This window comes from Zalophus californianus, chromosome 4 (assembly GCF_009762305.2).
Source record: "Zalophus californianus isolate mZalCal1 chromosome 4, mZalCal1.pri.v2, whole genome shotgun sequence".
NCBI lineage: Eukaryota > Metazoa > Chordata > Mammalia > Carnivora > Otariidae > Zalophus > Zalophus californianus.
In genome coordinates, this window is record NC_045598.1 from 150,977,744 (window position 1) to 151,121,922 (window position 144,179).

Below are 144,179 nucleotides of genomic sequence, written 5' to 3' on the forward strand. Positions count from 1 at the left end.
AGGAGACAGATGGTGAAAGAACTTTGAACTTGAACTTTGAATTTTATCCTAAAGGAAACCGTGATATGGCTATCCCTAATGTATAGCTTGATTTCATTCCAATCCCTTGACACGTACACACACACACTCTCACGTACAGTTCTTTGAGTACTCTTCTTACCTCCAGGCTGGGTGTACAACTTGACAAGAGAGTACATATTCCTTTAGTCCTATTGGATTTAAGAATCAAGCTGACTTCAAAAATGCTGAATAATTTAATGTTGCCCATCCAAAATGGATTTGCCGGGGACATCCGGGGGAGATCAAATGGACGGAAAACCAAAAGCCTTAGAGAAATAGAGTTCATTATTCCCCTTTCCCCTTCACCTTTACCCTCCTCCTCCCATCTTTTTAATGGGAAAAAAAGGAATGGAATGCATGATTATGCTAAATAACCTGTGGCTCATGCTCATTCGTTCTGGGCATGATTTATGTCTGTGTTTATTTTATTTAACACCTTAAGAAGTAGGGTGTCAGTTTTAACTAGCTATTGTCTTTTTTTCTTCATGCTATTTATAAAGATATCTGCCCTTTGCCACAGCTGAAAGGCTGAATTGGGCCTTTTGACTTCCTACCTTCCCGGATGTGTAGCTTCAGATTAGACCGAGGTCCAGGATAAATGTTGTTCTAGGCTCTCTCTTCAAGTCTCATCCTTTTTTTCCAGAAGCTAATAAATTCTGAAAGTGTTGCCTCGCTGCTACTGAAGTCAGCCTCTGAAAAAAGACCTGGTGTGCATGACTTCTTGTTTGACCACTGTACTCACAGAGAAGAGAAATAAAAAGAGGACAAAAAGGGCACTTTCTGACTCATCCTGTCTCTTCTTTCTTCCCAACTAATTGGTCCTTCCTTCTTTCCTCCTTTCTCTCTCTCTTCCTGTTTTCTTATCACTTGCTCCACTCTCTTCTGTTCCCGCTTTTAAATGTCTTCCTTCTATTTCAAAAGATGATTCATTCATTTAAAAATAATTGAGGGGCACCTGGTGGCTTAGTGCGTTGGGAATCAGCCTTTGGCTCAGGTCGTGATCCCAGGGTCCTGGGATCCAGCCCCACATGGGGCTCCCTGCTCGGTGGGGAGTCTGCTTCTCCTTCTCCTTCTGCCTCTCTCATGCTCATGCTCTGTCCCTGCCTTCTCTCCCTCTCTCTCAAATAAATAAATAAAATCTTTAAAAAAAATAAAAATAAATAAATTGAATGCCAACAATGTGCCAGGCTCTGTAATTAGCACTGAAGTTTAAAAAATGGAGCAAAAGGAGCAAAATAAACAGAATTCCTGCCTTCAGGGAGTGCCCAATTTAGCCTAAGGGTAGTAACAAGCCAATTAGTCAGAATATCAATTTGAAAGGAGGGTGATGCTCAGTGTATCTCTGGTAGAATTGACATGATCTTAGTTAACTTTGTAAGATTTCTCCAGTCTTCTAACTGTAAATTCTGTGATTCCATCCTTTCTGCATTTCAATTGGAACTCTGTCTAGATAACATTAGAATTGTAATGAGAGGTAGATTACCTTGAAATGCTAAGAATTTTTCTAAAAATTTATTTTCTGCATTTTCCAAAATTTATATAAGGAACTCTGTAACTTTAGTAAGAAAGTTCTCTTCAGAATATAAAACCAATAATGTATATTCTTATGGTAAAATTTATAGAAAATGCATTTTACCCTTCTTTGAGAGTTTATTTCTTAGAACACTTAAATATAATCTATTTAAAATACTTTAAAACAACAGCATTAGAGAGGAAAGAGAAAATGCAATACAACTTACCTAAAAATTATCCATTTCTGTGTGCACATTCTTCTCTAGTATCTGCCCATAAGCATATGCATTTTTCATAGGATCGTTTAGGTTTTCATAATCTTGACGTGGGAACATCTTTTGTCATTCCCTGATTAAATAATTTTAAATAATAAAGAAATATAAATGTAGATGAAAATCTACTTTCCTCCCCTAATTCTCCTCCTCAAAGAAAAGCACTGTCAACAGTTTATTGTATTTGCTTCTGACTTTTAAATATACATATAAACACTTCAAGTTTTATTTATTTGTTTTTTACTCATCTATTCATTTGTTCATTCAACAAAGTTTAATGGAGTGGCTACTGTGTGCTAGGCATCTGTCCAGGCCCTGGGGATATCGTGAACAGGGCAGGAGCAGTCCATACCCTCATGGAATTTGCAGTCTGGTGGGTCTGGGTGTGAGGAAGAGCATTCAGCAAGAAAGATAACATTAGTAACATTATGGTGATGGGCATCTCTCTATGCCAGTACAAGTTGAGTTACTTCATCATTTTAATACCTGCATAGTGGTCCATAATGTCGTTATAATAATCACAATAGAAAGAATCCTAACACTTACTGAGTGCTCACTACATGCCTGGTGCTGTGCTAAGTGATTTCTGTGCTTTATCCTACTAAAGTCTCACTCACAGTCACCGATAGATAGGTTATGTTATTTTCCCCCTTTTACAGGTGGAAAAACAAATTTATGAAAGTGAAGGATCTTGGTTGAGTTCTTACAGCTAAGTAGAGTGAAAATCCAGTCAGAGTTTTCTGACTTCAGAGCCTATGCTTTTAACTTCTCTGCTGTGGATATTCCATAATTTAGTTATAAAAATGCTTATGATAAATAGGTTATTAACAGTATTCCCACTTGTAAGTGGTACAACAATAAATATCAAAGTACAAATTATGGTGTAAATTTGTATGATTATTTCTATACTAATATAGCTAAGATTGGAGTTTGGGGTTCAAAAGAATACATTATAATTTTTATATTTTTTATTTTATTTATTTATTTATTTTTAAGATTTTATTTATTTATTCATGAGAGACAGAGAAAGAGAGAGAGGCAGAGGGAGAAGCAGGCTCCCAAGGAGCAGGGAGCCTGATGTGGGACTCGATTCCAGGACCCTGGGATCATGACCTGAGCCGAAGGCAGACGCTTAACCATCTGAGCCACCCAGGCGCCCTAATTTTTATATTTTTTTAATTTTATTTATTTATTTGACAGAGAGAGACACAGCAAGAGAGGGAACACAAGCAGGGGGAGTGGGAGAGGGAGAAGCTCCGCTCCCGCGGAGCAAGGAGCCTGATGAGGGGCTTGATCCCAGGACCCTGGGATGATGACCTGAGCCAAAGGCAGACGCTTAATGACTGAGCCACCCAGGCACCCTACGTTATGATTTTTAAACTTATTATCAAATCATTCTTCTCAAAACAATAGTCCACAAGAGTTCAGATAGTTTACCCCTTTCAAAGCAATAATCCTTGAGAATTCCTAATTAAATTTTAAGCAATATATATTTATTTAGAATGTAACAATTAGGATTAGACAATATATGTAAAATGCACAAAAGCATTTGATAAATGTTATCTATTATTATTATCGTTATTGCAGCAAATGAAAAGCTGTTGTTTTCATTATACTCGTCCTATTTCAGGGACTGGACATGTTGTAGCTGAAGCCCAATAAATTTGGGTTATAACTGATAGGATCAGTTCCATTGCCCATTGTTGATCTTATTTGAAACATTGCAGAAATTCAGATTTTAATCAGAGCATTCATGAGCCATGTTCCTAAGGAGGGTTGCTTGCTCCAGTACATTCAGCAGAGTGATTGGACCATGTACACAATACCGAGGAATGGCTTATGTTGTCCTTCTCAATGCTGTGATGCTTTCTGCCTCCGTGTTCGCTCTGACCGCAGCCTCTGGTCTTGTCCTTTTCTCTTTGCAGTCTGAAGGGAATGTTGTAGCTCCAGCTTGAAATGTGTCCTTGGACCACAGTAATGGAAGCAGTGAAGTTCCCGTGTAAAGCTAATAAACTGCAAAGCTAAGGAGCCACCCCGTTTACTCATTCCGTGATCACTATCGTATAAGCTACTTAAGCTACAAGATGGAGAAATGGGGTCTGGAAGTTCTTTCACCACGTGAATAGGACCTAGTTCATGATTAGCACCTGGAAGGCCTCTCAGTTGGTTCATGTCTTCGTAACTTTGAAGTTGAGAAATGTAAGTTCAGTTCCCCGCTTGGCCTTTAAGTTTTTTAGTCTTTTTTTTTTAATTACACTTATTTATTTAAATGTTTAAAATTAATCTTTTGTTGAGGCTCTGGACTTGGTGTTAACTTTTTGAGCTTCTGATTTCTGTTTCATGAGGGAGAACATCTTCTGAGAGATGAGCAATCCCCGGCTAACATGGATAGGACAGAGATGATAGTGTAGGGACTGATGGGCAAAAGAAACAGAATGGCTTTGGGGCAGTGTGCGTCTACCCTAGTGAAGAAAGGTCTGCTCTCTAGAATGCAAGGAAAAGGCTTGGTGCTCACGGCCAAAAGAAGAGAGTGCTGTGAAAAGGAACCCGTCTGGACGCTTTGGGTATTTTTTGCTGTCATTCCTGACCCCTCTGACCTTTCCCCTATCCCTCCTCTCATGGCCCCAAGCCCCGTGATTTGACTAGCCATTTCACTTCTCAACAAGTTATGTTGGTTTTATGTAGAGACAACCTTAATTAAAGCTTGCATGTGGTGAGTGAGAAAGAGAAGGGCATTTAAACTCACTGAGTCAGGCCCTGTTCGGGGGCGGGGTGGGGGGGGGCAGAGTGTCAAAATGACACAAGGAAAAGCAGGGAGGTGCAAACAGCCATTTGGTTTGAGCTCCGTTGATTCAGGCCAGGGAAAAAGTAATGCCGAGGCCCAAGGGGGTGAGTTAAGGACAGGCTTTCTGCCTTCACTCTCAACGTGCTCAGTTTTATTAGTTTAGGCCAGGCGGCTGCTAACATTATTTTAGTATCTATTTTGTGAGTGATTATGTTGTATGCATGGGCAGGAGGTCAGGCGGGTCAGGTCTTTCTGCTCCAGACCATCTCTGCATGAGCCTTTTGCCTTTAGATCTCACTGAAACTTGCCACCTGTAAAAGCAGACAACCTAATGGGAAAAAGAGCAGCACTTAAAATCCTGTTTTTTCTCCACCGCTCTCGAGTGTAAAGAACGTTGTAAAAATATTTCAAACTGGATTTTTTGTTTGGGTTGTGTTAACTCTTTGTTTGACCATCGTCACCATTTTCCCACAAAATTTACTTTCAGTAACCAGAGATGTTTTGGGGAAACTGAATATTATGTCTGCAAACAGAAAGAAGCAGTCAGAGAAACCCAAAGGGAGGTTTGCTAATGTTCTGATCGCTTAAACTCATCTATAGTATCATACACAATGACTACAACTTTGGAAAGTTAACAAACCAGTCTATTTTTTAGGGGCCCTCTTTCATTTCTGTTTGAACGAAACATCCATGAATCTTGGACAAGCTCCAAGCACAATGTTTTTGATAGCCAACACCCAAAAGAAGGGAAGTCTAGATTTTAATCCTAAATTCTTGTCCAACTGCTGGTATGACCTTGGGCTCATCATTATGTCTTAGTGCCTCAGTTTAACTTTATTTTAGGGGAGAGGGGCAGAGGGAGAGAGAATCTTAAGCAGGCACCAGGCCCAGCACAGAGCCTGACGCAGGGCTTGATCTCATGATCCTGAGATCATGACCTGAGCCAAAATTGAGTCAGACGCTTAACCATCTGAACCACCCAGGTGCCCCTTAGTTTAACTTCTAAAAGAGTCTACGTGTGGGGCACCTGAGTGGCTCAGTCGTTAAGCGTCTGCCTTCGGCCCAGGTCATGGTCCCAGGGTCCCGGGATCGAGCCCCGCATCGGGATCCCTGCTCAGCGGGAAGCCTGCTTCTCCCTCTCCCACTCCCCCTGCTTGTGTTCCCTCTATTGTTGTCTCTCTCTCTGTCAAATAAATAAATAAAAATCTTAAAAAAAAAAAGAGACTACTTGCGTCACTGTTTGGGGGATTGAGCTCATTACTACTATTACTACTACTGAGAGTTGTTAGATTGTGAGGCAGGAATCACCTGCTCATGCCTGTGGGACAAAGGGCAAGGGTAGAGATAGACCCCTGTGTATCTCCTCTCTGAACCTTGGTTTTGCCCAGCAAAGGCTTCATTGTAACCAGCAGGGGCTCAGGCCTGGTGCAGTACAGCGGTATGGGGATGCACATTTAGTAAGAAGAGGCACTGGCCTCACTTCTTCTGATGCTCTGAAACCACTCCAGCCTTCCACTAACTCCTCTGGAAAACTCTCTGGATATTTATTCTTTTGCTAACTGAACAAATACTTGTTGAACACCAGCTGTGCTCTAGGCATTGTGCTAAGGTGCTCTAGTACCCACCACCAAATTCCTGTTCTCCTGCACCTTCTACTCAATGAAGAGATAATGCATGTTCAAAAAATGGTGATAAGTGCTTTGAAAGAAGGCTTAGCAGGATCAGGGAATGGGAAAGTATGTAACCTTGTAGGAGGTGACAATGAGCAGACAATGAACAAGATTAAGTAAAAGACTGACCCTGCAGATTTCTGGGGAAGAGCAGTTCAGGTAAAGGGAAGAACAAGCACAAAGGCCCTGAGGTGGAAAGTGTGTGGCATGTCTACAGAGAGCAAGGGGTCCTGTGTGGAAGAGCAGAGTAAGTAGGAGGACATTGGTAGGAGGCTAAGGAGGTAAATATGGGCTAGCTTGTATGGGGTCTCTGGGACAAATTAAGTACTTTGGATTTCACTTTGAGTGAGATGAGGGAAACCAGTGGGCTGTTTTGACCAGAGAAGTGTTATGATTTGACTTTGCCTTAAAAAGGACCACCTGCTGCCCTATAGAGAGTAGTTTGAAGAGGTCAAGAGTAGAAGCTGTGGGATTAGTTAGGAGTCTAACTCAGTGGAGTAGTTCAATGACAATAGTGATGTGGATTAGAACAATAATACTAAATGGGATGAAAGGTGATCTGACATGCATTTTAAGTGTTGTGGTGAAAGGATTGATGATGGTCTGGATATGGGATATAAGTGAGAGAAGTCAGGAATGATACCAGAGCAAGTAGGTGAATGGTGGTGTCATTAAAAAGAACAAACATCATGGAGGGACAGCTAGCTTGGGGGCTTCAGAGTCTAGGGAAAATCTAAAACTGTATTGCAGGTGTGACTTATGAGCGTCTGTCTGGAAGGCAGAGCACCTGCTTCTTAAAGCAAAGCTAATTCATGGTGGATAAAAGGTTAAGGATGGTCTCATGTGGGTCAGAGGTGAAAGGACCTATTTTACAGGGAGGAAACCACATCTAGGCTGTGACACGTGGATAGGACAATGTCACAGTGAGGCAGATATCTCCATTTGGCCACATGTAGACAATACTGACCATTGGACCCCTAAGACTATTGGGTCTGGATAGAGGTGGGCCCCTGGTAAGGGTCCTTGTGTCTGGGGTTCCAGATGCTGTTCTAACAGCAGCTTGATCAGGGGTGAGACAGGCCAACCTGGAAAACACCAGAACCCCTCCCCCCCACCACCTCCTACCAACTGCATCTCCCCCAGCATCCCTTATTACTCCCTTCCCAGCAAAGTGGCCACGAACACTTGGTGGTCTTAACTGCAAAATCAGTGGAACAGAAGGGGCAGAAAAGCCCAGAGTAGGCAACTCTTAGGAGTTCGCCAGTCCATGATAGACAGAGGTCCATGTAGGTAAATTCACAGATAGAAGGGTTCCACTATGGAACTAGGGCAGGATGTTAGAGGACATTAATTTATTTCTTTATTCTTCCTTCTCCTTTCCTTTCTTGCTTTTCTTTCCCCACTCTTCTTTTTTTCCCCTCTCCCTTGCACCCCTTGTGTTAAGCATTCCTGCTTTCAGTGAACATTTTTTTCAATGCCTGCCCTGTACCAGTCACTGTGCTAGGTCTTGAGGACTCCTAGAAAAAACATAGTTCAACCTTCCCAAAGCTAACCATTTAATGGGGGGGATCCTCTCCTGGGTCAGTGCAGTAGATAAGAGAGTAGGGAATAGGGGCCATGCAGGTTATCTGTACACACACATAATTATAGTCTGTTTCAATGTAAAATATGAAACCACCCTGCTCTAGGCTCTCTTTGTTCTCTTGTATGTTTCTGTTGGGTGAATGATAGGCCTTCCTTGCCTGAGGGTTTATTCAAAGTCTTATCATGCACACCACTCCGAGGCTCCATTTCCATAGCAGAAGTTGACCTATTATATGAAAGGACATTATTATTGGCTTGATGCCTTATAAGAAAAGACTATTTCTGTTAAGGAAAGTATTTTTATTGACATCCGAGGCAGGAAAGCATAGCGGTTAAGAGAATGGGTTCTGGAATCAGACAAATCTGGGTTGAATGTAGGCCCTGGCATTTAACAGCTTTGTGATCATGGACAGTTAACATAGACTTTCTTAGCCTCAATATTCTCATCTGTAGAATGGAAATAATAATTATACCTAACTCATGGGGTTGTCAGAGATATTAAACAAGGTGGTATAGATGAAGGACTGGTACACAATTAACACTCAACAAGTGGCTCTTACGAGTTATCAAGTGGCAAATCCACAAACACAGGTTTTTCCTGTGCCTCTGTATCTCTTACCTCTCCATGTTTGTTTGTTTTTATTTAAAATCAGTTGTTCAATAACCTTATTATGTGTGCCCAAATTGTCTTGGATCCCACCTCACAGGACAATTGTTAAAGAAAAACAGATGGAAGATGGAACTAGAAAACCACTGTAAGCAGGGATTAGCACCCACGTACAACTCGGATCTCAATTGCAGAGACATGATCAGGAACAGCAATTTGGGGAACACCATGATCACTACCTACCCTCAGAGGGGACACTGAAGAAAACTGTTCAACAGACTTTAAATGTAAGAGTTAGCTTCTGGCAAATAAAGTCACTTAAGGACAGGGGTCCTCAAAAACTCCATTGGAAGCTTAAGAAACAAATTTCGCATCACACATTTTGACACTGTTGAACTAAAAATGTTTTAATAGATTTGCAATGGCAAATGGATTTCTTAACATGTGCCAGTTCCAACTGGTCATAGCTGCTGGGAGAGCTGTGATGGTTTCATACTGGATCAGTGATAAAGAATGCTGGGACCCCTTGGCAACCTCTTGCATGGGCATAGGCATGGGGAATGTTGGTATGAGTGTTCTGGGGTTGTCCTTCCCAGTGTACACTCAGCTAACCTGGGGACATTTCCAGTTTTAGTGATCCTTGAGATGAAACAAAAGTATCTCCTTACCCTAAACAGTGTTCTGTTGTCTTGTTTTTGTTTTGTCTTTGCATAGATCTATCCCTTTAGCAGAAAATACTTTGAAATCTGTGTTGTACTATAATCTAGAACTAATTCAATTCAGAAGGGCATATGAGTACACTTATGAGTGCATTTGAGATATGTACAGATGGGGCAAAGCAGGAATGATAGATGATTACTCCAAAGGAAAATGTGAACTGGTAATCGAAAGGAGAGAAGCCTGAAGTGGAAAAGAATATAGACTGAAATGATTTAAAAGAACATACTAAATATGGAAGACAGAAAATAGAGCTCAGCTCAGAGTTATAGGTGCTTTCAGAGAAGGAACTGGAATAATGGAGGGAAGTCATAGTTTAAAAGCTCACAAAAAAGAAACAAGTTGAAAAGGAAAAGAAAAGATTTTAATTTCTAGGTCAAATTCTGTTGCTTTGGGAAAAAAGTTAACTCTGATGTTGGTTAAGTGCAAACTCGTGGTCCTTTTTATGTTTATATGTGGATGAGCAATGCACTGAGAGCAAACATCCCATTAAATAAATCAGTCAAGGCAGAGTTATTAAATCATTTGAGCACTATATGAATCTCCAAAACTCAACCAACCAACCAATTAATATTTAGAAAAAGAAAGAAGAATTTATTACAAATGTCAAATAAAACTATAAAAAGTGATTTAGAAAACTTACATAAACATTTTTTGTTTGCTTGTTTCATTTGTAACTTTCCCATTGACAGTTTACCATAAGCTGGATAACCACTTGGCTGGGATGTCATCAAATGAACTATTAAGATCAAAATCCCTAATGTTCCAGAGAATTTAAAATTACACTGGTCTGCCTTACTTATACTAATTTCTATACTAACCGCTCCCCACGTTTACCTCATTTGTTCTTTAAAGTAAGCCAGGCAAATTAGTGTTATAATTTCCATTTTACAATAAAGGCATGAAGTCTTTGAGAGGCAGGACTCAAACTTCAGTTGTTTCTGAAGCCTGTGCAGTTTTAACCCCAATAACAATTTTTATCTCTCCAACTGTAGAGCCCCTAAAGCTAAGAAGGATGACCCCTGGTGGCATAAACCATAGGGAAACCAGGGTGATTATGCTGTAGTACTGTATTACATCCCCAAGGGCTCTCTTCATTGAAACCAACCACTTCTACCAGCACTGAACTAACAAATTAGAATGGCTAATTGGGCCTGCTGGGGAAAAACACATTACCTTATTGTTTAGCTCTTGGAAAAATAAGCAATCTTTGTCTGCAACTCTGTTGAAGGTATTGCTCTACAAGACAGCCCTGTTCCTTTATTTTCCCTGTCTCTGGGTTCTCTCATTGAGAGTACAAGAGAATGTCTTCAAACCTCCCATAAGCACAGACATCTCCAGGCTATGGAAGCATGCTATGTTGAAGCCATCCACTTAGCCCCTCATTTGGGAATTTATTTCCTGTTATATCTACTTTGTCTGTGCCATGGAAGAATGCGGTCAACTATCAGCCTCATTGCTATTTTATCTCCTCAAGTTGTACTGAATCTGCAGATTTACGAAATGGCAGCACAACGTCTCAGTTTAACCTGGTGCTTTACACATTTATATATACTTTTATCTTCAGTACTAGACACAACAATCCTTTAATTTGTTAAAAGATGTAGCTCAATGAAATACAATCATCTTATATGGAGAATTTTAAAGGATTGTGTTAACTAGGGGAGGAAAAGGGACTGATAAATACTTTTATATATAGTTTTAATAACGTTCAACTTTCTGTAAGTCACCCCTCCCCCACCTTGATTTCACAGTGGCTTTGGAAAGAATTTAAATCTGATACCAAATCACAGTATTAAATTTCCAAAGTCCCCAAATTCACCTTTAAATTCCTTTCATCCTTCCCCGCTGGATTATGACTTTCATCCAAGAGTTCCCCCACAGCTTTGTGGTCCCAGAATCAAGAAAATTCCTCTTTACATTGGACTGCTCTTTTGGCCAGTAAAATAAAATTTGCCTGGTTATTCTTCTCCAATCATACTGTTATGATTAGTTTGAAATGGAAAGGACCACCCTTCATTTGGACTACAAGAGAAACATTCTCTTTCAAAAAGAAAATAATAATGGAAACAAACAAAGTATAAGGGAATAATGGGGACTCCGGCCCCAGGTCTGTGTTTTATAGGACGCAAAGACAAACCCTGAAAATCGGGGCTGAGGGCTTGTTAGGGAACAAATAGTCCATTGGTTTTACTTAAGTATTGACAAAGAATTTGTTTGAATAATTTTTAAATGTGGTTTTGGCTTTGTATAGACACAGTTCTGGTGATATTTTCTGAGTACATGAAGCATTTACTCAGAGCCAGTTGTGTTGTCCTGTCAATAGTCTGCACAGATCGTTCATTCAGCAAACATTTATTAAGCACCTGCTATCCACTGGAAGGGTATTATGCTAAGCCCTGGGGAATATCTTAATGAAGATAGACCCACTCTATGTAATGTGCACATCTATCATATTTCTAAATACTATGTTATGCTTTGTAGAGAAAAAAAGCTAGGTCTATTTCATAAATGGCCATGGTAGTTTAATAAATAAGTAATAGTTTCAAATACACCTGGTTTTTCACAAGGAGGTGACTAGTATCTTGGTGGGCTCTGAAGCTGACCTACCAAACTGCTGAATAAAAATGAGTTTTCAAGACACAGCTCACCTCCAACATACTCTTCAGAACATAGACAACTCCCACTGATGTGCACAAAAGGAGAGAAACTGGGATGTGGCCAATAAAATGTCAAATAACCAAAAAAAGAATGTATTTTCTGCTTTTGTGCTTGCACTTATATATGGGCATTTTTTAGTGTTGGGGGAACTCATTTTGAACAGAATCCTGTAGTCATGCTGTGAAGACGACCCAGGAGACGCTGGCAGGTTTCCAGTTTCCTACCCCTGCCTCCGCTGGGCAGGCTGCCCCTCCAACCACATCCACCCAGACAAGTCCATCCCCTTCTCTGATTAAGACCAAGTGCCCATGTACAAATCTTTCCTGGAGTAGGAAATCACTTAAAAGTCTCATTTTTCAAAGGCTTGCTGAGCAAGCAAAGTAAACAAGGAAGCTTATTGAATTAGTAAGGTTGAAATTAAGCAAATTAGTTCCCAACTCTTAATAGTAGCTACCCAAGATGTCAACAAAGCAAGGATCAGTGTCAATATTAAAGCAAAGCTAACAGTGCTCACTAAAACACGAATAATCCACTGGCATAGAGTAAATTGTTTTTCAGCTCCTGGATTATAAATGTCTCCATGAAAGGCAATGATTTTTTTTTAACTTCCTCTCTCAGAGTATTCCAGATCAGGAACTGGGGAAAATATCACTATTAAATAATATTAATAAAAATATTGATAATGATGATGATAATGATTTCTCTGTCTAGTTCAGTGTTGAGTCCACTCTGTATGAGTTGCTTACTTTACCACTCCATGTGTTTCCTTCCACCCCCATTTTTGCTGTAAGCTAACAGGTATTCTATACAAGAAATAATTCTTACTCCCAACATGTGTAATTCCATCCATAAAGAAGCCCTGCTCCCTGCAGAAGCCTGAGTTTACCGATGGTTGAGATGTACTGATGACGCCCCAGATTGTACCCTCTCTCTTGATTGAAAGCAGAAGGACCTCCCCTCCTGCCTGGCCTCCTTACTTATGAACAGTGTTGATCCATTTCCTGTTCCCCTCTGTTAATTCATACCAGGACGGACACAAGATTGGAATGAGGGACCCTGCATTTCGGCACCTCCTTGGAGCAGTGTTGATGGGAATAAGTGTTTGCAGACTGCAGGTTCCTGTTCAGGCTACCAGAGGATGAGTTTTCAATTCTTGGTTAACCAGTTCCAGCCCAAAAAATAGCCACTGTACACCAGCACTGTTCAATATTGTTGTTTTATTTCTCCCCTTGAAGTTATGGCCACCCAACCATCATCACTCCCAATTTAGAATGAAATATGGAGCACCTCATCTGGGTTTCAAATGAGATGCAATTGTCCCTTTGTTCTGCTGAAATCAATCAGAATCTTGCCCAAATGGGGGGTTTCAGGTTACCACAAGGAATGTATTTCCAGGGGTGTTTGCTCTGAAATAAAAAATGTGATAATCATTACATGGAGAGCAAATAATTATAAGCATTTCCTCTTGGAATCACAAAGAAAAAAAAATACAAGGAATATACCAACCTCAGGAAAATAAGTATCATTGGATTTTTGTCTGGTATATTAAGGCACCTGGCTGGGGCCTGTAGCCATACTCCTTTGAATGCTGCTGCATTTTAACATCATCGTGACCCTGATTGAATCTGCCACGCTGTTTTGCTAAAAGTAGTGCTGAATTTGTCAAGATTTTTTTTCTTAAAGTGAAACACTCTTTAGCAGAAACTTCACTGAAATTATTTGTCAAAAATGCAATATTCTGTCCAGTACATTCTAATCTGTACATTACCATTGATTCTAGCTCTATGGAAAAGTCAAAATTCAATAGGAAATGGGATCCCTGTGGGCAATTACTGGCCCCATCGTATGTATGATCATGTATTTCATATCATCTGTACTTAAAGGGGCATGCTTGAAGAGCCTAGATGTCCATCAACAGATGAATGGATAAAGAAGATGTGGTGTATACACACACACACACACACACACACACACACACACACACACACACAGGAATATTATACAGCCATCAAAAATGAAATCTTGCCATTTGCAACGACGTGGATGGAACTAGAGGGTATTATGCTAAGTGAAATAAGTCAATCAGTGAAAGAGAAGTATCGTATGATCTCACTGATATGAGGAATTTGAGAAACAAGGCAGAGGATCCTAGGGGCAGGGAGGGAAAAATGAAACAAGACAAAACCAGAGAGGGAGACAAACCATGAGAGACTCTTAATCTCAGGAAACAAACTGAGGGTTGCTGGAGGGGGGGGTTGGGAGGGATGGGGTGACTGGGTGATAGACATTGGGCAGGGTATGTGCTATGGTGAGTGCTGTGAATTGTGTAAGACTGATGAATCCCAGACCTGTACCCCTGAAACAAATAATACATTATATGTTAATAAATTTTTTTTTTAAAAAAGGGGCATGCTTGGTGCTTTAGAGACAAATATTTCAAACCTTAGTAGGCTATGTTTCATTGCACATTCTTGTCATTTTCACCAGGTCAAACAGATGGCCCCAAGTGCCAGGCATTTCCACCTGCTCAACTCAAAGAAGACTTAACCCACTTAGTTTTTTCTTCTGCTGCTTTATGCCCACAAATTAAGCATATTATTTGAAAGATCAAGTGAAATTGGTGTTTAAGGCTATTTGCCTATCAAGTAGGGATGCTCTACAACTGCTAGAATCTACCTTCAATGAATCTCTGTCCAAAGGGATTAATCAAGCAAAATGGATAAGGTTGGTAGCCCTGAGTTGCCCTGGCTGGGAGGGTAGCAGAAGACCATGGGGTGCTTGAAGAGCAATTAACTCCCACACCTGCCTCCTGGTTGTTTCACTGAAGGTCCAAACTTCTGAATTAAACCTTTAAACATGGTTTTGTTTTATAGAAACCCAGGACATATTTTTGGACGCTCAGATTAAAAGTCTCACCTACTTTCCTCTACTAACTTTTATCCTCACCCTTGACCACACAGTAATGAATCCTGCATAGGATAACTGGTAACTCCCGCTCGAACATCCAGATGGGGGAAACCAAGCTTATATTGTAAGAGAGGAGTAAGAGAAGAGAACTAATGCCTACTGAATGTTTTCTCTGTGTGCTTGGCCCTTCATGGACTATCTCATTATATCATCAGAAAAAAATTCAGAAGGGAAGTGGTTTTATCCCCACTTTGAACATGCAAAAAGCAAGATTAGAGAAGGAAAGCAACTTTCCCCAGGCCATTTGTTAGTGACAAAGCACGGATTCTACCCCACTTGAAAGGCACACCCTTCACCTAAACCATGCAGCCACTCAATTCATGGCATTCATAGAAGTCCACAAAGGAAGTGGCCTAGATGATGCAGTAGAGCCCCCATGGTTTTAGGCGTAAGCAATCTGAAGCATAAGTGACTCAACCAAGGCTAGTTGACTGAATAGCAGATGTAGTTGACCGTGCCGTGGTCACTAAGAGGACAGTACCATTTAAGGACAAATGTGGTTTTAAGAAATGTGTCCTGCTAACCCCAAATGCATTCACTTACTGCACTTTTTTGAATCTGAACAAGACAAACTTTGGAATTTCATACAATTTTTGTGGATTTTAAATTTCTCTTTTAATTTGATAAAATAATGTGAAACCTGGTAAAAGTAAGAGAATGGGTGAAAATATGCTTAGGGCAGAGGTAGGAGAGGAGAGATGGACATCAGATCTATGTGGATGTTTGCTTGAGAATTTGCATATAGGAGAACTGGACCCCAAATTAGTTCCCGATAAATATCAGAATTTAGTAAATTCTTGGAAGGTGAACCAAGGGCCAAATGGAGATTAAATATGGCTCAGTAAGCAAAAGGCAGGCAAGTGAGACAGATAGAACCTTTATAGTAACATTTCGTAAAAACTTAGGCTCCAGAAAAACTATATGTCATGGTAGCTCACACCAGGGTCTCTGGGGACCCTTTGGATGCACACATGCCAAGAGTGCCCTCTATTGTCTATCAGGAATACTAGGGAGCTTCAGGAAAGCCCATGCCTGTTAGTTTTTAGTTCTTTGCCCACAAAGGTTTTTCAACACCTGGCAAAGGGTCTGAAATATGAATTATGCCCTCAAATGAGGGTTTATTTTCTCTGCCTTGGAATATTAGATTTTGAAGAATCCTTAACAATTCTGATATCAATTTTCTTTTTTATAGCTGGGGAGAGAGAGGCTCAAAAAAGAAGTATCTCACTTCTTGTCAAGCATGTCAAGTTAGTGACTGGCCTTGGTCTTGAACTCAGGACTCTATGTCTAGTGCCACCTCCTACACAGCCTCCTGACCTGTAATTTTGCTTCCTTCCTCTTTAAGGATGGACATAAACCTGTGAAATAGAATAAGAGGCTCACAGAATGCTTGACTAGAAAGAACCTGAGAGATGGTATCTCATATGACCATATTTTACTAATAGGAAACTGAAGTCTGTGACTTACCAAGGCCACTTAAGGAGGAGGGTAGACCAGGACTCCAGTTCAATCACTTTCCAGCAAAACTATTAAGAGAAAAGAAGGAGAAAGGGGTAAAATGTACTCATATTTCATGTAAAGATGAAGTTCTTTCCTCTACTTCAGTGTGTATAATCCCCTTTATTCTTCATTTTTAGTCTCATGATGCCAGGCTATACCACTGAAAAGCCAAATAGGAATTCAGGCTGAAACCAAGGGATGACAGCCTGGAAAACTGGGATGAGGACTGGTGGGGTGGGGAGTGGGGACAGTGGTTGTCGTCCAGGATGGGAGAGCAATAGGGATGGAGGTATGGCTGCTGTGTTTAAAGTTGGGGCCCGGGCAAGTACCATGTCAGACTCCTACCTGGATAAACATCAGAGTGCTTCTCTTTGCTGTCGCACGATGTGGTGGCAAGGAAGCAAAATGATCAGTCCTGGTTGCCCCAGTATCTTCCCAAGCAGGGATGGTCATGATCTGTAAGTGGCAGCTGCTTCTGATTTGGGCTGCACTGTGCCCCGTGTCTGAACTTGTCAGCCCCACCAGTCATTACGTATTTTCTTATACTAGGCTATAGGGTCAATGTCACTGTCCAGTTGTCTCTTCCTGAAGAGGATAGAAAGAGAAATGGAGAGACCTAAGGATTTCTGAAGGCTTGCTGTATTCCAGGCACTGGGTTAGGGGTTTCCTATGCATTATTCTTTTTTAATCTTCACTTTTCTTCCATCAGGTGGTGCCGTTATCCTGAATATGCAGATGATGAAACCTGGCACTCAGTGGGGGTAAGTTACCGTGCCCCAAGTCCTACAGCAGTCCTACAGCAGTCCTACAGCATTCTTATTCGAATCCAGTCCTTCTAAAATCTAAGTCATGTCTTTCTCAACCAGCATGGTTGGTCTCTTTGACCCTAGGACAGAGTCTCTGCCTCCTGCAGTTCTCCTCACCCCTGGCTTCTGACCACATATCCAATTTGTAGACCCTCTGACTATCCAGGCAGGGGATGTTGTGCTCATGTGCGTCTAAACTGTGGGCTTTGGTCAATGTTTTTTCCAGCTGTGCAGCTCAGATTGCCCTGTCCTTCCTTACGTGGCTGACACCTTGAGCCACGGGCTTTTACTAAATGGAGAACAAAACAGAACCAAACAAAACCAGAAGTTCCTCTGCTGCCTAGAACTCAGCCCAGCCACTGAGAAGGGAATCAGTGGGAATGGTTGGGTGTGTGGCCTTGGACTATGAAGTTAAGGGAAAAGCCAGAGGCTGACAGTCACCCTGGTGGACAGACTTGATACATAGGACACAGTGGTTCTAAATGGCACTGTGGACACTAGTTAAGTGCCTTGGGTAAAAACACTGGCTCCCTATGCCTCCTAGGAGCTCTGTAACATGGGTATAATGATATCTGCCTTTCAGTGTGGTGCTGGGATTAAATGAGATAATGTTGCAACCTGCACAGCATACACCGTAGGGACTCGGTAAGTGTGAGCTTCTTCCCCTGTGTGCTTCCTGGGCAGCAGAGCCAGGACCTCAATTAACTGACAAGGATAGTTGTTTCTCCTAGGTTACAAAGACAGTCCAAATCTATTTTCTCCATGTTTTACCTTCCTCATGGGTCTATCTAGAGGCCTCTGTAACTGACAGATTTGATGCACAAGCCCTTTTTGTTCCAGAGGGGCTTTGCAAACAGTTTACTGTTGAAGCAGATCCCAGACCCTGGGTTTCTCATGTGATCTTCAGAGTACCTGTATTACAATAGAAAATCTACTTGAGAAATCGGAGCTGCCCAGGTCTCAAGCCGGTTACCCCACTAATTTACATCCCTGTGCCATTTACTAAAAGTGATACAGGCGGGTGGAAATCAGGTGAGGCCTGTCTTTCAGAAGTAACCAAAGATGCCTGCACACCTCCGTGGATCACTAGCCTATTCTTCCTGGGGATGCCAAATGCAGTCAGGTGTGAGGCCTGGGCTTGTAGGGATACCCAAATATTTTCTTGGAAAGTAATCTCAGTTTATTAGAGTTCCTTGTCTCAATTCAGAGTATAGATTTTTGAATGCGTTTGCTGACAGATTGACCTGGACTATGTTTTCCCCTTATTCAGGGAGCGATCGATCTTTATCAAAAGGATTTGTTGACTGACGGGCTTTCACGGTTCTAATGTGCTGTTTGATACTTTTAAGAGACATATGCCCCTTTGTATAATGAAATTATCTGATAAAAGAGGGAATGAAGCTCAGGTTTTCTGAAGCATCTCAGCTCTTGGCTGCCTCGGTGACTGCTAGGGAATTTTGTTTTTATTTGCCTGTGATGGAAACCTTACAACCCTTGGTGAAACTGTTTTCGAATATTCAAGTTTCTAGACCATATACTGTGTTTCTAGGCCTAAGGGCCTGAACTGCACCAAGATTGTGTTTCTTTCAGGTAAGTACTTCCAGACACTCTATCCTCTGTCTTTACAGCCCTGTTCTCCTCGTTACTGTACTATGTAATACTAGACGTGCATTATATTCCACATAAAAAGCCACCTCTGTAGCATCTTGTCATCGTTTCATCGACGCTGCTTTGAAGCCGTGTTGAGTTCTGAACTCAGAGCCTAACAGCAATGGCTCAAGTGCACTGTGCCGTATTATTTACCCAGATGGGGTTAATTGTTGAATAAAAGAATAGTCCCTTTCAGTTTACTTTTTCGCAATCTCTCTCATACTGGTTATGGAAGACAGGGAAGTCTATGATAAATATCAAACTTTCTAATCAGAAACGAGTCCAGTTGTATTTGAAATCTTGAACTTAATCCAGAATCAGGAAATGTAGCCACTTGTGTTACTGTTGCTGAAAGAAGAAAATGACCTTTTTATTGTAGCTTACATTCACTATTGTGCTTGGGAGCCACAGGGAATGGAGCAAGTAAATGTAAAGCCTTAAGTAGATTTTTCCTTTTAACAGCAAGGATACAACATGATGTGCTGGAACCGTCATCTCCCTATATTTTCCAGAGATTTTTTTTCCTAGAGAGAAGCTTGCACTGAATCCTAAAAAATATTTTTTTCCTAATCCTTTATACCAAATCCCTTCAGGCTTCTGATCTCATTGTGGTTAACTGGCTTCTACCAGTAACTTGATTGATTGATTGATCATTTGATTGGGGAATAACATGAAAAGAGTAAATTTCAAAAATCCTAAGTGGATAGGTTGACACACTTTTATATGTACATGCCTGTATCACCACTGTCCAGATCAAGAACACCTCCACTACTCAGAAGGATTCCTCAGACCTCTCCCAGCCAATGCCCTCTATTAGGTAACTGCTATTCTAATTTCTATTGCCATGCATCAGTTTTGTCCATTTGTGAATTTTATGTCAAGGGAATCATATAATGCATACTTTTTGCTGACTGGCTTCTTTTTTTCTCTCTGAATGATGTTTTTAGTTCATCCATATTGTTACATATGTCATACCACTAGTTTTTCAGATGTCTTATTATTTTGGAGAATAACTGTTGAAATGCAATAGATTGTCTGAAGAGGAATTTTTAAGGCAGCACTGAAAAGAATGAAAAAGCTTTTACTTCTTATTCTCCAATCTATTGGAGTTGGTGGTCTTACTGTGTTCATATCATAAAGAGGTTTAGGGAAGATTTTACATATGTGTATGTACACGTCTAAGATTCTCTATATATCTATAATATAAAGCTATATACATATAGACCTTTTTCTTTTGGAGATTACATTCTAGGTGGGGAAAATAGACAACAAAAAAGTAGAAGTAGGGGAGCCTGGGTGGCTCAGTTGGTTAAGTGTCTGCCTTCAGCTTGGGTCATGATCCGGGGGTCCTGGGATGGAGCCCCACATTGGGCTCCCTGCTCAGCAGGGACCCTGCTTCTTCCTCTCCCTCTGCTCCTCCCCCTGCTTGTGCTCTCTCTCTCTCTCAAATAGATAAATAAAATCTTTTTTAAAAAAGTAGAAGTAAATGAGTAAGTAAATTAGTAAGTAAAATTAATTTCAGATAGGGATGATCAGTACTAAGACACAGATGATGAAAAGATAATGGAAAAAGGAGCAGTGGTGCAGGTGGGACTATTTCAGGTGGGGTGCTCATAGGAGGCTGCTCTGAGGACAGGATATCTGAGCAGAGAACAGCAAGAAGGAGCTAAGATCTGGGGGCAAGTATGTTCTAGGCCAAGACATAGCAAGTGCATGGGTCTGCAGCAAAAACAAGCTGATACAGTTTGAGGCACAAAATGAAAGGCAGCACGGCTAGAGCCTGATCGAAGAAAGAGACAGTGGCGGACATCAGATCAGGGAAGTAGGCAGCAGGGTCCTAAAGATCCTGGTAGGGGACATAGAATATTTAGTTTCAGATGTGACAGGATGCCCTTGGGGCATTTCAAACAAGGGCAATGACATGATATGATTCTGTTATAAAAGTTCACTCTGGCTACTGTGTGGAGAACAGATGGTAAAGAGACAAGAATGGAAACAAGGAGACCAGTTAGGAGTCTGTTATTGAAAGATGACTTTGACTCACATGTGGGTGGTAGCAGTGATAGAGGAGAGAAATGGTAGGATATGGGGTTTATTATTATTTTGGGAGACAGTAAAGCCAACAAGGTCTGCTAATGAATTGGATGTAGGGTATGAGAAATATACTGGTTACCTTGCAGTTGTTAGTCAAAGCAAGTAAGTAAAAGATGGGACTAGTAAATGCAATGGAGAAGACTGGAAAAGTAGCAGTTTAGGAAGGAAATTCTTCAGAGTGCTCTTCTGGTTATATGTTAAGGTTCAGATACCTATTAGATTTATAAATGAAGGCATTAAGGAAACAACTGGATATATCCATCTAGAGCCTAAGGGAGAAGTCAGGCCTGGAGACAAAAAGTTTGGAGTCATCAATATAAAAGTAGATATGAAAAGCTATGGGATTGGATAGAATGAATTAGGAAGAGCTTAAGGAAAGACAAGTGTACGTCCTAGGGAAACTTATCTCTATTGGCTATATCACCATCAGCTTTGTCTTCATCATCATCATCATGAAAATCATGTGGATCACCGTCATCATTTATTGAACATGAAATGTTCTAGACACAAGAGAAACATAGGAGAAAGGAAAAAGAGTCTCTGTCTTAAGAAGGAAAGGGGAAACAGTGAAAAGTTGGAATAATAAATGCGATGATAGTGGTTTTCTCAGGGGGCAGTGGAAGTAACAGACTTAGAAGGCCAGACAGACTTTGAAGAGGAGGCGACATTTGAATATTTCAGTTGAGTATTTGGATCCAAAGGAGTGTGATCTATGGGGAAAGACCTTTCCAGGTAAAGAACAGCACTTGCAAAATCAAGAGGCACAAAAAGGGAGGGGAATGATCCTGAAGCTGAATGAATGAATGTGGTGTAGAGAGCGGATGTGGCAGTAGATGAAGTTGGGGAGTAGCACTAGCTGAATTGTCAAGGTCGATATACACCATACTGAGAAGGTTTAAATTCCATCTTGAAGGCAATGGCAGAGGAACAAATGGAGGACAAGAAGGATTTTTTAACAACAGGATCTGAAGCTCAAAAGATCAGAGTTGAAATCTACCACTTACTAACTTGGTGATATTGTAGATATTGTCTAGCCTCTGTAAGCCTGAGTTTTCACACCTGTAAAGTGGGTAAAACAATAAGCACATGGCAGGGTTGTTATGAGAATTGAAGAGAATAAGTAAAAAGCACTTGCACCCACCAGGGAAAAATAAGCAATACTGATTATTTTTGCTAGTACTGGCCCTGTTATTAATAGACCTTACATTTAAAAGAAGTTTTTATAGCAGGATTAGAGAATTCCAGAAATTATTATCTTGTGGATAAAAGTGGTGAGCACTTTTTGGTGGGAGAAGGTGACAGAAGTGAGGGGGTCTGCTAACCGACAGGTCAAGGAAGGAAGAAGGGTAGTGAGGCTAAAATGGCTCTCAGGCTTTCAAGTAGGCAGGTAGGTAGGTTGGTGGTGTAGCTCTTTAAAACTAAGGGTATTGAAACTGAGTACATTTTGTGGGAAAGGGAATGAATTCATTTGTAGACAGATTATTTTGAGATGCCTGTGAAAGTTACTTTGTGGGTCTGGAGCTCAACAGAAAGAACTGGGTTGGAGATACAGATTTGGGTAGATAAGATGGACAAGGAGAGTATAGTGAGTAAGATTATAAAACCCTGGCAATCATTGAAATGTAGGGAATGGAATAGTAAGTGTCAGGGATAAAGATTAAGAGGAAGCTGGCAGAGGTAGAGGGAGAGCCCAGAGGGCAGCTCTGAGGTGTTCCTTATCCACTCACCCAACAGGCTACTCCTGCATGCTGGCCCTCCAAGCACTTTCCACTTCAGAGAAGAAGAGACATCTGCCCCCTCCTTCCTCCCTCAAGCATGACTGATTCAAGGTCAAAGTGGAAAAAGCTGAACTCTGGCAAAAATTATAAAGAGATTTGGCCTCTTCCAGTGTCTCCTTCATTGCCACTCTGTTTCCGGCCTGGATATCCCAATTGTTGGCTCTGTCAATACAAGGCCAAGGGATTGTAGATCTCAGAACTAATAGGGACTTTATAGATTATTTAATTGAATTCCCAAATGCCTTGTATGAAAGGTGAGGAAACTGAGCCCCAGAGAAAACAAGATGTTCAATCAGCTGATATTTTAACTAAACATAATTAAACACTTTTCCAAGGATTTTTACTCAGCAATGCTGCTGCTCTGACTTATTTGGTGATAAATGGCTTAACATAAAGGTCCTCCCTGGAAGGTTAACATCTAACCTGAACTCAAATTTTGTCAAGCCCAAATCTAATAGTGGTCAAGTAGAACAAGAAGCAAAGAATAGGAAAGAAATTGGAGAGATGAGGCCTGCTTTCTAACAAATACACTGTCAAAATAAAAATTGGGGATAACTTACAGAATAGGAAGTACAAGGAAGATAACTGTGATTTCCCAACATCATCATTAGAGGAAAATGGTCCTACAAAGACCTTGGATAAGATGTTGAACAAGGAAAAGGGAAAACAATGTGTGATTTGTATTGTTTCTGAGATCCGCAGAATTGGAAATTTTGCCATGGAGCATTGAAGGCCTTCCTACTGGTTTATCCAGAAAACTCATACTGGGAGGTGAGCCAGACAATGCAGGCAGTGCCTAAATTACCTAGTAGATAGCAGACTTGTAGATTATTCTGGACATTAGTACTTTTGGCAGACATGTCTAGTTGCCTACCCTAAATCTATTTCCTATTCTTTCTCAGAAACAAGACCCTGGGGGTGCCTGGGTGACTCAGTTGGTTAAACATCTGCCTTCAGCTCAGGTCATGATCCTAAGGTCCTGGGATCGAGCCCTGAGTAGGTCTCTGTGCTCAGTGGGGAGTCTGCTTCTCCCTCTGTACCACCCCCCCCCCTGTTTTGTGCTCTCTCTTGCACGTGTGCTCTCTCTCTCTCAAATGAATGAAAAATAAAATCTAAAAAAAAAAAAAAAAAGAAACAAGACCCTGGTTTTTATCTAGATGTATCCTTGCATAACCAAAAGACTCTATTTTCTAGACTCCCATTAGTATAATAATGAGTATAAATAGAAACAAAATCTTCTTGATGGAAAAGATATCCATGCTTCTTTTTGTTTGTTTGCTTTTGTTTGTTTGTTTTTATTTAAATTCAATTAGCCAACATATAGTACATCATTAGTTTCAGATGTAGCATTCAACAATTCATCAGTTGCATATACCACCCAGTGCTCATCACGTCATGTGATATCCATGTTTCTTTTCTGCTTTCTTCATCCAACTGTCTTCAACATGGACACAATGGCCCTAATTCTAGCAGCCATCATAGCCCATGAAAATGAGACAGAGGAAGCCCCCATACCAGCCCTAGACTTCTCACTTCTAGACTTCTCTTACACAAGAGAGAAATGAATTTCTACTGAGTTCAAGCCACATTGTTCTATTAATGCAGTCTAACTTAATCCTCACTAATGAACTTGATTTCTTTTATTGGGTTTTGAGCACCGATGAGAGTATAAGTCATTAGTGGTCCTAATGTAAAGAATATGATCGAAAAGTAATATTTAACACAATTAATTATGAGTTTGCTACATAAAAGAAAGTACCTTAAATTTGCAGAGTGACTGACATTTCACAAAGTACTCTTCTTTATCTTAAAACAGCTATTTATATTTGAGCTGAATTGTCTAAAATTGGACTTTTAAAAATAGGTAACATATACACTAATGTTGTTATGGTGATTTCCAGTTTAGCCCCTTATTTCCTGCTTCCTGGACAAAGATCCTTACCAAGACTCATTTTTCTCATCAGCCATTCATGGACAATAATTTCTTATTTCCAGAATTAGAGTAAAAGAAGAAGTAATACAGTATAGTGATTGAGTGTTCATCTCAACTAATTTCCAAATAGCTCAAGCAAATTGCTTCTCTGTGCCTTGATTTTCTGGTCTGTAAAGTGAAAGTAAAAAAGCATATGCCACTTGAGGATTTCTGTGAAGAGTAAATGAAATAATGCACATCAGAGTCCTGGACACATAATAAAGGGTATTAAGTAACTAAAGGAGTGTTAGCTGTTTTCCCCAAACTGCCAAAGACAGAACCTTGATGTGTCAGGGTCACTCAACAAGCCATATAACTCCTGCTGTGCATCATCTGCAATGCTAAGACATCTCAGACAAATTCAGGTATTATGGTGAGTACTGAGCCCTTAGAGTAAGTGGAGGTTCTGGCTCAGTGACATAGTTCCCAAAAGAAGAGCAGAGGCCCTGGGCTAGAGTTAGTGGAAGAAACCTGGCTACTGGCCACATCTCTCCTCTGGACACAGAGGAAGTTTTGGGTCCTAAGTCAGCAAAAGAGCTTTGTATAATAGCATCTGAAACCCATTTTGTTCTATATCCTTCATGCTCCCTGGAGCAAGCCAGAGTCACAGACTCAGACTCCTATTTGGGATTGAGTCTACCTCCAGGGTCATTCAGAGAATGATAAAGACTTTGTGGGAGTCTCCAGGGATAAATGCTCCAGACCAAATGGATGACAGCAGCAGATGGAGAAGCCAAGCACAACTGCATGAGAACATAGATGACACTGTGAGAGCAGAAGATGGGTCCCCTCAGAGGCAAGAGTCCCTTAAAGGTGCACATGCACATAACCGGTGGAGGCAAACAGCCCAGGGCATCTGGTAACTCCAGGAGGGAAACCAGATCAAGAAAATGCCAGAAATGTGGATTGCATGCCTAACAATGAAGATAAGCCTGTTGCAGAGTCTGCTGTGAGGCTATAACAGCTATCCCTGAATTCTCAAGGAAGCCTCTGCCCAGGAGCCCTACATTATCACATACCAGTGGCAGGACCTTAGATAAGTCACTGAGTATACAGAACAGAGCTGTAGTTAAGAGCAAGGCTCTTAGCACTGGATTCAGGCCTGTATCTAATGCCCAAGCCCTACTGTTCAGCAAGTCACATAACCAGTCGAAGTCTCTATTTCTCATCTGTACCCATACAGTGTTGGACAGTTATTTTGGTAATGCCAAAGTATCATAGTACCTGTACCCATGTATAGTTTTGCTCTAGGGCAGCACTGGTCAATATCACCTTGGTGGTGATGGTAATGTCCTATATCTGCACAGTCCAAGACAGTAGCCACTAGCCACATGTAGCTATTGAGCACTTGAAATATGGCTACTATGACTAAGGAATTGAATTTTAAATGTTATTTTATTTGAATTCATTTGAATTTAAATAGCCACATGTGACAAATGTTACCTTATTGGACAGTGCAGCAAGTCTAGGGACTAAATGAGATAATGTCTTTTATCACTGTGCCTAGCATCAGAGCATGATAACCTCTAGCTGGTATTGTTATTAAACTTCTTCGAGCTTCAGTTCCCTTATCTATGAAATGACATTAAAGATAATACCCACCTCTTGAGTTTGGTGAGAGGATCAAATAAAATCTCCTGGGTGAGGCAGTGAGTACAGTGTTTGACACAGTGCAGGTGCTTAGCAAACGTTGAGTTCCTTTTCCCTTCCATTTAAAGTACTTTGGCATTTCCAGGATGACTGTCCAATGATGTGCAAGGACATGGAGGACCTACAGTGAGTGTCTTGGCAAGCAGTTGGATTGTTCAATAGTCACTTGCACATCACTAACACTGGCTTTGGCTGCAAAAAGAAAAAGTCTGCTTGAGCAAGCAAGAAGAAAAAATATTGGCAGTGATCTGTGAGCTACGAGAGTTCCACAAATATGCATTTGGCAGAAGCCTGACTGTCCAGACAGATCACAAACCACTAGTCAACGCACCTGCTAGACAACAGGGAATGTTATTGCTGTTATAAAGATATGATTTATGAGTTATCTATACCCTAGGCAAAGACTCGCTTATAGCAGACCTATTGTCCAGACTAGTCAATGACCCTCCAACTGGGGGAGTGACAGCACTGATTGAAGAGACAGCAGGGTAGGCCATGGAATTAAGCAAAACACTTGACCTTGTGGTCAGTGGGAGGCTGAGACTAGAGACAGGAAAAGATGCTGCATTGTAGCTACTTATCCAGATGTTGCGAAATGGCTGGTGTGACAGAAGAAAACAGAACAACTGCAGGTGTGTTGGTCTCTAAAGCTTCAGCTTCCTAACAGCAAGGGGGATTTTAAGCAATGTCTTGTCTGTAAGAGGTCAGAAAAAGAGAAAAAATACGATCAGAGATAGTCTCAGGAGGAGCTGCTTAGCTCATGCCCCAAAACTATTCCCAGTATGTGCTCACTGGTTCTTGGAATTTCAGGTGGAGACTGGTTTCTTTCATTTAAGGATGCCCTCTCATGGGTAAACTGATACTAGATTTGATTGCAGTTACAATTTTAAACCTTTGGGCTGTGGTACCTTCAAATCTTAAAAGTTATTTACTAAATATTGAGATTCTTCCTGAAAAATAGGGGGAAGTGGGCAATAGCCTAAGTACATGGGAGGCATAGAAGAGATTTGTGTCATGGAGGGATGATACTTGTTATGGAGATGCTAGAAATGTGTTGAAAGGGGAGTTTTCCTACCATGGCTGTACACATTTATTTCTTGGGAGTGACCAAAATGCTGTAATAGTCATACCAGAAGCTTTTCAAGAAAAGAATTTGAATTCCCTCCCCCTTCTCCCCCTCCTCTACCACCACCACCACCATCATCATCATCATCCACTATGCAGCAGACAATCTGCAAGGTGACTCACAAACTTGTAATTTATAATCCGTATAGCAGTTGTCCAACATAGGTATTGTTAGTCCCATTTTACAGATGAGAATAATGAAGCTCAGAGAGTATAACTTGAGTAAGTCCAGATCACATAACTAGTAAGTGACAAAGCCAGGGGTAACATCCTATCTCCCACATATGCCCATGGTCTCTAGCACTCAGCTTGCTACTTGATTAAGTACCTAATGTGGCTAATGTGAGTGAGAAACCAATTTTTTAATGTTATTTAATGTTAATTAACAGAAATTTAAACATAAATAGCCACATATGGACAGTGACTACCTTATCCAGCACAACTCTAGGGACCAAATGAGATAATGTCCTTTATCACTGTACTTGGTACTTAGTGCTTGACTGGACTGAAGCTATTGGACCTTCATTATGTGCTGATTTCTAGAATTTGTTGAATATAGTTGTGGACAGCTTTACCCCAGTCATCCCATTATTTCACTAACTCAGTCAAAACCAGTTAATAATAGATAATAAGGTACTCCTGCTCTGTGTTTTTTTCATCCTCTCATACTGGCTTACCTGTCCTCTTCTCCTGTTTGAATTAGTAACCTATAACAGATAACTGCTTGTAGCAGTTGTAAACTCTGTGGTGTTAAAGCCAATAATATTCTTTAAAATAAAAAAAATAGTATTAAGCAAGGTCTGAAAAGATGATATGATGACACTCTAACCAAAATGCAACATTGTAGATATTTATAAATAGCAGTATTGGCATAGTGATTTATGACCTTGATAATGTCAGATATTTGAAACCATTTAGTACCATTCATTGAATTCTCTACCCATCCCCATGTCCACCAACATTTTAAAATTTTTATTTCACTGGTCTCTTTCTGCTATAGAGTGAATGTTTGTGTCCCTCCAAATTCATATATTAAATCCTAACACCCAATGTGATGATATTAGGAGGTGGGGCCTTTGGGAGGTGATTAGGTCACCAGAATAGAGCCCTCATGAATGGCATTAGTGCCTAATGAGAGACCCCCAAAACCCCTAATGTGAGGACAATGTGAGATGGCCATCTATGAACTAGGAAGTGGGCTCTCACTAGACACTGAAACTGCCACGGCCTTCATCTTGAATTACCTAGCCTCCATAACTGTGAGAAATGAACTTCTGTTATTTATAGGCCACCCAGTCTATGGTGTTTTTGTTATAGCAGCCTGAGCTGACTGAGACACTTCCTTTATATGCCTTTTACTATAGGCCACTTCACCTAATAAGGAAAAAGTCAAACTCTAACCACACTACACCAACCCAAATAAGTAAATAAACTCAAGTAAAATGATTAATGATTGGTAGGCAACACTAAAATAATATTTATGGTAGAGAACAAAATATGGAGACAAAGTCTGTATCGTCCCAGTAGGCTAACTGACACAAAGAGACAGTTCTGAGTCAGCCACGCACAGGAAGGATTGCTGCTACTGATTTAGTTGCCCGAGCACCTGGACGGGGAACAGTGCCAGAGCTCTGGTTTCTCTGGAAGCTTGTCTGCAGGAGGATGAAACTGTGACCCCAAACCTGATCACCCCATTCTTTGTTGTTCACTGCTGGGCTCCCCTATGTATTGACTGGGTCATAATCTGTCCGTGTTGTTTCTTAATCTACAGAGAGGGAGAAGATGCTCCTTTTAACTACTTCTCAGATTTTGGTGTTGTCCCTTTTCTTACACTTCAGGTCACCCATTCCAAACCATTTATTGTATTTAATATTATCAGTCTTATGAGTGCTAGGTGCTCTTGCATGTGTTACCTCATTCGGTCTCTCAAAAACCTGTCAAAGATGTACAACTATTATACATTGTTCAGATGAGGAAACTGTAGTAAGAGGTGGTATAATGCATTTATTTAATTGTGCCTATTGGGTGCCAGTCACTGAGCCCACTGCTTGCCCCATGATATCTCCTTTGATCTTCAGAACCATCTTAGGATGTGTGTTTTATACTCTTTATTTTAGAAACTATAGCACTTCCAAGTATCAACCATAGTAAGCTACAGTTCTAGAATTTATGGAATCCATGTCTGTCTAACACTATGTGTATGTTGCCAGATATGAGATAGAAGAAATATGGTTGTATTTTTTTAATCCATTCCTTTACTTAAATATTATACCTAAAATCTCCTATGGTAGAGGAATAAAGCTTCTCTTCCACTATCTAGCAACATTCTGATCTTATTCTATGGTGATTATGTGTTACGAATTATTTCTTTGTAATTACGTTAATTCAGTTCAGTATTTCAATAAACATTAGACATCTTTTTTCAGTGTGGCAACTCTATGAATCAAACCAAGGCTAAGAATGGCCTTACAGTCCATTATTTGAGACTGCATAGTTCAAATCATGCTAAATAAAGAATAAGGCCAAAATGAGCCAGCCAGATGCTAAGAAGGTCATCCAACTGAGTGATAAAGACCAGAAGTCCCTACAAACCTCTGAGAGCAACTGGATGCAGATAGCAAATTTCACCACCAGCCTGCCCTTCAAAGAAGCTGGCAGCTTTGTCCTTTCTCTACTCTTCCCTCTGCTAAATCAAGCCCACATCCCCTCACCTCCAGGCCATTGCAGGAGCCCTGGGGATTACTGGGTCCTCTGGAGCTCTGACCTTGCCAGTCTCTGGTGAAAATTTTTCTCTTAACCTCTATTCTTCAGATCAAGAACTCACAAAGCAAAACCTCTGAGTAACACAACTCTAGAAGGCACCACCACCTTGTAGGAAAGGAGAAGGGGGGTTCCATGGCCTTGACCCTTGCTTATACCAGAACAACTATTCTTTTACCTGCTTTGTGGTTCCCTGGGACATTTAGTTTGCAAAAAGACATGTTTGAAGACCACCAGCCTCCTGTGTCATGATCTTCATTTGGCCCACAAGGCCCTCCCTTAATAGGACCTTTTCCGGGCGCCTGGGTGGTTCAGTTGGTTAAGCGACTGCCTTCGGCTCAGGTCATGATCCTGGAGTCCCAGGATCGAGTCCCGCATCGGGCTCTCTGCTCAGCGGGGAGTCTGCTTCTCCCTCTGACCTTCTTCCCTCTCATGCTCTCTCTCTACCATTCTCTCTCTCTCTCAATAAATAAATAAAAATCTTAAAAAAAAAATAGGACCTTTTCCCACAGTCATCCATTAGATACAGTGATAGGACTGATATTCCTTTGTGGTTCTTTGAAGTTATGTTTCATATTTTGAGCTATATTTAACTACCTCATCTCCCACTACCCTTAGCATGAAGGCCATCTCTCTGACAGCCAAGCAGGTCCTTAATGGTCTATAAGCTACCATGGTCAGTCTCATGTCAGAGTCTTTGCTTATATAATTCCCAAACTTGTATGTTTGCTAAGGTGCTAACTCTAGTCTTTTTCTTGATGACCTACCTCTACTGTTTCTCTTAGTGCAATTTCCCTATAAGAATTAATTGGTGGCCAGCAGATAGTCATGTGCTATAAATGTGGCATCTAGGCTTATCCCTTTACAGGAGCAATGGGAAAGGGAAGTCTCTGGGATGGGACATTATTGGTAAGGTAAATATGTACTATGAAACCATATAAAGCCTTGTTGTCTTTATACTTGTTTGGCCACCCCACTATTCTCAAGCTGTATTTTAAAGTTTATATCTTGCTCAGGGTTGCATCCTCTGTACCTAGAATGAGCCTGGTACATAGATATTTAACATATGTATGTAGAACAAGTGAATAGATGGAGTTATTGATGGAAGAATGGATAGCAAAGTGGACAGAGTTTTCAAAATGGATAGACGGAGACAATATAGCATAGTGGTTAAGAGTGTGAGCTCTAGAGCCAGACTGCTTTAGGCTCCAATCCTGACTCCACTGCTCACTAGCTGTGTGGCCTTGGCAAATTACTTAACTTCTCTTGTCTCAGTTACCACATCTTAGAACAGGAATAATAATTATGCCAATCTCATGGGGCTTCCGTGATGATTAAAATGAGTTAATCCATGGAAAGCATGTAGAATAGCACCTGCATCTGGTATATGGTAATGCTCGTTTTTTAATCATTATTATTACTATTGTTACTGATGATGAGGCCTTAAGACAGCAGGCATATTTAAAGACCAAAAAAAAAAAAAAAAACAAGATTTGAGAAAATGGCTTATGGAAATCAGAAACAAACTAATGGCAAAGAAAAGACAGAAAATTGTCCCCAGTATCAGGAAAAATATGAATTTGAACATGCAGCCCATTTCTCAGGTGGAAAGAAAATGTTAGAGAGAAAGTCATGGGGGAAAGAGTATTTGGCAAGAATTTGTATCTACAATTTGTGTCTGAAGAGCCAGTCATTACAGAACAGGGCAGTGTAACTGAAACCAGTGTTTTTACCTGTTTGTTGGTTCAATTCCGACGCCTATCAGTATCTCTGAGGGGACTCCAAGCATATATCCTATAATTCATAGGATTATGAATGCAGGCATCAGTAAGGGGACTTGGCTAGAGGAAAATGCATTCCAGCTACAAGACTAATTAGTGCCAATTTTGTGAGCCACAGAAGAGGTGTTGGAACCATGGCCAGTGGGCACACTGAGGTTCAGCTGGGGAAGCATGTGGAGGTCTGAACTGCAGCCTGTGCTACAATTGCTGAACCCTGAGTCCTGGCACAGGCCCGAATCAGCCTGGAAGAAAGTGTACTGCCACTCATTGACTGCCTGAAGGGGGCAGCTCTCTGCAATTCTCATACCCAGAGAGGACGTCTTTTTCTAATTAGCACAGAGACCCTTCATTGCTAGCAGCAGTCCTATTTGCAGCCCTGGGAGGTTTTTAAACCAATTGCGAAATAAGTTGGTTTTCAGGAAGAGGAGAGATTAATGGGGCCACAGAAAGATGGATGTGAGCTTGGAGCTGCCTCTGCCTCTCTTCACACACGCTGTGGCTAGCAGTGAGGCCAATGGGAATGACCCTGAGTAGAGTTACGTATTTTTCACACCTCCTACTAAAACTCAGCAAATGCTTGACTTGCTGTTCCCAGCACAATTTTTCTTCCTGCAGAACGTGTTGGGATTATCACTTTTAGCCACATATGGGCTGGAAGTACTTTGTAGGAGCCCCACAGGCCACAACTGTTCAATCCCATCCCTGGGAGAGAGCTTGGGGAAGCAGGGACCCAAAGTGCCTGTCCAAGAGCTCCCACATAGAAGGCTCATACCTGCTAATTAAGTCCAGTTTCCAAGACTGCATTAAAGCTGCCATCCAAATGATTTTGATAGTCGGGAGGTAAAATACAAGTTTCAACCCCAACACCTTCCCCTTATCCATCTTCTTGAGCCATTTCAGGACATTGGGTAACATATGACTTTTCTTTCAGTCAATCCGAGATATTATCTGCTGAAATAGCTCTACCGGTATGGGAGGGGGTTTCAAAATATGGAACAGATGCACAGCTGCCACCTGAGATGATGCATTATGAATTCAGAACTGTCATCACCTCCCCCACCACTCCTACCCTTACCCCTAAGCACATATTTGTTCATGTGGTTTACACCTGTGGGATCGTGGGATGCAAGACAGGAATCTAATTACTGTTTGGGAGACAACCCAGTCTCTAAAACGGATTCATGTATCTTTGTTTCCCTGGAGAAGCTTGAAATCTCTTGCCAACTCTTCATGTGGTCCAGCTGGGTTAAAGCTCCAGTCCAATTTTTTCTGGAATGTGGTACCAGTGACTAACTCTGAGGCCTTCATATAACAAGTCTTACAATGTCTGTCTATCTCGGCCCTCCATTTTTATCCTGCCATGCAGGCAGAGTAATTTTTCAGTGCCTTTGTACATAGGGGATGTTGCAATCTGTAGTTAAAAGGGAAATGGAGATCTCTTGGTCCATGGTCATCTGAGGAAAAAGACCTTGTTTTACTGTATTTAGGGGGGAGAGGAGGCCCCCGACATTGTCTGATGAGAAACCTTCTCTAAGTAAGCACCATAGGGGGGAAAAAAAACAATTCGAGAGAAGAGAAAGAAAAGCAGAAGGCTGTTCCAAGAGGTTGGTGTGGGCAAAAAAGAAAGAATTGTTGGATGTCTGAGTAGGCCCTCTGCAAGAATGCAAATTGAAAGGATTTCTGCTCACTGAGAACTTCACAGTTTTTAATTCTATGTTGATGTATCGACTTGGTCAGTATTAGCCTATTCCACTAGATTATAAATTCCATGAGGGCAAAGAATCTGTTTTGCCTATCATTGTATTGCTCCCACCTAGACTAGTACCTAACACATAGTAGGTACTCAATAAATAATTTGTTGAATGATGGCATGTTCCCTGTATATAAGATGCACATCTGAATAATTAGTCTCTAGGATAAAGCTTCCATTCTGGCTGTAGATGTGAATGTAGAACCAACTTGGTAAGGTTCATTCAAGTGTTGGTCCCTTTATACACAGGCCAGTGAGTGGTACTGACCACAATGAAGCCTGCTCTGTCAGTCTCAGTCTAGGCTCTGCAGCAGCCACCTTTACCTCTATCTCTTCCTCCTGGAGGACGGTCTGATCCTGACCCACCCTGGGGTGGAAGCTCTCCTCAAATCATTCTATCCTTTACTCCTAGAGGAGAGGCAGGAATTCTCCTATCCCTTGCCCTTAGCTATATAAATGGCTATTTCCATCATTGCCTAGTTTTGGTGTTGGCCTGGCTGGGTCAGCTGAGGATCAAGGTTCATCACTTGAGCTCACTGAGAGTCCCAAGGCATAAAGTCATATTCCCGGCCTCCCTGAAACATCTTGATTATGCATGTAGTCCTAGCCCTTGTCAACAGCTCATACCCTTAATCAGTTCATAAACCTAGAATTTGGTCCTTATCTGTTTGATACTTGTCCCAATTCCTTATCTCCCTTTCTGTTTCCCTACCTCAGGAGAAGGGTGATTGGTGACAGGGCTATCTCTGAGGAACTCAGAAGATAAGCACTAGAAGAACCTTGTGGGTTAGACTTTCCTTCTCAGATGAGGGAAATCAAATTAGGGATTTGGCTTGAAATGTCAATCAAGCAAAGGGGTTAGTAGTCAGACAAGGGGTTTGGCTTGTATGCTCAATTATTAAAGCAATGAAAATGTTTGTCTCATCATCACAAATATATTGAACACCCATATACCTACCACAAGGATTCCACCCAGCCATAAGCCATTTTAAGGACAGGGATTCCAAAGAAGAGAGCGAAAAATGGATGTTTTTGTCACAAGCCTTGGACAGAGGGGTGACTTTTTACTTGACCATCTTCTCTTCAGTTTGTGTTAACCTTTAATTCTCTCTTCTGATTGCCTGGTGATGAAGGATCTTTAATTTGGCTTGTTGAAGAGAGCATCTCCCTCTGACAGTAATTATCAGGACCCCGGGTATGTAGCATACTCAGCAGCTCCTTGGACCACATTGCTCAAACTCGAGGGCTTCTAGTTGAAGTTCTCTGCTTCTTGGCTTCCAACTTTGCAAAACTGCTGGTAGCCAAAGTGAAAAAGCAGAACCTCCCATTTTTGCTTAGTAAGCACATTGGGCAAGGTGAACGCCTGTTGCTCATCCCTCCAGCACAGCACACATCTCCATTCTTCACCCCATGCACACAACCTCAGCATTCCACATTGCCAATGACTGAGCAAACTCTCAACCCATACTTCTACAAATAAGACATGGCCTGAAGGAGGATCCAAATTCTCAAGTCTTCTCCCAGTTCTAATCTCATACAAGGGAGGGAATAGGAAGTTAGGTGCAACTAGAAGAACTAAGTCCCTCACTGTCTAGGTTTGTAGGAAATTGTTTATTCCTATCTAGTCCCAAGAGCTGATATTAGTATATATTGCCCCAGTGTTCTATTGTTGCCCATATACTCTGAAAAGGTAGGCTCTCTCCAGATTTAATAAAGTGAGAAGAAAATAATAGCAAATCTTTTTGCTTCTGGTATCACAAGACTCTAAGAATTCTTTTTCAGTTTAAAACACAACTGTTTATTAAAAGCACAAAACATAATTACTAATGTTTGTTGTATTATTTTTTTAGTTAAAGATGAAACACAAGTTAGGCAAGACCTAAAGAAATGCAAATACCAAGGTTTAAGCAAATTCCTTACTCATTAATCCCTTGTCTGGTATTAATTGCCCTGGTTTTTCCTAAGCTCAAGTGTAATATTGTTCATCTCAATTAGACCCTCTAAAATTAGAGTAAATGGTTACTGGGCCATGTAAATAGATATGGGAGACTGGAGAGCCACTTGATATTAAAAGCCTTTGCTGGGAATTGCTCTCAAATTTTCATTGCTTTCCTTCCCTCACTGGTATATGAATAAGCCACTTGCATGATTGTATAGGCAAGTAAAGACTTCACAGTTGTCCCTGGATCCTCTACTTGTAACTGTGTTTTACTTCCCCTTTCACCCCAGGTACACGATGCCTTCCCACCAGCAGCATGAATGGCCTAGTTGCCTTCTCCCCACATGTCACTGGCCTCTCCTTACTTACTGTGGCGTAGTCCCTCTTGCTTGCCGACCTCTGGTATTAGCAACTGGTGTCCATGGCAGTAAATTCTAGTGCACACTCAAGATATAAAGCTATCTTCTTTTTTTGAAGGAATCAAATTCCCACCCTTCATGAAATTTCAGATTTATCAGATCATGATTTTAACCCATTAACTCTGAATATGACAGGGTTTCACCAAACAGGACTCTGTTTCCAAGGGTCTAGCCAAACTGAGCTAACTGGTGTTTAGTCTTATACACACACTCTATATACCAGTGTATGTGTATGCTAGGACAAGAAGTATGCGGTATGTTTTTGGAAAAAAAAAAAAAACCTAAAATTTTAATAAAAATAATTAGTCTCCAGCCACATTTCTTGGCAGATATCATTGTTAATGTATGACATTAGCTAGGCAAGTACTGGATCTCAGTTCCCTTGTTCACAAAATAAGGAGGTTGGACTAGATCAGTGGTTTTCAAACAATGTTCCTAGAGTTGTAGGATTTCAGAAGTATATCCTCTGTGACCACAGAGTGGGGTAGGTGGATTTGGGAACGCAAGTGGGCAGAAGTCACAGTTCCACATTCTACATCATCCAGAGGAAATCTATTTTTATGTTTTATATGTGGAGCTTCTTATAAGACTTAATAAAGTAAGTCTTAATAAAGACTTAATAAAACTTAATAAAACCAAGTGCTTCATAGCTTAACCATTTCTTTGAAAACCACTGACCTACATTATCTCTAAACTTTGCCCTCTTACTCTAAATTTTCAAGAGACTGATTAAAATTATAGTCTTCATTGTATCCCATTTGGTACAGGCACTATCAGGTCAGGGTGAATTGGGGTGATGGAGTGAAGAATAGAGCAGCATTAGAGAATTGGGTTTTAAGCAGCAAGGCTTTAGGATATAAAATAAAAGTTTAGTCCATTAAAATAGTTAGTGATGCTTACCTACTAAATATTTTTAGTTGTCAGAAAAAAAATTTTTTGCAGCTATTCAAGTAGTCCCACAGAAGCTCCTGAGCGAATGTTTTTTTTATTATTGTTATTATTGTTAAATCTGGAAACCAAGCATTTCAGGACTTCCAAGTAGGAATGCTTAAGTTTGTTCTGGAGTTTGATGCATTCTTCTGCCTAAAGGAAATAAAGTGAAATGTCAGTTATGTGTTAGACAAAATGCCCCTGCCAATTAAAATAAATAAGTAAATAAGTGAAAATAACACTTGTGAGGTTTAAGGCCAGTTTTCCACATGGTAATGCAACTTGTTTGCCGGGGTAGCTCAGCCTTTTCATGCCTAGTCTCAACCTCAGCACACAACCCACTGTATCCCCAGACAGCCACCCTAGGGTCCTTCTGAGGACTAGCTAATTGGTCCTTCACACTTGTTCAGCCCCCTATAGTACTAACTGAACCATGACCTCCAGTGGTAGGACGGAATTAGCAAGAAGAACAATGGGGGTAGTATAGGTGAAATCCTAAACAAGTGAGGTTGCCTGTGATCTATAAGTTCTATGAAGCAAGTTGCAAAGGCAGCTAAATTGAGAAACTAGTAACATACAGGTGGATAACCTATGAGATCTCAATCTAAAAGAGATCTCAGATGTTACAATCCCTAGCTCCACTGAGGAGATGAAGGTATAACTCAAGCATGGGATTTTTTTTTTCTTCTCATCAAGTAGCACTAGTCCATATGGGACTAGGGGATAGGAATTTGGGATGAGTGGGAAGAAAAAAAATCCATCATGAACCAACCCATGTACAAGGTAACTAAATTTGGTTGGTTTAATTTTAGAAAGAAAAATGTTATTCCTTCTTATGGCCATAAAACTTATTTGAAAAAAATGGTACCTACTACATGCAACAGCATAGATGAACCCCATAAACATAATGTTGAACAAAAAGAGTTAGATACAAAGGAATAGGTGCTTGATTCTAATCATAGGAGGTTCTAAACTAATCTCTGGTGATAGAGATCAGAAGAATGATTAACTTTGGGGAGGGTGCTGATGGGGGGGTGGACATGAGAGAGCCTGCAGGGAGACTGGAAATGTCCTGTGTCTTGACCTGATGGTAGTTTTGTGGACTTTGATGTATGTAAATTATACTTTAAAACCAACGAAAAACACAATAAAAATGTACCTAGCACATAGTAAGATCTTCCTAAATATTCATGTCAATATTTAATTAATTAATATTTCAGTTCCATTTTATCACCAGAAGTAAAGAGACTGGGGACTGGGGTAGAGGAGGAATAAGAAGAAGAGAAAGAGAAGGAAAAGGAAAGCAAAGAGAATAGTTCTTAAAACAGGGTCTGGGAGACACTCACTGGGTGAGGATGAATTAAGGACAACAAAACCTGGAAAGAGAAAGGCAAAGCTGGAGCACATCAGAGAGGAAGAGCAATACGAGGGTAGGATAGCTTGTCTCATGCTCTTCCTTTTCTCTGTGGCTGCCCCTGAAAATTATCCTTCATTTATTTAGAAATAGCCCTTTAGGCCATAGGAAATACTTCATCTTCTTTTATGTTTAACTTCAACTTTCCTTTTTTTTTTTTTAAAGATTTTTTTTATTTATTTATTTGAGAGAGAGAGAGAATGAGAGATAAAGAGCATGAGAGGGAAGAGGGTCAGAGGGAGAAGCAGACTCCCTGCTGAGCAGGGAGCCCGATGTGGGACTCGATTCCGGGACTCCAGGATCATGACCTGAGCCGAAGGCAGTCGCTTAACCAACTGAGCCACCCAGGCGCCCTCAACTTTCCTTTTTAAAATATTTAATATTTTAAGAATATTTAAATATTTATTTCATGAAATTCTCAAGCTTTACAGTTTTATGGAATAACTGAAGTTGTAGATTTACACTTTGAACCTGAAATTGTCTCCATTGTCTGTAAAATGAGTGAACCATTCCCTGAAAGATTGTCCCTTTAACACATATGCATTGAACCCCCACCCCATGCCCCTCTTTTCCTGTCTTTACTCCTTAGGAACTTAGGAATGTCTAATTTCACAATATCTAATGGTTGCCTTAGGAGCCACCATACCTCTCTTAGCTGTTTTGTTGGTGGTGGTTATTTGGGGTAATTAAAGCTACGTGTTTTTATTTGTTTGTTCAATGACTGTGTATGTAGGAAAAAAACAAAGCAAGAGCCCTTCTGGAATAAATAAGTTGATTTTTTTTTTTTTTTTTTTTGTCACTGGTGAGCTGCCCTTATGGGCACTCTGGCTCTTTCCTCTGGCTGAGGTATCCAGGGTGGCCCACCAGGGCTGAAGTTATGACTCAAGCTCTGTGTACTGAGCAATACACTCTTATACTGAATAGAATGACATGAAGCAATAAGCCAGGTTCTGGGTGTGGGCTGGAAATACTCCACCCCTGCTCTGAATTGTCCACAATGAATAACCATCTAAAGTCTTCTTGAAGGTCTTTAGCGAGAATTTTCCTATGTCATGCAAGTAATAACTGTAACAGTGGAGAACACTTGTTTACTGTTTGCTAAGCATTTATTTAATATATACGATATATATATTGACTCATTTAATTTACACAACCACCCTGTGAGGATGATATAGGTGAGGAAACTGAGACACAGTAGGTTGAGTGACAAAGCCAAGATTGGAACTAAGGGGTCTGGATCGAGACTTGGCTTTCTTTGTGTCCTTGTTTATTAAGAAGGTTTTTAAAATTATATAAAATTGGTGAGATCAGGACAGAGGACACGGATTGCCTGGGTTTTAGACTTTTTTCCACTGCTGCTTACCAACTTCGTAACTTCAATTACTAGACCTCTTTGGATCTTGGTGAACACATTCTAAAATTGAAGGTATTGGTTACTTCCAAACTTTATTCTCATTGAGCCTTTGGGTCATAGATTTAGAAGATGGCTTAAATGTCTCTAATCCAACAGTGATTTTTACCTCGATGGTGGTCAGAACCATCTGGAGAGTTTTCAAAATGTATAAAATCCTGAGCCTTGTCCCAGATCAAATGAACCAAATTTTCAGGAGTGAGGCCTTGAATTCTTTTATTTATTTATGTATTAAATTCTTAGTGTTTAAATCTACTTGAGGAATCTGATATGTTTGAGACCCACTGATTTAGTTCATTTTACTTCAGTGCTACAATTCTTTCCATATCATCTTTCTTCTCTTTCTTAGGGAAGATGTTAAATGTATAAAAAAATAGAGAATAAAATAATAAACCCATCATTAGCTTCAAAAATGATCAACTCATGACCAATCCTATTTCAGTTTTACCCCCACCCACTTCATAGCATTCTTGGCAGGTGATGGCAGCCTTACTTCTCTTTAAACACCTCCACAGATGGAGATCTCACTACCCCCTCAGACTGCTAGTATTAGAGTCCTTTGAACTAAAAGTGACAGAAACCCAACTCTTACTTAAATAAGAGAGACCACCTTTTGGAATGCTACTAGGATATTTCACAAATCTAAGAAAGAGTTGAATGACCAAGTTGTGATGATAAGAGTATCATAAGCCTCAAGAACATCTGGAACTCTGGGGGGCGCCTGCGTGGCTCAGTCAGTTGAGTGTCTGACTTTTGGTTTCTGCTCAGGTCATGACCCCAGGATTGTGGGATCAAGCCCCATGTCAGGCTCCACACTCAACTTGAAGTCTGCTTGGGATTCTCTTTCTCCCTCTCCCTCTGCCCCTCCCCGCCCTTGCACCCACACATCTCTCTCTCTCTCTCTCTCTTTCTCTCCCTCTCAAATAAATAAATAAATCTTTAAAAGAAAGGATATCTGGAACTTAAAACACAAACACCTCTGTTTTCCCTCTCTCACTTCTCCCTCTTCTCTTTTCCACCTGTCTTCTCTTTCACTCCTCTGAGTGCTAGCTTTATTTGTTATTTATTTGTTTTGCATCAGTCTACTCCTCTTGGTGGGAAACTCTTCTCTGGTATCACCTCTTAAAGTTTCTGCCATAGGCAGCCTGACTCTTCCTCACTTCTGAGTTACAAAATCCCTGGGAAAGGACTCATCAGCCTGAATTGGATCAGGTGCAACTTTCAATATATTTCAGTGATAATCATGAGGGACTGGGAAGCAATTCCCTAGGAGAGAGGGTGGGGGAGCTAAGGTGCTTAAACTCTTTTTCTGCCACCTATAATGTGTCCAAGATTTTTTAGACTTTACTGACTACTGGAAATGTCTCCCTTGTAGAAGGCTGACCTCTCCTTTCTTCTGGGTCTTTTTCTCCCCTCTGGAAATACATAGACCGAGTCTATTTCTTTTTTCACATGATGTGATTTGAAAACAACTCTCAAATCCCTCACTTAATCTTCTCTCTGCAAGGCTAAATAGCCCTGGGTCCTTCAACATTCCCTGGCCTGACATGATTTTGAGTCTTTTTTTTGTCTTGGTCATTCTTCTCTGGTTTGGCTCCAGTTTGTCACTTAAAAGTTGGCACTCAGAATTGAAGGCAATAAATGTTCCGGATGTGCATAGGCCTGCAGAATCAAGAGCAGAACGAAGCAACCCGCACACACCACACATGTGTATACATGTACACTGTGGACAGGACACTGTCTTCATGGCCCCAGCTTGCCCTCTTCTTCTGGAACCTCAAAATGCTCCGTTAATGTCAGGTTTGCGGTCAACTGAACCCCAGATCTCTTTATGGGAATGGCTGTTAATCCAGCAACCCTCCCCCTCCCACTTTCCCCAACCCTTTTATTGAATCCAAAGTATTAATCCTGGATTTTAAATACATCTTATTAGTTTGGCCTTATTATCCCAGGCTGTCAGAATCTTTTGGAATCTTTACTTTGCTCTCTCAAATATTATGTCTCCCTCTTAGCTCTCTCAGCTGCAAGTATGATAGCAGTTCCTCTTCATCTTCACGCCATTCATAAAATGTTGAAAGGAACTGGTCAGAATCCTGGGACACAGACCCGCTGTTGGGGATCTCCTTCATGTCCATGTGGCTCCATTGATCAGCTTCCTTTGCATTGACTATTTAGCCACCTTACTGAGCTAAGGTTCACAATTCCTTATTCATAGTTCTGAAATAAAAAATTAAATGAAATTAAATTTAAAATTCTCTCAACAAAATACTAGCAAATCAAATCTAATAGCACATGAAAAGGATTATATACCACGACTAACTGAGATTTATTCCAGGAAAGCAGTGGTGGTTCAACACTAAAAATAAAAAAAAATCCATGTGATAACATTACATTAGTAGAACAAAGGAAAAATAACTCACATGGTCATCTCAACTGATGCAGAAAACAATTTGAAAAATTCAGCACATTTCCATGATAAAAACTGTCAGAAAACTCAGAATAGAAGGAAACATCCTAAAAAAGAAAACCAAACCAAACCAAAACAAAACAAAACCAAATGAAGGAAACATCCTAAACATTATACAGGGAATTTATGAAAAATCCACAGCTAACATCATATGGAATGGTGACAGACTAAAGGCTTTCCCTTTAAGATCAGGATGCCTGCTTTCACCACTATTATTCAACATTGTACTGGAAGTTCTAGCCAGAGCCATTAGGTAAGAAAAAGAAATAAAAGGCATCTAAGTTGGATAAAAAGAAGTAAAATTATGTCTATTTACAGATGACATGATCCTGTATATATATATAAAAAAAAAACTTTGAAAAATCCATAAGAAAGCTATTAGAGCTAATAAATGGATTCACAAAGTTTTAGGGTACAAAATCAACACATAAAAAATTGTGTTTCTGTACATCAAAAATGAACAATCTAAAAAGAACATTAAAATAATTCCATTATGATAGCATTGAAAATAATAAAATATCTGGGAATAAATTTAACCAAGGAGATAAAAGACATACTAAAAATTATAAAATATCAATGAAAGAAAGTAAAGAAGACCCAGATAGATGCAAAGACATCGATCTTCATGGACAGAAAGACTTAATATCACTAAGAAGACAATACTATCCAAAATGCTCTTCAGATTCAATGCAATCTTTATCAAAATTCCAACAGGTTTTTGTTGTTATCACAGAAATTGAAAAGCTGATATTCAACTTCATATGGAATTGCAAGAAGTTTCAAATAGCCAAAACAATCTTTGGAAAGAAGAACAAAGATGGAAGATTCACACTTCTCAATTTCAAAACATAGGACAAGGTTATAGTAAAAAACAGTGTGGTGGGCGCCTGGGTGGCTCAGTTGGTTAAGCGACTGCCTTCGGCTCAGGTCATGATCCTGGAGTCCTGGGATCGAGTCCCGCATCGGGCTCCCTGCTCAGCGGGGAGTCTGCTTCTTCCTCTGACCCTCTTCCCTCTCATGCTCTCTATCTCTCATTCTCTCTCTCAAATAAATAAATAAAATCTTTAAAAAAAAAACAGTGTGGTACTGGCATAAGGATGTTATTTAGACCAATGGAATAGAATTCAGAATCCAGAAATAAACCCATCTATAGACAATTGGGTTTTGACAAGAGTACCAAATACTCATTGCCACTCAGTAGTGAAAGAATAGTCTCTTTAACAGATGGTGCTGGGACAATTAAATTTCTACATGCAATGAATGAAGTGGGACCCTACTTCACATCATATACAAAAATTAACTCAAACTGGGATCAATAATAGAAAAATAGTGGCTGAAACCATAGAATTCTTAGAAGAAGAAAAAAGAAGGGTAAATATTCATGACCATGACCTTACATTTGGCAGTAGCTTCTTAGATATGACGTCAAAAGCATGAGCAACAACAACAACAAAAATAGATAAATTGGACTTCATCAAAATTTAAAACTTTTGTGTACCAGAGGGTATAATGAAGACTGTGAATAGACAGCCTACAGAATGAGAGAAAATATTTTCAAATTACATATATGACAATCACATAGTCTGGTATCCAGAATATATACAGAACTCTTACAACTCAACAACAAAAGGCCACTCAATTTAAGAATGGCAAAGGATGTGAATAGACATTTCCTGAAAGAAGGTATATAAATGGCCAATAAGCGTTAGTCATTAGGGAAATGCAAATAAGGACCACAATGAGATTCCACTTTACACCTGCTAAGATGCCAATAGCAACAACAGCAAAGTAACTAGTATTGGTGATGATGTACAGAAATTAGAACCCTCACACATTGCTGCTAGGAAATATATAATGGTTCAGTCACTGTGGAAAACAGACTGGCAGTTCTGCAAAAACATAGAATTCCATAAAAACATGGAACTAATTTAAAAAGCTAGACGTGAAATTACCATATGGTTCTGCAATTCTAGTCCTAGATATTTACCCCTAAGAGTTGAAAAGAGGTGTTTGAACAAATACTGGTACATGAATGTTCATAATAGCATTATTTATGATAGCCAAAAGGTGGAAAACCCAAATGTCCTTCAATGAGTTTGTCCATAAACAAAATGTGGTATATACATAATGAAGTTCTGACACATGCTACAGCATGGAAGAACATTGAAAACATTATGCTAAGTGAAGTTAGACAAACAGACACAAAAGGACAAGTATTGTATGGTCCCACTTACGCGAACTCTCTAAAATAAGCAAATTTATAGAGGCAGAAACTAGAATGGAATTTACCAGGGGCTGGGGAACAGAGGAATGGAGAGTTATTGCTTAATGGTTACAGTGTTTCTGTTGAATGGGATGGTGCAAATGTTTTGGAAATAATAGCGTTGGTTGTACATTATGAATGTATGTAATGCCACTGAATTGTAGGCTTAAAAATGGTTAAAGTACTTAAAATTTTGTTATGCTATAATTTTAAAAAATTGATAATTTGATATGCAAAAAATCCATTGAATTGTACACTTTAAGTGGTGAATTGTATGGAATGCGAATTATATCTCAATAAAGCTGTTTAAAAGAACGCTGGCGGGGGGGTACCTGACTGGTTCAGTCGGGGGAGCATGTGACTCTTGATCTCAGCGTCATGAGTTTGAGCCCCATGTTTGGTATAGAGATTACTTAAATAAATAAAAAAAAACTTATGAAAAACATTTTTTTTTAACTTGCAGCAAATTCATTTGGGGACAAAACATGATGTGAACTGATATGAGGTTATTAATAGTTCTTTTTTTTAAATCATACTCAGCGTAAAGAATAGTATTTTTTTTTCACAGAAATATTAACACGTTTGATTCAGGATGCCAATCCAGATCCTGCTGGGGAGTGTTATATAATATATATGTCTATGTATTTTTTTTTCAAAAATTTGAAGAATTCTGATTTCTTAAAACATCTAACCCCATGGCTTTCAAATAAAGGATTAGGGACTTATTCCAGCTAGTTTCCACGTCTCAATGTCTGCAGGGATGAAAAGAAAATCCTTTGGTAAATGCTCATCTGAGACCTGAGGAAGCTGTAGAGCTTCAGGAACAATTAGAGCTGTAATTCCATTCCAAGTATTTGCTCAGGGGAAATGAAAACATATGTCCACAAAAATATTTATACAAGAAAGTTCAGATCAGCTTTACTCCTAATAGCCCCAAACTGGAACCAACCCAAATGTTCATCAACAAGAACTTGGTAACAGATTGTGGTATATCCATATAATGACATACTGTTCAGTAATAAAAAGGAACGAACTCCTGATACATGTAACAACATGGATGGATCTCAAAGGCAAGTGAAAGAAGCCAGACAAGAAATAGTACGTACTATATTCCATTTTTTTTTTTGAAGATCAAGAGTAGGCAAAACTAAGCAACAGCATAAGAAATCAAAAAAATTATTGTCTTTGGGTGGGGAATGGGAATAGGCTGGTGGGAACAGGAAGGAGCTTCCTAAAGTGTTGGCAATGCTCTTTTTTTTTTTTTTTAATTTCATGGGTGTATTCACTTATCCAGATTAAGTGAACTGTACACTCAAGATCTGTGCATTTTAATGTATGCAGTAATGTCTCAGAACACACAAGAAATACATGGATAAGATAGAAAAGAAAAAAGAAAAGGATCCACCTCAGAGGTTTGTTGAAAGTAATGGAAAATATAGATACAAAGGTCTTAGCAAATGTCCATCTGGCACACATAAAGTGCTCAAAATCTGTTGGTTTTAATATTAGGCTGAGGACCTTCCCCTAGTTTGTAGTCCAGTTATCCAGGCACAAAGTTTTTTTAGATATTCACTTGTAAATGTGCACATTTTGCTTTGACTCTGTCTTTTGCCCCATTTTAATCTCTCATGCATTAATGTGTCAATTTTAATATTACAAAGCAGAGGCCTAGGAAGGGCACCAGTGACTGACAGACATTATGGTCACACATAATTGGTAGAAAAAAAGATTTTCTCTAGGCTCATTTAAGAGATCTCAATGATAGGAGAAAGAGAACAACATTTTGGGGGGCTCAGTAAAATTCACATCTCCTACAATTACAAAAAAAATTGCCAAGATTTATAGATCCCTCTAAGTTTTACAAAACTAAAAGGAAGCTAACTCTCAGAGAAGTTAAGTGATTTGCCTAATACCACACAGCTAGAAAAGGGGTAGAAATTAGACCTTAAGTCCATGTTGTTTTCATTATCTTGTGAGTGCTTAACCAGGACTCCGTTAACCTCAAGTGAACTCCCTGAAATTTGGATTCTGGGGGGAGGGGAGGAGGTCTATAGCTTTCAACAGATTTTCAGATGTCTCCATAACTTAAAAAAAAAAAACAACACGCCTTTGTAAAATAGAATAATTGAAATCTAAATATGCAGAAACTTCAATTACCAAGAATTTTTGGTCTTCAATTTTAGAAGAAAGGGCAAATACCAGGCAAATAAACTCATACCAGGGTTTTATTCCAAAAAGTGACACACTCAACTCTGCCCCCTGCACCTTGCATGCCAACATCAACAGCAGGGACTGTAACAAAACATACTCCATCATCAACTGGAGCATCCTGGATTCCCTCAAGTGTTTCAGGTAACTGAGGTTTTACTATCTCAGTAATATTTAAGATAATTACGCTTCTTTTTTAGAAGAGTAAGTGAAGACAATATGAATACTGGTTGCTAAGTCTCCTCTGCAAGAAGTAATTGGAGACTTATCAATTTCATACTTCTGGGAGTCATGGGGGATAGGAGCTGAAGAAAGCTACACTCAAAGGAATGTAGACCTTCATTTTCAAGGGAAAATAGGATTTACACAGCTTTTGGCTCTACACATCTCCATTTCAATGAATTTGAATATGGAATATTCCCAAGTTTCTCGTGCTGATGAAATAAATGTACTAGAAGCCTGTTGTATCTTCATTGCTTGTCATAAGCTGTTGAGTCTCTGGATCTACTAGATACCTGTGTAGTGAAAGAAATACTCAGGGGGTCCTCACTGATTAGTCCCAAGCTCTGTAATACTATGCATTTCAAAAAGTCCTCTTGAGCATAGCTGAGTACATGAAATAGCTTTTTCTATCCTATTGACTATAATCTGGCGGCTGTGGGAATTTGCTTTTTCAACATGGAGAGAACAGTTAGTTACAGCTTATACAAGGCCAAAATAGGAACAAAACCTCAAGTTCACTTTTAATGTCATACATGATAGTAATGAAAATATCTCCTGACCGCCTTGCTCCCAAGAAAAAATAAACCAAGTGTGGCATCCTTACTGGAGTGTCACTGGCATTGAAAGAATTAGGACTATTTGTTACAGATCTGGTTCTCCATAGTCTTATCTAAACTTTATTAAGAGATAACTATGGTTATGAGATTGTCCAATGAATTCTAAGGAATTTTTTTTACTCTTATAAAGTGCTTTTAAGTTTGTTCATTCATGACCTTTCATATGACCTAATTACAAGTGGTCAGAAAACAAAAAAGGTCATTTTTCTTCATAATCCAAACATGCAGGCTCTAGTTTTCAGGCTGAGATGTTAGTAAATTAAAAGTCTTCCTTAGAATCACAGGCTTGGTTTCTATCAGTGGCCATCAACAGTGCTTTCTTGCCTCTTGTAGGTGCCTCAAGACCTCATGAACAGGCAGAACTGCTGGGCTTTGATTAGCCAATAATAATTTAGTAGCTAAAGTAGGCAGACTTATTAGGTATTGTCAGAAACTAGAATAATGGCCACACACAAATCCAAACCATCTGGTCTATAATAGAGTATGTCCTTCTATAGGTTATATCTTGCTTTTGCAGTAATAAATTATTCTATCACATTCCCAATAAGGAGCTGGAGAGAGGAGGTCAGGTGACCCTGAAATGTCTGATTTAATTCAAGATTCAGTCTCTGCAGCTCCATATTCTATCACTATCTCCAAAGTAGAGGGGTATTCTTTTCTTTTTCCTGCTGGCCTGACAACTAGGAATGTTACCAGCTGAGTTATAGGGACGGTGGATGCATTAGTCAAGCCCTGTTCATATGAGCAGGTGGCAGGAAAGAGAGAAGGGGTGTAGATAATCTAGGAGAGTGGTTCCAAAACCTGACTGATTATTAGAATCACATGAAGAACTTTTTTAAATCACAGACTCCTGAGACCTGAGCGTGGACTTCAGTGGGCTTGGAGTGGATCCTGGTGTACTGGTCAAGTTTTCATGAAGGTAGCAAACCACCTCAACATCTAGTAGCTCACATAAACATTTGTGCTCATGTTTCATGAGAGCTGTGGGTCTGCTGTGGCTCTGTTGGGCATGCCTGGGCTTGACCTAGAAGCATGTGTATTCTCATTCCAGAACCCAGACTGAAGTAGGATCCACTAACTAGGGCGTGCCATTCTCATAACTGAGGCCAGAAGCTCAAGGGGGTGCCAAGCCAAACCATGCCAACACATCTAAGGTTTCTACATTGGTGTGGCATGCATCACACCCACTTATAACTCATTGACTAAGGCAAATCTATGGCCATGCCCAATATTCACGGGGTGAGGATTAAACATCACCTACAGGAAAGTATGGCATATGGGGCAGGCTGAGTGAGGGTGACAAGGGAGACATAATTGTGAACAAACAGGACAGCTTACCACACCTATGAATATACAATTTTTAAAAGTTCCTCAAGCAATATTAATGAGCCCCTAATCACTGGTATTTCAGGGGAAAGGCATCACCCTTTTAAGTGCCTGCTATGACAACTGAGCATCCATTAGTAGCTTCTTCAGGAGATTGCTTGAACTATGTAACAGGTTACCAACCACCCATTTCATCAGCAGACAGGTGTACCCAACATATAATGAAATCTGATGCTTATGTAAGCCTTAGCAGCTTTTGCAAAGTACATTTCTATCATTCTTTTCATAACTCTTTCATTAAGTGGCTATTGTTATTATCATTTTACCAGCATCAAAACCTCACTTGGGGAGATTAAATGCCTGATGGCACATATCTAGAAAAGAATGAACCTGGACTTACCCCATGCCTAAGTCCAGCTCTCTTTCTTGTACAATGGATGTCCTGGGTGCCAAGCCCTGTTATTGCTGTCACTTTCTCTCCAAGATATGCCCGCACGGTATTGGGATCCAGGATGTACATTTTAATTAAGTCGTTCATCTGACATATTTATTAAGCAGTTAGCACAGTCCAAGCACCATTCTAGGCACTGGGGAAGCAACATGAGGAAAACAGACAAAAAATTCCTGCTTATAGCTTAGCTAGGAGGGACCGGTGTTAAACAATTAAGCACATAAACTTATGTCACATGATGACAATTGGAACATAGGTCAGGTGAGGACAAATGCCAGGAGGAAAAGTAACAGGTGTTTGGCATGGGCAAAGTCAGCCATAGTAAGATATAACAGGAAGTTCAGTCCTTTTTAAGAAGTTAAGAAAGATTATTAAACAGTTTTGATCCTCAGATTTCATCAGAGGGCAAAATATTTCCAGAACTTCCTCAGATCACTTTTTTTTGGTTGATTTTTATGGCATAACCTTGTTTCTTTTGAGAGGTCCTTTACTGAAATTTGGTTCTTATTAAAATGATCCATTTGACCATTCCAAAACTTTAGTGAGGAGGAATAGTAGAAGTAAATACAAATGAGCACATTTTTCTTCTAAGCATCTTACAAACTGAAAGGACACCAAAATTACTGCATTGCATCTACACTCAGAATAAAGAACATCTATTATAATGATAAGACAGGTATCTTGAAACATCTTTTAATAAAGTGAATGCCCATAGATGGCATACTCACTACCTGCTTATTTCTATTAGGACCTCTGTTTCCTTGAGAAAAATGAAGGAATGACATCACCTTTGGATTCTGCTTTCATTCATCCATTCAACAGATATAAATTGAGCACCTGCTATGTGCCAGATATATATCTACATGCTGGACATAGACAAAACAGACCAAATGCCTTGCCCTTTGGAGCTAATATTCCAGCTAAATAGAGACAGACAATTAACAAAATTATTTGCTTATTTGATGGAGGCACGTGGGGTCTTAGGAAGAAAAGTCCAGACATGCAATTGCTATAAAGCCCTGAGGTCATTCGCAGGCAGGAAGAAGCTGAGTGTTTCAGCACTTAGGCCTTGTTACCACTGACACATTTGTTAGGTGTGGGCCCCATGCATGTCCCACACTGGCAAGTGGGTTGGGAGATGTTGAGCTTTAAGCCTTCTGGCCCCAATGGGGATCATCTGTCAGGCCGTATTTCTGTCTAACTCTCAAATATGGTTATGGGCCTTCTAAAGGGAGTGGGACATGATCAATTTGTTTGAAGAGACATCATGGGGCCACAGCTGGAAATGAGCACATTAAGAGTGACAGAATCTTGGCAGTCACAGAGGCTGAGACTTTGTGTCTTGCTTTTCAACCAAACCAAGTGGGATGGCTGGGCATTCATTAGGAAGAAACAGCCTTCCTCACACTGTGGCTCTCACATTGCATCACCTCCTCTCCCCACAAGGACTGAAGCGGGCAACTCCAAGTTTCCAGTTTATCAATGTATCAAAAGTGGGGTTGGTCAGCTTTAACTACAGAAGTGGAATTTGAGAGTCTGAAAAATATATCATAAAACCATTAATAATTTTAGTGTGTTTATTTTTTTGTAAGATTTTTATTTTTAAGTAATCTCTACACCCAACTTGGGGTTTGACCTTACAACCCAGAGATCAAGAGTCCCATACTCCACCGACCGAACTAGCCAGGTGCCCCTAGTGTGTTTACTTCATTATGAGTAGCTTTAATCATTCAATAAAGAACACATGAACAGGAGAAAATTCTGTAGATGCCTTATGTTAAAAATTAACAAACTTTAACCAAGAGCTCATTCTGTAAACTATATGCCTAAAGTCTAGCCATTAACTCAGTGAGAAAAAGAAATAATGTTGGGGAATTGTCTCTGTAGTTGGTAATTTTACATTGCAGGCAGAAGGATCCTAATATCTGGAATATCTGGAATATTCAATTGGATGCAGTTATTAAATGCCTGCTTTGTGCCATGCACCGTGCTAAAAGATTTACATACAACACATGTAAGCTTCTCTAAGCTTTATGAATCAGTGCTGTCATCACCTATTTGACATCTAGGAAGATGAGATTCAGAGAATTCAAATCATTTGCCCAAGATCAGAGCTGAGATTCAAGCCCAGATCTGTCTGTCTCCCAAACTGATGTGTTCTTTTCACTATTTCAAACTGAATAAAGTCCTATTTTTATTTTGCAGTGGCAGAGACCAAGGACCTGGCCACACTTCCTCTCTAGCCAACTCTTTATTAAAGACCGAGGGCTAATGACAATCTTTTGAGGATGGGATTTCAGGGCAGTTTCACTTTGTTTCTTTCCTATATTACCTTTGTAATAATAAGAACATAAGTTGATAAGTTGTACTTTCAAAGTTATACAACAAGACTCAATGTCCTGAAATCTTTCCTGTCTTTTGTCCCCTTTCCGATGCTATTTGATCTGGGCCCAGGAAAACCCATGTACTATTGATTAGAGGACTCATGGTTTAACCACTAAGGAGCCGGGGACCAAAAGAAGGCTTGGATCACAAATCTTCAGAAGACTATTGCTGAAATGGACAATGCTGAGAGGTTGTGGGGTTTCTTTGCCCAATAGCTTTAGAGGAAAGGAGAAAGCAACTATCCTGGTAACTCAGGAATTCACACAAGGGCAGGACTGAATGTTCCCTTATCTGTAAAATGGAGATAACATCTTGCCCTAAAATTGTAGTGTGGACTAAATGGAATAAGATATACAGAATAATTACAATAGTTCCTGACATATAGTAGGAGCTTAGCTAATGCCACTTCTGTTCTGTCACTGACCAATGGATTAGTCCTTTCTAAGGAGAGAGATCTGTTTCCTGCAAAGCTCTCCATCCTCATACCCTGTGATGGCTCAAAATTGCACCAAACTGAATTTGATTTTAATGTTAACCTTTGTGAGATAAAAGTTCACACGAATGAAAAAAAGCCAAAGAGGTAACAGATCAGGGGCATTATATTATCTCCTTGTCTCTTGTCCTGCAGATGGACCCTGAAACTGTTTGGCTTCAATCCGCTTTTTATTTTCTAAGACTTTGTCACTTTGCTAAATACTCAGATGTTTCACTGGAGCAGGGTTATTTTGTGAGTGAAAACCCTCAAAGCAAAGACAGTTCATATTACTGTATAGAGACCCCACTATTAGTCAAAACAACACTTTGGATCATTCTAATTAGTTATTTACTTAAAGTTCCTCATCTTCTTTCTATGACTATAGATAGTCTCTGGGGAGCATGACTTGTTTTTTCCTTATGGCCGTTATTATATTAGGTTACTCAAGTTAACGTATTGCATCAGGAATGTTCCACTTGCTAAACTTTTTGAGGGTTTCTTCAATTCAATAACATATTCATCAGCTAAATGCAAAGTACTCTAAAGAGCTTTTGTTGTTCCTTTTCGTATTTCTCCCTGGACTCCGGAGTGAAAATATATGCTCGATTAATAATACCATTGTAAGGTTCTTTGGAGGGATCTATAACTGTCAGAAAGGTGCTTCCTGAAGGCTTGGGGAGTTCAGCTTGATTTCTTCTAAATGTCCAAAAAGCTCACAAAGGCGCCATTCTGATTCAGCTTGCCCATCTGTGTGCTTTTCAGAGAGGAAAAGTAAAGGTCAAGAGATGAAAGAAAAAAGGGATGGGGGAGGGAATTAAGAGAGGATAGAGAAGGCTTGGAGGCAATGAGGGAAGAGATGGAAACAGGACAGACCCAGCAATGGGTGCATCCCAAGCCCCTGGAAACCCTCCTGGCATGATGTTGAATGGAATCCCTTTTTGTGTACCTGGCAAACCATGTCCTTCCTGAGCTCCATGACTGAGCTGCTAAGGATCAAAATTGCCTGTGAATAACAGAGTCCCAAAACTAAGCCACACAGCACTTCAGCTATGGGAAGAAAATTAGCTGCTTTATTTCTTCATACCTGATTTGACTTTTTTCATGAGTCCTCCACCGGCTTGAGTAGCAAGAAAACTCTATTTAGTCTAATTTAGTTTTAAAGTTAGTTCCGTTTAGTCATTTGTAAAGAAGCTTTAGATCCACTGGTTTTTCTGCTCAGTTCTTTGGAGCTCTTGTTTCCCTTTCTTGTCCCCCTCTCTGGGTCCCATGGCCCATGGCAGTGGGGGAAGGGAGTTCTTGGATTTGCACTTGTGCTTGGGTGTGAGGTGCCTGTGTCTGCTGAGGAATGCTTGGCACCACCCTATGCCTGGCGTTCACAGCTGGCGCCTGCAGCTGACATCTGTGGCTGATGTACTTGTGGTCTATTTCTGCTTGACTTGCTCAGAGTCCAGGGCCCCTCCTCGAAGACTTACCCCCACTCCCCACCCTGCTACTGTTGATGAAGACCCCTTTGAGTCTCTGCCATACCTGCAACCTCTGGCCCCAGCTGTCAACCTTGGTACTGATGTTGCAGGCTCATCTCAGCCTCCACCCCAGCAACCTATGGCAGGTCTGTGGCTTCACAAATGAGCATCCATGCCATATGAAAACAGGGGAAGTTCAGGCCCACAAACCAGTCCCTTTTCCAACCTGAACATCCCACTCCACACTCTAAATTATGTAGGGCCCCTCATATAGTTTCAGGCTTGGTTGTCGCCATCCAAAACAAAGGGTGGGTCAAAAGTTTTTGTGCTCTCACTGTGCTCCCAACCTATTCACTGCTGCTGCTCACCCGATGGGGCTCTGAAGACCTAGAGAAGAGACATTAAAATAGTTATATTCTTCTTTACCTCCCTTCCCTCATTGCCCTATCATCCTCTCTGTACAATCCCTTAGGCCTAGAGGGGGCAAACTTTTCTTTGAGGTCTCCTTCTCTGCATAACATAAAATTGTTTAATGTGTTTCACCAGGACTAGCCTCGATATGTTAAGCGGGCACCAGAATAATTTAGAAAATTCTGGTTCCATAATGACTGCTTTTTTTTTAATCTTTCATAATGTGCTTAGAATTCTTTTTTTTATTTTTAAAAATTTTTTAAATTAGCATAATGTATTATTTGTTTCAGGGATATAGGTCTGGGATTCATCAGTCTTATCCAATTCACAGCGCTCACCATAGCACACACCCTCCCCAATGTCCATCACCCAGCCACCCCATCCCTCCCACCCCCTCCCCTCTAGCAACCCTCAGTTTGTTTCCTGAGATTAAGAGTGTCTTATGGTTTGTCTCTCCCTCTGGTTTCATCTTGTTTCATTTTTCCCTCCCTGCCCCTATGATCCTCTATCTTGTTTCTCAAATTCCTCATATCAGCGAGATCATATGAAAGTTGTCTTTCTCTCATTGACTTATTTCACTTAGCATAATACCCTCTAGTTCCATCCACGTCATTGCAAATGCAAGATTTCATTTTTTGATGACTGATTAATAGTCCATTGTATATATGTATACCACATCTTCTTTATCCATTCATCTGTTGATGGACATCTAGGCTCTTTCCATAGTTGGACTATTGTGGGCATTGCTGCTATAAACATTGGGGTGCACGTGCCCCTTCAGATCACTACATTTGTATCTTTGGGGTAAATACCCAGTAGTCATAATGCCTGCTTTCAAGACTAAATTGTCTTGCTGCAAAATCCTATTTTGAACATCAAAAACCCAGTAATAAATTTCCCTTTATTTTTACTTTGTGATAACCTCACTTGTTCTTGACTAGGAAGGCGGTCATGAGTACATAAAAATGAGAGAGAAAGAATATTAATATCATTTATGATATCATGATCACATATGTGTTCTGAGGAAGAGACTGAACCCCTGCGAGTGGGACAGCTTGAAGAGAAAAGAAAGGTCCTATGAAAAGAGAGGTCCTTCCAGGGCTCCTTCCTCCATGGACTGTGCCTCAGAAGCTAAGGCCTCTGGTGCTGTTGGGGTTATCAGGGTAGCAGTTCCCATTCCACCCCTGAGAAATTGTCTGTCACTGATGGTCCCTGTCTATCTAGGCTCTAGACGATGGGGCCACCTTCCCAGAGGACACCACCATAATCCTGCAGCTAAAAATGAAATCTCTTAGATCTTCCATTCATTCATCAAACATTTCTTAAGCATTTACTATTTTGATATATACTGGACCAAATGCTATAAGACACAGAAATAAGAAAACGGAATAAAATAAATCTGTCAGAAAAATTTCGTAGCTAAGAATTTAAGCCTCCCTCCAGGACCATTTATCCAAAGCAACTCAAAAGTGGTGAAATTAGTTGACTTCAGTTTCTTCTACTTGGCTTTCTGAAGACCAGGAGGTTTTTAAACCTCATTCATTTATCTCATTTATTCATCCTTTTAACAAACATTTAACTGATTTTCTTTTATAAGCCAGGCACTTTGTTAGGTTTGGGGGAAACTAAGATGATTAAGATATATTGTCTCCCTTGAAGTGTTCTAGTTCTAGGAATTCTATATTGTAGGAATATAGACATTTCAGTGGCAAGAGTAATGCAGTGTTACAGGTATTCCCAGTACTTCCTGTTGTGAACTCTACACAGGGTTCGCTAAAAGGTCAAGTTGATCTTTGGTTGAGGGAGAAGTCAACCAGGAAGGAGACATGAAGAAGGTGATGGCCTAACTAAAACTTCAGGTCTTCAGTTTGTTTGTTTCCTTATAAGTAAGGAGAGGTTTCTGGGCAGAGGGAGTTTCAAGAGCAGAGGCCTGAAGGTGATCAGTAGCATGAAGTGTCCAGGGAGCTCTAAGTGGATAGAATGAATATGGAAGGGGCCTATGGAACAGAAAGAGGTCCAGACTGCCTCCTTATGCACCTGCCAACCAGTGGGAAGTGGAGCTCTTTCTGGGTGGAAGCCTTCCTGGTTCTTTTTACGTCAAACCTCTTGGACAACCATCAGCTCATAAAGTCAGCCACAATAAGTGCTGCAGAGGAAGGCCATTTCCTCTAGCAAGGGCTAGAGGAAAGGGAGAGCTGGTATTCCCATAGTGGATGATCAGGACTCAGAGAGTCTCAACAAATTTGACTGTAGCATCAGCTTCCTTTGTCATGTCACTTATTCTATATCCCCAGTCCCTGGAAACCTCAACAAAACCATCTCCCTAGAGTGAAGTACTGGGGAGAGTACTTTCTTGCAGTACTATGAAAAACCCCTCAATCACTTAATATTAACTGAATCATAGTGTCTTTTATGCTAGTTACACAGTTTTGGCTTTTCACTTTAAATCTGTTTTATATTTGGTCCTCATAAGCTGCTAGTGCCTACACATAGTAGGGCCTCCCTAACTGCCTCCTTCTTTCACAACAACTAGACAAGATAGATGCAGAAAATATCAAGTTTTCTGTTTTTACAGATATAGCAGGAGCAAGCAGAGGCAATAACTAGTTATTGTATATGTGGATAGTATTCTCAGAAGTTATGTGAATTAACTCTTCAAATCCTCACAACAGCTCTGTCAGGTGGGTACTACTTTGCCTATTTAAAAGGTGAGGAAACTGAGTTATATAGTGAGTTTAAGTGACTCTTCCAAGGTAACCCAGCCATTCAGTGACAGAGTAGGCAATTGAATGTTGGCAGCCTGCTACAGAGTCTAAACTCTTTTTTTTAAAGGTCTTTAAAAGTTTACTTATTTGAGAGAGAGACAGAGATGGTGACAGAAGTAACACAAGTGGGAGGAGAGGGAGAAGCAGCCTCCCTGCTCAGCAGGGAGCCCAATGTGGGGCTTAATCCCAGGGCCCTGAGATCATGACCTGAGCCGAAGGCAGATACTTTAACCGACTGAGCCACCTGGGTGCCCCCAGAGTCTAAACTCTTATTGATCACTCCTTCTTAGACAAGTGAGATGCCCATAAGTAAGAACTGGTAGTGACAGAGCAGAAAAACCCTAGATTAACATATATATTAGGTCTGGGACAAAATAATTCATCAAAAATGTTGTGAACAAAGGGGGAATTTGAATTAACATTTGTTAGGTGCCTTCCTGGAACTGAGGCCTGTTCTAGGTGCTTTAGAGAAGCTTCTACACCGAATGCTCTCAGCAGCCTGAGTTGTCATGAGGAGGTGAGGTCATGTATATCCACCTCAGGTAGCCTGCCCCACTCCCACCATTGCCTTCTACCTCACACGGCATGTGGAATTCAGGGAAATGCAATGATTCTGCAGAGTTCCTATCAGATTTTAGGTAAACAGGGAAGAAAAGAGTGACAAAAGGAAGATTCCCTCTGAAATAATTTTGGTTTATAATGGATGGGATCCAACCAGATGCTAAGTCCCACCTCTGTATTTCTTTATTTTTGTGGGGTTGAATAACCCCCAGGCAGGCTGCCAGGTCCCTGTCCTCTTCAAGCTCAACTTGCTTCAGAGGAAATACCACACATGGAAGAAAGGTCTGAGGAGTGCTACAGAATGACAGTTTGGTTACATATGCCTGGGGGACAATATAAAGGAACCACTGAAAGACGTGGAGCCCTGTGATGTGGGTAAGCCAATCCTCTCGACCTGCCTCACTTTCACTGCGACTGTCCTGAAGAACTGAGAAAGGCAGAAGCTGTTTTTGCAGCTAATTTTTACAGAGCCCAGACATATGTAAATGTCTGTTTATTTCTGTCACTTGAACGTGACCTACCTCTGTATAAAGCAAGCGGGAACAATTTGATCCCCAGCCTCTTTGACCTCATTATTCAAAACAGGCATGAGTAGTGGCGTATCACCAACAAACAGAATCAAGGCCTAACAGTTCCTGACCTTAGGCGTATCACCTACATGTGCCCAGGAGTCTCCACCCTTGTATGTGGGAGGTAAATGAGATCAATCCCAGAGTGCTTTGAGAAATGACTCTGGGTCAATAAGAGGGGGCAAAAGAGCATGAGGAAATTGGATCTATTTGAATCTCAGCATTACACTTACAAATCACTTATAACCCCTGAGTCTCAGATTCCTCATCTACAGTGCGGACCTGATGAGAGTGTCTACCTCATAGGGCTATTGTCAAGTTCAAATGAGCTGACATATAGAAAAGCCTGAGCCCAATTCCATGCTAGAATTAAGAGATCCAGTAATATTCCCTTTTTTGGTTAGATAAGCCATCTTTATTCTTCGTATCAGCAAATGATTTTTGTTTAAGTAGGAAGCACTAAGGAAAATGTGCAGGTCAGATTATTAAATACATTAAACAGGATACTTGGAATTAATAACACACACACACACACACACACACACACACACACACACACCTGAAAACAGAGCAAAATGCTTTTATAGGCATTTGAAATGGTCATCATTTTAAGGAAAAAAAAATCCCCAAACTGGGTGATCCCCCCCAAAGGATATCTATAATGGAGCATAAGGGACAATGCAATAAACGACATGGTTTTGGTGTCTAGTTAAGGCATGCTGCCCAGGGGCAGGGAGTGAAGGGAAGTGTACTGAGAGTGGAAAGGACTGGGACCCACAGGATGTTGAAGAAGGTACATAAGCTGCTTGAAAGCCTTTGATTTGGGTTTGGTTTTCCAGCCAGCCCTGAACTTTTACCCAGTGCCTTCTGCTTTCAAGTCAAAAAATATTTACTGGAAATCTCTTATGTGCCCCTCCCCCTTCAAAAAATATCCTCAAGAATTCATGTGAAATTTGCACACAACTAACTCAACCGAGGGATGCTATGAAAAATCCTTTGGTAAAGACGTAGCCAGATATCCTTGGAGCACAACAGAGAGAGTGGGGTTGGACACTGCCAAGGACAGAGAAGGACAAGAGGTAAGTTTCTGGCCTCCAGGTGCTTACAGTCTGGCTGGAGAGACAAGACAAAAGGGTTAGAAAAAGTTTGACAACTTAAAGACAAGTTGTAACTAAGAAGGTCCGAACTGTCCCAAAGTACAAATTTAACTCCTTCTTGACTTACTCTCTAATTTGTTTGCCAGCATATTTGTGCATACAATTTTGCATTGATTAAAAAAAGCGATTTCATATATGAGTTACTGGATAAGAAGAAAATATTTTGCTTATCCAATGCACTAAAGAACTCATATTTCCTGGACTTGGAGAAATTATTTTTTCAGTTAGTGAATATTTGAGAACCCACTTTGAATGTTATACCTTACTATTTTAGACCTATTTTTAAAAAGTCGAGTCAGGACGAAGTTAACCTATGTATAGAGGTGGTAGGTCTCTGCACAACTGCTTTATGCTGGTTATAGCATGGGCTCTGGAGTGAGGCTTTCTGGGAGTAAATGTGATGCTCCTACTGACTGAGTCTGTGACTTTAAGCAAGTCACTTAAATGTCCTTGGACCTCAGTTTCACCTTTGGTTAAAAAAGACAAAAAACAAAACAAAACAAAAAAACAGCAATGGAACCTGCTTTATAAAATAAGCCATCTTTATTCTTCGTATCAGCAAATAATTTTTGTTTAAAATTTTGTTATGAGGATCAAATAAGGCAGTGCACTTAAAACTTTTATTGATGCCTAGCACAGAGCAAGTGTTTGGTAAATGCACAAATAATATGATTAGAGCATAATACTACACCGCTTATATTCTCTCTCTCTTTTATATACCCACATAAAACATAGACAGTTTTTATACTATCGTAGAACCAATGGAACCGTGGCTGCTTGGAATATTCCCTCTGCTTGCCCTCCACCTAATGTGACAATCTCTGATTGGTCCTTTAGGAGTCTTCCAAGACCCCTTCAAAACCAATTTGAGGGGCTTCTCTATGTGTCCCTATGGTACTATATACTTAATCTTGCGATAGCAATGTGGGTTTTGGAATGTGTTATGGAATGTCATTTTTTAAATCCACGTGTCTGTCTTTGTCTTACTCACCACCACCACTCCTTCACCAAGAGGGGCAATTCCTTGAAGGAAAGGACTGCATCTTGTTTTTCATTATATCTCTAGGACCTAACATGATACCTGACATAATACTGAATGCCTATCCACTCAATGGAAGGAAAGAGGGAACAAAGGAAGGGAGGGAAGGAGGGAGTAAGGGAGGGAGGGAGAGAGGAAAAGAGAAAGAAGGCAGAAAGGGTGGGTAGAGGTGCTCTGGTCCTGGCAGTGTGACATTTGTCTGAGTCTGCCCACCCTCTTCCCTCTCCCTCCCCCTGTCCCTGGTGCCCTATAAAGTGGAGGGAAGTTTGAGCAACAGAGAATGTTTTACTTACCCCAAATCACCACTGGAGAAATCCATTGCATTACTGAGCACTGGTAATGGGTTGGCCCCGTTTCAGAATATAGGGTTTTGCTGCCCCTGCCAAGCAGGCTTATCCATGTGGAGCTTAGATGGTGCCTTTGCCCACACCTGTCTGGCTCAGACAGCTTGCTGTGCTGTCAGAGGGAGTGCTGGGCATTGAGGAAGTCTGATGGGCTTTGAGAACCGGGCACACAGGTCTCATTTATAATCCATTCCAGCTGCTTCTCTGCTGGGGGAAACTGGCATTCTGTTTTGTTGGCCCCTTTTCCATCAGGACAGCTGTGAAACCCTACTCAGTGAAGTAATCGCAATAACAACCACCACTTTGCATGTTGATGCCTTTCTTCCAAGGAACTCAAAGTTCTTTAGAGACATAACCTCATTAATCCATCCTGCATGAAGTGGTGGCTGATGGGGAGGGGTAGGAATTCTCACTCATATTTCCAGGGCTGGGGGTTTAGGAGAGGAGAGAAAAAAGGGAAGAGAAAGAGGTTTCAGAGCTAGGAAAGATAAGGGACGATATCTTTTTCTTCTGAATCCCACTCTGGCACAGAGATAACATTTTTAGGACAATACTCAGTTAAATGTGTAAGTAAAAGACATATGCTGCAGGCTCACCATCCCCCGAAAAGGAAGAGAATTCTAGATAGGAAGTTAGGAAATCTGAGTTTTAGCCCTGATATTGACACTAAAAAGCTGTGTGACCATGAGTCATCCCCACCCTTGGAGTAGTACTTCCATACTGGAGCATGTGACCTCATGCTATGTTGATAGAGCACAAATCCAAGAGTCAGGAGACAGATGCCCACCTGTACAACAGCATGGTTTTAGGTGTATTACTTTTGCTTCCGAGTCTCAATGTTCTTATCTGTAAAATAAGGAAGCCAGACTGCATTATCTCTAAAGTTTTTTTAAATTCCAGTGAAAGCAATTATTCTAGAACGGGTGGGCTAGGATATGTCAGATCTGATTTGGGCTTAGACTTTAGGAAAACCAGTAACCATCCATGTCAGTTTTCTATTACTGCCACCCCAAAACTCGGATCCTATAAAACACTAACTTATGATTTCTCACTATTTTGTGACTTGCTTGGGCAGTCCTGTGACTTCATCTGGCTTCACTTATGTGACTGAATTCAGCTTGAGGGTTGGCTGGGCTCAGCTGGGACAACATGATACCTGGGCTTCCCTTGCCCTGTGACCCTTTCCTCCTCCAGGGGGCTGAACCAGGCTTCCTCCCAGAGTCGGACTAGTGCTCCAAGAAGGCCAGCCTCAGCGTTCAAGGGTTCTTCACACCTCTTCTGTGTCAAGTTTATGCCTATCATGTGGCCAAAGCAAGTTTATGTGGTCCAGAATCATCGAGGGAGGGGACAACACAAGGACATCTATATGAGCCGAATTGCATCCCACAAAAAGATAAGTTGAAATCCTAACACCCAGTACTATAGAATGTGGCCTTATTTGGAAATAGAGTCTTCACAGATATAATCAAGTTAAAATGAGGTTGTATTGGAGTAGGGTGGGCTCCTAAACCAATATGACTGATGTCCATTTAAGAAGAGGACGAGTCACACAGACATGGAGGGAAGACAGCCATGTGAAGACTGAGCTTGAGAGTGGAGTTGTGCTGTCATAAGCTAAGGAACACCTTGAGCTACCAGAAGCTGGAAGAGGCAAGGACGAATTCTCCCTAGAGCCTTTGGGGGAGCATGGCTCTGCCAACACCTTGATTTCAGACTTCTGGCCTTCAGAACAGTGAGAGAATAAATTTTTGTCTTAAGCCATCTAGTTGGTGGTAGTACTTTATCATAGCAGTCCTAGAAAGTTAATACAGTCATGAGCACTCGGAGACATGGTTCTCTGGGGACCATTAGTGTAACAGTCTACTACACCATGTATTTTTATAGGCATAACTGCACAAATGTTACGATTATTGTCCAAAATATGAGAAAATACAGGTGTGGTAGATTGCAGTAATCTAAATTCTTTAACATTTGCTAAATCTGTGCCCTTTGACATTTGAGTTACCTGACACCCCTCCCACTAAAGAAATTGGATGTGTCTCCCCACTTCTTCCCTTTTTTTTTTTCACCATGTGACTTGCTTTACTTAAGAGAAAAAGAAATGCCATTATGCCAGTTTCTTAAGAGGCCTTTATATTCCTACAACCTCCATTGCCTATTGTCAGTGTTCCTTGCAGCCAAACTGCCCTGCCTGGGATGCTGTCTCCTGGTGCTCCCAGACCTGTCCCTCCTTAGGTGTGAACATAGCAACTCCACTCCCATCATGTTCGGATTTGCAGCGCCAGGTTTTATTTTGGATCGAAACTAGAGAAAATGGCCCCATCTCTATAGGGATCAAACCTATACATAGGCTGGCCTAGGCCTTCTCTCCTGCTTTTTTCTTCTTCCCTGGGCAGAAGTGTCCCAGTACCACTGTTTGGTTCCTTCTTCTCCCATGTTAATCATGCAGTGGAATTGGGATCCAGCTTTTCTACTCTAGTTACATAAATGCAAATGTCTTTATTACTAAAATGGGATCACACTACATCAATTACTGTGCAGCCTGCCATTTTTACTTAAAATTATATCATCAGTGTTCTTTCAGTACTATAAATACAGATTTGTCTTCATTTTTAATAGCTGTATATATTTCCATATGCATATGGAATCTGATTTAAACAATTCCCTATTATCAAACATTCTATTTCCATTTTTATTTATAGATAATGTTGTGATAAACACGCTTTTATGTTAATTTTCATATACTTGTTCAGTTATTTGCAACAGATAAATTCATAGCGATAGAATGGCACACACAAAATATTTTTCAAGACTTTGATACATATTTCCAAATTACCTTCTGGAAACACTCTATTGATTTATACCCATCAATGTATAAAAATGCGAATTTTTAAAAATTCCTATGTAACCTCCATGATTCTGTACAACCTTTGCCAAGTGACAGAGGAAAAAGTTTGTGTTTCATAGTGTATTTTTCAGTCCCCTTTTAAGGCAATTTTGTTACTGAAAAATGTGTTTCTAAAATTGAGTAGAACAGAGACAGCAAGAATAAAGGATACTGATGAAATCAGAAATGAGCTCACAGAAAGAACCTGAGAGCAGGGAAGAAATGAAGTGCAGTATTGGGGTGCTGTTGGTAATGGTAGTGCTTCATGGATCTTTATTTGGTGCATTAATTTAAAATGGTTCAGATGTGAGTGAATCTAAACACTGTTACGTGAACATAATCAGAGAGGTTGGAAATGCCAAATAAGAGCAGATCTAAGGAAAAGTAAAATTGTATATTAGGGAAGAAAATTATCCCAGCAACGTGCTATTAAATAGGAGGGAAATGCAGTACTCAAAAAACTATACTAAGTCTGCCTGAGTTAGATATAGGCTTGCAGAGTAAAGAGGAGCAAGAGTGGCCAAGGTTGATAATTTACACATGGGGCTGTTTCTGCCCTACTGATCGAAGATGAGACTTGGTGCTATAAACTGGGTCCATCTAGTTTAACACCTCCATGTTTTCTACAGTGGGTGGTGGTTCTAAGAAAGGAAAGGGATTACTCTATCCAGGATGTCAGCATGGATTAAAAGAATAACATTTTATCTGTCACATCCATTCAGTGCTGGTAGGAGTAAGCTGTTTCAGTCTCTCTAGAGGGTATATCATATATATATATATATATATATATAGTTTATATCATAGGTCTTAAACATGTATATGCCATGTGACCCACAATCTCACTTCTAGGAATTAATCCTAATGAAATAATTTAGGTAATCAATAATTTAAATAATTTGCCCAAAGATTTAACTACAAAGATGTTCTTGAACCACTGTTTATAAGTAAATTACAGTAAAATCCAAATATTGAAATCATTTAAAGTTATGATATTACAGACTATATATATATGATTCTATGCTATATATATTATATATGATTCTATACTAATCATAATATATATATATAGTGTATATATGATTTAGACTCTGTGTGTGTGTGTGTGTGTGTGTGTGTGTGTGTCAACCTCTATGGATGTTCCATTATGGACAACGAACCTAATGCCTGAGTTTTACTAGCTCTCTAATTCTCTTTTTATGCTCAGTTAAAGGATTTCTACTACAAAGTTATTTAGAATCCTGGATTTTAAGATTTACTTTTGTTTTCTCATTGTCTTCTTCTCTAGCATGCACTAAACTGAGGCACTGAGGAGTGGGTTGGATGGGGATTAAAATTATAGCTACCCTGAATCCAGAATTGTGACTTTCTCTTCCGATTCCTCTTTCTGAGTTTGGTCCAACTAGCTTGACACTTAAGATGAATTCTTTCTCAGGGATCTCTAGATCTTCTTTGATATTTGGTTTCTGTTGGGGGAACAGAATCCCAAACACACATACATAATTTGCCAGACATAACTATATGTCTGGACCCCAAGTTGGACATGTCTTAAATTCCATTCTCATAAAGCTCCCCATCTCCATGTGAATCATGTAGAAGCAAAAAGAGGCTTGGGAAGAGCAGGAGGTGGGTAGGGTGACACCTCATAGCATATACCAAATGTATCTGAATCTTAGCTTTGGCTTACTCAGGATATCTTATCACATGTGTTTGTGTATATAACTGTGAAATACATCAGTATGAAATTCTAAAGGATATACAACAAAAATGTCAACAGTCCAGTGATGGGATTACAGATGATTCTTATTGGCTTCTTTTATCTTAATATGTGTGTTCTAATTTTTTTTACAATGATCATGTGTTTCTTGTGATCCATTAAACAATAGATGTAATTTTTTAAAGGTACTCTTAAAAAAAAATACCATTTTGAATAACCACTCAGCAGTGTCTATTAGTTCAACTCCAGTCATTTTATAGTGATAGGTATCACATTGATGCTTGATTCCAGGGCATCAACTCAAGTACTTTTGCATTGTATTGTAATTTTTAGTCATTCTTTTCTGATCCAATCCCTTATTTCACAGTAAATCTACAGATGGCCTGTTTTTTGGGGGGATCAATAATTTTGATGAGTAATGTGAAGAGAATAGGTAAGGAATCTAGGTTTAAATATACAAGAGAAAGCTTTCTGGAGAAGTTTCATGTAGCATTTGGGAAAGGAATTGGGCATTATTGTGGGATTATAAAGGGGTTGCTTTATGAGCTGGAAGGTCTGTAGCGTGATGGAAGTGGCCAGTTTCATGGTCAAGACACTGTCTTAAAGTCTGGAAGATGGAATGTAATATGATTGTATGCAGAGACCAAATACAAGCTCCAGTAAAGATTGGGAGGTGGGGTAAAAGAGATAAGGGCAGATTTCAAATTTCCTGTAGAAAAAGAGGAGAAACTTGGCACCAACCTTGGGTTGACTCCTTCAGTTTCTGTTCAATTTTTCCCCAACATTACTGCCCCTCCCACTTTCTGTGGTGCCCCATGGGCTGCCCCACCCTTCAGATCCACCCAGCCTTGATCTGGGAGCTACCTCCATGTTCATGAAGGCATTCTGCCACCATTTGGTCCAGTCTCAACCCCACCAGCCTCCTCAGAGACGGGGCATGCCAAAGTTCTTTTGCAAGTATGTACTGAGATTTTGAGTCACACTCTTGCTTAAGAGGATATTCTATGCATTTTCAGACATATGACTAACTGGGCAAAAAGTTTAAAAAATATAATTCAGAGTAACACAGTGTTCAGCAGGAGAGTTGTTCTTTGCTTTTCATGTTGTTTGAGGGGTGGGGGAGGGGGTATAGGATTGGCCTGAAATATGGAACACCATAAAGAGACAGATAGACAGAGAATCAAAGTCCCCGAATAGCATTTAATTCCATGTTGCTGTTTTTCCTGGTCTGGTTTCAGAAATCCTCTGACAGTTGGACTATTTGCTATTTAGTCATTCTACTGTAATCATTTTACTGACAATCAACAGGCATTGCCTAATTTCACACTCAAATTAATAAAAAAGACCAAAGTAGACTACAATGTCAAGTCTACATTTAATTTGATGGGATTTTTGAACATTTCCAAAATAACACATAAGCAGTAAGAGCGGCAAATACACAAGGTTGGAAGACATTTAAATGCGTTCCAGTTTTAGTCAAAACAACTTGCAATAACTAGATTTAAAAAAAAAAAAAAAAGCCTAATTGGAGGCTTTCACATTAGGTCCTGAAACACATTTTTTGGTCCCCTTGTGCCTTGTTTCCAAGATGGTAGCACCTGGAAAAACATGCAGCTTGATTTTCGTAATAGATATGAGCTCAGATAGTAAGGACTGCATTACACCAGTTCCTTTGAAACGGGTGTCAGTTATTGCTGGAGTCCAAGTGGCTAAATCGCATGCTTGGAAATAGGAGTATATTCATCTGTTTGTGAAAATCACCAGGCATAGACCGTTTCCACCCAACACACCGTAGAAACTCGCAAGCCTCCTGTTACCAGCAAGAATTGAAGCCAAAACTCAGTGAGAGCAATGCCAGATGATTGCTTCTGTTTTCCTTATGCCTTTATTTTGAATGCTGGACCTTGCGTTACTATACATTCTTTCCTAAGTGAGAACCTTCTGCCAGATGGACAACAGTGTCCTCCATGAGGCAGTGGCAATTTCCACAAAATCTCTGACCAAAAGAAGTGTCCAGTGTGTGTTCGCTTTTCATCATGCTGTGATTAATTACCCCCAGGAAACTTCATTTCATTCTGCTTGCTAAAATGAGAGTAATTAGAGCAGCCTTTGACCCTTTCTTCTCTACCCCTCTTAGTCCGCAGTGAGTTGTGAAATGTGTTAAGTTTATCCTTAAATATATACTCTTATGCCAAGAGCAAGTATCTCCTATTTGACTTGCTTTTACCCTCACAGGAACTTGGTATTGTTTATTTAAGAATTTGACATCCAGCATTTTTGTCAGATGAAATTGAGAAGTGTTGTCCAGATGACACAACTGCCCTGATAAAGAGTTTAGAACTTGTCCCTTATCTTAACATCTGTCGTAATAACTGGACCCTTAGCTCCATGTGGAAGGTACATTTTTCATTCCTACTTTGAACTAAAAGTGAAAGAGGGCTAGAAACATGGTCAGGGGCCATTACAGTAAAATACACAAGCACCCAAAGGATTCCATTTGGAAGTCAAGTACCAAATTTTTCAGGTGTTTTGAATCATAACCTTTGATACATTTGGGGGAGGTTTGTGGGCTAAGTGAAAGCCATCCTGAATTAACCCAAAAGTATGAGTTTTCTAACTTTTATTAATATGCTTTTTATTATAGATTATAGGAGCAGTTTTTAGGTATTGTAGAAAATCTGGGAAACAAAGAAATGTATAAAGAAGAAAATTAAAATTATTTTAATCCTATCTACAGAGATAACCACTTCTAAAATTCCAGTATATTTCTTTCCAGTCTATTTTTTATACAATTATATAAATATAGTTCACAAAAAAAACTAAGTTTTGTGCTATAAACAGTTTTTAATTTTTTTCCACTTGACTTATCATGAGCATTTTTCCCTGTCATTAAATGTGTGTCAAAAATATAAATTTTCAGGGCGCCTGGGTGGCTCAGTCATTGAGCGTCTGCCTTCGGCTCAGGTCATGATCCCGGGGTCCTGGGATCGAGCCCCCACATCGGGCTCCCTGCTCAGCGGGAAGCCTGCTTCTCCCTCTCCCACTCCCCCTGCTTGTGTTCCCTCTCTCGCTGTGTCTCTCTCTGTCAAATAAAGAAATAAAATCTTTAAAAAAAATATATAAATTTTCATGGTTGCAAAAATTTCATAACACAGGAACTCCTTCCTAAGGCATCTGGGGTTCCCTGGATTCTTGCTGAAATGCAGTGATCAAACAGCAGGATGTGGTCACCAGGAACCTTCCTTGCAAGAGATAACAGTATAAATAAGTGTGAATTCATTGACTCCCATAACAAAGAGCTCTCTTTAGGTACTCAGGTCTCTCCTGGGTTTCACCTGTAGCCTTGAGGTCTCAATCCCTCTCTTGCCCTCTCTTTCTCCCTCCCTCTCACCCTCCCATGCCAGCTTTTCTCTCTCAATCTCTCCTTCCCTCCTTTGCCTTTTCTTCCCTCCCTCTCTCCCTTCCTCCCCCCTTTCTCTCTCCCTCCCTTCTTTTCCTCTCTCTCACTCTCTCTCACTTCCTTTTCTCCCTCCTCCCTCTTCTTCTTTTCAACTACTTACCTCTGCTTGGCTTCTACCTCAGCAAGCAAGAAAGCAAGCAAGATCTCTTTACGTGGAAGCAAGATACTAATACCTTCAAGTTTATACCTGCTCACAGATAGAGATCAGAAAGACAAAATACCTTTTTATGGTCCCAAAAGGCCCATGGAGATCTCTAATTGACCTCACAACAGGTCACATACACATCTTTGAACCAAACTGCAGTCTGAAGGATGGAGTGTTCTGATGGGCCAAGTCTAGACTACATCAGGCTCACTTGCAAGGGGTCAGCTCCACAGGATAGGGCCCTGGGCAGGAGTACTGAGAGAAGAGCCTATATCCTCTCTCTACTGCTTTTCTTTCCTGTTTTTAAAATTACTAAGTGTCCTTACTAAGCATCAGCACCAGTTCAGCACTGTGATTCAAGTCTTGCCTTTCATGTCCTATCATCAGATGGATTTACTCGATACGTTTGTGAACAAGTGCACTAAAACCAGCAAAACTGTTTTTCCTGAACTCAGAAAAAAAAATTAATTCCCAAGTCTTTTCATGGGAAAAAAAATCTATTTTTGCATTTTCTAATCTTGGGGACTGTCATTAAGATTATCAGCCAATCTGGTAGATATCAAGTGAATCTTGATTCTAGGTTGTTGAATGGAAGGTAATGCTACAATGACTTTGAGGGGAAGTCAACACCTAGGATTACAGGTGCCTTTCGTTTAGTGCTGATTCACTACAGTGCTATTTTTCTTGGAGAAGTTAATACAAACTTTCCCCATGGCTTTCAGACAGAACAAGAGAGTGCACATCTCAGGCTCCCAGTTATTCAAAGTGTGCATGATACAGTGCTTCCCTCGGTCTTAATGGTGCTGAGTAATTATTTTCTTACTCCTCTGGGGACAGTTATTTCTGCTGTGTTTTGACCAAGAGTGGCTGACAAAAGGCATACATGGTATAGTTTTGGAGATGCTAGATGATATCTGATTGCAAATTAAAATGCAGATCTACAGCAGGGTAAAGTACCTTCAAGGAGATGGTCATGGACACAGGGACTTGGGCTCGGCAGTGTTTGAGGGCAGCCCTTTGACCTTATAAAGTTCGTCCTCATAATGCAGCCTGAGAAGATTGGCCAACAGTGGTGAGAATGCCAGCTGGAGGACAGCACTGCTGGTAGCATGTCATGGCTTCAGGGGCTTCAAAGAAAACAGAAGAGGAATTACCAGTGTCTCATGCTGGGAACGCTTCCTTACAGAGACTGACCCTGCTACACTACCCCCCAGATAACTCCAACCCACTTAGCACTTCCATTTTCAGGAGTGAATGAAATATTCTGGGCAACTAATCGTCTTTTGGGGCCACCCAAGTAGAATACATTTATGGTCATCTGGACAGGAGGAAGTAACCTGGATTGTGTTAGCTTTTAATGAGGTCTGGAATGTGCAGTGATCATAGCACTTACTACCCTCTGCTGGAATTGTCTGTCTCCTTCTCTGTCTTCCTCACTGGACTGTGAGTCATTCCAAGGGCTGGGGTGAAGTCTTATCAATCTTTGGATTCCTGTGATCTAGAGGAATGCCCTGTAGGTAGTAAATGTTTAGTAAATATTTCTTGGGTGAGTGAATAAATGCTCAGGATGGAAATCTGGGAGTCATTCTTGATTCCCCTTTCTTCTTCATCCTCATCAACCCACCAGCACATTCTCTGGAAGGAAAAATAGCTCTTTAGTCTGCCCACTTTTCTCCTTCCCCAGACTACTGCGACTACCTCAGAAATCCTTCCCTGCTTCCCCTGTTGCAGAGCACAAATTAATTTTTCATAAAAACCATAGAGAATTTTCAAAAATATAAAATACCTCTACTGGCCTTTCATCTTACCCAAAGTAAAATCCAGAAGCCAAATGCCCACCTCTCCGGGTATATCTCTTTCTTCTTTCCACTTCTTCCCTCTGCTGAGATATGTTGGTCTTCTTTCCATTTCTGTAGCTCACTAGGATCTACTCTGCTTCCATTTTGTGTAAAGGCTGTTTCTCTGATGCCCTTCCCCGCACCTCTCTCCTGCTATCTCTTGCCCATTCTGCAGGTGTCAGCCTAAATGTCACTCCCCCAGAGAAGCCTCCTTCACCATCCTTGTTTAAGGTAGACTGGCCTGCTAGTCTCTGTTCTGGCACTATCCTTTTCCTTTATAGAGCTTATCAAAATTTGTAGTTATGTAGCTACATATTAATTATTTTATTATGCATCTTTCTTACTAAACTGTTGGCTTTTTCTTGAGTGCAAAGATCATATCCATTTAGCACATTACATCAGATATCTTGCTCATCACCTCACCACTTCTCAGTCTCAGCTCATGGCTCTGCCAGAGTTCCACAAGATTTCAGACTGCTCTCATTGACAGCGCACACCTCAAGCCTGCACCAAACGCCTCTGCTTCCTGCCTGAGGGCTTCCCTTACTCCCCTGGGTGAGGCCCTGCAGGAGCCCACTTGACATTCGTGTATGTGCAGCCCAGAAGTGTGCAAGTGTTCATGCTTTGTGGGGTGACTCCCAACCAAAGCAGGCTAGGAGCCAAGGATAAATGCTTCTCCCTCTGATTCCTCTATACACTCCTCAGAAGGTGCCAATAAGAGTGCGCACCAGCCGCCTGCACTGATGGTCAGCTCTGTAATGTAGCCTTATATTGGCTTTCCTCTTCCCTGTTTCATTCTTCCTGGTCCCTCACTTCTGCTCTCTAAATAAACCATCCACATGCAAGCCTTAGTCTCAGTCTCAGTTGTAGAAGCCAAGCTAAGACAGCTACCACATACTAACTGTGTGGCACAGTACCTGGTGAGATCAGTTATTCAATAAAAATTTTTAAGCCAACAAATAAGCCAAGTATAAATAAATGAAAATTATTGAAAAACTAAAAGGTAAGAGAAGCCAGAAATAAAGAAGCCATTAACACAATTTAGTACAAGAAAATTTAGCATTGCTTAAACTTACCAACTTACCAACCAGCAGAGACCCTCATCACACATGTGCTTTTTTAAAAAACTTTTTAAAAATATTTATTTATTTATTTGAGAGAAGGGAAAGAGAGCGGAGGGGGGAGAGAGAGAGAGAGAGAGAGAGCATGGGGGGAGGGGCAGGGGGAAAGGGAGAGACTCTCAAGCAGACTCCCCCCTGAGCACGGAGCCCTATGTAGGGCTCTACCCCATGACGACAACACTGAAATCATGACCTGAGCCAAAAATCAAGAGTCAGACTCTTAACTGACTGAGCCACCCAGGTGCCCCTCATGTGTTTCTTTTTAAGCAGGTGAATTTTTGCCAGACCTATCTGTTTAATCCTTCCTCCTCCAGCCTGACATAGGTTGGTTTGTGGTTTGTGGAATGAGAGTGAGGTTTGGAATTAGACCTAACTGGGCTTGAATCTCCACATCTTTCTACTGGCATGACCTTACCAAGTTCTTCAGGGTCCTGTTTGCCTATCCGTAAAGTGGGAACACAAACATTGCTCATAGTAAAGTTATAAAGATTTGAAAATAGGTCCTCAGAAATATTGATCTTTCTTTCCCCAAAATATCTACCCTCTTTTTCCTTCCATCGCCAATGAAACATACACATTGCATTTGGGAATTTGTTTCTAAACTTGTGCTCCATTGCTCAGAGCTGAAAACTTGGTGCAAGAATCTTCTGGCTAAATTTATCTTCACAGTCCCTGAACTTAAAATATATTGGCTGTCCCATCATTTGAAAGAAAATCTTCCTCAGGTAAAGGCCCTTAAAATTACACAAAAAACCTTTCAAAGGCATCATGGCCCTAGGGGCTTTCCCCCCAGGGACAGCACAGTGTGTCATAGGTCCTGATGAGTGGTGGGTGTGTGGACAACACGGGTGTTCTGTGAGCCTGCAGCTCTCCACTCAACTCTGGCCATTTGTGCCTTTTGTCTGCTTGTGCTCTCAAAGGTCAGACCCTTATGAAAAATACTTGCTCTATTAATCATCTTGGAAGACTGCTCCAGACACATTTTCAGAAGGGATGCAGTAAGTTTTGTCTGCATAGTGCACCCTGGGAAAAGAGTTTCCCTTCCGAAAAGCAATCTTGTCTTCAGCCAAGTCTTTTCAGTTTTTTTTTTCTTACTTATTTTTTTAAGTGTACAATTCAATGCTTTTTTTTTTCCCCTAGTTCTTTTTTTTTTTTTAAGCAGTGAAATTATTGTATGTTCTGAAGGTGTTAGGAGGCACGGCCACCCCTTTGGCATAGGCATGTTTGTATTCTCAGGAGATATGTGCCCAATTAGTGAGTTTCACATGACTGCTGGTGTTGGCAAGTGATCTATACCCAGCTGGTGCTCAGTATTTGGGGAAACAGCGGAAGGTTTAACCATTATTTGACAAGGACTCATTCAGTCAGAGACAGAATGGTATAATGGAGAGCTAAATGACCAGAACTAATGAAAGATGACCCAGTGATTCAACTGGCTCACAATTGGGGTAATAATTTTAATACTCACAATTAGACCACAGAACTAAACAGTTCTGATTCCCCCACTACATTTGCCTATGGGGGGAGGATATCTGATACTCTTCTCCCACTTCCTCATCTGGACTTCATAGCTCTTAGATCTTCTAGCATGATAGGGGCACTTTCACTCACCAGTTATGTAAGCCAGTCTCACCTGCCTGTCTTGACACTCAGTAGGGAATCACTTCATCTGTGCAATGATGAAGCAAGCAAAGAAGATAGAAATTCCAGAGCTGGCTTCTGTCTCATGTAGAATTTTTATCTTTTGCCTTTTCCACTGGAGTCTTCCTAGTCCCCACATGATCTAATATCCCATTCCTCCTAGCCAGCTCCTGACAACAATGAGAAAAAAGCCTTAAACAATGTGTCACTCATTCATTAAGATTCCCATCTTGTCAGAGTAAGGCCTTTTTTTTTTTTTTTTTGCAAAATCACGATAATATCTGTTATATTTCAGTTATAATTTTAACAAATCTGTGTACTGAATGAAAGCAGGATTTATTTCTATAGCAATTCTCACTTGGGATGAGAAATAAATGATAAACAACATCCCACTGGGACAGAACCCAGCAAAACACCATGCCTAAAGAGTTAGACTGGTATGTTCGGTGAAAATATTTAACACCCTGGACTGTTTCCCAGGGGGATCAGACCAGACAAGAACAATGTAGTCTGCTTAGGAGACTGTCTGGGGAGCTTTGTGAATGGCATCTGCAGGAGATAGATATTTCTCCCCCCTCCCCAGATTCCTACTCCTGTGTATGTGCAGGACTTACAACTGAGTCATATTTTTCAAGAATGAATGTGGGTGTCATAGTCAGTGTTCTGTGGTCTATAACTTCATAATTAGCTTGTTCTAAAAGTACTCTAGGCACAGCTGAGCTCAGACAATTTCTTGAATGGCTTAATTCCAAGACTACTTCAATATGCCTTTTTTTATTGTCCACACTCCCTTCTACCACCACTGTCTTGCATAATCCCCACAATCAGCTAAAAGAGCTTCCAATGAAGAATCATCTTTGAACAAAAAAGAATAAGGACTGGGGAGTGGTAACCAACTTGTAACTGAGGTATTCTGAAAATAGTCTTAACACAACATTTCCCAGCCCTAACTGCAGATGTAATTTGGTAAATCATCAACTAACTCTCAGGCAATAGACAGTGCGCATCTGCTAAGGACCAGGTAATATATTAGGTTCCAGGCAACAGAAATGCAAAAGAGAACAAATCTTCACCCTGTCCCAGAGGAGATCTCAGAGACAGAAATGTCAAAAATCTTTTTCAATACAATGACATTTGAGTAACTATGTCAAATGAGAACTAAAGAGGGTGCAACAGGAAAGCTGGTTTTCCAGAAGGAAGACGAGTTGGTCTGTTAGAAAAGAGAGGACAGAGCCATTCTTAGCCAATCACATTCTTAGAATGGCTCTAATGGGCAAAAGCATGAAAATGTGAAAAATCATGGCATATACAGAGGACTGGTATGCCTGGAGAGTGAGTCATGAGTGGGCCAAGGCACAAAGTGAATTTCTTTGTCAGGCAGCTGCAAAAACCTGATACTTTCTGAACTAGATAAATCAGGGGAGATTTACTCTAAGGAGGTAGGGATATTTCACTAAATTCTAGGGGAAGAGGTTTAAGTAGGCTTATTAACAGGAGCACTAATGGGAACTACAGCTGGAACACCCTCTCTGCCTCTTTTTTTCTCTTTCTGGGCATGAGGTCACTTATTCCTACAGCCCAGGTCATTGATAGACAGCTCTGAATTGATCATTTATTTGCCTGTTCAGCAGGAATGGATGTGCTCATCCTCTGTGCTCAGTGTGCTCCAGTATAGTAAGATGTTGACCAAGGCTGGCTTCATGGGCACAGACCCACGCAATCAAATGGCCCCACATTTGGTTTTTTGTACTGCTGTGATAATTCTGAATATTTCCATTGAACTTATGTTTTGTAAGTGAAGTCCATTTGGATAATGGAACATTCACATGAGTAAAGGAGATACCCATAGCTCTTTGTCTTCCCATTCACATATAGTGTTTGGGCTGCCCCCTGAGCACAGAATTTCCATGGCCCCCACAATGCAACAGCATCCAGGGAGACTCAAAGCAAGTACAAGCAAAGCATGTTACTGCTGCTACTGAGTAAGGTGGGAAAGAGGGAGGTGTTCACATCCTAGAGGCCATGCTCTTTATTCTAAGCAGAACAAGGACCAGGGAACTCTTTGGGTTTTATATTAGTTTCAGGTATGCAATATAATGATTCAATATTTCTCAGTGCTTATTACTCAGCTCTTAATCCCCTTTATCTATTTCACCCTTTACCCCTACCCCCTTCCCTCTGGCAACCACCAGTTTGTTCTCTGTATTTAAGACTCTGGCTTTTTGTCTCTTTTTTCTTTCTTTGTTTGTTTTGTTTCTTAAATTCCACATATGAGTGAAATCATATGGTATTTGTCTTTCTCTGACTTATTTTGCTTAGCTTTGTACCCTCTACATCTACCCAGGTTGTTGCAAATGGCAAGATCTCATTCTTTTTATGGCTGAGTAATATTGTAAATATTGTAATATTGTAATATTGTATATATGTACCACATTTTCCTAACCATTCATCTGTTGATGGTCACATGCTTCCTTATGCATGTTACTTCTCTGCATTAGCCAATCACTTAATGCTGAAATGATGACATAGAAGGAAAGGGAAATACAGGCAATGCATAGTCCCTTCCCTTCTCAGTCCTTCCTTACTTATTAGTAAGCTGAAGGTACAGAGTGTTAGTAGAATGTATCAAGAAATGAAATAAAAACTGTTGAGTTGGTTTTGTGTAGCATTTCTACTGTTCTGGTAAGAATGAAATACATATGCATGTATAAGCCAAGAAATATGAATTGTGTCATTTTTGTTATACCACATATGAGTTAAATGCTCTTATAGTTGCATTTAAAACCAGCACTGCACAATATAAAGATGAATGGTAAAACCCATGCTAATAATTTACAATTTCAATTTTTCTTAACTTAGAATGTCATTAAATAGCAAATAAAAAGCAAAATGCTAAGTTGAAAGAGAGACCACCCAAGAAAGAAGTTTGATACCTTAGTACATTTAATAGCACTTATTTCCTGCTTTTTGAACAAAGCACTCTACATATTTATTTTGCTCTGGGCCCCAAATATTATGTAGCCAGCCCTATTCTGGAGACATTTGGGGGAACAAAATGGAAAGGGTACCTGGTGTCACGGGGCTCACTTTCCGCTGGGGAGAACAATAAAAGAGACAGAGACAGGGAGACGGGGGAGAGGGAGAGAAAGAGAGAGGAAGGCAGGAAGGAAGGGAAAGCAAGGAAGGAAGAGAAAGAAAGAAAATAAAACCTCGCTATTTCATAACTATTTTGAGGAAATAAGCAGGGTGACATGATTATCAAGGGAAGGTGATTACTATAGTTTGGGTAGCAGAGAAAGCCTCTCTGAGGAAGTGTTTTTCAGCTGAGACCTAAAGTAGGAGCAGTTAATGAATTTGTGGAAGTGAAAATCGTACTCTTCATACGTGGACTCTGTTCCACACTTTGAAATCAGCCAGAACAAGCCCAGTTCCTTCGCACAGTTTTAGAGATGACAGCCAGGTCTTCAGTCCCCAGGCTTTTCCACTTCTCTCTGCTGTGCCTCTGCTCCTGGGTGACCCTTCTCTGGACTTCCTTTCAAAGGACCTTCCAGAGACTTTTCTCCTCGTAGCTACCCATAGACCAGGACAGGTTGAGGAGAATAATATGAGGTGCCTGTATTTCTGCCCAAGGGCCTCAAGGAGGCCGGAAACCCAGTCCCTGGAGGAAGAATTCCCTTTTTCCAGTAACTCTTGGGAAAAGACACCTGACCAAACCTCCTGCCTTTGTTAGTCATGCGAAGAAATTCACATCAGAAGAAAGTGTGATTTGAATGAGCCCAGATGTTTCACTTAAAACCACAACCAGGCATAGCATTTAAGCAAATTTTTTTGCAGTCGTTTCTTTTTATGTCATGGAAATGCTCAAAAATGGTCTAGGGAGACAGCATGTCTTAAAAGATGACAATTGCAAATGGCAGCAAATAGCAAACACGATAATAACTTGTCATGTTTAACACAAAATTACAGCAAAGGCAAACTGCTTAGCTGTAAGCAGATGTGGACTAAAAGGCAGATTGCGGACAGCTAAATGCAGGCAGGTCACAAAGCATTTTGGTAAAGCATTATAAAAATACTACCTATGGTAGAACATATACAGTAAATATAATATTTCAAGAAGGATTTAGAAACATGCAAGATTTACTATGTGAGAGTTTTAAAAAAGAGCAATTGATGTCTCAATCAAAGGAGCTAAGAGTTTTGCCAAGTGAAGCAGAATATGATTATGGAGAGGATTTTAAACTAGGATTTATTTTTTTTCCAAAAAGAATGCTATACTTGGCAGCCATCTCCATTCCAGTGCACAGAAGTTAGTAAACTGATGAAATAGCAGGGGATTCTTCTAGAGAGGTTAATTGCTACACCAATTTCTGCTAAGACCATTTGAAAATAAACCCCTCTGTCCTATTGTACTGTCACCTCAAAGAGATTGGGGTTGACAATTAAAAGCTCAACAAGTAAAAGGTGAATCTAGGCATTTTTTTTAAATGTTTTATTATTTGACAGAAAGAGAGACAGTGAGAGAGGGAACAAGCAGGGGGAGTGGGAGAGGGAGAAGCAGGCTTCCTGCTGAGCAGGGAGCCTGATATGGGGCTCAATCCCAGCACCCTGGGATCCTGACCTGTTCCGAAGGCAGATGCTTAACGACTGAGCCACCCAGGCGCCCCTGAATTTAAGCATTTAAGCACAATATTTTCTCACTAAATATGGGTTGAATGAATAAAAGGATAGAGTCTAGAAGTTGCAGTTGCAGGACAGTCTCCTGGACTAGGCTCTGGGAACTCTAAATGTTTTACAATGGCATAAGTATAGATTCTTACACTAGCACGTACACAGATGTGTGTAATTATCTGACATACCTGAGCTGTTGAGTCCTAACTATATGGCCATCATGAATCTGAGAAGTTTGGTCCACACATGGAAGAGACGAGTTTACTTGCCAATGGGGGCACCTGTGGTGAACGGGGGAAGAGCAGCCTGACACTTGACTGCGGTCAGTAGCACGGCTACCATGCCAGACCACCATTGCCTCATCTTGCGAAGGCTGGGACCATGACCTCTTGTGGGCAAGTCCATTATGTGATGTGATGTGATGCAGCAAGTGATTCCAATTGTGACCCTTCTCTAAGCCAGTCCTTACAGACATCACCTGTTTATGAGATATTTGGAAGCAGCGAAAGCAGCATGGGCAGATGCCATTTATTTTTATGCTGTCAGATGGGGAAACTTGATGATGAGACTTATGGAGTTGCTTCCTCAGATCAGGGACTTTTGGGAATTGCAAGACCAAGAAGCCCAACTTGTCAGAGTGCTAGCTATTCACATGGCGATGCTTTCTTACAGTTGTGACAAAACATAGAAATACATTGAACTTGAAATTCAAGAAAAAGAAGCAAGGAGCATGACTATACCTTCAGAAGTGCAATTACTTATTTTAAAACTGGACGGATAACTTTTGAAGAAGGCAATCATCATGCAATTAAATAAAAAATAAATACAAAATTGGATGGATTATGGAACTATTGATGAAAACAGAATTGGAACTTCAGAAGCAGATTGTCAGCTTTGTTGGATTACAGTCACAGTTTTAAAGAAGGAACAAGGACCTAAAAGCCAATCAGGTCCCAACAACAACTTTGTTAATATATTAACCCAAGAACTGGTATTCCTACTGTATGTTAAACTGGCAAACATCCCAATTGCAATGGATCTGCTAAAATGCATTGTTCCTTCACGCTTCCGAAAACCCAAGCAGAGGGTCACTATCAATGCCACAAACCTAGGGTCTGAATTAGGATGTATGTCCCAGCTGAGAACTGGAAATGATTCATTATGTCAAATATCAGCATTCTCATCAATATGTTCAAAGTGGACCAAAGATATAATTGGGCATATACTGTGTGTATGCAGGAAAGAAATGGATTAAACTCTTGTCATTTGGAGGGACTTTAAAAACTTAGTATTACTGTTTTAAATCTCCTATACTTTTGAATAACTAATGAGTTTATCATTATTGTTCTTACCTTTACCCCTTGGGATTTCTAATCCTGTAGCTTACCACCAAAGAAAAAAGTGGGTTTTCTAGCTCTAGGTTATAACATTTGCTGAAAGTGAGCCTTGCCTTAGAATTTACTCCAGCCCCTCTGAGCCCACTTTGTGCTCCCTCAGGCAGAGAGTAAGATCCATCTGTTTGTCTTTAGCCTTGCTCTCACTGGCAGACTGGCTCACATACTGGCAAAGAGATGTGTGTCACTTTGAATTTCCTGGAGAACTTTACCCCAGTCTCATGAGTCCCATGATCTTTGTGACTCAGAGATATATGGCCTATTCTCTTCTATGCTTTCTGGATCCAGGATACTGGGGAATGACATAAATGGCTAGTCATTGGCTGGTTCTGAGAAGACTTCCAAGAATAACTGCCACAGAACTTTTAACAAAACTATGAGTTTTAAAGATCTAGAATGTTGTCTGTCAACCAAGGTCTAGAATGGAGACTACAAACTGGTGGCCAAATCATCCCACAGGCATGTTTTGCTTGGCCAGGCTAGTGTTGGCCTGCAGAGTGTTTAAGAAATATTTAATTAGTTCCCAACATTTAAAAATCAGGAGATTTCACATAAAAATCCAGATTTCTGGCATCACTTGATTTGGTAGCACAAAGTCTGCATTCCTACCTGACAATAATGGGCTATAGCTTTATAGCAGTCGCCCCATCTAGGTGGGGCAAGCCCACTCCAATTCACCATAATTCCTACCACTCCCTACCAGACCTACTTCACTTGTCTCTATAACATGACTGGCTCCAATAGGCTTTGGAGGTTGGGATCTTTACTTTAGAATAACAGTGCGGCTAGCACTTATGCTAAGAACTGTGGCAGAAAACAGGGACAGATTAACATTTCCTGGATTATCATATGGTTAGAGAAAAACAATAACAATAATAAAGCTAATTTATGGATCAGTTAAGGTGCTAATTGTGAGGTATCAAGCACGGAAGTGACCCCTGACCTAAACATACTCCTAATGTGTGGCTATCCATTGAAGTGATGGCCAGGAAGATCAGCCCTGCATGAGACCAACTGAAGAGTGCAACAACTTGTCCAGTTAGACCATGAAGGTGTCTCTAGCATGGAGTTCAGAAACTTATCCATGCATTTTTTGACTCATTCCTTTTTTCAAGAAGTATCTATGAACTGGTTGGGAAGGCCAGAAAAGTTCACCATCCAGATCTCTTTTCAAGTGAATCTTCATGGGAAGCCCCACGGACAACAGCCCCAGATGCTGTTCCTTTAGATCCACTGTGGATCCAGCTTCCCCAAGGTCACTTTCAGCCACTGTCTGAGCATGATGGGGGTTTTGGAACCAGGCCACTCCTGCCCAACCTGGGACTTCTCTAGGAGGCAATCTTTATATGGGTCCCTGCTCTCCCCCTGGAGAGGACTTTCTCAGAACTGCCCTGTGGTCTGAGGCTTTTCCTACCCAATCTTCCTTCCTTCCCTTTCTCCATTCACAGGTGTCAGACCTGTGTCACCAGGCTACTCTTGCTCCCTCCCCTTTATCCTTCATAGGTATTTCCACTCATAAGCTTCTTGCATACCTAATCCTTTCTTGGCTTCTGTCCTCAGAGGACTCAGACTGACACAACTGCCTATTGTGTGTCAGGTACTATGCTAGGTGCTTGGGACATAGAGTGTATAAAACAGACAAGATTCAATTCACTCATAGAGCTTGCGTTAAAGTGATGGTAGATACAACATAAGCAAGGGAATAAATAAATAAATAAATAAATAAAACTATAGAAAGGTTAAAGAATGATGTGTAGATTGATTGAGTGCTCAGGCAAGATCTTCCTTAGGAGATGATGAGTAAGCTGACACCTGGAATGACATTCCAGGCAGACAGAAGAGCAAGTATAAAGGATTGAGACAGGAGTGTCCTTGGCATAGTTGTGAAAAGAAAAAAAGGCCAGTGTGGCTGAAGAATAATCAAAGAGGAAAGACTGGAATGAGCAAGAATGTTGAAGAAATAGTAAGGATCCTGATTTGGGTTTGTAGGACACTGGCAATAAGTAATTTGGAGCAGGTCAGGGAGGAGACCATACTCCATTTCCAAGAACAGATAGAATTAGGTCAAGATAGAACTCTGAAGACTTGTGTCTGCTGCTAAATGTTGCTCTAAAAAGACAAAGGTTTTCATCATATTACACATATAAAACTTTTGGATGCACCTACATTGAGCAAGCTTCGTGGACCATCTTGAGAAACTAAGTACCACACAAATATTACATCTGTACAAAATGCAGGGCTCTAAGCTGTAGATTTACCCTGTGTGTGTGTGTGTGTGTGTGTGTGTGTGTGTGTGTGTGTGTGTGTGTGTAAAACAGTTTATAAGCTTTTTTATAAGCTGAGTACCATTCCTGTGTGCCTTCAGAGTTTAGAGAAGGAAGAGATGACTATGAACTGGAACAAGTCCAAGAGAATTTCTTGGAAGAATGAGAAGTTAGCTTATCAAAATCATTGCCTGCTAGGAAAAGGGTAAAAAGGCAGATAACTTCTTTTGCTAAAACTGGCTGATTTGATTTCCATTTGAAAAAAATAAGGAGTCAACCAACACCCATTGCAAATATGCCACCACTCCACCTGACTCATTGGCCATTAGCAAGGCTATAGGAACTCCTGAACAAATGAGAAAATATGATGAAATTTGGAGAGGAACTCTTGTGCCTAGGTTTAGACAGAAGACGTGCAACTCATTTGGAGAACATTCTTTGTATAATAGCTTCAAGAGTTGTCATTTCTGGCCAATAGCTACTGTTCTTGGTGTGGAGATTCCTAGGAATATGTATCTTGACCAAAGGACCTGGCAGGCTATTGTTAACTTCTGCTCCTGCCACTGCCCAAAGTATAATTTGACTTTTAAGAGAGTTTGCCTTTTCACCTTGCCTCCCACCCCATCAGGGGCAGGGCAGTGAGAAATATCTATGATAGCTCACCAGGCCTTTCCTTTGGAGAATCACTAGCTATCTACACACCCTAGGAAAGTTTCCTGAAATAGAACTGCATTATCTGAGGACTGAAAAGGGTGCTGGAAAAGCTCACTTAGCTATAAGAAAACTGATGAAAGGTCTGGATGGTTTCCCATTGTCTGAGGAACTCAAATTCTCTAAATGGGCCCCAAAATGTCCATCATTCAGCCCTTGCTAAGGCTGAGTCAACATGATGGCAAACAACAACCTGAGCATTGAAGAATCCAATCAATTATCTCCTGAGAGAGTGCCAGCTATTTGAAATAAAAGTTGGATTTTTAAATTTCTGTCTGAATATTTTTAATTTTTGTTGACATGTAATAAACATACAGAAAATTACACATATTGTGACAAGATCATAAACTTTTTTTTCAGATCAATAAACTTTTAAAAAGTGAGTATAACTGTATAACCAGATCAAGAACCAGATATTACCAGCACCCCAGAAGTCCCCCTGTTGCTCCCTTTTTGCAGAGGATGGTCACTATCCTGTATTCTAAGCTAACTTTGCTTGTTTTGCATTTTATCTAAATTGAATACCATGGACATTCCTGATCTCAAGGGAAAAAAAAATTTTAGCATTTCACTATTTAATACAATATATCATGTGATTTACATATCAAATTAAAGTTCCCTTTTCTTTTTACTTTGCTATGAATTTTCATCATGAATAGATGTTGCATTTTGTCAATTTCTTTTATTCTATTGAGGTGATCTTTTTTCTGCCTTTTTTCTAATGTAGTGAATTACATTATTTGATTTTCCTAATGTTAAGTCAACCTTCCAAAACTAGAATAAAATCTATTGGCCATATTACATTATTCTTTTTATATATCACTGGTTTCAATTTTCTAGCATTTTATTTAAAAGTTTTTGCATTTATGTTTCTGAGTTGTCTATAATTTTAATAACAAATTTCATTTTTTAAATAGATCCTAACTTACACTATGCAGAGTTTCTTTAATTCTTTTGTCAGTTGTAATAAGTAATTTATTTGAGGAATTTGTACATTTTATTCAAATTACCAAATGTGTTGGGTTAAAGTTTATCACAATACCCTCTTTCTATCATTTGATGACTCTAGGATCTGTAGTAATGTTCTCCATTTTAATGCTGATATTAACCATTTATTTCTATTTCCTGGTTAATTTTGCTAGGAGTTTATCAATTTTATAGATCTTTTCAGGGAACTAACTTTTGGTTTTGCTGATTTTCTCTATCATATGTGTGTGGGTTTTTTAAATTTTTCATTGATTTGTCTTTTTTATTATTTATTTCTATATACGCTTCTTAAGTTTGATTTGATGGACTCTTTACTCCTCTTTACTCATTTCTTGAGATGGAAATTTTTTTTTAAAGATTTCATTTATTTTTTTGTCAGAGAGAAAGAGAGAGAGAGAGCAGGGGGAGTGGCAGGCAGAGGGAGAAGCAGGCTCCCCACTGAGCAAGGAGCCTGATGTGGGGCTCAATCCCAGAACCCTGGGTTCATGACCTGGGCCAAGGCAGCCACTTAACTGACTGAGCCACGCAGGTACCCCAAGATGGAAATTTAAACCACTAATATCATGACTCTTCATTTTTCTCCATTTAGAAGTATAAATTATCCTCCTTCTAAGTAGTGCTTTAACTGCATGCCACAAGTTTTGATATGTCATGTCTTTATCATCATTCAGTTCAAAACATTTTAATTTTCAATTTGATTTCTTCTTTGATACATGGATTATTTATAAATCTATTTTTTAATTTCTAGGTAATTAAATTTTTTCTAATCATCTTTTTGTTACTAATTTTTTTCTTGATTCCACTGTGATCAGAGAACACATTCTATGTAATCTTAGTCATTTGAAATTTATTGAGACTCACTTAATGGCCTAACATACAGTTAATTTTGGTTAGTATTTTATATACACCTGCAAAGAATGTCATTTTGGGGTGCAGTGTTCCATATTTATCAAATAATCCCAGTTTGTTAGTTGTGTTCAGATTTTTTATATCATTCTTAGTTTTTTGGTTGCTTGTTCTATCAGCTATTGACTTAAGTTTCTTAAAGTCGCCCACTATGATTATGATTTATTTATTTTTCAGTTAGTTTTGCCAATTTTAAAAAATATTTTTAAGATTAATGGAGTGCAATCAAATTTAGGGATATGATATCTTTGAAATGAATTGAACTCTTTATTCTTAGAAAATACCACTTTAATGGGGTGCCTGGGTGGCTCAGTCAGTTAAGCATCTGCCTTCAGCTCAGGTCACGATCCCAGGGACCTGGGATCCAGCCCCATGTCGGACTCCCTGCTCACGGGGAACCTGCTTCTCCCTCTCCTCCCTGCTTGTGCTCTCTCTCTCTCTCTCAAATAAATAAAATCGTAAAGGAAGGAAGGAAGGAAGGAAGGAAGGAAGGAAGGAAGGAAGGAAGGAAGGAAGGGAGAAGGAAGGAAAGAAGGAAGGAAGAAAATGCCACTTTAAAGAGTACCTGGATGGTTCATTTGGTAGAGCGTGGAACTCTTGATCTCAGGGTTGTTAGTTCAAGTTCCACATTGGGTATAGAGCCTACTTTAAAAAAAATGCCTCTCTAAAATATCCAACGAATTTTTAAAATAAATTCCAATGATCTATGCATATCTGTACATACTAATATGTATAAATAGACAGAGATGTGCATGTGGATAGAGAGATAGAGACAGAGGTCCTATTGGTTTTGTTTCTCTGGAACTGACTGATATACCAGCATTTTATGCATCACCAAAACTCAGAAAATATTCTTTGAGGAAAAATAGTCATGTATTTAAAGCTTCTAATTTTTAATTTGTTATTCCAATTTTATAAGACCACTAAAATCTTTATTGGTTTCTGTTTTTCTCAGCAAAGATTCACTCCCATTTATTTTCATGACTCCCTGGGCTTTCATAGGCAACTCCTAATATTTGTACTGTCCTCTGCCTGGCGAATGACTGAGCCTCGAAACTAGGACTTCAGGCTCGCCTGGGTGGCTCAGTCGTTAAGTGTCTGCCTTCAGCTCAGGTCATGATCCCAGGGTCCTGGGTTTGAGCCCCGCATTGGGTTCCCTGCTCAGCTGGGAGCCTGCTTCTCCCTCTCCCACTCCCCCTGCTTGTGTTCCCTCTCTCACTCTGTCTCTCTCTGTCAAAGAAATAAATAAAATCTTTAAAAAACCCAGAAAAAAACCCAAAAAATACCTAGGACTTCAGATTTTTCTTAACTATTCATCTATACAGCCACTTCCCATAGATACTTGTTGAGCTTCTGTTATGTCACAAAACTGACCTTCCTGCTGTCAAGGAGTTTTTAGTTTCTATTAGAACAATTAAATCCCAAAACAAGGACCCATGTTTGGTGATAAAGTTTTTACCTATACACATTGAAATGAAATAAAGATAACAATGTACATGTCGGTATAAAAGAATCAATTTTTCTTCTCTTTAGAGAAACTTTATCCTGAGATTATACCCTCAATATTTTTAATGCTAAATATCTTTTCTTGCTTCTCCTTCCAGAAATCATGTAGTAGCTTATGACAGCTTCAACAATCAGAAAAAAAATACACTTTTAAAATTATTTTTTAAAGTCTTAGCTGTAGAAGTAATAAAGACTAGTTGAACTAAAATTCAAGAGAGTAGAGAGCATTTCCTAGATGGCCCATTGATCATGCATATGAACTCACAATTGGTCTTCACCTGGGAGCAAATCATGGAAACATATGGAGCATTCAGATATTCTGAATATGTCTGTACATTTTTAGCACAGCCTGAGTGTGAGAGAGCAATGGGAGATGAGGCCGGAAAAGGGATAGATGTGGCTAGGGGAAGTACAGATGCCAAATTCACTCATCTGCTATGAAATGTTTCCTGTGGTAAAGGAGAGCCATTGAGGAATTTTCAATAGGTAAGTGACACCAATACCATTTATACCTATTGTGTCTGATATGTTATTTAAATTATTAATATACTCTTTTTTCCCAGTTTACTGGGGTATGCATCTCTTTCCAAATTTATTTTCAATTACTTCTGGTTGATGGTAGGAATATTTACACTAAGAGATTGGCATTCACTACAGATCTGGCTTTTTTTTCTTCTGGAGAGCAAGTGGTTAAATATTTACCTGCAAGCACCATAGCTGGGACCATAGAGGACTGGGGTATGCAGTTTTGCTAGGGACCATGATAAAATACAGAAAGACCTATACACTCTGGAACCTCTAATTAGGGTCAGCAAATCTAAATGACCACCAATGTGGAGGGGAGTTGCTTGGGACTAAATCCTTGGTTCCATCAATCTCATCCAATCAAGGATGTAAGGTGTTGATGTTTTTTCTTCTCTTTACTTCTTAACCTGTCAGAAGGATAATCATCCTAAAGAAACGGGATAAATTTGAGAGAACAGCCATTCCTCTGCATCACCAACTCTGAACAGCTATAGTGAAATATCTAACCTCAGTAGGGCCAGGGAGAGTGCTATGATATCTGACAATTGATGGACCTAGGTTTCAATGCCAGAAGAAGCTGCTTTATCCGCTGGAACAATAAAAAAGTTCATCAGAGTAAGATGCTGATTGGTGGTAATCATTGGGGAAAAAATAAGCAAAATGATCTCATTTCTATACCAAAGTAGTTGACATGTCCTGTAACTGAAGAGAAATAAGCTTTGTAATTTAGAACTGTAATCACCCAGAATTCAAGATTATCCAAGTAAACTAAGTTAGAATACAACATCAGAATTGCTAACAGTCTACCTGGTTGTTTGTTTGTTTGTTTGTTGGGTTTGGTTTTTTGTTGTTTTGTTTTTTTTTTTTACTTGCAGTGAAGCTTCAATAATATCTTTACTCCCCTCCCCAAAGTTTTGGAGGACATTGGACATTTCTCTATACAAGCAGATTGGGTTATTTAATCAAGTGATGGGCATTTTTGAAATAGGAAATCCAGCTTGTATCTATAGGAATCCCCATATCTTGGTGGGCAAAAAATAAACATTATGTGTCTGATACTTTTATTTTGGTGCTGAGTTATTTGAAATAATCTTTCATAGCCATTTGTTTGAAATGCTTTGTCTCATCATAGATATTCAGCACCCATTTTTTAAAAGAAGGATTTTTAAAAATATAACATCAATACTCTAATAGGGATTTTGAGAAATGAATATTTACCAAGAGGAAGTTACATTACCCAATGAGCTGAACTGATTTCCCCAAAGGGTGTTCTCTCCCACTCCTAGGTCTCTTTGTACCATAATTATACCACCATAAATTGTTCCAAATGTTTATTTGTATTTTTTTCTGGATTTTTAGCAACTAAATGAAAAGAGAAAGTAAAATCCATTTAATCTGCAAATATCTAGGACTGAGAGTCCAGTTTTGTGAATTCTCTCTATATCCATTGTCTCCAGGCCTATACATATTTGCTGGTCAATATCAGTTCCAAAGGGGGAACTTGCTACGAGAGAAGAAAAGAAAATTAATTTTTTTTCTTTCTGTTGTAACAATTTACTAGCTTTGATAAATGTTTGGTGGGAAAAAGAGTTCAAAAGTTGTGGTTAAATTGAGTTTTAAGAAGTAATCTACTGATTTTCTTTACCCACGCTATCCTGTCTTATCACAAATCACTCACAGTAGCAGAAAGTTAGTGGACACACAATTACAATGAATATGTATTTTGTAGACTCAATTGGCTAGTTATTTGTCATTTCACCAAATATTAACAAGGACACTGTTGAGATGGTATTATTACCCCCATATTACATTTGAGGAAATTGAGGCTCAGAAAGGTAACATGACTTGAACAAGGTCAGAGAGTAAATGGCAGTCTGGTTTATTCTCAAGTGCCCCAGTTTCAAGTCCAATGGTTTTCCCACTATACCAGAGCCATCTTGATATTCTGCCTTGGTTTCATATTAATTATACTACTGGTCATGGTAAGAATATTAATGAATACAATTACCAATGATTTAGTAAGGGAATGATTTTAAAAGCTTAAGTTTATTAGAAATGGCCAATTTAGTTTTATAAGGGATAGGTCATACTGAAATAAATGACTACATTTTTCTAGGATATAGTTTCCATAGTGACCACGGAAAGACTGACATTATATACTTGAAATTCCAGAATGGTTTTGGTAACATCTCAGAGATCATTAGCTCAGATCTTGGACTGAGGGTAAAGTACCTTGTTAGGTAGAAACCAAACTCAAAACAGCAACTTTTGAAAGGACAGATTTTTCTAGCTGGAAAGGAGGCAGAAGTAGAGCATCTATGGTCAGATTGGGTGTTCTATTTGTGATTTATAGGAACATTTAGAATTGTAAATGTGATGTTCCTGGTGTGTTGACAATATATCAATTAGGAGAAAAGTCATTTAGCCAAAATTAAAAAATCTGTTCATTTTAGCATACCACAAATAATCGTTACAATTAATCTAAATTATTTTGCAAGAGATAATGGGCCACTTGGCTAGATAAGTATCTGGATGTAGAGACCAGCTCAGAGTAATCCCCAAAGAAAGAAAGTACACGAGCCCTCTCAAGTCAATTGTTTTTTGTTTTGTTTTGTTAGTAAGAGAGGTATAAATAATAAATATATAAGGAATGAAAATAAGATTGTCAAAATTAATAGGAATACATGCAACTGGAAGTCAAAAGAAACACTTAAATTATCCTCTAGTTTTCAATCCATGGTTAACCATTCTCTACTGACTTCAAAACCTTGCATTAACTAATTGACTAACTGAACCATGACCTGTCATCCCCATACTGCACTCTTGTTCTCTATCTCTCTCATCTCTTTTAACCCTTTTCCCACACAAGCTTTCAAGCTTATCTCCATGCTTTTTGTATAGCCATAAAATATCTCTTCTTTCTGCCATTTTCAATCTCTTCCTATTTGATGCCCAAGCTCAAAGCCTAATCCTATAAATAAATAAATGATTGAACGAATGGAAAAAAAAAAAAAAAAACAACAGTCTATCTCTTCCAGTCTTCAGGGTCAACCAGACCTTTATGAATGATCTTTTCGTGTCCTGTGCCTTCAACTGTTCCCTGCCCCATTTTCATTGTCTTAATTTCTATTTGTTTGTATGCTATATTATGGTTATTCAACTACTTTTATGAGTAATGCTAGACATCTCTGTAAAGCTAAAGAGTCCTAGAAAACAAGGACGATGCATCACATTTCCTTTATACCCACGGGCCACATTTAGCCCTCTACCTGTTTTTATTCTATTTATTTGTTATATGTAGTCTTTATTGTGAGATTATTTTTCTTGTGATGTCTTTGTTGAACCTTGGCATCATGATAATTCTGACTTCATGGCCTGAGTTAGAAAATGTTTCCTGCTATTCTATTTTCGGGAAGAGTTTGAAAATATTCTTGTTCATTCATTTTTGAATTATTGGTAGAATTCATCTGTGAACCATCTAGTCCTGGGCTTTTCTTTATTGGGCATCCATATATTTTTGTATGGCTTGTGAGTTAAGATATATGTTACACTTCTAAATGGTTGAAAAAGACCAAAAGAAAAATAATATTTCAAGATATGTGAACATTATGTGGAATTCCAATTTTAGTGTCCACAAAATTTTATTGGACCACAGTCATGTTCATTAATTTATGTATTGTCTGTGACTTCTTTCACACTACAATGGCAGAACCAAACAGTTGCCACAAAACCCAAAAAACTAATATGTACGTAGTTTCCACAAATGCCAAAGACCAGACAGGAAATTTTGCATATGGTACTATTTCTAATCCTAACAAAGCAAGATATTATATCCAAAGTTTTATGGTTGAGGAAAGAGATGCAGAGAGCCTGGTAACTTGCTCATGTCACATAGGGGGTAAGCAGTGGACTTGGAATCTTATCAGTGCTGCCTGACTTGACTTCTTTATACTACGCTGTCTCCCAAAGGGCATTATTGAAGGACTCCACTTCTGCTCAAGACCCCTTTTTTCATCCCTGATACCTTGAAGATTATGAACAAATTCTAAATACATATATTGATATTAAGGAAGATAGATTAGTTGCCTAACATTGGAATCAACATAGCATTAGTTTTATTCCTAGTAATTATTCTACAGAGGGGTGATCTGCAGCTTGTCAACCCCCTGCAGGCTTCACATAATCAGAGCTTTCCAAAGAAACAGAACTTTTTTACACAGAGTTTCTCTATATAATAAAAACCCCTAAAAGCCCCAAGATCTTAAAGTATCTTCTTATTCCTAGAGTAAAGATTAAAATATACTCAGCCTAATTACAGTATCTTTTTTCCTAATTGTATGTAGTTTTAATGTTAATACTCTTAGCATAAATGTCAATTTAAAAAAAACGGTGTTTTTTAATCAAAGCATCTCATTCCTTATCTGGCCTATGTTGAGAAGAGTTAATGGGTCAGGATGTAAGACTAGGATCTAATTCTAGGTCTTGCTGCTAACATCATGTTCAACTAATCAACTACATTGTGTATAAATAGTCAAGATAATGCATCAACAAAACGTTGTAGTAAAGATGAGATCATCCACTGGTGGAAATATACCTCCAATTCATCTTGGCTTTAGTAGAAGATGACTGTGGCCCAGTTTTTACTTCCATGCCCAAGAATATAAAATCTTTTGTCATTCCACTTCTCAGTCCACACTTCAGTTTGGTCATTGTGGATACTTGGGAGAGTGACCAAATGTCTAGCAACCTAAACTGGAAAAAGAGTCTGACATTACAGTATGTTTCCATTTGAATATACCCTTGTAGTATGGGACTGCTAGAGAAAGTCATCATGACACTGGAAAGAATCACACTAGTATCCTGGAAAAAAAAAAAAAACCTGGCACATTCTGCTAATACTGTGTCTCATTTAATGACTGATGTTCAGTTATCTTTGGTTTTTCATATGAGTTTTTTATCTTATACACCTCCTAAGTTAAATTATATGTTAGCAATTTATTCTAATTGCTTACTCTTATATCCATTATATTAGATGAGAAAATATTCTAGCTTAGATCTCTTTGATCTTACTCTTAATACATAAGAAAGTGAGCACTGTGTTCATAAGGAGACTCTCATCCCAAATCCTTTACATTTTTCATGTGAACTTTGGCATTTTATCATTCCAGCCAAATCAATTTAAAGCTCCCCACTCACAAAAACATGCCATTTTAATAGTAGAAAAAATTGAGAAATAAAGCATCTATTCTTGAATCTTTTTCATGTATGTACTCATAAGTTTTGATCTGCTTTTCTTTATTGCGAAAATAATAGATCCTGAAACCTTATCCAATATTCTCTCCTTAGAAATAGTTTTTCTCTAAAATTCCAAGGTAACTAACTAATTCAGTATCCCATTTATATTGCTCAGGCTTTATTTCTCTCCCTATGCTATTTATTAAGCCAAAAGATAGTTTCATTCTCTGAGAGAAAAAAATATTTGAGAAAGTTCACCCTGATGGTTTTCAAGTACCATTGTTGCCAAAAAACAGAGGTGAAAAGCTGTGGTCAAAATCTCCAAACTAAATGGCCATTTAATTCTCAACTCCCCCACCAAGCTTCTGAAACTACATATTCAGAGATACTCTAGGAAAATTCACTTCAGATGGGAGCTTCATTCCCAAATCTTTCTCTGGCTTCCTACCATGTGAGATTCTCAAGGACCACTCTTGTTTCTTCAGCACCTGGCCTAGAGCAGAGGCAAAACAAAGAGGTCTATTCCAGCTTTCCTATTCTTTGGGTCCATACTAACTCTGCCTGGACTTCCAAACTGAAAGCATCTTCCTGCTCTGGCATCATCTTGCCACAACTTCATCATGAAATGGAAAAGAGAGCACAGAGGAAAGAAAGGTAAAAGATATATGCTGCCCTCATTTATTTTTATTTAAAAGCCTTTTATTCTTCCTCTAAAATTCCATTCCTGACAATATTTAGGAACCACTAAGGACCCCATTCATCCTTGAACTTCTTCCTCTTTCTGTTACCATGCATGTGCCAGGCACTGTACTAGGCATGGATATAACAATGGACAAGGCAGCAGAGTTTGAGCCCTCACAAGGCTCTGTACCTGCTCTAGGCTCCCACATTAATCCATATTCTCTTTAATTGTTTGAAAGTATGATTATTGTGCTTCTAGCTCAAAAGGTAGCTGGAGTAAGTTTTAAAATTAAAATAAACAGTAACATAATAAGCTAGGTACAAAGCACATTCAAACATTTCTCTTTACTCAACACATTCTGATGAACACCTTCCATGCCCAAGCACTGTCACATGCACTGTGGACATGACACATGTCTGCACTGTGTCAAATAGCCCATTCTTTGGTGAGAGGAGACGGATGCTGTGAAAGTACACAAGTAAATGAATAACTATCATACATTCAGAGAATGATACAGTCTGTGAAAGAAATTAAAGTGCATCGTGAGTCTGATGGAATAGGATGGAGCAAGCAGAAAGGTGTACATTAGTCAGGGTGGTAGAGGAAGATCTTCCTGAGGAGAGGGTTCCTGGACTGGAAGAGACACCTGAGCAAAGATCTGGGGTAAGAATGTTCTGGAAATAGGGAACAGTCACAGTAAAAGTCTTGAGCCAGGAACAAGCTGGCATGTTCTAGGAATAGAAGCAACCACTGCCTGATGAGTAAGTGGGTGGGCTGTAGGTATAAGATGAGGTTGGGGGTAACAGGGGCTGGATCATGCAGGACCTGGTAGGTTAAGACATGGACTTTGGATTTTACTCTAGCGAGGTGGAAACATCTTGAAAGGTTTTAAGTAAGGGGGTGTGGTGATCTGATTGATGTGTTTAAAACATCCCGCTGTCTGCTATGTTGCTTTGTGGGCAATGAACATTAGGGAGGCAAGCACAGAAGCAAGGAGATTGGCAGGTCCAACACAGCATATGATGCCTCTAAAGTTTAATATGGCGACTGTCCTCAGGCAGTGAAAAAGAACTGTGCCGAGTATGTATGGGTAGAGGTGCCCAAACCCAGGTCTAGAGGTAGAGGGCCTTAGCCTACTACAGGGTGCCTGGACACAGCCATGAAGAACGCTCCTCCCCGAAAACGACATTGTGTAAAGAGGAGGGCAGCTGACCTTCAAATGAGACAAGCTGTGTTGGAATCCCAGATCTGTCTGGTCACCTCTCCGGCTTTAGATTTTTCCTCTGTGAAGTGGAACTTAAGGGGCCCATCTCTCAGGCAAATTCCCATCAGATGGGGGTCTGAGGTGAGGCAACATAGGCAGAAGCACTTAGGGAATGTTAACTTCCCTTCTTCCTGGGGGTGGCGCATTTCAGGGAGGTGGAGCAGGGAATAATTCCTATCCTCTGCATCCCAAATTAGAATGGCCTGTGTTTAGAAAGGACCCTATGCTTACCACTCTCCTGTAAGATGCATTATAGTAATGTGACCGGGAAGCTAGGAGGGCCACTTCAAACTGCTTTATTCAGTCAACGAGAAACTTGAACTGAAAATGGGGGGGGGGTGTGTGGAAAAAGTCAAGAAAAGCAGTCATGGAGAAGGTTTGCCCAACTGCATGGCAAACTGAACTTCTATGTCACACCTCCTCTGAGACAAAGCCATGAGGACTAAGGTTTGCATACTTTGACACCGTTTCAAAGTGCATTCCCTTCTGTAGCACACTATGGGAATGTGATTTGGATGGTGAAACAGGTTTGGAGAGTTTGGATCTCCTTGCAAAATAAAAGGGCCAAAATGGAGGTTGGAGTAATAACTTTCACCTGACAGCCAGTGTTGGGGTTCACTTGGGTAAATGGTTTTCTAATTGACAGTTTTAGGCCCTGGCAACTGCAATAGAAATAGAGTCCAAATCCTTTTGAGGGCCTATAACTCCAAAAGCTGTGTTAATGCGATAGATTAAATGTACCAAAGCTGAGGCAGCCCAGCGGCAGACCCGGTGCTGGGGATTGCCTTTTCCTGGTTTCACAACTGTTTGTTTTGATTGCTTTAAGTGTTGCAAAGCCCCATTGCCTTCCTTTCCAATTTCTGGACCACCTCTACCCGTACTGCTGGTTCATTTGAACTTCTTTTCAACTTTTGCTTCCTTAGAAAGCCTCTGCTGATCATGTGGTCAAAGATTTTGGGTGTTAAATTTGGCTACCCAGAACAGCCATATTGTCCAGGATTCTCCTTTTTCCATGATTTCCAGAACTTGTTCACACACATTGCATCTGTAGTAGTCAGTTTATGCTGTCTAACAGCCTCAAAAATCTCAGCACCTCATGGGTTGGTAGGTGGTAGACCATGTTTCCTCTAATTTAATCTGAGCTCAGCTGGTTAAGTGGCTGTGCTTTGGGGTGTGAGTTTGCTGGGTTGATTCCAGTCTCAGAACTGGGTTCAGGAATGCCTGAATGTCTTTTTTCATGTGTGGGAACAGCAACTACCCGGGGTCTGTCCTCATGGCAAATGGAAGCAGCTTAAGAGGGCAAACCAAGGCAAGTCATATGGCCAAACCCAAAGTCAAGGAGGAGGGAAATGTACTCTTCCTCTAGTGGGAGGAAGGAAAGTCACATGGCAAAGGGTCTGGATGTATAAATATAACATGGGGATGTTTGAAGAGCTGGTGACCAGTGAGCCAATCTACTGCAACCTTCTTCTCCAAGTCCTGGTCCTCCTCCTGGTCTTGGATAGAACCAAGGACTCACAATGAATGCTCATTCCATGTAGAGTGAAGCCTCTTGGGGAGATCATTTCACTTCTGAGGGCACCATTGTGGTACTGCAAAACTAAAGCATTGAGCCCAGTGGACTCTAAGGTTCAAACATTCTATGGATCTGTATGTTCAGAATATACGTTCTTAAAGGGAGAATTCCTAAAATATTTTCTTGGGCCAAAGAAGGAAACTGCTAAATGGTGCTAAGAGTTGGAAAGTCACTTAGGAGAAGTGTAGAGATTTCCTGTTATGTTTTACTTACTAAATTTGTCCCAAACTCTGATTATTTGTCAGAATCATAAAGAGGAAGAAGGAAACACATATATTAAGGCCTACTCTGGTCTCAAGCTGCACCAGGCACTGAGGATATAACATTAAACAAATAGACAAATTCTGTGACTGCATGGAGCTCACTGTCATCTCAAATGTCAGTTTGCCTGGGCTGGGTTCACTTCACCACACATCAACTCCAATTTCATTTTTTCCCAAGTTGCTCAGAATGAATTCATTGCATTCATACATTTCTATAATCTATCGTTTTATCCTGTGATCTGTTTGGGGTTTGATGCTAAGTTTTTAATATTGTCCAACCATCACCTGAGAAAAAGAGAGGATGAACCATACTATAAATGTTGGGGAGCCATACCCACAAACTATGTCCCCAGGGAGTTCATGGGCCTGTAGCTCTGGTGTTAATAGCAGTTGTTCAAATTGATCAGAGAAATACAGACACTACGATGTCTATCTACCTGGTTGGTGATTTCCCTTAAGAATGTACAGAAATATTTAACGAGAGAAATGGAGCTAGAGTCCTTACAGCTGCTTTGAGAAATTCTGAAGACAAGGCAAATCAGCAGGGAAGAGAAGAAGGAGGGGATAGAAGAATGATTAAAATATCAAAAGGGAAATCAGTAAATTTGAAACCCCAGACCTGGAAACCGTTAGAAGTCAGCTGGTAACTGTCAAGAATCAATTTAAGAAATATGTAATTTTTAATAACTCAGAAATAAAGTATGCTGTTAGTATGCTAGGAATTGAGGTAGGGGGTGAAAAGAAGTGAGGAGAAATATGGTCTGTTAGCGATTTTTACAGATGCCAGAGCCAGCTTAAGGGGGGTCACTCTCACCTTCTCAGCACTCCGCTCTGTGTTTCAGCCTCAGTGCAGCACATACCAGCCTGGCATCCCCCAGGGCACATCCAGCATTTCTACTGTTCAGCTAGTTTAAGAGACATCATATCCAGGATTCCTCGGTGTTATCAATCCACACATGGCTGTCTTTGCCACAATCATCTTCCCCAAATAAATTGGGGCTACAGGAAATTTTTTATTAAAGAGCCCTTAGTTTTTAAATAAATAAATATTTACCTTTCCATTATTTAGATACCAAATTAATATCTTTAAATATTGAAAGCTTTCAAGGGCAACTCAAAAGTAGCTTAAGCAAGGATTTTCCCATGTGGTAGGTTTTGGTAGATCTTAGCAACAAGAATGTGTAGCCAAATTGGAAACCATCTTTTCTAAGGAATTGAAGATGAGTACCTTGAAGATCACTTCAGAGATGGACATTCCTCCAAAGGAAGAAAGAATGAAAACTATCTGACACACAAGCAGACAAGAGGATCCCTGGAAAGATTAGATGAGCATTTCCAAAGTGTGCTGTATGGAATATTAATCTGAATAGGAATATTAGTTTAATAGACATTTCATTTAAAAACAACAACAACAAGCAAACAAAATGGGTCCCGGCATCAAATAAATTTGCAAAGCTAAACAGATTCCTCTCCTGCAGGACTTTTCAGATCCTGTATGGGATCTGAACAGGATTGTGAATCTCAGAATTTATGAATGGGATGGGACTTACTTTTGTATTGTTGAGAAGTTATTTCACCGTGGACCATTTTCTTGTTGATCATCTGCCAAATTGGAGTATCAGTTGGCTTTTTTTCTCTAACTCAGCAGGTGTCAATATCTTAAATGCATTGAAATAAAAAAAAATCATTACAAAGACAAAGATTACAGTGAACACTGCTGGCATATTTTTCAAGTTTCAATTCTACTAATAAGTCTTCTTGGATAAAGGAGAACTCTAACCTTGCTCCTGAAGTCCTTGATCTTCAAAACTGGCCCCATTTCATCGTAGCCCCCAGTTAATTTCATCCCATTCTAGATCCCAGTTGAGCATCAGGCCAGTCTTAATGCCAGGCTCCTTTGACTATGGAGTATAAGTGATTGTTCCCTGCTTTATTTCCCTGTAGCTGGAATTTTTTAGAGAAGAAAGGGGCCTTACAAATCTCCTCTCCTAGAGTGGAACCTGAGGTCCAGAGATGGGGAAGAAGTGCCTTAAAACTACACAGCTATCTTTTCCGGCACTTGCAAACCCATCCAGATGACTAAGCCATGCTCCCCCTCCCTGCGCCTCTCAGGCATAAAGAACGTCACGTTTCCTCCAACTCCACATCCCACTTGACTCTTCAGGAGTATGAAGCAATTCTAATGAGCTTCCCTGCGCCCTGTCACAGACTGGAGCACATTAAGGACAGGAAATTAGGCAAGGGTATGTTTGTAGATCCGGTGCCGATTACTCTTCCACTCAGATTGTACATCCACCAATACGGAATGGATTTATCTCTAATTTATTAAAGGTCAGTCAGCATGGATTGATAAAGGAAAGGCCATGTCTGATAAATTCACCTAAATTGAATTCTTGGGCCACATTACCAAATCAGCAGACATAATTTATCTGGATTTCAGGAAAGCATTTAGTGCTATACCATATAACAGATGCATTTACTAAGGCAAAGTATTGTGTGACGGTTAAGTGTCAGGTGGCAATTCTGGAAACAGGTTTAAAATGGTCCCGAACCCAACACTGGGTGTGCCACCAGGAGACACTTAAGAGTACAGAGAGAGGGGTCAGTCTGGGGGTCATTATTTCAAAGTCCTCGACCCTAATTATAATTTAATTTCCACAATGGTCATATCTCTTGAGAGCAAAATTGGGATGAAGGGGACAGTTTTAAAAGGAACAGAATGAAAACAAGTTCTGAATTGCTTTTTTCAATCAGACTGGCCCAGCAAGGGATGAATGAGTTATTCTTCCACCAAATGAACACAAATAAACAAAAGAACAAAGGAAGCCAAAGACTTCTGTCCAACGAAGAAATGCAATGAAGAACTCAGAGCAGGACAGTGATGGGAAGCAGTGGGTTTCACTATAACTCCAAACTCAGAGTCTGAGTTGATATCACAAGAGCAATAGAAATGGAATTTAGGGTTCTTGAGATATAAATAGGGTCAAATAATTACATAACTATGAGTCATTAATATCCTTGCTATAGCCTCAAAAGGCACGAGCTCCTAACTCTGGTTTGAATTTACCTCTTTTTAAAGTCAAGATTTATGCATCAGCCTTACATCTTTATTCAGGCAATGTGGAATGGATTTTTCCCTAATTTATTAAAGGTCAGTCAGCATGGATTGATAAAGGGAAACCCATGTCTGATACATTTGCTTAAATTGAATATTTCCTCTGGGCTACTGCTAAGGTAACCTGAGGTGACCGTCATTGAGAATGCATTCAGGCAGGCTTAAACTGAGATCTCTGCCTAACATCCTCACCAACTCCTTGGGAACCCAAGAAGAAAGCAGTAGCAAAATGCAGGCTCATTCTCTCACTCAGGAACAAGCTATGGTGTTTGGGCTTGGCATCAGTAACTATTTTCCAGGTTTGCCCCAAAGTTGAAGCTGAGGGTGTCCACAAACACTGAGCACCTCACAACAGCATTGAGCTCATGCACACTTGCACACATTTGTTCTGTCTCCATGCCTCCCTCTCCCACTTCACCCTGGATACCTGTCAAAGCCAGCCAGGCACCAGAGCCATCTCTGACACTTACTTCTTATTTGGCACTATGTAGTGTGTATTGGTTAGTTGTATATGTCAACTTGGAGGGTGTTTTTGGATGGGATTAACATTTTGGTGAACTTTCAGTGAGCAGATTGCCTTCCATAATGTGTGTGGGCCTTATCCAATTAGTTGAAGGCCTGAATAGAACAAAAAGGCCAGCCTCCCTAGCAAAAGAGAACTCTCCAGCAAAGCACCTTTGGACTTCATCTACACCACTGGTTCTCCTGGGTCTCCAGGCTGCTGACTCACACTTCAGATCTGGATTTGCCAGTCTCCAAAATCACATGAGCCAATTCCTTATAATAAATCTCTTACCATAATCTCTTTTATATTTCCACATTAATCTAACTTCTGTATATATCTATATATACATATGGATATATATTTTTTCCATTAATCTCTTTTCATATTGTTGGTTCTATTTCTCTGGAGAACCCTAATTAACACACAAGGGTATCAATAGTTTTACTTCCATCTAGATTTCTGGAGCATCCGACTTCAGGTGAGGTCTTAGCTTCTACTTTGATTCTCTATTTCTAGGAAACTGTCTGTATCTACATGAAAAAAAATATAGGCATGGAATAGTAGTGCCCCAGGCTTGCAGGAGCAGGAACTAGATTACAGAGTTATTCCAAGAATTAAGGGAAACTCTGGGATCTTGGAGCAGGAGATTCCATGAAGTGTCATGAACAAAACACTCACAATATCAGAAGGCGGTTTAGAGAAAGGATGCAGTAGAATCATGACACTATTATTGTACCTGTCATTGCAAACTTCCTCCAGGCTTATCATGTCTTTGATATCATGGGATCTGGCATCTAAAATAAGGCACAAGAAAAAATTAAGGTAATTAACTCCAAAACCCTCCTTAATTTGAGCCCCCAATAGAGTCAGAATTGTACTGATGCAAGTTTTCACAGCCTCTCAAGAAAAACCTCACTGTGTTCAAATGACATTTTTAACTACAGGCTCACAGATATTATATCTGAGCCTTATTCATTTATTTATTCATTCGATTAACTAGCATATATTAACTATCCAAAGCCCTAAATTGGGTGCTTGGGGAATCAAAAGAAATTCTTTAGTAGATGTAAAACATCTAATTGATCAATCTAATTGATTATAAAGATAACCAACATGTATGAAAGTTTACAAGGTATTTTTCCCAATTTAGAAAAATAATTTAAAGTCCAGAGAATAATATAACACCCACATGTGCATCAATAACCATGACCTATCTAGGTGCATGCAGTGTTGGCAGAACCAGGCATGGCCTTCACTGAGCCCATGAACTATGAAATACAGCTGGGAGAAAACAGGTGGGGCTGGCTTATGAGGTGGTGTTAGGACAGAGCTCAGCTGAGCAAATGGAGAGAAAAGTAACAGGGTTCATCAGTCTCCATGGCAACCTTGGCACCAAATAGAGGATCTGACCCTTAGTGGGTGCTCAGTAAGTAGATATGGAAAGAATGGATGAATGTGTGAATAAAATAATTGGGATGAGGAGGAACAAGGGCATACAAAATATATCATAAGCTAAAGAGACATCAGGGCACTGTCTTCAAAGGATGTAGCTGAGATGCACAGCAGCCTGGCTGTGTATTACTCCTCTCATCACATCCCAGAGACCATGGTATTGCTGAGGAGCCTAAGCAAGAGTAATAAATAGAATCAAAATTATCAAATGTCATTAAATGTTAATGTTGAATGAAAGAGTAAACCACGAACTAATCAATCCCTATTACATACAGAAAATTGGATGAGATTAATCTAAGAAGACTTCCTGAAGTAGGTCAGTTTTGGACTGAAATCTTTTTCCTTTGGAATTTTACAAAATATTAAGAGTGTTTCATGTATAATAGAAATATATTATACACACACACCTATACATCTCAAAGTATATTCTCAGATGTTAAACCAAATAATTCTATTGTGGTGTGATGCTTATTTTCCTTTCACTTAACTTTGGGGGCAATCAGAGTGTAGTAGGATTCCAATTTGGAATTCCAAAACACTCAGTCGTGCCCCCTTTCTGTTGGTCCTGGGTGGCTCACACTCTTTTCTGTTTCTTAAACCTGCCCATATCTCTGCAGTTGCTGCTCCCACGATTGCTTCTTCTGCTCTATGCAAGAGACCATGTCCTGCCTCCTAGAGTCAGAGCCATTACTCTTTCAGCGTTTAAGTGACATAAGCCCTTTTCATCCTTTTTCTAGGGTTTTTTTTTAAATCAGCTTTTACTGGGAAAATGTGGAGTTTTCCAGAGAATGGCTAGAAGGATATGAGTGGCGATATCGTGAGTTCTCCTCTGAACAGTCTCCTTGGACCCTCATCATAGCTTTCTTAGCACCGTCACTCCATCCTTTGGGGTCAGAGGTGGTTCACATCTCTTTTCTTTGGCCAAAAGACTTAATTGCATTGTCCCAAATTCTCTTACTATTTCTCCCATGGTATCTAGTGTCAAGGGTTGCCTCAGAGAGAAGGCCCTAAACCCAAGGCTAGGACTGAATCAATCCAATTCCAGGACAGTCATTGAGAACCAAAGGGGGCATATGACCCAGTGAGAAGGGACAAGATACAATCTTTGAATGAGCAGATTGGAGTTATTATCAGTGTCAGTTACATTGCCAGTTCATTCCTGAAACAAGGCAGGGAAGAGCAGAACAAGCTTGCTGGGATAAAGACAAGAACGCCTCCCTTTTATGTCATTTGCCCAGTGGCATAGAAATCCCAGGGCGAAAGCAGAGCAGGCAGGGCCAACACCCCATCTCAAGGGTATGGAGAGTGGGGAATGGCTGCGTCCTGGTGACATTAGGGAAGTCATGGCCTGTTTATTCCCATGGTCTGTGTGTTAAAGACTTTTACAAGGTATAGGCCTTTCATTGGCTGAGAAATAAAATGGACTGTCTCAGAAAAGTGGATGCTTTTTCTTGAAGCTAAATGGGGTTAGAACAGAGCCAATTCACAAGCCTTTGTGAGAATGGGATTTCTGGGCACCTGAACGGATCATCTCATAGTGGTGTTTCAGGTATGTTTGGCAAAAACAAACAGAAAAATCAGTGAGGATGCTTTTCTTCCTGCCAGGTCTTCAAAATTATAAGTAGATATTTTTTTCCTTTTGGTTATTTTGTTTTGTTTGTTTGTTTTATAAATCTGTGAGTGAAAGATACAGAGCTCTAAAAACAGATATAAAATATTTTTCTTTTAGAAAAAGAAAAAGCCCTCCAGTGGCACTCTGAAATGTCTCCGCGCTCTGAGCAGAGTTTTGAGAATTGCTCCCCTGACCCCACACACATCCCATCCAGACTTGGATGAGGCAGACAGAAAGAGCTTTGTCTATAAACATGATCTGGTCATTCCTCATTCCTTCTCCCATTCCAATGGCCTGCCTCCCTTTATTAAACCCAATGTGATGGACAGCGATGACGTCCAATTACCGCATTTCCTTTCAAATGCATTTGGAGAAGCAGTTTTCTTCGTTTCTCTAATAGGGATGTTATAAAGAAAAGCAAGCTTGCCAGAATGTCTCTTGACAAAATACAGGACATAAAGGCTGGAAACCATCCTGTGCTCTGTTCATCTCCCTCACCATAATTACATAAATTATTTCCTGGGGCCAGAAACACCAATCCTTATTTCAAATGGACAAGTTTTCCAAATCCACATGTGGACAGATGAAGAAAATACTGTCAGTGGGAAACTGTCCAGGAGAATCATCAACACATATCTACAGGGCTGGCCAGGGGCTCGTGGTCCATGTGGATATGCACAGCAAATCTCACTGGTACCTGGACTACAGTTATTATGCATCCCAAATAAATGGGTCATTGGGTGTCATTGTGCCCACTGTACTGACAGTGAAACTGAAGTCCGTGAAGATGAGTTCATATATCCAAATTCAAATTCATACAAGCTCTTTAGAGATGGAGCTGAGGGGACTCAGTCTTAGGCTATATCCTCATTAGCCAAATAGACCTCAGGTAATATTACCAACTGGCCTTCCTCCAGAGGAATGTCACCATTGAGAAATCTTGAAACTGATTTAGAATAGAGCCTCCTAAACCCTATCTTCCACCCTGTACCTCATGAAACTATTCTACTCCAGAAAAAAAGAGCAAACATGGAGAGAAGGAAGGAAGAATTTTATGTCTACTTGTCTTCTGGTCCTTCTTGATTCAGTCACATCTTACAGACTTCACATGTGGTGCTTGTTTTGACCTGGTAGATTAATGATTTCTTAAGCTATTAATGCAACTGTTATAATTATTATTATTTTAGTTTCACATGAGAGGCAAGAAAGAGAGGGTATTTACTGCAGGGATTCAGTGGAGATATTTGGGGAAGGCCACCATAACCATAAACTAGCTTCCCAGTACCATTTGAAATGCTGCCAATTCACTTATCGCTAACATTTTCCTTGAGAACAGAGCTTCTCTTCTCTCCTCATGTCAGCTTGCCAAAAAGCATTATCTTGCCACAGCCAGTTACAAGATGGGATGAGATAGAAGTATGCATTAATTGTATTCTGAAGCCTGCCATAAATTCACTGCAGTGAATCTGGATAGGGAGATTAAACAGCATTTAAGAACATTTTCCAAAAAATAAATCAAGTATAAAATAATGGTCTGTGTAGGACAGAAATAAGATGGCAGAGGATGACTCTAATTTATGTATGTTTCATATTGGGTCACCACTCCTTGAGGGAAGGAGTGGAGTGTTCATTCTGTACAACTCTCCACAGAAATTTGTTCAGTACCCTTCATATCTAATGAATAATACCATTGCCTGTTGGGCCATGTCATGAACTGGACTATTTTAGGGGCACTGAAGGAGCAGAGCAAATATCAGGACTTAAAGAAAGAAGTGACAAGTACTTGACAAGGAGGAGCTGAGAATGTGAAAGAAAATTACAAATATTGGAGCCAAGAGTTAAACAAATTTAGGGTGACCACACAATTTGTTGTCCAAACTGAGATACTTTTGAGAGATAAAGGGGGCACTGTGAACATTATGCCAGGACAGCAGGCACAAACTGGTTAACTCTCCTGGCACATTAACATGTGTGGTCACCCTAAGCACCATGTTCTTTGGCAAAGGAATATAATACTGCAAAGAAAGTGTATTGATTAATGGCATGGATTAATGACAAGGTCAGGAAGAGGTACTATACTATTTTAGTTTTCTAGGGCTGCCATAATAAAATACCACAGACTGGGTGGCTTAAACAACAGAAATCTATTTTCTCTCAGTTCTGGATACTGGAAGTCTGAAATCAAGGTGTCGGCAGGCTTGGTTTCTTCTGCATCCTCTGTCTTTGAATTGTAGATGGCTGTCTTCTCCCTGGGCCTCCCATGATCTTTTCCGTGTACCTGTCTGTGTCCAAATTTCCTCTTTTAGGAGGACCCCAGTCATATTTGATAGGGCCCACCCTAAGAACCTCATTTTAACTTAATTACCTCTTTAAAGACCCTATCCACAAACATATCACATTCTGACATATTTGGGGTTAGAACATCAACATATGAATTTTGCGGGGCTGGGGACGTAATTCGGTCCGTAACATGCGCTGATTCCTAAACAAAGACCAAAGTTTTATAAGAACAGTTCATGCATCTGAGAATGGCTGGGCTCTTCAAGAAACCAATTGTTCCAAGATGCTGAGATTCTTAGTCTCACCAGGTAGAGATCACAGGAGATGGGTCACATGCCAGCATAACAGATGAAGCAAAGTTTCACAATTAAGACCAAGAGTGATGTTTAAAATATTTCACTGATATGCTACAGACACTGAAAAACCAGTATTAATGTCAGCCATTGCAAAGCTGGAGCAGGGCCCTGAAGGCCTCCTGCTGTGTCAGGGACTAGCCTTTAGTTGAAGGATTACAGAGGGAGGCTTGCTGGTAGGGCTAGTTCTGAGGAAAAGGCTGGAGGAATTAGAATAGTAGTGGAGGGGTGGGGAGACTGTGGGGCTCAAGGAAACAGCTATTTACTAACTGTATAGGCCTATTCCGTATTTTAACAACCAGTGCAGCTATACTGTGAATACCAGCTATGTATCAGCCACTGTTCAGGGAAATGTGGGTCTTACCACTTATGAGCTATATTGTCTTGTCTAATAACGTCTCTTCAGACTTTAGTTCACTGATCTCTGTGAAAGCTACATGCCCACTAGACTCAGGTACATTGAAGTAGAAGGGATTGTCATTGTCATGTTAGCAGTTTTTCCAAGTTTACTGGCACAGAGCTCCCCACCCCCCACCTTCCAAGGGGCAGGATGGTTTCAACTTCCTTTCACTTTCTTTTCTTTTCCCTTCTCCTTGTTGTTGCTCAGAAATTATCTGAGAGGGTAATGGAAGTCTCTCTCACATTATCAGAGCCATTACTTTTAGCTTGACACTGTGAAGCTAGCTTTTGAAAATGACCAGTTGAGGCCTTGAAAATTGATTTGAGAATATAAATCCAGAAAAGTTTCCATGTACCAGGGAGGGCATTCAATCTCATTCAGAACCCACTCACATGGATATTTAAATTCTCTTAGCAGACAACAAATTATGCACTAACAATTTTGCATGTATATAGATTGAATTATGCTCAGTTCCCTGGGCTTCCCCCTTTTGTAATCTGGGCATTGGATTTTCCAAGTTTAAAAAGAAGAAACAAGTGATATGCAGGGCAAGGGGCAAAGTATAGTATTGAAGGCTAGCTATGGGGGGCCTGGGTAACTTAGTTAAGTGTCTGCCTTCAACTCAGGTCATGATCCCTGGGGTCCTGGGATCAAGCCCCACATTGGGCTCCCTGTTCAGTGGGGAGCCTGCTTTTCCCTCTCACCCTGCCCTTTCCCTCCTCCACCCCACCTGCTTATGCTGTCTCTCTCAAATAAATAAAATCTTAAAAAAAAAAAAAGGCTAGCTATAATTGGCAGGGTGTGAAAGGTCAGTAACCCCCACCCCCAGCTTGGAAGCAGCTTATCTAGAAAACATTTTCATCACATCAAGTTATGTCTCCTAGAAAACGATGATAGTCTAACTGCCATTTCTACCACTATCCAAAATAACAAGAAATGGGCATAAGAAATTATTGTGAAGAAGTATTCCTGAGGCACCAGGGTTCCTGAGTAAAATAGCAGAATTTTATGCTTTTACCATGTTTAAAATCAAAGCAGAGTCTCCTCCCTGGAGGCAGGAGGATGACTCTTTAAAGTTCCATCTAGTTTTTGGATATGAGGATTAAAATGTATGAAGACAGTAAAAGCCAAGAATTCTGTGTGAAGTTTTATGGACGAGGAGTAGGTATCAATTCTTAAAAAACAAAACAAAACAAAAAAACTCTGATTTTCTTTCCTAGATTTATTGTACAGCCATTTTCAGGGAATTTGGGGAAAAACCTAAGATCAGGAGATCATTTTATGTAGTAAATAACTCCAGCCTAGGCTAGACATGTATCTCACCCAGCTTGACAGGGGCATTGGGAAACTCAGCAAGCAAGAGAAGATTATTTTGTAGTGCTGCTAAATCAGAAGAAAATATTGCTGGAAGGATCTTCATATTTTGTCTCTAATATGGTGGATGGAAAAAGGGAAGATAATGACCACCAACAGTGGATAGGAAAAGGTAACTAAATATGGCAGCTCCAAGAAGATAGATGGGATGTGGAATCCCAGAGCACTCAGATTCACTTTAGAGTTTACAGGTGATGATTCCCTTTGATTCATGGCTGCAGTTCTTAAGGGCAAAAGAACTTAGTTAGCTAGAGATGGGATGCAAACAGAAAGAAAGGCTTCTCCAGCTGGGAAAACAAAAGATGTTTGGGATGATGTTGATGAAAGCTTTTTTAAAGTGAGAGGTACAGAGAGAGTGCAAAAGGAAGGCAGCTGGAGCTTGTCCAGGTCGGCTAATGATGCATGGTGCTGCTGACACAGCAGTTCATCCAGCCAGTGCAAGAGAGAGCTGCCTTGGGGACCTGCCCTTATTCTTAGGGTTGGACCCTAAAAGTCCAGGTCAGGGGAGGCTTCACCACTTGGTTTGTAAAACTTTTTCTTGTGCTTTAATTTAAATTCTTACCACAGGGACATACTTAACTAAAACTTAGCTTAATTCTCCCCTTTTCAGACTCCATCCCCCTCAGCAAGTATTTGGTTTCTAAGATCAGAAATCAACAGGAGAAAGGATATTAGGCTGGGTTATAAAATGAAATGAAACGCCTTCACTTTTTCATCCTCTTTTACTAAAATGCCTCGTGCTTTGTTCACGAGGCTGAGAAAACTCAACCTGGATATAAAATACTTACCCACTTAGTGATCATTTACCCATCACGGGACCCAGGGAACTGCGAGTCTTGGTAATTATGTCTACCAAGTCGTGAGGTTGGACCCATGTGATCTGAAATGTAAAATATTGTGTATGACAATATACTACATTTTAATCTGTCTTTTTTTCATGTTATTTCTCCAGTTGAGATAAGATGACATGTACCACAAAGTCAACATCTTTGATGGTCTTAGAATTTGTAAATTCAAGTTATATATCCCATATCACCTTCTTCCCATTATTATCACTAAGTGAGCTCTAACCACTCTGTATATAATTCTACTATGGGGAACACAGTATCTCTGAAAGTAGTTCATTCTGTCATCAAACTTTAGCAAAAGATGGACTCCAAATTTGACAAAGGTTCTTTCCAGGTGACCACAATAAGGCTGATATGTAGATATGCAAAGGCTGCACTCATCAAAACCCACACTCCAGAAAGTGCCCTCCTATTTAGGATCCATATGTGTGACTACTCTTCCCCTACCATCAAGTTCTATAAAAACACAATTCAGATGCACTAGTGTTTGGAGTTTGGTCTCATTTTGATGATAAACCTTATCTCTTGCACAATGGATTGAGTTTAGACATTGGAAAGAATTCCCTCATGTGAAGGTTTTTACACATTGGAACTGTTACTATGAGAGTGGAGAAAAGAGACCGTCCTTCTCTAAATATCTTTTGACATTTTACCAACTCTGGGTCACACCTGAGACAAAGGAATGCACTAGTTGCTCTCTCCTCCATGAGGTCACATACTTCCCAGACAGTGGCAAGATGGTCCTAGAGATTAGTTCATGTCACAAGTCAACAAACTACATCCCATGGACCAAATCTGTTCCTTTGCCTGTTTCTGAAAGCCCTGTGAGTTAAGAATAGTGTTTATATTTGTTAATGGTTGAAACAAAATCAAAACAAAGAGTAGTTTTTGTGACACATGAAAATTATATGAAATTCAAATTTCAGTGGCCATAAATAAAGTTTTCTTAGAAAATAGCCATGCTCATCATTTATGTGTTGTCTGTGACTGATTTCATGTTACAAGAGCAGAGTTGAGTAGTTGTGACAGAGACCATGTTTTCTATCTAGCCTTTAATGGAAGAGTTTGCTGACCCCTGATGTAAGTCTTCCCCAAGCCTTCCTGATCATAATGCCTTAAATTCAACAATCTGTTTACCTGGATCTGTATCTTTAGACCCCATTGTTTACAAAGCTTTCTGTACAAGTGCCTGGCACATACTAGATGCTCAATAAATGTTTAATGTATATACTACCTATACATATATTATAGGTTTTAAATATATATGTAACCAATATTTAATTGGTTATATTGAATAGATATTGGTTATATTCACCATAAGAAATAATTTCATTATAAAACAAATGGAATGAAATAACAGAAGCTTAGAAAATAAAAAAGCCCATAGTACTTCTTGTTACAAATAGCACAGCAGTTTTTCTTGATGAGCATGCACAGTTTGCACTAAAATATCTGCTGTCCTTTCTGTATGAGTTCTAGTGGTCCTAGACTCTCTGGCTTCTAATTACAAAGCAAAATCTTGAAATGCCAATAATAAGACCAGCCTTTGTACCTTTTAAGTGCACTCTTCTTGATTATAAGCAGCCACTGACTAAAGACATCAATTAGAGAGGGAGATTTCTTAAACCCTGGGGCTAGAGTTTACTTAAAAACTTACGTGGAAAGGGGTTTAACTCCTTGCAGATCACCCACCCCCAGCACAAAGCATTCAGAGCAAGCCATTATTTCCCCACAATGTTGAAGAAAAGAATCACTCTGTGTTTCTTGATGGGTGGCTCCTCTCTCCTAAATGCCATCTTCCCGTTTAAAGCTAATATTGAGGAGATACGGGCGGGGGAGATAGAGTTCACTTTATTTCTTCCTGTCTCCTTATTCCATTTCAACATACCTGGTCCTGGATTTAGAGCCTTTGGAAGACTGGAGACATAAACTGAAGCTATGCCTGCCCAAAAGAGACTCCAAAGGCCTGCTATCATACACCATATCTCAGGAAGAGCCAAGCATTGCTGCACAGAAGCCAGGCAGGCTTGGGAGTAGAATGGCAAGGAGAAACCTGAGAAATTCCGGAAAGAGAACCAATAAATGTCTCATTTCCCAAACAGAAATATGCACCCTGTAGTTCTTGTGTATTTTCAAGCATTCAAAATGAGATTTGTGCCATCAAGTATAAACTAGAGCAATGCCAATCCATATGCTCATTCAGTCACTCACTCACTCTTTCTGTCACCTTGTCTATGAAGCCCTCTTCAATTTATTGGGTTAGACCCAGTCACTGCCTCTTTATTATTCTCACAGTTTTTCACACTTGGCTTTCTTTCAACCTCTATGCATTATATATCCTGGTGACCTGCTCTTAGTGGCACACTTCAGCCTCTAGAGGGCGTTCAAGTCCCCAAACCTGAAGAGGAAGAGTTCTATTGTGATGTGTGGGTCAAGCACAAATTGGACCAAGGTGCCTGGGTAGAGGGTTTGGTGGGAGGAGCAACAAGATTCAAGAGCTCCTGCTCCTGCCTGGAATGCCCACTGGGACCCCTCTCCTTTCAGAATCTGCCTTGTCCTCTTAGCTTTCTTAGAAAAGCCCTTTTCAAAAATTGCTTCACTTTTTTTTTTCTCTTCCCGCCCATGTAGCTGCTTTGATAGTCAAGGCAAAAGGATCCTCACAGTTCAAATACATTCTCAAACTTGCTCATGAGGAAAGAGGATTGGATAGGCATTTCATAAAAAGTTCCAATTAAAAATAAGTGACAAGATAAATATTAGTGCAGCCACTATGGAAAACAGTATGGAGGTTCCTAAAAAATTCAAAATAAAACTAGCATATCATCCAGCAATTCCACTTCCAGGTATTTATCTGAAGAAAATGAAAGCACTAACTCAAAAAGATACATGCACTCCCATGTTCATTGCAGCATTATTTATAATGGCCAAGATATGGAAATAACCTAAATGTCCATCGATGGATGGATAAAGAAAATGTCACACACACACACACACACACACACACACACTATAGAATGTTATTCGGTCATGAAAAGCAATGAGATTTTGCCATTTGTGGCAATATGGATGGACCTTAAGGGAATTATGCTAAGTGAAATAAATCAGGCAGGGAAAGATAAAAACCAAATGATCTCACTTATATATGGAATTAAAAAAAAAAGCCCATAGATACAGAGAACAGATTAACGGTTGCCAGAAGCAATCAACATTATATTTCTACAACTTTGGTTTAAATTATGCCATAAATTAATTACCACTAATATGGTAAACTGTATGTCAAGAGATTTACAACAAGGAATTGAGTGCCTCCAAATTTCTGCTCATTAAAACAGAAAACATTCTCCATATTTTCTGTAAAACATTGATAAAATGGATTTATCCAGCAAGAATACTAAAATTACATTATGGCATTAAATTATTTGTTACAGAATTTTGAAAAAAATCTATACTGTGAAAACAGCCTAGTTTTTATTGCATTTTAAGGAGTATGGATTACTGGCAATTATTCAGGACACAAAAATAATTAAAACACAAAACTTTATTTAACAGGGCTTCCTGGGTGGCTTAGTCAGTTTAGCATCTACGTTTGGCTCAGGTCATGATCTCAGGGTCCTGGGAACAAACTGCTTGTCAGGCTCTCCGCTCAGCAAGGAGCCTGCTTCTCCCTCTTCCTCTGTGTTTTGCTCTCTCTCTCTCTCTCAAATAAATACATTTTTAAAATCTTTTTAAAAAACTTCGTTTAATGTAAGTATCATAATCTATTTTGGGGTGACCGTTTATTTCCTACAGACTCAAAATATTTCTCTTTTGAAGATCACGGGTGTAAATCTACACTCTTGATTTAATTTATCACTACCTCAGTAATTCGGAGGAGCTGTGCAAAGTGACCCACAGAAAACAGTATACCAAGAGGAAGCAACAGCAAGGTGGGAGTTGGGCAAAATGGGAGAAGGGAGTCAAAAGCTACAAACTTCCAATTATAAAATAAATAAATATTTATTAATAATTTATTAAATAAATAAATCTTATTTTATTATATGTAATATACATATTTTATTATATGTAATATATAGTATGTATATATAGTATACATATAGTATGTATATGTAGTATATATAGTAATATATACTGTAATATATTTAAAAAGAAAAATAAATATTGAGATAGCAGTATTCAGAGACTCGTGCCCCAACCTTAGTACCAGAGAAAATCCTTTATTTGTCAACTCAGTTTTCAAAGCCTCCTCTCCATTTCTTAAAGGAGGACTTTTTCTTCTTGGGAGCAAGGTAAGTAGATCTACTTTATGAGATCTGGTGAGAGGAGATGCATGAATGGATGGAAGGACAAAAGAAAGACTGTGTGGGCTGGAGGGGAGTCTTGGGAGCAGCTTCTTAAGTAAGGGAAAAGAAGGGGAGAAGAAAGCAAGTTCAAATAAACATTTCTGTGGATCCCCTTCTTTTTTTTTTTAAAGATTTTATTTATTTATTTGACAGAGAAAGACCCAGCGAGAGAGGGAACACAAGCAGGGGGAGTGGGAGAGGGAGAAGCAGGCTTCCCGCAGAGCAGGGAGCCCGATGCGGGGCTCGATCCTGGATCCTGGGACCATGACCTGAGCAGACACTTAACTACTGAGCCACCCAGGTGCCCCACTGTGGGTCCCCTTTAATGTTCATCGTAGCATAAGGATTAGAACTCCCTTTTATTTACTCTTGGTTTTGAATTTGTTTCTGAAACACAACAGTGTTCTAAGACCACATGGGTCTCCGGGTTCATTTGAACTACAGAGAAAGTATTCATTTGTCCAGTGCCCTTTGCATATTTCCTTCAAAACCCATAGTGAGTAGCTGGCTAAGGGTTTGAAGGTTTGGGAGATTTGTCCCACTCATTGTGATGAATACCTGCCATAGTCCAGCATATCAAGAAGGCAAATATAGGATGGAGGGGCAGGTCCACTCAGGGATATTACACAGCAGCAATAGCCCAAACTATCACTGCAAATTCCTGGGTGGGAAGCAAGACTCCTGCCTGCATTGGGAGATTTGGAGGAAGTCATCTGTTGTAAGGAGGGATAATCATTCGTTTCTGGAGTCAGAGCAACTTGTCTTTTCATGAGCAAAGTTCCAGAGAAATTATGGGACAGTTTTTAAAAGATGGAGTCTGTTATTAACAGGCATTCTCTATCTATGCATAGAACTGCTTAGACTTTTGGGTGACATCTCACAAATATCATCAAGAATCTGGTTTTGGCATTAAGAAGAGCTCAGTCCTAGATTCAGGGCAAGGTGGTCTGTAGGCTCTTTGTCAGGTAGAAGGAATGGTATTTGATTTTTCAGTTTTCCTTTTTTCTGTCTAACTCACCATGGATGCTAGGGCCTGCAGGAGGAGCAGATTAATCTGGAAGGAACAGAGAAGATCTGCTTTAACAGGGGAAGGTGTTTTCAGGAAGAGAGGTCTGTGCTGCCATTGATGTAGAACTTACAAAAGCAGTATAGCTTGGCTTATAAGGACTGGGCACAGGACTGCTGGGGTTTGAATCTTAGCATCACCATTTACTAGCTAGATGACCTGGGACCAACTCCTTAATCTTGCCCTGGCCCAGTGTCCTCATCTGTAGAAGAATAAGTTGGGTTATTGTAAGAAATAAAAGAGCTAATGCATGTAAAGCAATTAGAACAGTGCCTAGAACATGGCAAATGCTCACTAAATGTTAGCTCTTATTATTTCCCATGCATAAGGACATCAAAGGCTGAGGAAAGATAAAGTTTGCAGGATAAATCTGATTAAGTATATTGTTTTGCTGGAAAATGTATTTTAGTTTTATAAGTAAATTATTTCATGGGAGAATATATGTTCTTTATATAATACATTTTGAAAGTTAATCTAAATTTGTTTTGCAAGGGAAAATACATTTTGGTCATATAAATATATAAACCACATTCTGGAGTCCACCAAGAAATCATAATTCCTAACAATATTCTAATTTCACTGATTATATCAGAATACATATGATCAAGGGTGAAGAAGTGTCCTTAAGATGTCATATGCAGGAATTTTCTAATACTGTGGTGATTTGCCTCCATGGAAAAGGTCACTCACATCTCTGATTGATCATGGAGCCTTGATATTCTTGAGTTAACCCAAGCAACGACAAAATGTGGCTTGCAATGGCCCTGCCCCACTTCTAGGGCTGCAGTTCCCTCCAGTCCAAGCCATGTACCAGTGCTGGGCTGATAGCCTAAAAATCACCTGGAGAACTTGTTACCATATGGATCCTAGGTTCCTCCCCAGAATTCTACCCAGAATGGGGCCTCTGTGGGTGATTCTCATGCATAGTCAGATTAGAGAGCCGTTGTACTGAAAAGAGGGAATTTAAACATGATTTCCTCCCTCCAGGAAAGGAGCACTGGAATGCATCAAAGGCTCACAATTAGACCAAAGCCAATGTGTGGGGATTTGTGATAGGAGCAAAGAGGAGAAAGCTTGAACTTCCATCAGGACTGCCCTTTGGAGGATCACCTTCTCATCCTTCTGGAGGCCTTTCCTATATAAGTGCTTGAAGGGGCTCTTCCTTTCTCTTTCCTCCTTTTGGCATAGTAGTGCATTCATAGAACTTCGGAGAAGCCCAACAGATGGCTCAGGAGAAAAAAAGCTAGAGCAGGTTTCCTAAGCCTGCTGCTGGCTAACAGGATTGAAAAAAGTCTCCCATCTCATATTTGATCTAGCTCTTTTATCAGAGTAGAGGGCTACAAAATAACATGGGCCCAAATACTAACAAGTGGGCATTTTTTTCAGAGCATCTCACTGGCTTTCTCTGTCGGAGACCTAGAAAACAGTAGCTCTGATAGATGTGGGTCAGGATCAAAATTCTGGGATTCCAGATAAAACTTTCTTACCTCTGGAATCACTTTTCCCTGGTGTCCTACCCCACCTTCTACCACAAGCCAGCTCATTTTCCTTTCCTATCATTGGTCTGTCTCAGTCAAGTACATACTTCATGCTCAGTGCTCTAGGGTTGCAAAATAAATTACATGATCCCTGCTCTTGGACTTACAGTATGGTAAGAAGGCATAACACCTTAAACATTAAGAAAATTATTGCTGCCCTGAAAAGTACTTGGAGGTAATTATCTAATGGCAGTAGCCAAGAGAGACAATATACAAATTCATGTTGCTGAAATCCAGGGAATAGTCCCAGTTTCCAGTCTTTCTGATGCTTGATTGATCAGCTCTTCCTCCCATTCTATGAGCTCACCAGCAACCTTCCAATACATCACTTTTTATTGCTTAAGTTGGCCAGAATTGCTTTCTGTGGCTTGCACCAATGATCTCTAGTTGATACTGATAAATTGGTGGTTATACTCTCATGGGGTGATTTGGGAAAGAGAAAACTTGAGAATCAGAAGATGAACCAGTAGGCCACTCCACTTAACAAAATACAAGGCCATAGGGAACTGGATAGAGAAGGACATAAGAAGAAAGGAGAGGCCAAGAGACATTGTGAAATAACAAAATTCTGTGACAAGTTTTATATAAGGAAGAAGGACAGTCAAAGATAACTCCCAAGTTTCCCAGCCTGGCCTGGAAGATGAAAACAGGGAATTAGTTCATTCATTCAGCAAACTTTATTGTGCGCTTATTATGTGCCAGGCACAGTCCAGGTGCCAGTGATGCAGAGATTAAAAGTGGCTTGCTATATAGCTTAGAGGAAAGACAATGAGCTTCACTTTGGACAGGAAGGGTTTAAAGTACCAGAATACCAAATCTGGTTGGAAATAGGAAACAAGAACACACCTAAGGAACAGAAATTAAGCAGGAGATTCAGGTGTTATTAATGAATTGAGATAGTACTTTAGATAAATTCTCAGGAGTGAGATTACCAAGCCAAAGTTATAAAAATATTATAGTTTCTATAATATCGTCATGTCATTTCCTAAAATGGACCAATATATAATGCCACCAGAAAATTATTTCACTACAGTCTAGTTAGTATTGTTTGCTATGATCAAAAATACTAAATTTTTTTCTTATATAAATGGGTATAAAATTGGATGTTGTTTTAACTGTTATTTAATTATTATGTCTTTGTTAAGGAGGTTTAACATTCCTTTTTGTGTTTAATAATTATAGCCTATTTAGGTAAATCATCTATGTTTCTTGCCAGTGATCTCTAAAATCTTATATTATGAAAGAGTTTCCCAATTTGTGATATATCTTTTTTTTAAATTTTATTATGTTATGTTAATCACCATACAATACATCATTAGTTTTTGATGTAGTGATCCACGATCCATTGCTTTCGTACAACACCCAGTGCTCCATGCAGTACGTGTCCTCCTTAATACCCATCACTGGGCTAACCCATACCCCCACCCCCCTCCCCTCGAGAACCCTGTTTGTTTCTCAGAGTCCACAGTCTCTCGTGGTTCGTCTCCCCCTCCGATTTCCCCCCCTTCATTTTTCCCTTCCTTCTCCTAATGTCCTCCATGCTATTCCTTATGTTCCACAGATAAGTGAAACCACATGGTAATTGACTTTCTCTGCTTGACTTATTTCACTTAGCATCATCTCCCCCAGTCCCATCCATGTGGATGGAAAAGCTGGGTATTCATCCTTTCTGATGGCTGAGTAATACTCCATTGTATATATGGACCACATCTTCCTTATCCATTCATCTGTTGAAGGGCATCTCGGCTCTTTCCACAGTTTGGCTATTGTGGACATTGCTGCTACGAACATTGGGGTGCATATGGCCCTTCTTTTCACTACATCTGTGTCTTTGGGGTAAATACCTAGTAGTGCAATTGCTGGGTCATAGGGTAGCTCTATTTTTAAATTTTTGAGGCACCTCCACACTGTTTTCCAAAGCGGCTGTACCAACTTGCCTTCCCACCAACAGTATAAGAGGGTTCCCTTTCTCCACAACCTCTCCAACATTTGTTGTTTCTTGCCCTGTCCATTTTTGCCATTGTAACTGGTGTAAGGTGGTATCTCAATGTGGTTTTGATTTGAATTTCCCTGATGGCTAATGATGATGAACATTTTTTCATGTGTCTGTTAGCCATTTGTTTTCTTCAGAGAAGTGTCTTTTCATATCTTCTGCCCATTTTTTGACTTGATTATTTGTTTTTTGGGTGTTGAGTTTGAGAAGTTCTTTATAGATCTTGGATACCAGACCTTTATCTGTAGTGTCATTTGCAAATATCTTCTCCCATTCTGTGGGTTGCTTCTTTGTTTTGTTGACTGTTTCCTTTGCTGTGCAGAAGCTTTTTATCTTGATGAAGTCCCAAAGTTCATTTTTGCTTTTGTTTCACTAGCTTTTGGAGATGTATCTTGAGAGAATTTGCTGTGGGTGATGTCAAAGAGGTTACTGCCTATGTTCTCCTCTAGGATTTTGATGAATTCCTGTCTCACATTGAGGTCTTTCACCCATTTTGAGTTTATCTTTGTGTATGGTGTTAAAGAATGGTCGAGTTTCATTCTTCTACATGTGGCTGTCCAATTTTCCCAGCACCATTTATTGAAGAGACTGTCTTTTTTCCATTGCATGTTTTTTCCTGCTTTGTCAAAGATTATTTGACCATAGAGTTGAAGATCCATATCTGGGTTCTCTGTTCTGTTCTATTGGTCTATATGTCTGTTTTTGTGCCAGTACCATGCTGTCTTGGTGATCACAGCTTTGTAATATAGCTTGAAATCGGGCAATGTGATGCCCCCAGCTTTGTTTTTCTTTTTCAACATTTCCCTGGCGATTCGGGGTCTTTTCTGATTCCATACAAATTTTAGGATTGTTTGTTCCAGCACTTTGAAAAATGTCATTGGAATTTTGATCGGGATGGCATTGAAGGTATAGATTGCTCTGGGTAGCACAGACATTTTAACAATGTTTATTCTTCCGATCCATGAGCATGGAGTATTTTTCCATCTTTTTGTGTCTTCAATTTCTTTCGTGAGTGTTCTGTAGTTCCTAGAGTGTAGATCCTCTACCTCTTTGGTTAGGTTTATTCCGAGGTATCTTATGGTTTTTGGTGCTATTGTAAATGGAATCATTTCTCTAATTTCTCTTTCTACAGTTACGTTGTTAGTGTATAAGAAAGCAACTGATTTCTGTGCGTTGATCTTGTATCCTGCCACATTACTGAATTGCTGTAGGAGTTGGGGGGTGGAGTCTTTTGGGTTTTCCACATAAACTATCATGTCGTCTGTGAAAAAGAGAGAGTTTGACTTCTTTGCCAATCTGAATACTTTTTATTTCTTTTTGTTGTCTGATTGCTGTTGCTAGGACTTCTAGTACTATGTTGAACAATAGTGGCGAGAGTGGGCATCCTTAACGTGTTCCTGATCTTAAGGGAAATGCTCTCAGCTTTTCCCCATTGAGGATGATATTCGCTGTGGGTTTTTCATAGATGGATTTTATGAACTTGAGGAATGTTCCCTCTATCCCTATACTCTGAAGAGTTTTAATCAGGAAAGGATGTTGTATTTTGTCAAATGCTTTTTCTGCATCAATTGAGAGGACCATATGTTTCTTCTCCCTCCTCTTATTAATGTGTTCTATCACATTGATTTGCAAATGTTGAACCACCCTTGCATCCTGGGGATAAATCCCACTCGGTCGTGGTGGATGATCCTTTTAATGTATTGTTGGATCCTATTAGCTAGGATTTTGTTGAGGGTTTTGGAATCCATATTCATCAGGGATATCGGTCTGAAAGTCTCCTTTTTGATGGGGTCTTTGCCTGGTTTGGGGATCAAGGTAATGCTGGCCTCATAGAATGAGTTTGGAAGTTTTCCTTCTGTTTCTATTTTTTGAAACAGCTTCAGTAGAATAGGTATTATTTCTTCTTTGAATGTTTAGTAGAATTCCCCAGGGAATCCATCAGGCCCTGGATTCTTGTTTTTGGGGAGGTTTTTGATCACTGCTTCAATCTCATTACTGGTTATTGGCATATTCAGGTTGTCAGTTTCTTCCTGTTTCAGTCTTAGCAGCTTATAGGTTTCCAGGAAGGCCTCCATTTCATCCAGATTGCTCAGTTTATTGGCATATAGTTGTTGATATTAATTTCTAATAATTGTTTCTATTTCCTTGGTGTTTGTCATGATCTCTCCCCTTTCATTCATAATTTTATTAATGTGGGTCCTTTCTCTTTTCTTTTGGATAAATCTGGCCAGTGGCTTATCGATCTTCTTAATTCTTTCAAAGAACCAACTTCTAGTTTCGTTGATCTGATCTACTGTGTTTCTGGTTTCTAATTCATTGATTTCTGCTCTAATTTTAATTATTTCTCTTCTAATGCGTGGCTTAGGCATTGTTTGTTGCTTTTTCTCTAGTTCTTTAAGGTGTAGAGTTAGTTGGTGAATTCGGGATTTTTCTATTTTTTTGAGTGAGGCTTGGATGGCTATGTATTTCCCCCTTAGGACTGCCTTTGCAGTATCCCATAGGTTTTAGACCGATGTGTTTTTGTTCTCATTGATTTCCATGAATTGTTTAAGTTCTTCTTTGATTTCCTGGTTGACCCAAACATTCTTGAGCAGAGTGGTCTTTAGCTTCCAAGTGTTTGAATTTCTGCCAAATTTTTTGTGATATATCTTTTGATTGCATGTTTCCTATTTTTATTATACAGTTTTAAATTTCTCTGTAGTCACGTCTGTTAAATTATCTAATTGCTTTAATCTGACATAATTATATCATGCTTATGCAAACATAATAAATATATTTTCTACTATTTCCTTTGAGGTAACATTTTTGTAATTAAGTAATTAATCTGGAGTTTATTTTGTGTTATGAGATGTGAATCTAAAGGATTTGCCTCAATTGGTATCCAGTTATTCCACTGGCATTTATTAAGTAATCTTGAATCTCCACATATTCTAAAGGAAAACTAGTAGAAGTAACAAAATGTTATAGTCCTATACTTGGCCTCTGACGCTAATGGACAAATCCCTTTGCTTTGATAGCTGTCCGTTTATGCATCTCTCAATGAATGCGTTAAATTAAGGTCTCCGAGAATTAACAATTGATGATTCTCTGAAAAATTATGACCCCTACTCAGGGTAAGATAGGTGCATCATGAGCACTCATCTGGAACATGATGATCCACCACTTTGGCTGTTGTTTGATTTCTCAGATAACTTACAAACAAACATCCTTGGCCACATAGCCATACTGAGAGCCCAGGATCCAGCATATTTACCTCATTTAGGAAGGCTCTACAGGATATGCCTGGCTGACAGTACCTAATGGGCTATAAATATCTTTTGACTACTTGACCTTGGTCTGTTGGTATGACCCTCATCAGGTCTCCTCAATGGTGGGATCATTCAGATGCCCACGAATCACTTCATAAATGAAAAGGATATTTCCCCTAATTGGGAAGAGGAAGTTTGGTAATGTGGTGCAGTGGTAAGTCACGCATTTCATGAACACATGGCTTGATTGGATGCCATAATAAATCACCCATGGCCAGCCCTATCACTTTCTCTGAACCAAAAGACCCTACAGAGCCACCACTTTAAATTACTTGGCTAAGCATCAGTTTAGACCCACTTTCTACCCCCCATTCTCACTCTCACCCAGCAGTATTTTCTACCATGTTTGCATGTTCCTTTGCTACGTCTGGTTCCTGCTTTCCAGTAAAAGGCATTTTTCCTATCACCCTATGCACTTCAAGTTTTTTTCTTTCCTTGAAGTGTTTGCTTAGAAGCCAGACTCCCCAAGAAAATTTTCCTATGTGATGTTAACAATCACTACTACTGCTACTACTTACTACTACTATCACCATCACTACCGTCATCATCATCGTCACCATGCACTGAGACCCTGCTATGTGATTGACACTATTCTGTATACTCTATAAACCTCTTTTCATCTTGCACTCAGGCCATGAATGTCTGAATCTTATTTCTGCCATTTACTAACTGTGTGACCTGTTTAAGTTAATCTCTCAGTGCCTCAGTTACCATCTGGAAACTGGGAATATTAATAGTACATATTTCACAGGGTTTTGTGAAGTTTAAATGTGAAGTACTTAGAACCATGCCTGGCACAGAGTAAGCTTCCAATAAATGTAAAGCAAAAATGATATTGATGATGACAATGGTGTTTCCATTATACAGATGAGGAAACTGAGCCTCAGAGAAGTTAAATTATTTACTCAATTGTTCAAATCATCTACGGCTGCAATTACCCACTCAAATTTTAGTTACTTTAAGTAACAACAATTTTATTCTCACTAATGATTTTGTATGTGAGGGGTTAGGACCAGGTTTGCTAGGTGGTTCTTCTGTTCCATCTGGCACTGACTGGGGACAGAGCTGGTGGCTGGACTGGGCTAGAGGGTCCAGTATGGCTTGATTCACATATGTCACCTTGGTAGAGATGTCTGGAGGCTGGAATACAGTGAGCCTCTATTGATCTCCACAGAGCCTCTGGACCTTTCCACATGGTCTCACCATCAGACTAGCCAAAGTTTTTTATAGGGCAACTCAGGGTTCAAGAGAGCTGGAAGCTGACAGTCCTCTTAAAGGCTAGGACTGAACTGGAATAGAGTCACTTCTGTACTTGGTCAAAGAAGTCAAAGTCCAGCCCATATTCCAGAGGAAGGACTATAGACTCTACCTACCTCTTGTTGAGAGGAACATCAAAACTTGTGGCCATCTTTAGTCTGATACACCAAAATTTCATATGAGTAAGTGAAGTTGAAATCAGATATTACTTTAAAAGTATTAAGCATAGGGTGCCTGGGTGGCTCAGTTGTTAAGCGTCTGCCTTCAGCTCAGGTCATGATCCTGGAGTCCTGGGATCGAGTCCCACATCAGGCTTCCTGCTCAGCAGGGAGTCTGCTTCTCCCTCTGACCCTCTTCCCTCTTGTGTTCTCTATCTCTCATTCTCTCTCTCTCAAATAAATAAATAAAATCTTTAAAAAAATAAAAATAAAAAATAAAAGTATTAAGCATAATATATAGCACATATTGAGCAGTCCAAAACTGATATCTGTTAATAAATGGAAATCTTTATCTATCTGACTCCTAATGCTGTGCTCTCAGCACAGTGCTTTTCTCATGCCATAAAGATCACATCTTTGACTAATGTACAGCCTGGATTTCAGCAGGTTTTTACCAAGGACTGTCCATGGACATGTTTTATTTTCTTACCCAGACCCCAATTTTCCTAAGACAGAGATCTAACTTCATTTTTATTTGAATTCCTCACCATGCCTAAATAATGCAGTGCATTCAATAATAATCCAAAGAAATCATTCAACAAATGTTTTTTAGTCACAAAACACTAAAAATAAGTAAGTTTAATAATGGTGTTATTTTTAAGCACATTATTTATTCATTCACTCCTTCAATAACTGTTAAGGGCACTAAAATGCATATTCTATGTAAATGGTCTAAGTTTATGGATGCAGAGAATGTTAGAACTGGAAGAGAATATAGTGATCGTCATGTTCCGGTGCACCCATTTTGCATAAAGAGAAATCAAAGTCCAAAGAGCTTAAGTGACTATTTTAGTTGGAACCTTGCTAAGTCAGAGCAGAGAGCTGGGTCTCACTGACTCTCAGGTCACTATTTTTTCCACTGTGTCATCTGACTCTTCCCAACACATACTAGTTATTCTAAATCTGTTCTAATCATAACTGCCTGGGTTAAGGATTATGATATTAAATTTGAATTGGAAATATTAAAGTGACCACACAATTTTGTCTCTTTTTTTTTTTAAATTGCGTATTTCTTAGTGCTCTCTACTGAAAAGACCCAGACACAATGACAATCCAGTAGCAATGAGCATTCTAAGCACCCAGATTAAATGGCCTGTACTACCATTTCCAACAGAGGAACAAGAGACCTTTGAAAAAAATAAATGACTCTTGGTTTTGGAGCATTGTTTTGTGCCAGAAAGCAAGAAAGTTATCAAAGACTAACTGGGTCATGTCAGAAAGACAACTTGAAGGGATTCCTAGTGACAAAAGAATTTTTTTAAAAAATGACTGTAGTGAATTTTAACACATCACATATATAATATTTCACAAGGTTATAATGCTCCATTCCCCCCAAAAAAAACCCAAAAAACAAAAACAATAAAAAACCTTAATTCGTTATCATTTAGATTATTAAAACATCAACTATTTATTGTGAAACTTTATAAAGGAAAAGAAACAAGCCTTTTTTTTTTTCTTTTTGCCTTTCCCATATAGGCTATATTTCAGAGTTACCAAATAGATGTCAAGGTGATGCTCTTTATAGAGGCATTCCAGCCAATAAATACAAAATAATGGAATTAGAGAATTGCCATTGTGCCACTCCTAATAAAATAAATGGCTCTAGGTGGTGATCCCCATTGGATGTTAAAACTATTAAGTGAAACTTGATAAGGAAAGATGTGACTGATGACATCACTAAAAATTACATATGTCATAATGTGATGCAGTAGGAAATGTGCAACACTACCTGTACAATATTGTTGCCTAACAAGTAAAATGGACTTTATTTTTTATCACTGATGTGATAGTGTGATATAATAAAGAATATATATTTTGTCTTCATTCTTTGCTCCAGGCTAGAGCTCCTAAAACACTTGTAATATCCTAAGTGCAGTAAGAGTATCTTTTGTTTTAATATTCGGGTTTTGTCCCCTACTCCTGAAACAGTTCTGGGTGATAAATGTAGAAGGGACATCTTTGTGACCCATATTGGGTCCCTTTCAACCGTACCTGAGTTTATGTTAATAAGATGACTTTTGGGAAGCCTCTAGGAATGGGACTAGTTGTCAGGGAACCAACCTTGTGATTAGAGGGTTGGAAAATTCATCCCCACCCCTGCCTCCAGGGAGGGAAGAAAGACTAGAGATTGAGTTAATCACTAATGGCCAATAATTTAATCAATCATGCCTGGGAAGTTTGCTCTAGGCAGGGACCACTGAGGACTTGTGAGCAGAAGTGAAAAAGAGGAACTGATGAAATTGATGTTTTAGGAAGATTAATAAAGCCCGTAAACCTAACTGCCAATTTACAGGAAATACAGGGGATAGAGAAACCAAGTTAAACACCACCACAAGGAAGTAATCAGCCAAATCCAGGTTGGGGGGAGGGGGTTGGATCAACAGGACAAACGATCTGGTTTTTCTAACAAAGCAACAACTTTTAAAAAGTGCAGGAAAAAAATCTGCTCAAGAAAAATAATTGCATGTAATGTGTGGACTTTGAATCCCAGTTCAAACAAATCAGCTAGGGAAAACAATCTTTGAAGCAATGCCAGAAATTTGAATATGGAACAACTATTATGTGGTGAAGAATTATTAATTTTGTGCTGGCATGGTGGTTGAAAGGGAAAACTGTGTTTCTCCTCTATTACTCTCACAGCATATCTGAAGATTAATCTGGATAATTGTTGCATATGTGTTGGTTACTTACCTAAATATCCATTTCTCCCTTCTTTATTATTAAACAAATTCCAATTTTGTTCAGAGCTGCTCTGTGCCCATCTCTAGGAGTGGATCATGTTAGTCTAAGCCAGTCAACACAATCCTGACCCCCATCTTCAGCTTCCCTCCAGATCTGGCAAACGAGAAATAAGGGGAAATCAGTGGGAATTCCTGAGAATGCTTGTTTTGGTAGATGTTTATAGAGGCAACTGGCCATATCCCTATATTCTTCCTGCTGTGAACATGGGTGTGATAGATGTAGCTATAGTAGTAGACATTTTGCTATCCAATAGGAATGACCAAGAGAAAAAACATAGATGTCAATTCTAACATTGTTCTTTTAAATCAAAGCCATCAATTGCCTACCTTTGAAATAAACTATTTAAGTCACTATGATCAATTGGAAGACAAATTTATTCTTAAAAATTGGTTTGGTTTAGAGGAAGAGTTAAGATGGAGTAAAGGAAATCACCATTTAGTGGGCAATTGGGATCAAGATTATGGTGTTAGAAAGGTGCTGTCAGATGTGAAGGAAAATCCAAAGAAAGTATTCAGAGAATTGAGTTAAATCATAGGACATCTAGTGAGTGCCCACCAAGAATTGGAAAATTGCTTGGTGTAGAAAAGCCCACACATCTGGTATCAGATTCCTGGTACAACCATGTATGGCATCATCCAGAAGCTGCTATTGGAAAGGCTTCTTGAAAGGGCAACTAAAGCTTCTGCTTGGAGATAACCCGGCAACGATGGGGTCCCATCCTTAGATATGGTTTATATCTTAAACCAATTACCACCATATGGTGCTGTGTCCCCAGTAGGAAGAATACATAGGTCTGAGAATCAAGATATGGAAGTAACATCACTCCTAGTGACCTGTCTGGGATATTTGTGCTTCCCATCTCCAAAGCTTTGGCTTATTTGGTTCTCAAAGTCTTGGGTTCTGGAAAAGAGATACTTCTGTCAGGGGATACAGTAAGAGTTCCACTAAACCTAAAGCTAAGCCTGCCACCTGATCTCTCTGGGCTACTTGTGGCAGTAAAATTGCAGGTGCAGAAAGGAATCACTGCAAGGACAGGCGTAATAAACCCTGATCATGAGGAGGTAGGACTGCTGCTACCAAACAGAGGCTGGAAGAAATATATGGAGTACCCATGATCTACTAGGTCACTCAATACTCCTATGCCAGACTTTTACTATAAATGATCAAGTAGAGCAATTGAGGTTTGCTAAGGGGATGGTAGACAGAAGCTCAAACTCATCCCAGGCTTTGAGCATTTAGATTAGCAGAAGTTCTAGTCAAGGGGTATGGAATGTAGAGGAAATGTAGAGGAAGATGTTAGTGAGAATCAACTATAGCCTCAGGACCAACTACAACAGCCACTAACCACTAATCTTCATTTTATAAGCTTTACTATAAAATACAACAACCAGAGTCTGGAGGTAATTGTGTCTGGATAGAAGGAACTTCCTGTGAAAGGCAAGCAGACCTGAACAGGATCAGGGGTAGAATGAGTTGAATGCTGTTGGAGCCCCACCAGATCCCCTTCACTAGGCTGATGTCCCATATCCCCGGCTAGTGTGCATGGTAGCTGCTAGCCCCCTGCTCCAGAGAATTGCCTTGGGCCAAGTGGGAGCAGCCTCACCAGGAGGTTTTATATCCACTTCCTTGACTGGCTTCTTATCCCTGCCCTAGCCTGCTTACCTCACTTTCCATCTCCTGAGAACACTTTCTCCAAAACTCATCTCACAAATGATTTCCGGCTTCTAGGACACATGATCTAAGATGCTGTCTTTTTTTATTTGAAATATGTCCCCCCAAAAGACATGTTCAAGTCCTAACTCTCAGTACCTGTGAATGTGACCTTACTTGGATATAGGGTCTTTGCAAATATCAACAAGCTAAGAGGAGGCCATATTGGATTAGAATGGACCCTAATCCAACAACATGAATCCTTGTAAGAGGAGAGACACAGAAATAAACACACAGAGAGGCTACCATGTTATAACAGAAACAGAAATTGGATTTATGCTGCTATAAGGGACTGCCAAGGACTGTCAGCAACCGCCAGAAGCTGGGAGAGATAAGGAAAGATTCTCACATAGAGCCTTTAGAGAGAGCATGGCCCAATTTTCAGCCACCCAGTTTGTGGAATTTTGTTACAGTTGCCATAGGAATCAAACACATTGTTACTGAAGACCCACCTTAAATTTCAACTTCCCTGTGAAGATTTAGCAGGTCACTCTGTCCTATTAACACCTCTATCACCTCCAATCATCTGTTTTTCCTCCATTCTCCCCTCCATTCACTGTCACTTACCATGCACAGCCTAAGAGTGTTTTATCACTTTTCGTGGTGCTAGACTGCTAGCTCCTAGAGAGTAGAGACCAGGAATGATACTTATCTAATTTCCCAGTTTAAGGAATCTCTTTGGTTAGTATTATCTTTTCTATAGAAAACTCAGAAGGATGTTTAATTGTGGACTCTTATTTTAGCAAACACCCCCAGTGCATAAAAGATAGGAAAAAAGAAAGTTAAGAATCACTAAAACAAGTTTTTTGTATTATGAAAAGTTTCATTTTCTTTATGAGTTGGACCACTTTGACTCAAGGAGGAAAACATAAAGCAATGACATAGGAGGACAGACTGGAAAAAATTGCAGGCTGGTAAAAATATTGATAGATGCATAGAATATTTGAAAAAGTTGGATTTGTTAACCTCCTTACTTAAAAAGTCTCTAAGGGGCACCTGGGTGGTTCAGTTGGTTAAGCATCTGACTCTTGGTTTTGCTCAGGTCGTGATCTCTTGGATGGTGAGGTTGAGCCTACGTCCAGCCCTGCCTTGGGCTCCTGCTCAACAGGGAGTCTGCTTGGAGATTCTCTCCCTTTGCCCCTCCCCCCATTTTCTCTCTCTCTCTCAAATAAATCAATAGATAAATAATTAAATAAATAGATAAAATAAATAAATAAATAAATAAGACTCTAAGACTGTTTGATCCTCTGAGTTTACCTCATTTGCAAGACTCATGCTCTTAAATTCCTCTGGAAGCTAAAGCATATTTAAAACAAATACAGGTGAGCGGAAAAGGGTTATTTGTGGATATAATGGAAAAACAGAAACAAGCTGGTCTCAATTTCATTCTCTTTGATTTCAGTATCCAAGAACACTTATTAATTATGGAGACATTCATATTCTGACCTGCCCATTGCTTGTTAGTGTTTGTAATTTATATCTGGAAAATTTCCTTTGAGAACAAGTATCCTACAGAATGCCAGTGATCTATCAGGACCATATTTCTGAGACTATTCTCTTCTGATTAGACTGTTCTGGGAGGGTAGTATAAGGGAGGTGACAAGGAGAGTACTGCTAGCCCATAGAACAAGAGATTAATAGTATCAATAAAAAGATCTCATTCTTGGGAGCTGTGTTGGAAATTGTTGCCTTAGCATACATTCTTCAAAAACAATTTGTAGGATTGAACTTCAGGATGGAATTCACTAGTCAGATTTGTGGATAACTACAAATCTTTCAAATGTAACATTTTAGGCTAGTCAACAACAACAACAAAACCTAAAAAGTCAAATTTAATGTTTGTTTTTTCCTAAATCTCCAGAGGAATGGTAGAAATGATTCAACCGTAAACCACTTGGATAACTTTAAATAGAGTAAGATGAGTCATAGTCAGAGTTTGCCATTGATGTGAAATAATACAGGTAATGAACAGAATAAAGGCAAGATCACTTAGGGACATATCCAATTTTATATATATAAAAGAATTAAAAATAAAAAATCCCTTACTGATTATTCTAGAAGATTTCTTTTTTCCCCTTAAGGCTTTTTTGTTTTTCTCTTTTTTCCTAAAATACGTCATAAGGTTAGCAGAATGAGGACACTATTCTTCTGCCCCAAATATCTTATATTCAAAATATTCAAATGTAAAACGGATCAAAAAAGAGCTCCAATTCTGGAAGAAAAAGAACATGAGAATGTTTAGAGTATCCAGTGTCATTCTACAAAAACCTTTTCTTTCCTTGTGAGAGTCTTTGATACTCTGCCCTGGAAAACCAATACACAGTATTGTACAATTTGATAATGTGTGCATACTGCTCTGTGAGAAGTTGGCAGAAAAAATAAAGGGAAGAAATAATACTTGTAGTTTTAAAGGAAAATAATAAGGTCACTGCAAGTAGAATTTTTTCTTTTGTCCAGTCTCAGTACCCATCATTTTTCTAAGATTGGATTTCATTTGCATTTCCATTCTGGATACAAAAACTTCATGTTAGTTCTATCAGCTCACCTGCCTGTGACAATCTCAAGATCTTAATAGCCAGACCACCAAACAGGAAATGGTCATGCAGATCAAGTGTTGGAACCTATCAGTACATAAACCTTGCTTGCCCGGAGTATTTTTTAGAGTCTGTCCAATATTTCCCATTATAATATATAAATTTAAGACCCATGTATTTTGTTTATGTCTCTTTATATTGAACAGAAATAGGATATATATTAGGGAAATTAATTTGCATTTATCTACTTATTTGTTTCCATTTTATTGATTCATTATCATTCATTCCTTTAACACGAGTCAGGAACTGTGCTAAGTGATGGAAATAGGAAGATGAACATTATATTTTTCTTCAAAAAGCTCTTAGGAAGGTGGGGGGCCAAGCACTAAGATAGAATGTGATTTACAAAGAGATGCATCCAGTTCCAAAACAGCTCCACTCAGGTGAAGAAAAACATTTAGGGCCCTTCCAAACCACCAGGACAATTAGCTCTGATCTCAGATAAGTCAAAGAAACAAATCCCCACTCAACTGGGAGTTTGTTCTGTGTAGCTTCCTAGAAGTAGCTTCCTAAAATCCTTGAAAGCCATTTTCTACCTGTTCTCATTCCAAGAGCAAGTAACTTTGAGTTTGCTTTGCCCAAAACCCTTCTTCCGAGGTTGTTCATATTTCAATTAGTTTTAAGTAGTTCTCCATGGTCTCGGTATGTTGTTGTTTCAGTGTTGAGGGGAAGTGGGAGGGCAGGATTGCATCTATTTAAGGAATTTTTCCTGCTAATGAGTAGGGCCACTCACTGCCTCTACTCTCCTCACCTGGCCTTCCAATACCATGTAGCTCTGGCATCCTTTATAGGACAAGAGAAAAAAAAAAGACTCAAGGTAGTCTAATCCCCCTCAACTGGTCCAGCACCATTCCTTTCACATTCTCTCTGTCCCTTGGGCTTCCTGGTCTCTGAGTTCTTTTGCTCATACAATGTTGAGTTACCCTGTTAGTTTCTAACTCCTCATTCTGAAGTATGGATGACTACATTTTTCAGACTCTCCACCCTATTCTGACATTCATAACTCTCTGACCTTTATATTTTATTGCCACTTCCCTTGTTCTTGGTACCTGCCTTGCTTTCAGGGAGGGTGAGTAGTATAGTGGAAAGAAAGAGGCTTAGGGGAAAGTGATGATGAAGTGAGTTTACCTCTTGGTTGTGGCTCTCTACTGGCTATGTGACGTTAAGCAAAACCAAACCTCTCTAAGCCTCAGTCTCAGATATTATTACCTTACAAGGTTTTTGTGAGGATTGAGATGACAATTGTAAAGCACCTACTATATAGTATGACTGATAAACAGGAGCTATTTTTATCTGTATGCATTCCCTACATACAGCTAGGGTGGGACATACCCACTTACTGTGCAGTGTATCCATCTACTTGCTGTGCGTCAAGAACCATGCAAAATTCTGAGGCTACAATGTGAGGCATACAAGGACTCTGTCCTAAAGGAGTTCACAGATCTTGCAGAAAGGACAAGTATGTACACAAATTATTATGGTACTAAGTAATCATACCACAGTAAAAATAAAGACACAGTACTTTGAGAATACAGGAGATAGGAAGACTGCAGCATGTGGCTCACCAAAGAGGAATAAACTCTGTTAAGACAGAATTCCAGAAAGGGAATTGTGCACATACTTTTGCCAATTTTAGATACTAGAATCTTGATAAGAGAAGTCAAATTAGCCTACTATCAACAATAAATTATAAAATGTACACAGTAACATCCACATCTTTCTGAAGGTTGGTCAGGATTTGGACGGCAAAATAGATATTTTACTCTAGGTATTTCAAGCAGGAAAGTTTTAATGCAGGGAATTGTGCTTTTATAAAACCACTGGAAGAACAGCAAAAGGAAGGTCAGAGAAGGCAACCGCTACATTTCAGGGGTACTGCTGGCTTTTAGAGAGTTGAGAAATTGTAAGAATTCCAAGAAACTAGACAATGATCATAGCACTAAGATGGGTGTTTGGCAGTAAGGGTCGCTGTGGTTGCCACAAAAATCTCACCTCTGCCAAAGCCTAGGCATCTGCTTACTGCTGCCTACGTAACAATATGTGACTTCTGCTCAGCCTTCCAAATCTCACGTAAATGCCTGCATTTTCTGAAGCTTTTATACCTTGGGGCCAAGAAGGACTGCTTCTTCCATGATTAGCTAATTCCTAGAGATAACAAACAAATCACCAGTTCATATGCGAACCAATCAATCTAGAGTCCACACCCCCCATCATCTCCTTTATTGACTCTCATACTCTTGGGTCACTATCCTGCTGTCCTAATCACCAGACAACTAGGAACAGCCTCTATGACCTAGAGCCAGCTGAAATTACTCAAGCTAGCCAATCCTAAACTTGTTTGCCTGCCTCACTGTTCCTTCCCCTGGAAACCACAATAAAGGATCTTGCTCACATTTTCCCCTCTCCCTCTGCCTCCTGACTGACACTGGTAATTCCTGTGTGGGTGTGGTGCCCGGTGGCGTGGTGTGCCCCCTCCTCTTGGGATCTGTGAGTTTAACAAACTTTCTTTTCATTGGCGGTCATCTCCTGATCTGTTGGCCTCACCATACCTGAGTAATAATAATAATAATAATAATAATAATGATAATAATAACCCTACATTTTAATACAGTGTCTCTCATCAAAGAAACTAATCTAGAATTTGCTGGCAGGGATATTGAGAATATAGTTTCCACACTTCTAACTACTGTACAAGAGGGCAGTGCATGGAACAAGAAGAGTAGTGTTGAATTCCTGAGAGATAGTCCAGCATTCTGAGTCATGAGCTGGTGATAACCCTCAGCTAGTGTGGCTAATAGAGTAGTTCTAGTATGGTCCAGCTTACTCAATTCAAGCAGATTTGACTATGTTTTATTTTATTACTCTTGCTACTAATTTTTTATAGTTTTAAAACTTTGATTACTCATTACCCAGAGTCAGCCTTTAAATACTCATCGGTGATCCCCTCAGAAGGCTTTGCCCCACATGCTTCTTGCTGCACACTTAAATTGCTAACAAAATGGCTGCAATGACTCAGCCCCTCCTTTAATCATTGTAGACCCTGTTGTTTCTCTTGCCTCATCTGTGTCATGTATGCTGTGGCATGAAAGAGAAATTTAGAAATCCTTTTGGCAGGCAAAGTCACATCCTGCTTGGAGTATGAGCTGAAAATGGATACCTAGTAGCACAGCAACTGGCACTTCCTATGCAATAACTTTAAACTTTCCCCATCCCAACAGAGGAACCCAGGGCTTTAGTATTTAACCACCTCTAGAGCTGGAGAGTCCTGATCTAGGCATAGAAGACTTAGCAGCTAAAGAGATTTTAGACTCACTCTCATAGATTAGCCACCAATTTATGGAGAACTATGATTGTAGAAGGTTATTTTAGGTTGTAGAAGGTTATTTTAGATTGTAGAAGCTTCTTTGGGAAGAGGTATGACTTCCAGCCTTGATTTCAGGTAAAATTTGATCCCTCTACCCCTAGACTGATACCCTAATAATCCCTGTACACCATTGTTAAACACCAGCAGGTGCAGTAGTTCAGAAGAAACTTAAGGCATTTTATATTCATTCACTCATTCATTCATTTATTCAAGAAATGTTTATTTCTTCCTCTTCCCCTTCTCTTCCCTTTTGGAACAATTCAGTCCTAAAGTCTTTTTTATGGCCAGACCAATATAGGCATCCTCACCAGGATGAAGGGAGTTTAGGACCCAGAGCCTGCCCAGTGAGGTGGGTGACCATGCAAGGGGTAGGGAGGGAGGTAATTCCATTATGCATGTGGACATCCACATGGGGTAAGAGAGTGTCAGCAAAGGAGGATATTCTGCATGGAGTAAACAACCCTAGGCAGAGTGAGGAAAGCATCCCCCCAGAGGAGAGCTCAGCATACTGTATGGGTGTCCACAAGGGTAAGGGGAACACACAGATGCAGCCTGGTTGTAGGGTGTCAGAGCCTGCATGTGATGAGGATGGCATCTGGGGGGCTGGAGTAGAGTATCCAAACCCACATGGACTAAGGAGGGCATCTGTGCTGGGAGGGGAGGCAGTGGTGGCAGGAGATTGCCTACATGAGTAGGATTGGTCAAATTAGCAATATATTAAGGATAGTTGGTGCCAGGGTTGTCACTGTTGATGAGGGAATTAGAAATATGGAAAGGGAGAAAACTAAACTGAACCCTATGAATTTTGGATTAGAATTGGAGATCTCAGTGAGAATTATAGTCTTCAATGTACAAATTTATTCTCAATGTTTGTCCAGTAAGAGGGCTTGGGAGGACAATGAGCACACCTAGCACCAAATCTTAGTTTTGAGAACCATTCTCCACTGAAAAGAACTAGGACTCTGTGGAAAAGCTACGAATTCCAGGGTTGGGGTGGAGAAAAGCTAGATGAGTCTGGAACATTTGTGTCAGAAAGTAAGAATGAGGGGCGCCTGGGAGATTCAGTCATTAAGCCTCTGCCTTCAGGTTGGGTCATGGTCCTAGAGTCTTGGGATCGAGCCTCACATCGGGCTCCCAGCTCAGCAGGAAGCCTGCTTCTCCCTCCCCCTCACCCCCTGCTTGTGTTCCCTCTCTCACTGTCTCTCTCTCTCTCTGTCAAATAAAAACATAAAATCTTAAAAAAAAAAAAGTAAGAATGATGATGAGGCACCAGAAGGATACAGAAAATGTTTTTAAAAGTAAAGGGAAAAAAAGAAAGCAAAGGATGCAAAAACCAGCTTAAATCTGGGACAATGTAAACAGCAATATAAAAAATGACGGTAATGGATTATATAACCCATTGAATACAATAGGAAACCAAGAGATAAAACTGATATAAATAAATGCACAAATGAAAAGACTGGTGAAGAAGAGGATATCTCCAAGTATATCTCTTCAATTAATTATTAATCACAAAAGGACAAGAATAACTTTACAGTGGAGGGGACTGGCAGACATCCCCGAAATTAAGGGTTCAAAATGAACATCATCATTATGGGGACAAATCACCACCTGATATCATGCAATACGAATATTACTTCTGCAGTATCTCTGTCAAAGATGCATAGCTTGAGTCTAATCATAAGGAAATATTATTCAAACTCAAGTTCAGGGACATTCCAAATAATTAGTCTGCAATCTTCAAAAAATCTTCAAAAGATCAAAAAATCAAGAAAATATCGAGGCAATATTATTCCAAATTAAAAGAGATTAAAGATACTTGACAACTAAATGCAATGTATGATTCTGGACTGGCTCCCTTGCAATAAAGGACATTATTGGGATAATTGGTGAAACTTGAGTGGAGTCTGAGGATTAGGTGGTAGTGATGCATCAATGTTAATTTCCTGATACTGGTCATTGTATTGTGGGTATGTAGGAGAATGTTCTTGTTTGTAGAAATTACACACTCGAGTTTCTGGGGGTAATAGGGCATCTGGGAGCATCATCTCAAATGGTTTAGGAAATAAAAGAGTTCTTTGTACTAGCAAGTATTCTGTAAATTTGAGATTGCTTTAGAGCTTTTAAGAAAAAAAATACACTTTTAACTTTAGTTTTAAATTTACAGAAAATTATAAAATTAGTCCAGAGAGTTTCCATACATTCCATACCCAGATCTCTTATTATTAGCATCTTACATTTGTATGGTGCTTTTCTCACAATTAATGGATCACTAGTGATACAGTATTATTAACTAAAGTCCATAGTTTATTCAGATTTCCTTAGTTTTAACATTTTTTTTCTGTTCCATAATCCCATGTAGGATATCCCATTACATTTATGTAATCATATCTCTTAAACTTTTCTTGGCTGTGACAGTTTTTTAGACTTTCCTTGTTTGTGCATGACCTTGACAGTTTTAAGGAGCACTGGTAAGGTATTTTGTAGAATGTCTGCAAATTGGAATTCTTCTGATGTTTTTCTCATGATTAGTCTGAAGTTATAAGATTTTAATAAGGAGATCACAGAAGTAAAGTGTCATTCTCATCACATCACACATATGCTTCCAGATTCTAGTGATTATAAATAAAACTGCTGTAATATTTGTGTGCAGATTTTTACATAGACATACATCTCTTAATCGGTTGGGTAAATATCAAGGAGCACAACTGCTGCTTCAGACCATGTTTAGCTTTGTAAGAAACTGTCAAACTGTTTTCCAAAGTTGTACCATTTTTGCAACCCCAGCAGCAATAAGTGAGACTTCCCATTGGTTCATATCTTTGTCAGCATTGGTATTGTCAGGTTTTGGAGTTTTGCCATTCTGATAGGTATATAGTATTATTTTGTTGTTCTTTTAACTTGCATTTCCCTAATGACCAATGATTCTCATATGCTTATTTGCCATCTCTGTATCTTTGGTTAGGTGACCATTCACTGCCCATTTTTAAAATTGGGTTTTTTGTTGTTTTAAAGTATAAATTTAGAAAGAAATAAAAAAGAGAGAGAGAGAGATGGAGGGAAGGAAGGAAAGAGAAACAGAAAGAGAGAGAGACTTGTGCATGTACTATGTTCTGGGCACTTAAGATACAGTAGGGAACAAAGTAAACAATACTGCTCATGAAGGAGATGAGTATGCCAAGGAGTATCTAGGCAAGAGGCCTGGAGGCAGAGGCAAGCTTGAACAAAGGTCCTAAGGCAAGAATATGTCTAGAACTTTTGAGGAAAAGGAGTGGGGCCAAAGTGGTTGGAGGACAGTGAGTGAGGAGGGCAGTAGAAGAGGCAGTCAGAGAGGTCTAGAGTTTGCAAATCCTGATGGATCTTCTGGTCATGGTAAGGACTTTCCTTTTTATCTGAGTAAAATAACGAGTGCAGCAGAGTTTTGAGTAGAGGAGTGACATAATCTGACTTAGATCTTAAAAGGATGAGTCTGGGTGATGTGTAGGATATAGATTCTAGTGGTGCAAGGTTATAAGGTGCTGCAGTGGTCCAAATGAAAGAGGATGGTGGTGCCAGGATAGGTGGTAGAAGTGGAGGCAGTAAGAAGCAGTCATATTTTGGATATATTTTGAAGTACCTCCAGTGTGATTTCCTCATGGGTTGGATATGGAATGTAAGAGGAAGAAAGGAATCAAGATTCCAGTATTTTAGGTCTCCAGCAACTGGCAAGATAGATTTACTCTCAGCTGAGATGCAGATAGCTGTGTGGGGAGCAGGGTATGGGCAAAGGATCAGGAGTTTGATTTCAGACATATTTGAAACTGCCTGTTAGACATTCAAGTGGAGCTGTCAAGCAGGCAGGTGGAGTGGAGTTTAGGAATTTGGAGTTTAGGAGAGAGATCTGAGTTGGAGATACAGATATATAGTCATCAGCATATTGATGCCTTTAATGCTAGTAAGGCACGGGGGCTGATGATTCACTGAGAGGAGTGTAAACTAGGAAGAGGACCAAAGACTGAGCTATGCTGCATCATTAGTGAGAGTGACAAGAGTGGTTTGGGGGTAGCCATGGGCGTAAGCCTAGATTGGAGTAGGTTTCAGAGAAAATGGAAGAAGGGAAATAGGAAACAGTGAATGTAGAAAATTCTTTTGAGAAATTTTGCTGAAAGAATGAAAGAAATAAGCTGGGAGCTAAGGAGGAAAGTGAAATCCAGGAAAAGGGTTATCTTTTAAGTTAGGATAAATAGTAACTGGTTTGAATGCTGACAGGAGCCACCAAGTAGAAAGTGAAAAAAATTGATGGTGTTGGAGAGAGCGGAGAAGAATTCCTGGAGTGCTCCCCTTCAGTAGGTAATGCAGGGTAGGAGCAAAGAGAGGAACTGGCTTTATACAGGGATACTGAATGTTAATCTACAATAGCAGGAAGGGAGATTATGTCAACTATATGGATGCAGATACTGATGGAAGATGTGATAGGATTCTGGGGAAACTCTTCCATGGCTGCTCCATAGTGACTTTGGAGACAAAGTCATCATTTGCAGATATTTACTTTTAAGCATGCCATATTCACTCATATGTGGACTACAATATTGAGACTAGAGAAGTGGGGGAATGCATCCTCATAAGGGATATTATTTAGCTGAATTGTGGGGGTAGGGGTAAGGGTGAAAGGAATACAGGATTCCCATGTATAAAGGCATGGAAGCCTAATAGAACAATAGTAAATATTTTTCTGCAACTAGAACATAGAGTGCATGTTTGGACAGAGATGGGAGAGGAGGTTGGAATAGTATTTAGGGCTAGGTCATGTAATAGTTCGGAGATAATTTAATAGTTAATAAACAGGCTCAAGTAAGAGAGTGGATTAATAACATTTACATTTTACAAAGATAATTTGTTGGCCTTGTGGAAAATGAATTCCACTGGGGAGAGAGGTTCCAGTCCAGAAAACAGGTTAAAATATTGCAGTTATGCAAATGGAACATTATGAGGACGTAAATGAAGACAGCAAGAGAGGAGCACTAAAAGAGAACTGATTGATACATGTGCAGAAGAGTAGATGTGACTTGGTTGTTATTTGAATGTGGGGGTGAAAGGAAAGAAGAAATCATCCAGGATATGAAGGTTCCTAACCTAGGTTACTAGGTGGATGGTGAAGACCTTGACTATGGTTGACAGGTTGGGAAGACAATTGGAAGAGAAATTTGGGGGCAGAGGGAAAAAATGGGTTTGGTTTTAGACATTTGACCTCAAAGTGCTTTCAAATCATCCACAATAAGAGGGAGTTTCATGGGAGAGAGTTAGGCTAGAAATTCAGGTGTGGGAGAATATATATATTCAAATATATAACTGAGAATACACAGAAGAGATTATAGAATGAACAGAGAAATACATCATGAGGAATGCACCAACATTTAAGAGGAGGAGGTATCAAAGGGAATGAAGTAAGAATGGCCAGAGGGTAAAAAGAAGAACCAAATAAAGTGATGTCATGGAAGTCAAGGAAAAGAGAGTTTTAAAAGGGGGGCGGGGGACAAAGGACTTTAATGGGCCAAACACAAAGTAAAGTTGGTCTATCGATACAGAGATGACCCCTGAGAAATGATCTAATAAGAGTTGTGCAAAGTATTTACTTAGAATATGCCCAGATCTGGATGAAAACTTTTCTCTTTCTTCATTCACCCTGGGGTCTAAATAGTGGATAATAACTTAGTAAGCTGTTAGCTTTTCTAGTAATGAAGGAATGATGTACTGAGGTCTGAGGTCAGATATTATTCAGCTAAGGTAAGTGAGCTTGGAAGAAGGGGATGGGAGCCTAGAGGCTTTCCTAGAAATCTAACATCACTTCCTTACTCATTGTGTGGTGGCTTTTCCAGTTTCAGGTATAACCAGACAGTGAACTTTTTTTACTGTGTGTTAGTACTGCTTATAATTGCTATCTCTTTATGGGTTTATAGCCAAAAAGACCAACATGTAGTCAGATTCCGTTCCATGCTGGGCACATGTGCATGCCGATGTGTGCTTGGCAGAGGCATTCCTAATTTGCACAGCCTGTTGCAATTTGCCTCTTATGTTCACAGTCAGCCTGTGGGTTTTGTGCAGAAATAGCTATCTCATTCCTTGGAATTGCATTCCAAGACTGCTTCTCTGCAATGTATTGCTTCTCTGCACTATATTTATTCTCATCACCAGAGGTGATACTCTAGTGCTTTATGGTTTCCAAAACATTTTCACATTTAATGTATTTAATTCAAGCCTTATAATCGCCCTATAAGATAGATGAGCCAGTTGTTAATATTATTTCTATTTTATGGATGAGAAAACCAAAGGTCAAAGAGGTCACATGACTTCATGAAATTCAACAGTTAATATTTGAAAACATAAGAATAACAGCTAATAATTCTATTGTATTTACCACGAGCTAGCACTGTTCTATGTAGTCTACATATCAATTCATACTGTAACTCATTTAATCCTTCTGACCATCCTGCAAGAGACGTGCTATTTATTACCCTATTTTATAGATGTGGAAACTCAGGCACAGAGAGGAGAAACATCTTCTTCAAGCTAATAAGTAGTAGAAGAGGGATTCAAACTCAGGTAGTCTGATTTCCAAACCAGCTATCCTTGAACCTTATCTTCAATTAAACATGGTATTATATATATTGTGTGGCCTGAGGCTTACTGTAGCAAAATAGCATTTCCTCTAACACTTGTTGCTTAAATTAAATCACTTTGATTTCATTCCTCAAAAGTCACTTCAAATTCCACTTTTCCATGGAAGTATAGTGAGATAAACAATGCAGACTGTATTATAATGCCTAATTGTTGAGACCCTTTTCCTTCCATCCAATGTTAATACCACTCAAAGAACTCAGATTGCTTGAGATGCTGGGTTTGAGATTTGAGCTGGTTCTAGAGCTCAATCATGTATGAGTTCCTTCTCTCTCTCCCTCTTCCCATCCCACTCTTTCTTCATCCTTCCATCCCTCCCTTCCTCTCTCATTCTCTCTCTGGATCTCTCTCTGTCTCTTTGATTTGTAGAATCTGCCAATTTCCATTTGTAAGTACTCCCACCATGACTTATTTCAAGCTACTAAAATGATGTCAACAGCTTGCAAGGTTCCGGAAAATGTAATAATCAACTCTAAATTTATCCTAAGTATTTCTATGTAACCCACTTAAAACTCTTGACAACAACTTTGTAAGGAAGATTATATTTATTAGTCACATTTTACAGATGAGAAAACTGAGACACAAAGAGGTGACGTAACTTGCCATTTACCAAATGACAAAGTTAGGGTTTGGATGTGGGCATAGCGTTCCAGAGCCCCTGTTCTTATCTGCTATCCTGTGCTGCCACCCTCTCCAGTATTGGCTGGACCTTTCAGTTTCATCCTCAATGTCTCTAAAAAAGGAAGGGGAAAAAAACCCATCAATTGCTTTCAAAGTTCCCTGCCTGCTTATCCAGCCTCCCATCTCTCCATTCCATCTCTCACATACTACTAACAAAATTCCCTTTCTAAAGAAAAGAGCTAATCATATCATTCCCCTGCTCAAATACCCTCAGACAGTTTGCTGCTACAGATAGGATAAAATACAAATTCCTCTTCTTGGTATTCACGTCCTTTGTGGTCAGCTCTGAATGCCTTTTGTAGTCTTCATTGCAGCTCCCCTGAAACTTTTGTCTGCTTCAGTTACACAAATTAATTGTGACTTCTCAAACAGGCCATGTGCTCTCTTAACTCTAGGCACATGCTAATTTCTCTATCTTTCAAGGTCCTGTAAAAATGCCATTTTCTCTAAGGTCTTCCCACATGGCCTCCAGTTGGAATAAATTTATTTTCTGCTTCCTGTTGTCCCACTACATTTGACTTGTACTACTTCTACTACAGCACTTACAATGATCTGGTTTTTATTACAGTTATATTCTATAGTGTTGGAGATATATCTGTCTCCCCTACTATGGAATGAATCTTTTTTTGGGCAGGGTCCGTTCCTCTATATATCTCTCCCAGAGAATCCAGAACAGTGTCTTGCTCATAGCAGGCGTTGAATCAATAGTTGTGAATTTTACTGCTAGGTGATAGTGATGAAAATCTGAGCTTGGAGTAAAAGGAGTATTTACTTTCCTCTTTCCCAGTTCATAGGGCACTATCCACTCTAGATCAGTCCCTAAGGATGATGGGACTGCCAACTTCCTCAGTCAACTAGGGAAGCAACACCTTGTCCTGTGGCCACAAGGGGGCACACTGGTTGGGAGAGCAACAGCTGACCTGGGGAGGTCCTGTACCAGTCCCTAGTCTTGGGACTGTCGTCCTCCACTGATCTGGGATGGCACTGATGCTTTCCACTGCAGTCCTTTCCTTGGTCACAGACACAGCAATCTCCGGACTCAGAGCCATCCTGGAGGGTGGGGTCTTCCACATCCTGGGCCCAGAGTCAAAACAGCTTCCCTCCTTCATTCCCTCCCCACCTTATTTGTCTCTGCTTTTTAATTTTAGAACCTTCAAATATACAACAGAGCCACCTGTCCACTCCCCTAAGGTGGCTACCCAACTATCTGGAAAATCTATACTTTCTACTCCTACAGCAAGGCAGAGTTGATTTAGTGCCTTTAAGGACTCTTGGGTATGGTCAAGGAGTTTCTGGGACTTTCCTGGATAGAGCAGAAAAACATGCAACACCCCCATTTCAATGTGTGTACACCAATTCAAACCCCAAAGGGCATCTGTATCTCAAGAGTGGCACTACTGGCATTTGGGACTGAATAAATCTGTTGTACTATCCTATGCACTGTAGGTATTCACCAGCATTCTTGATATCTACCCATTAGCTGCCAGAAGCACCACCACCCTCAGTTGTGACACCCAAAAATGTCTCCACATATTGCCAAATACCCTTGGATGGCAAAACCTCCTGTTGGAGAACCACTACTGACATACGGCTTTCCACAAATTGCCACATAAATGACCCCGTCAGGCTAGGATTCTATTGGTTCCAGCTCCAGTCCTCCAAGTAGTAGTCTCAATCAGCTGCATATTGTCTTTGGGGTCAGTGTCTATAGCTTCAGCCCCTGGCTTCTGCACATTCCTGGATGGCTGCCTCTAGAATGGGGGCAAGGCTATTATCTGTGACATTAGTAGTGACTCCCAGATAGAACAAAATTGATAGGGGCATGTTTCCAGCAGGTGTTCTGTTGAGGTTGGGTACTGTTCTTTTGAGAATTCTCTTACCTCTGAGTCTGGCTCTGTGAACCAGGGCCTAGCATTGGGCAAAAAAAATGAACAAATAAAGTCAACCCCAGCGCTCTTTTTCTAATTAGCCTGCATTTCTTTGTAGAGAATAGTTTTGAAAGCATCTCATTTAATGGAATCTTGCCCTAAATTCATGCAACATAAGACATCTTCCTCAGCTGCTTTAAGAAAACACCTCAGAGCGCTTGGGTGGCTCAGTCGTTAAGCATCTGCCTTCGGCCCAGGTCATGATCCCAGGGTCCTGGGATCCAGCCCCACATCGGGCTCCCTGCTTAGTGGGAAGCCTGCTTCTCCCTCTCCCACTCCGCCTGCTTGTGTTCCCTCTCTCGCTGTCTCTCTGTCAAATAAATAAATAAAATCTTAAAAAAAAAAGAGAGAGAGAAGAAAACACCTCAAAGGTGTTTGAGGGGAGGGGAAATATCTATATCTATATCTATATATATAGATATATATAAAATCTCCTATTGTCAAATTTTCATCCTCCTTCAACACACACACACACACACACACACACACACACACACACACACACACACACCCTTTTTGACCCAGATTCTTCTTTCCCCCTTTTGAAAGGCTTAATGTATATATTTCTAAATGAAGATAAAATATCTTGTCAATGAACATTAGAGATTATTCACAGATCTTCCAATAACTTGCTTTTCTGTAAAATGCAAGAGTACAAGTTTATATTATATTAGTGTTCTGACTGTTTCTTTATGAAGCTTTTTCCTTGGTGTTAAATGGCCTAAAGTACCATATGTTTCTTAATAAGAAGCCATGTAAAAACCTACATTAATAAACTGAACTCAAAGAAAAGCTGCCCCAAGACGGCTCTAACCAATCCTTTTTATGGGCTTGCCAACAATTTCAAGATTGTTTTAATGAAAAAAATTTATGTTCCTGTCTTTGTGGACCACAGCACGCCAGTCCTCCCACCCACCCACCCCCGCCATTCACCCCCACCCCACTCCCCAGGCCCAGCCAATTCTCCAGTGCCCTACAGAAGGACTCACTCATACCTTGGCAAGTGGTTCACTGGAAGGGCTGAGCTGTCTGCAAACCCCTGCACACACACGTGGCCAGGCAGCCACTTCCAAGCCCTTGCCTGCTAACATTCCCAGGTACTACACTGCCACCCCCATGGCCACTTCATCCTCTCCTGGGGCTACACTGTGCTGGGAAGGCAGGGGAGCCTGCAGGGCTTAATGTCTTTAAAAAGGAAAATTCCTTGGAGCTCAGCCTGAGGCTCCATGAGCATGTTTCCAGATTTCATGTTTCTCAGTATGTAGGAGGGGAAAGAACACGGCCTTCAGATCAACATTTACCATTAATCATTGTCATTGCTTATTTATTTGCTAGTCTCAGCTACTGGATAAATTTACATGGTAAATTCCATAAAAGTGGGATTGTATTTTGTTGATCACATATAATGCTTAGCGGAAGCCTGGTTTGTCAATAAGCCTTCAATCTATATACATTGAAATTTGATTACATTCAAATTTTGGCCACATACTGGCTCTAAGTTACATAATAAATGTCGATTAAATGAATGAATGGAAGAGAATGTTAAGTAACTGCTACATATAACTACTAACATGATAGAAGTCACTCAATAAATGATGTCACCTTTATTTGTATTATATTTATTACTATTATTAATGCTAGCTAGCTATGTGCACTTAAGGCAATTTACTCTCTCTGAACCTCAGTTTTTTTTTTCATCTGTAAAATGGGTTGCATGAAGCCTTACTAGGCTTCTACATAGTAGAAGCCTTACTAGGTTACTACATAGTAGCCTTACTAGGTTACTATGAGGATTAAGAGGCCCGTGGTATGTACTCAATAAAGGTTGGATCTTCTAGTTCTCCTTTCACAGAAGTAATGACCACCGTACTTTCTACCACCTACCAGAACACAAAAATACTGCAGCCCCCCTTGCTCAACACATGAGATAACAAGGCCATAATCCCCCAAAGGAAAGATTCCACTGCAGCCTCCCCCTCCCCATTCTTATAGAGAGCATACAGAAGGAGGCATTCTAGTTTGGAAGGAACACTATCCAAATTTGTGGCTTATGTCTATTGATCATATGCTCATCATCTTTCTTTTGTACTTCTTTTTCCTTTGTCTCTCTTAATATAATTATTTTTGAGAAATACTAGCTTGTCTCCACAGAACTAACGGGAAGACAAAAGCACTATTAATTAGTTCTTCATGGTTCTGCAAAGACAGCAGGGCTTTGCCTAAGAGACTTGGTATGTAGTAGTATCTAGAAGGGTGAACTTTTCTTGGGGTAGGATGAAAATGAAAAGACACCAGACTGTGGTTCATTATGGCATCTCTTCCCACATTTCCCTAATGAGCTCTGGGTGTGTTAGCTTGTTTTTCTCTTATCTCTTGGAAGATTTTGGATTTTTTTTTAGATATTTTAAACATCATCTCTCATGAACTGTTATGTAGAAAAAAGGAGCAGATGTATTCTTGTGCAACCACAGGGACAGAGTCAAAACAATGGATAGCAGTCATATAGATGAAATTCTGGGCCCATAAAAAAGAACATTCCAGCAATTAGAATGTTATAACCAAAGGAAGTTGCTGCCTAGAAGGTGGCAAGCTTACCACTCCTGGAAATGTCCAAACATTTGGATAACCTTGTCAGAGATGCTGTAGAAGAGATTCTTGCTTTGAGTAGGCAATTGATCTACAGGACATGTGGCAAAATAGAAGATTCTTTGGCCTGAGGTTAACTTAAACCTATTTTTATTTCTGACCTCACATGTCTACCCAAGGAGGATGAACCTATATACTATGCTTAGTTCTAATGGGTCCAATATTAAGTTGGCTCCTTTCTTGGCTGAGGCCATCTGGCTAGGATGGAAGATGCATTTCAGTCAAGGGTTCTTTATGACTAAGGCCTTACAGTTGTTCTCTTAGCCCCTTGTTTGTCAAGCCAAGTTTACTATTTTTTTTTCTTTTTTCATCAGACTGGTTTTCCCCTCTGGTTTTCATCTGCATGAAAAGGTTCTGACCTTTGACTTCTCTTGACTCTTGGTTGCTGCACATGCCCTGAATTTTGCTTGCCTGCTTGGTGTCTGAATTTCTCCTTTGCCTTGATCTTAATTTATATTTTGTACCCAATTCCTAACTACCTGCAAATTTACTATGATGGTTAAGTGATTGAGTTCTGGATTAGCCTGGGTTCAAATCCTGCTTCTTGCTAACCAGCACAGTTTAGACAAGTTACTTTTGTCCTCTAAGCTTTGTTTTTCTCAACTGTTAAATGGAAATAATTATAGTATCTATGTGACAGGGAAGTTGGCACACAGTCTGTGCTCAGTAAATGTTACTACTACAGCATCTCTGATTCCGCCTATATTCTCAGGTCCCAGCTTCCCAATCCTTCTTGATGCTCTGACACCATAAACCACTATCCCAATACAAACAAAATCTTAATTTAGGCTTCCTTGCTTAATAAGAAGGACATGTTCCAGCTAAGTTGGCTATAAACACATTTCCATAAAGTAAGTCCTATTTATCTATTAAATTT